Here is a 121,896-nt window from a genome sequence, read left to right on the forward strand (position 1 = left end):
CTCTGGGTCCTAAGACAGCCACCCACACCTTCCCTGAGGATGTAGCCAGGCTCCTGGAGCTCTGCCGGGGCCTGCTGATTCCCCACCCTTCCAATTCCCACCTCCCACAAGCTCCTTCCAGGAGGGTCTCAGAGCCTTGTCAATACCAAACCAATAATATGACGCTAACAAAAAAGCTTACAAATCAGAGAAGACTATGTGCTGTTTTGTTTGTTCAACTACTGGTATCTAAAAATTCAAATAAGTTGTTAAAGGAGACCAATCACACAAGAAGTCAATCTCAAGAACACGGGTGACCACGAGTCTTCTAGAGGTCTATTGCCCTTCTAAAACTGCCACTGATTTGCAGCCCACAAATAATAGAAAGCCCATTTGAAAATTGCCCCGTCTTGTTTTCGGTCAAACACGGCAACAAAGCTGTCAATGACATGTCACTTCAAAACATCTTCTACTCAAAGGTGCACTTAATTCCAAGGTATTCCGAAATGACAGAAACTCAAGACGACAATCACGCACAAAGAATCACATTCATTTATAGCAATAATTAATGCTACATTGACGAAAGCATTATACTCGGTGTCAAACTGTATTACAGCACAGGATGCAAAGCTGATTAGCTTTGCTATATTTCTCACTCAGCCAGTTTTGTTACACTACAAATCAATTAAAAACTTGCCTAAAGCTAGACATAATTGAAATGATCGATCCAGGAAAACCCGTATTCACACGAAAAATGTTGTGTTTCACTAGAAATGCTTGGACAAAAAGCATTAGGAGCTGTGAACAGGCTCAAAACCTACTGAAAGGCATTTTACACAAAGGATTGTGGGAGTCTGGAACAAGAGACTCACATTGTTAAAACTAATCAACCAGCACTTCTTACAAGAAGCAGCAGGATAAGATCTTCTGATCATTATCTTTGTAGCAAAAAAGCTAGATGGGTTGAATGGCCTCTTATTTTCTCATGAAAATTGAACTATTATTCATTTCTAAAACAAGGAAAAAAAACAAAATGTCAAATTTGTTGGTTTGTTCATTAGCTAATGAAAGTCATTTCAAGCTCAATTTCAAGTAATATTACGGTATTACCTTATATTCACATTCAATATAACAGTATTCTCTTGTTTTGTCACCTGACCTGTTTAGTTGATATTACCATTTAGAAATATGTAGATAAAAACCAACTATAAAACCTTACAGGACTGTTTTTTTCCAAGATAGCTAGCCGATGTCCTGAGAAACTTAATTTAAATTATTATAACAAGTTTTTTTTTCTTCCCCTGTAATTATAACACAGATTTGCCATCTGATAATTTACATCCCTCTAGAACTCACTATATCTTAAGATACAAGTATCGGTATTCAATGCAGTCTTGCTTCACTGTTCAATTGAGTGCTGAAAGTACATTCTGAAACTATTTTCTTACCAATATGGAAAATAAAAACCTCATTGCAATCATTAACAAATCTAAAGCACTTGAGAACAAACATAAAAAGTGCTCAGTGATTGCAGATCAATTTCAAATAGCAGATGACACAGAAGTGAACATGCTGAAATTAAAGATCTGCATCAAACTCTTGCCCCAAGGAAACCTGCAAATTCTGTGGCAGGGAAAAAATAAATAAATAATACAACAGCTTAGTGAAGGTCATTCAAGGACAAAACCGTCTTTTATCACTACAAAACAATCATCTTTAAACGCCTGTGGCCAAGAGACAATTTTAATAATACAAAAAAAAAGACAAAAGCTGATCCTGATATTGGTAGCTGCTTAGACACAGGTAAGGTGATCCGGACTGCTCATTACTCCCAAGAAAGAGAGCCCCGAACCGCAAAGCAATCATATTGTTTCCCAGGAGCCTTGCATTTCAAACCTGGAAACGTGATCCCATTTTCCTAACAGCTGTCCTCCAGACGCCCAGCGAGCCGGTCACTCTCCACTGAATTTCATCGGACCAGTCGAGACCAACCCCAAGCTGAAAAGGTCCATTATGAGCAGGTTAAAACAATCAATGGGCTTCTTTTTTTTCTGTGATAAATTCAGAATGCTGCTCAAAGAACAGTCTTTATTCTTCAACTCGTCCGGCAAAATGCAGATAATTAAACGTGCAGACGAACAGTAATTTTATGAATACAATAACATCCTGTGGTGAATACTAAAGCCTTTTGTGTGCTTTTATGGACCATTATCATTCGAATCACTCGACACACAAACATCCTGATAATATTAGCTCTGAGCATTTGCACATCCTGCCTATGCTCCTAGTGTTTTGGTACTGCTTTCTCTTTACCCACATTATTGCATTTTACTTATATAATCCTTCCTTGTAACCAGTTCTATTGCTTGCTTTGCACCTATAGTGTAAAACCTTAAGAAATCTGTAAATTGCCCTAGACAAAGGTTTCTGCTAAGCAAATCATCAATGTAGTCTGGCTGTTCAACCTAAAGCAAAACTCTCATACCCCACTCTCATTTAAATTAATTTAAAATCCATTTTTATGTTTACCAAAATGATTATATTTCAATGTTTTGTGATGCTGCAACTTTTAAGCAAGGCAGGTCATTTAAAAGGAAGGGGTTCTTGCCTGAATGTGTTTTTGGTTTTAGTCTGTATCTATCTAGAATAGAAATGTAATAGAAAACAAAAACTCCCTAATGCCTTGATTCCTTATATCAACTGCTTTGAAAACTTTGCAAACCCTACCTACCAAAACCTCTAGACTAGAAGAAATGCACTGTGCAACTTGGGTTTGAGTCATTATAAGAGTAGAAAGAGCTTTGAAAGATGTCAGCCTCCACTTCAAAAGGTAGAAAAATGTGGACAGTAGCAGAATTATATCCTTGATCAGGAAACAGGAAGTAAAATCGGGACTAAAATAAAACACAGACTTATACATATTGCTTATGAAGAAAGAAGAAAGAAATGTCGAAGCTAGAAAAATTCATACGAAAGTGACAAATGCTGGTCATGACATTGGTGGCTGCTTAGTTATTAGGGAAACAGGAATGTTTCCTGATCTCCTGCCATCCCCGGCCCCCACCGACCCATTTTAAACAAAATTCTTACCAATTCAAAAAAATATTTTAGATATTTTAAAACCCTGAAAAGATTTCAAAGGGAAGAAGAGAACTTGCATATTCTCTAACAGGATTTAAGCTATTTATTGGGGACAGTAGGGGGCGCTTACCCTGTGGTCACTATGGATCCTAATCCCCAATTATAGTGACAAGTCCTGCCACTGCGATCATTACAAATCCCAGGGCGTTTCTCGAAAAGAGGAGGGGTTTTACTCTGGCATCCTGGCAAAATGTCCCCCTGGCCTTTACCAATCATGGCCTCTTTATAATCCCCATCTCTGAACTGGCTTCATCACTCTGTCCTCCTCCCCACTGAGAGCTGGTGTGTGGGGACCGTACTGGTTCACTATGGCTGCTATCACATGATCCAGGTGGGTAGTGCATATTGGTGGTGGTGCAGGGGAGTCCCCATAAACTGAAAAGCACGAGTAGAATGTCCAGAAAAGCACTTTATTTGTACTTTAGTGCAAGGAATCAGTAGTGGATGAATCATGCAAACTGATGGGAAGATTATAATTTGCAAAGCTTTAGCTTCTGTACATTTCATGCTAACAGTTCACTTCTTTCAAAAGGAAGGGCCTGACAGTTCATAAGACAGCATTGTCCCCATTTACTGTGTACATGCTGGCACAGACGGGTGATAAATCCCCCAACACTGGGACAAACTTAAGATGATAAACCAGGGTAGGAAAAGATAGCTGGTTATCAAAACCAATTTACAACAGGACAATCTGTTTATTTAATCAGACTCTGTGATGACATGGCTGGAAAAGTGTGCTAAATGTCACCTAATGAAGCAAAAATCGGCAGGAAAAAAAAAATCAGACCCTTCATCCAAGCAAATATTTTAACAGAGAACCGATAAGGAAATTCCATATATTGTTAATGCTTCTGAATCACAGCATCAAGGCCAGGATAGATCGGTGTGCATTTGCAACGCAACGACACATTGCTGAGGTGTTGTGCACACATTTTGCTTCTGAAAAGATCGTTTGTCGTCACTTGTAAATGGATGGGCTAGGGCAAGACTGAAAGTCCAGGCATCTTTGATTTTTCAAATGAGCTTGCAGGAGGAAGGACTGCTTGTGTGGCTGTCAGCGCAGAATCCAGGAAGGAAGAGCTGTGAGGCTGCAAGTCTGGGCTGGTGAACCGTCTGGGTGGAGTTTGCAAGTTAGCCCGAGTCCACATGGGTCTCGTCCAGGTGCGCCAATTTCCTCCCAGTCCTGTGACATACCAGTTGGGATTTCTATGGTGTGTGAATCCTGAGATTGACTTGCCTTGTCCAGAACTTCCTCTTCTGAAAAGTTGAATGTTACAAGAGAGAATTGCCCCCCATTAATTATAGGCTTAAGGATAAACACTCTTAAATACTGCAAATTCTCTAATCATAGATCACATACCAAATACTTTAAATATTGAGCAAAAAATGTACTTGACACTACTCCCGTTTGACAGTTTCAAATACAGCACACCCTATAATTTATAGACTAATTGGGGGACGACATGAGTGTCTTTTAAATCACAAAATACTTTTTAGCCCAAAACACATGATTATGATAAACATACACACACTATAGAGATGCTTTCTGGATCTTTTTATAATTATCACAATCAACACATAAAAAAACACATAAAAAGGGTTCCTGTGCCTTTATCATATATAGACAAATTTCTATGACAGATATATTTCATGTCATAAATGTACTGTATAAAATACACTAAAGCATACGAAACAAATGCTCATCATAAGCAATTAGCCTAACCCTATTGATATTCTTAGGCCCATTTAAAGTGCTGTTCAAAATAGGGGTGCCCCAGTCGTCAGCATTGCTGCCTCTCAGTGATGGAGTACCGCGTTCAATTCCTGGTGCTGTCTGTGTGGAGTTTGTATGTTGGCCCTGTGCTCATGTGGGTTTCCTCCCACAGTCAAGACATGCTGGCAGATACATCAGCTTCTAGGAAAACTGGCCCTGGTGTGAGTGTGTGTCTGTCTGTCCACAGACAGGCTGATGTCTCTCCAGGGTGTACCCCCTCTTGCACTCACAGCTCGCTGGGATAGAATCAGCTAACCTACAACCCTGTATTGTTTAGAAAATGGATGGATGTACGAAAGATGCTGAATTATTTTGCATTTCGCAGAAATTTCTTACATACACGTCTCGTTACAGCGAACGTGAATGTGGTGTAATTGGTATTTTTTTTGCGAATGCATGGCATCCTGTTATGTTCCTGTTTATTCAAACCATGATGCAATCACGTGCCACACACATACTTGAACTTTTTACTATTTGCAATTCACCTATACTTTTAAATGGGATGTAAATCAATAAATCAAGCCTGGACTAGCTACCAAATTCGCACGACAACAGGCTTGGATATTTTGCCCACTACTGCAGAGCAAGTCTGTTATTTTACACAATTCCCCTTTACCAGATTTTGCTAATTAAATCCCAAAGTCTGTTAAATCAGGGGCTTACTGTGATTGCATAACAGCATATATACAGTACCGTACTTCTAGATAAATAACATTGTGGGATGAAACCTCAGTTCTCATAACTGTACTTTTTCACCGTGGTATTTACGTACAATAACGCAAAGTTGTAACCATCATATACAAGCTTGATTAACTACACATAAAAACAAATTAAATACTAAAGCAGCTGCTAATAAATGGCTTTGCATCACGTATCATTGTCCAAATTACTATTGCGAAACCTTTGCTTCCAAAGCTTTTAACTCCAATTTCAGACTGTTTCTCACTATGACACATCTACTTATGAAGTTCAGTGTGCTTGCATCCTTCAAATATTAGGCCACTTTTGTCTCCATTCAGACCAGATATCTTCTACCCTGGTCCTATTGAACCACTGTGCTGCTGAGTAACTTAATTGGACCAATTTTTTCATCATTGGTACATGTTAACATGCTTTTCAGGTCTCAGTTAATATCTACTGTACATCTGCTTTCAAAACCTGCTGGACTCTGACTCTCAAGAACTCAGATCATTGTTCTCATTACCGTTTGTAGGTTCCCAAGGCAGTATTATGCTGGCTATTTGTCAATCTGTAGCAAAAGTGTAAGACAAATAAGAGTACAGCACACCTTCAAATATTGTACCTAGAGCCTGGGACAAACACGTGTTCCTGCTTTCACTCAGACATACAACATTTAACAAATCAACGCACGTTTAAAGACTTGTGCACAGGCCTGGGAAAGGGGAAAACATTTGTGCAGTTTTCATCTTGAGGTCTTAGTGCTGATGGCTGCTGCAGGAAACAGACTGCAGAGGAAAGGCTGTCTCTCTCTAACCCCAGACTATTTACATCGAACCTGCCTGGACCAGTTTGCACAGCTCCCCTTGACATTACCCATGGAAGAGCTCAGCCACTCCGTCATTCGCTATCACAATCGGTGAGGCGGTGGCAGTAAGCATAGATATTACACAAATGCTCTGTGCGTGTTAAGCCTTACTTTCCTTGCTGTAAAATAATAGCCTAATGCAACTCTTACTCACTCCCCCCATCTTTATCGTCATGGAAAAGATGGTCATTAAGAAAACACTCTTCACTTTCTAGTGTCTATGGTTTCCTTAGGATGCCCCTTGTAACATTCCTACTGGACACTAGCCGTGGACTATACGTCATGCCTCCCATAATTTACCTTTTAATGAATAGATATTGACTGCTCAGTAAAACCGCAAGAACATAAGAGGGGTTTGCATTCATCAAGCTTGCTGGGTAGTCAGTAGCTAATTGATCCAATGAGCTCATCCAGACATTTCTTCAAAGAAGGCAGTGTGTCCGTTTTTTTTTTTTTTGAGAACATGGCTGAGGAATTGTTTTACACACCTACAACTCGCATGAACAAGTGGTTTTGAATGTAATTCATGTACTGTATATGAAATATCAGCTGCTTAAGAACATCTAACCTAGACAGGGCAATGGGTTACCAGGGCAGTGCATTTTTCTAGTGTTAAAAGAGGTGGCTAAGCACTTTAGAAAGAGTTAACAGAGCAGAGAACTGAGACTATCAAGTAGCCATGGTGAGAAGACAAAATGGAGAAGCTGCTTTGTAATCACTAGTAACCACATACCAGTGAGGCTCTTTTGGCGTGTTCAAGCGAGCAGAGTATTTCCCATTCTGTTCATCATACTGTCATCTGAAATGGAGGAGGTTGCTTTGCAAATAAACCTTGTGAGTTTTAGTGGGGTTGTTTAAGTAACTGTTTTAGGAGAACTAGAAATATCAGATTTACAAAGATTTCTGAGAACAGAAAATGCTTGTTCTAGTATTATTTACAGGAATGTTTATACTATAAATATACATATCCAATTTATTTAGTCAAAGTAAAAGCCTACTCATTAACTAGCAACAATTCAACAGCCTGAAAAAACCCAACAGACCTTATAGTGCCATTATTCATTATTTTCTTTAGCATACAGTACATAAACTATACATAAATACATTGAGATTTCTTTCAGAGTATTCAGCACTAGTTTTTTCTTTGTGAAAATGTTTTAATTACTGTAAGTTTGTTTCGTGCAAAAATCAAACTTTTCCTTCAAAGCTATGAAATAGTTTCAGAGACTTTGAACTAAACGGGATGAGTCCAGGATGACCAAAAAAATACATACAAAAACCAAACTGCAATGCTGCGGTGAAAATTATTCTAACCTGAAAAGGCTAATATGATCTACTTTAATAAAATGTATTCTGTTAAATGTATGCATTTCTTGGTCTTAGGTAGCAAACATTTTGACAGAATCTCTAAATCAGCCAGAATGATGATAAAGAGCCCTAGGCAGCAATACGAGTCATTCTGGAATGGTATAAAGACATGCAGAACAATGTGGTATGTTCCTGATCTACAAGTATAGCCAAGGTGATCTAGTGGAGTTTCAGGACCTGTGATGTAAAGTCACTGTGGCAACTGTATCAGTCCTGGCTTGCTTAAGATCACGAAACAGGCTCAGGAGTAAGAACATTCAAATGTGCTGGAACACACTTCTGTGCTCAACCACCTCTGCAAGGCTATTAACTTTATACGTCTTCGCACAGGATGACATCACAATTATGTGCTTGTCACTTGGAAAACAAGCCAGAGGGATGGGAGAAGATGAACAGGGCAAAATATCACCTGAACCACAGCACTCGTCAATAAATCCTGCCACCTGGAGAAGAGTCATGTCTCTCACTGACTGCAACAATACGCCGGTTGCCTACAGGTTGAAGGAGACATTGTGCTGGAAATAGATAACTAACATCGACTCCCATGACAGCAGTGCACTTATTGCTTTGGGATTCCTAATCAAAATCGGGTAATGTCTCTGGGCCACAGTGCGCAATACGAGCCTCAAGTAAGTGTCTTTATTGGTTGGGTCACTCAGACGTACTCCCCAATTCTCAGCCAGAGCTCACAGACTTTCCCAAGGGACTAACTCAGTCTAGAGTCCAGGCCTAGAAGCACAAGATGCACAGTGGAATGATCCATTTTCTTTAACATTTTGGATGTCCCATGTTTGTGAAATGATTATACCCAGTCTAAATACACAAGCATAAAAGCCAGAGCTGATCGAGCCCTGGTCCTGGATGATTGATGTGTTAGCAGGTTTTCATTTCAATGCAGGTCTCATCAAGTGCTGTGGGATAAACAATGTTGGGGCTCCTGACTGCTGAAGGAAATATCAGCACCAGCTGTGGTGGACAGCTCCTAAAATGGGTGGATGTGTACCAGGAGACTGATGGGAAAACGTCCATCTGTATCTCAGACATGCAAAACCAAAACCCCTCTTCACCAAGACCCCTATGGCCGAGGTATCTTGTAGACAGGAAAGCACAGAGCAGTTTTTAAAAGTAAATACTGTACCTGCCGGATGACATAAGCAACATTGCACAACTATAACCAAAGCCATTCAACTGGTGATTCTTGGACTATTCTGATTCTGACCAACGTCATCATAAAATTTCTGCTTAAAAAAACAGTGAAAGCTACTCTTACAAGGCTGAACAATCTTGATGCGTAGCACATCACAGAACAGGATCTTGTTTTTAACCCAAACAATGGCACCCTTCAGAAAACTAAGCTAAGTCTCTGCGATAGTGTATGTGATCGTTGTCATGTCAAGACAACCATTAAGATTGGAAAAGGTCTTGTTTTTATATGGTTATCAATCCGTCGAGAACAAAGAAAAAATAACCTCTTAGCTGCTCAGCAGCTAAAATACACCTAATGTCCTACATTTGTTCTGCCCTAGAACAGAGATAACTTCCTTTTTTTCCCTACTTAGTGGCACTAAATTTGAGGAGTCAACCATGAAGAAGTGGACTGAACATTTTAAAGTTAAGGAAATAACTTTTTTAAATCTTAGGAGGACAAAGAAATCTGGCATCTTCACTGTAATCCACCTCCTGTTGAGAATCTAGCATTTTCAGATGAACAGAATTATACTTGGTTTTCTCAGATTGATCCCAAACCCACCCCCTATTTATTTAGACTCACATGGGGAAAAAAAAAAATTCATAAGAAGCTTGGAACTAAGACCATTCTGGACTTTGGAATTTTAATGTTGTATACCTCGGGGGAAAAAATAAAATCAATGCGATTTTCATGGTACCAAACTATGGTAGGATGACATTTGTTTTTTACCCCTTGCGCTGGACAGTATCGAATTACACTGCCGATAATGATATTTTCCTTTTTTCTTGGTGGTCTCCCAGAAATGCAGAGGTCAAGCGTGTGTATGGAGTGTCTGAAAAGTTCATGTTGTTAAATGTTAAGAGAATGCAAACGTGATAACGGCGCTCGAGCTGCGCGTCAACCCATCCATCCGGCCATGCGGAACACATCCTTACAAGATGCGTATTCTGTCAACTTGGGTTATAGCTGTGCAGCGCTATCTGTGGGGAGTTTGGATGTTCTCCCTGTATTCCCTCCCACAGTCCAAACAGGCTTTTGTGAAAACCGGCCCCAGGGCGACTGTTTGCATCTCTGTGTTTGGGTCTGTGTGTGCCCTGCAGTGGACTGGCGTCCTGTCCAGAGTGTACCCTGCCTTGTGCCTGTTGCTTGCCAGGATAAACTCCAGCTCTCCCAGGAGCCCACACTGGGAAAAGCGGATGGACGAGTTACGACTTCCTTGAATACCATGCATCTGGATAGCAGAGGCTTGTAATGTGGGACAGAAATTCTTCAGGCGAAATGAAAAATCTAATAACTTGTCACTCGCCAGATAAAAAAAAAAAAATGAACCATCCGCTCTTGAATCTTTGCCCGTCTTCCAGTACCACAATTTTTCTAACCCTAAAAAAAATGATATTCTTAAACATAAGCATGACCCAGGTCGAAGTTCTAGAACATATGTGGATACACTATATGAATATATACATACAATGAATTAAATTCTTTACCAATAGTAAAATAGAAACAGCCTAATTTAGATATATACTTCTGCCCAATGCTGTTCTGTTCCTATCACGTGACTGAAAAATAAGGTTTTCAAGAAGCCACAGAAAGCCATTACCAGTGAAGGTCAAATCTCTTTTTACAAAAGGGTTGAAGAAAACAGCTAAAGCAGAAGCAAAAGGTTCTTACTTGCCTTTTTACCGAAGTTAGTTTAATTAGTCCTCTCCTTTTGCAACATCAGGAAGGAGCAGATGAGGGTAAAGTACTTCATTAAGCAAATTCCCTGGTTTTGTTTTTTCTTCAGTGTTAACATCTTTAAAATTTTAACAAGCTCCAAAATTTAAGCAAAGACTGCCCCCCAGGGACCCTGCACTCCAAAACAAATCTCACGAACACCTAAGCCATCTGGATGCTTAAATATATACATTGTGGAAAAATTTGAGGATATTTAAATCAGTTATTCCCTTCTGAAGACACCCCTCTGCTGGAGTTATGCAAATGGACTGCAGCACAAACCCATGTGTTTTAATTAGGAGCACTTCAAAGGCTCTCTCGGCTGATATTAATAACACTTTAATGATGGCCAGTTGGATTGCAGTTACTATATAAAGCACTACTGTATTTGAGCAAGTCCAGCTCTTCAGTTTGCTTCAATTGCTCACAGTGCTGTTGCACATTGAGACTTGATTTATGGGGGTCCTTTCTACTACATCTTCAAACCCAACCAGAACGCCTTCAGCTATACCTGAACATAAACTGGTATCTTCAGTTAATCCCAGGTCAGATGTCTCCAAGCAAGTTCAACAGCCAGAGACTGGATTATTTTGGAAGATAATGCACATTTATGAAGAAAATTCTGTGGTAATTCAGATAAAGGTGTATGTATGCATTTAATATTCTATTAAACATGAATGTATAAGGAATTATACTATAGTTTCTATACACAGTAGTGTTTATACTAACACTAACCTATCCCCATCACTACTGAATATCTATGAGTCTTCAATTTATAGTTACATGATTAATAACATTAAATCTTATTTTATACAACAAAGAATATGCAAAGGTTGTATATAGAATTTAGCAAACAGATTCAGTATTTAAGGTATTTTAAGAATCTTTTTCAAGTTTATTGAACCCATTCCATTTACAGAAAATGCTCCATGTAGACCCTGCAGGAAGTGTATAAAATTATTAATATATTCAACCATAGGTTTCTGTGTAAGCCTTTACAGCCCTTGCCAAAGCTGTGCTCCCAGCTGTCAACTCTAAAAACCCTTATAAATTGAGTGCAGACCGAAACGAAAAACAAATACCACAAATGGGAGCTCACAAAAAAAATGGAAGAAAACAGGTTTAAACAAGGTAATCTGAAGATGAGGGAGAAGCCTGTGAACACCTGTCAGTTTTTGTGCTGGGAAAATGTCGTCAGACCTTCCTTCTTTCTACAAGAACTAATGCCCATAAATCACAACCAAGCAAGATTCATTTCAGCTCCTGCCCAACATAAGTCAAGATTTTCTGGCTACAGTTAAACCCATGAGTTAAAGACTTCACGCCAGGCGACTGGTAGCAACTTTTGGATCATCAAGGTAGAAGTCAAGGGCTCAGGAGTGTACATGAGCCAGTTGCATTTCAGAAAGATTTCCAATTAGATGCAAGTGACTAGCATGGGATACCTCTAAATCTTATTTTCCCTCACTTCCGCGCCGCTCTGCACTGTCAATGACTAAGCTTAAACCTAAAATTAACCAAACTCTTTACCTGGGTTACTCGCCTGTTCCCTCGATGAGGGCAAGCTAAACAACCTGCCCTCATCGAGGGAACCTCTCGCAGGTTTAACAGTTGAAACACTGCAAGTCAGTGCGCACTCTGCATTAAGGAACATGAGCAAATATTGGCATTTACATGTGCAGTCAATGGGCGTCAATTCTTCTTGTCCCATTAACCTTTCAGTAAACATGGCAATAAGACATTTTTCCATGCAACAGAAATTACATTTTTTTTTCCTGCTTCATGTGGCTTTCAGCTCCTCAGATCTTTATCACAATCTGTCTGGTAATGTCTTTTATAATGAGTCACCTTGAGTTTTTCCAGTCTGCTCCGAACGAAAGCTCACCAGACTGTTGGAGTTGATAAGAGGGGTCTGCAGCGAATTAAGCTGGCGAGCTCTAATCCCTGTAGTGTTTAATTTTGGAGCCCTGTTGGCTTGTTAGGAGGGTTATATTGAGACATTATGCAGCCATGCCTACACAATTATTGACAAATTGACTTTCGTTGCACTTTTTTTTTTTAGATGACATGATCATTTAAGTCTGCCAATGTAAACAAGATTATCCGGTTTAGAGCTTTTTTGTTACAACTAGTTCTATAGCGTACTTTTTTTTTTCTAGGTCACATATCCAGAGGACAGAAGCTATGCTGTCATGACAGAAAGGATGAGATCTCACGTCACAGCACTATGAACTGCAGCCTTTTGTTGTGGGACTGAACATTTCCTTTACTCCTTTCTAGAAATAGGAAGGAAACAACAAATTTTCAAATCGGGCAGCTTTTCTGTTCACGCAAATGCAGAAAATAATTAAAGGTGCATGCACGGAGTCAGATACACTTCATATAACATATACTTGGTTTTATGGTCATAGAATGAAGCTTTAGACAGTGACAGGGCAGGAGTTGAAATATAGCTCAGTTTCCATCTTGCCAAACTAGCTTGGTTTTTTTTTTTACACTGCAATTCTCCTAAGCCCAGGCAGCCAAGGACTCACTGAGGGCCCAGTCCGGGCTCTGTGAGCTCCAGCCTGGGTCAGGAGTCCTGCAGCAGCAGCACAGCAGCTGCTGGAGCCCATGACCATGCTCCTCCTCCAGCTGGTACAGCTTCTGCTTTTTCACCCTAGAGTGTGCCATGTGCCCAGTGATGGCACTGCAGGTGGGAATGCCTACATCTCTCATTCACTCAGGCGTGGGTGCAGGTGTTATTGCCAGAGAGCTCAAGAGCAGCTCCCATTGGATAAGTATAGAAAGAGAGTGTCTGACGCCCCCCTCCAGTGGATGCCAGTCCATCACATTGAATACCTCCCACAGGTCCCCATTTATACAGCTTAAACTGGGACTGGACTGGAGGAACTGGGGGAAAGTGCCTTGTTCAACGTTACAACATCAGTGTCTGCAGCAGGGGTTCAAACCCACAACTTGGCAGTCAAGCTTTGGTGGGCATATGCAAAACAAAATTAGCCAATTCAAGCATTTCTTTAAAAGGAAGGCAATTCTGAAGATGTGTCCATCCATTATCAGTAATGGACTTATCCTGCCAGGGCCGCAGCCTATCCCTGGAGTACAGGGCCCAGGCTAGGACTGACAGCACACTCAAGTACTCATGTCCTGGGATGTCAGTACTTCGTAGGCCCTCAAAGGAAATCGATCCACCCCAGCCAGCATGTCTCTGGGAGGAAATGGTGCCAGACGTAAATTGACAAGAACATGTGAGAGAACATGCAAACTCTCCACAGACTCCTGAAGCTGTGATCCAACCCAGAATGTCAAATTGAAAGCTACCAAAAATTGCACGGTGCTGGAGAGTGCACTCCCACAGGCCTTACCCTGTTTTTCCTGAGAGCTGGATGTTGCCCAACTGTTGCATACCAATCTTTTTAAATTGGTCATATTCCTGACCTTGCTCAAGTGTTTGCCAATTCCACAAATCGATACCAAAAGTCTGTATTCTGTCATTCAGTCTCCATTTACAGATGTCTGAAATGTCATCGCCTATCTACACTCTAATCAGAAAGGTAACAATTCTTTGTGGAAGCATTAAAAACCAAAGGAAATGCACCACTCATTACTCAATCTGCAGCATGCAAACTGAATCCGTAGAAGTAGCTCATTCATTTGTTATTGAGAAACTTAAACTCACTTCAACTAAAACTAATGTTCATTATGGGAGCAGAAGGGCACAAATTAATGAGAACACTGAATTACCCAATCCCTTTTACTTCCTGTTCAAATTATCTCCAGCTCTCCTACAATAGGCTATAAGCTATAAATAGATGTATACAAAGATGAAAATTAAAAAAAATAATTTAATCCTGTCGTAAATCTATTACTTTTCTCCATTGTGATTAATTTGTTTTTAAAAGGAAGGCACACTGGATATTGACTTGGGACAGAGGCAGAATGAATCAAAAGTTTGACTCGCCCATTGCCTGTAAATTAAAAGTCCAGAACTGGCAGGTACCCAATGGTCAGGAGCAAGACGATTAAAAAGCCCAACATTTCTCATTCAGAAATGTACCAAGTTTCAAATTTGATACAACAATCCCTAATGGACTGTCCTAAACACTACACGATTTCAAACAAAGGAAGAAATATCCCCCTCGCCAAAGGGGTATCCCTTTAAATGGCAACGCCTTCACTTGATTTTGAAGGTCATCACAAAGACTGAGCAAAAATCTGCTTTAAGAAAATGCAACCTAATCCCGCTGGTCCCAAGTCTATTTCAAAATACCAAAAAGCAACCAGGGAATATACTTGGACAAAAGAAGCCCAGGCTTCTGTGCGACTGGAAATTGAATTAGTCCCTCATGTGTTCATTGGCTATCCCCTTCAGAGCCAAGCAGTTCAGCCAAACGTGATGAATCCAACTGTACTTTCCCCTGGTGACAAAAATGGAAACTATTTGTTTTTTTGTTCCTCTGATAAATAAAAACACATTACATACAGTCTACTGAGATGTGAACCATTTCACCTTGCTGGGTTTTTCCAGTCTCATCAACAACAAAGAGCTCCTCTGACAGCAATGACAGCACCCGGTATATCCTGCAATCGAATGTCATGTCAAGAAAAACGTTTTAGGGACAAGAATACGTGACTGATAAATGCGGTTTTGAAAAAGATTATTTTGTAACTGCACAGGAGGATAGGATATAGTACATGAGTCACAAACAGAGCCAAGATGAACATGCTAGGACTGCCGGTTTCACTCCATCATTCCTGGCTGATGAAAGCACATGTCCTTCCCTTCAGGCCCTGAGTGAAGGATCTCTTGAGGTTTCTTCATCAGGTACTGTGGTGGACTGACAGCTTCGTTTCCCAGAGCTCCGATTTCTTCAACACGCCTGAGTGCCTGTTCAGGCAGGAAGCCAGTGAAAGCAGTTTTGTATGACTACCTCACAGCAGGACAGAAGACACTGCATTTTAGTCTGTCCTGCAATGACTTTTTCCTTTTCCGAATAAGGGAAAAAATAAAATAGTTTATACTTGGATTTAACTGCAGTTTACTTTGTGCCTAGCTGTGAAAGTGCAACAATGTGGAAAACAAAATACTAAACAAGCAGGCGGATCTAAGTCTGCAAACATTCCTGCACACAAACTGACATTTCTTTTAAATGCCTACAATTAAAATGACAGAATTGATTTCAGTTACAGTACAAGTGACAGATTCTATGCAATGCAAGAGGAAAATGAACACCTGGAGAAAACCCAAATAAGCAAAGAACATACCAACTCCCCACAGAAAGTGTCCCAGTCGGGACTGAAACCAAGGGATCACGAGTTGCAAGACTAACCTTATCATCACCATCTCCTTTCATCACTCCAGTCACACCAGAACAAAGTTACACTTTCTAAATGTAAAAACTAGAGCCCAACACTAATGTGTTGAGTAAAAACATTTAGGGAGGAGGCCTAGACTGCAAATAAAAATCCATTTATGCATTTCCATAGCAGATAAACTTCTTAAGAGTAAATCAAGTAAAGTCATTTTCACAACCTCATAAGCCATAAAAATGTAAAGATGTCCTAGAAGTTTTTGCTTGTTACTCTCGCATGGCTTAAGAGATTTGCTCCTGCTGCGCAATATTCCTTTATGTTACGGGTTAATGCAAGGCTGGTAAAATCAACACCATTGCCAGCACCCTTCAAAACATTTCTATGGACTTCCTCTGAAGATGGTTCACAGCTTTCCGGACTCATTCTTGCTCATATGATGTGCCTCTAGTGTAAGAGTGTCAGGAGATTAAACTGCTTCCACTTGAGTAAAGAGCTTGTACAGCTACATGTTGATAACTTAAAACCAGGGACCAAAGGCTAAATTGCCCTAAACTGAAAGAAAGGCAAGACCATCACTGCCCTGTTTATCTTTAGAGCCAAAATCTCCAATTCTGTCATTTTTAAGTCTCTTAAATGAACCACAACATGGACAAAGTTCCATGACATTTTAAAAACACCTTTGAAAAGCACAGTCACACTAACACCACAGCTCGTATTCAGTCTCTTAGGTTAAATAGTATTATAGCAAATGGATTTCCTTCGAGAACTTTCTCCAATTGTTCATTTGAAAGCACTGTTCCATTAACTGTTGCTGCCAGCTGGTCACAAAAGAAAATAAAGAGTATTGCACTCAAGCCTGGCATCAGCTTCATGTCCACTTCAAACCTCTCCCTGCTAGTTCATGGGGTGAAAAAGCACATCAGCACAAGACAATGCCATCCCTACTGAGAGACTAATTAACAGTATGACCGAGTTAAGCTGATTAGTACGGAGTGCATGACTTTTGTGCAGACAGATCGGCAGCTGATGAAAAGTGCCGATTATGCCCTCCGTCTCTGCTGCTATTTGGTTAGTTGGTCACTAGAACTTCTTTCCTGAAACAAGACCAGCTCACCTGTGATAATTCATCCACTCACTAATTCTCACTTATCAAAATCAACTGTTGCAGTCAAAGCCCTACATACAGATTTTTATTAAAATGCTTGTGCCTACTACTACTTTTTACATTACATAGTCTGCCACATTTCAGTTCGGAAGTGTAAAATGCAGAATGCTAATCACAATGGAAAAGCCCTCTGTAAAATGCATGTAGCCCTCACTGCATCTTTGCTATACTGTTTATCAGCAAAACTGTCAGTCACTATCCAAGTAAGGGGAGGTTTCAAGATAAGTAAAATAATTATGGTTAATAGCTTGTGCAATTCTGCATTATGTACATCTCCGTTCTTTTCAAAAACAACATGTCAGACATCTCCAACCACTGGTGAAAAAGAATATGAAACCACAAGCATATATATTAGCCCAGCAGTGTAAACCACACAAAACTATGGGATTCGTAATCAGCAGCAGTCTTTGGTGGGGAAACTGAGTGAGAGAGAAGCAGCAGCTCACTTTGTTGGAATTTTGTCATAAGTTTTTAGTGTTGTTCAATGAAAAAAAGTCCTCACGTCAGGTTCTGAAAGGGCGTCCTGTGACAAAAGTTAATGTAAAAAAGTGGAACATGAAATTATGTAAGGCAATCAAGGAATGCGAGACACTGAAGCTTTCTCTGTCATTTTTTATCTGGGATTCATAGTAACATTAGTCCAATTTCTCCTGAGGATGAATTCACAAATTAAGAATCCCAGAGAAATAACTGTTAACATCACTTAAGCAAACAGGACAATCATAAATAAGATATAAAACCAATATGGGGAAAACAAAGCAAAAAAAAAGCCAGGTTGTTTCAGACACCCACAGCCCTAGAATCGACTCCTGTTACCCTTTGAGCTATCATGCAACCTTTGAAACATGCCAACCACCTCTAAGATGGTAATGTTATCAGCAAGTTCCTGTTGCTGGGAGTGTACGCAGTTAGACAGCTGTATTTCTTTTTAACTCTCAGTATTCAAAATAGACTGTGTTAAAATGTTAGGAAAATAAACTAGTCTTTACGGCCTCCGGAGCCACGTAAGAGATACTGTATTTCATGGTTCATATTGTACAACACCAGCCTGGAGCCAGTTTTGGTTCAAATTACAGAGAGCAATGAACACCAGCTTTGTGGGCTGCAAACTTGCTTATACCATTATTCCTACTGAATTAAAAATGTATGATAACATCACGGGCACAAGTAAAGGAGGCAACATTATATAGGTTAGTAATACTGCAACACAGGGACAAGGTGCACCAGTCTGTACACAGTGCATATTTATTACAAGGGGCAGCTCAGCTGTTTCTCGGAGAGAAATAACAAAAAAACAACACATCAATAACTGTGGGAGCTTCAGCCTTCAGGTCCACTCAATAAATCTGGCCCTTGATGTTTTGCTTTTGAAGCACAGCCACTCGACGTGAAACGCAAATGCTAATGTTCCATTATTTACGAGGGCGAGGTCAACGTGGAGTCAAATTATCAAAGAAGTTCTGGTAACGCTTTCATGAATGCTGCTGCACAATGGCTTCATAATCCCTTAATAACTGCGACATTATAATCGCATGCAAAATGCTTTACAGGGAGATGCAAAAATGACATAAGAGGTCATGCCATTTATTTTAGCATTGTTTCCAACGCTCGGCATGATGCATGTAACATTCACCGTCAGTTTGGGTTACCAAATGTGCATACATTGGGTCCTCCTATCATAGCACGTGCAGTTAAATTCAGGAATTGAACCCCTGTGTGCTGCAAGGCCAGAAGCCCATTCCCACACTGCAGGAAATGAGGATGCACTGCAGAGGCCCGGGTTGTGAAGGATGTAACGGCACCAATCTGGTCTCATCCCATCATATGCACTGGGACTTGCATCGCCGTTTCAAGCCAAAAAGCAGTAAAACGCTGTTATACGAGGTCATTGTTCTTAAAGAGTGAGCAAGTGAGAAATGTGTCGAGAAAAATGCTCCTTTACAAGTTCCCAAGAGGCTTGATCCAGAAAGATGGAGATCACGTTAAGCCCAGAAGTCCGGGGGTATCCAGTGAGAAACCGTGGTGTACCCGAGATTACACAAAAAGCAGCTTCCAGCGGGCCAGACTGCCAGTAGGACTGACTCAGCTTTAGTCAAGCTGAGAAGCATTGGAAGCAATGACCCCTAGGACTTGCCAAGCCCTTGCAGCACTCACTAGAGGACTGCCAATCCCATCAGGCCCTAGGGAGCCATTCGTCACTGTGAGGACTGGCGCTGACTGGTGGGCATGGCAGCAGGGCTGCTGCCTCTGCAGGCAAAGCAGGGGCCTTAGCGCACAGACGAGTGGATTAAAGCCATCCGTTCAAAACCGTAGCGAGCACCGAAACAACTGGTTCCATCTTTTAAAAAACAAATCCATTTATAAACAAAAAGACAAGGCATACTGTGAACCAGACAACAGCTGACAAATCCAATACGATCTAGTCTGTACAACACCAAGGCAGCTGAAGCGATTTCCCCCCCCCAGGCATTTATTAGACTTACAATATCGTTTATCTTTATTGTTTTCCTCGATTTCATTACGATGTGCTGCACTTGACTCAGGTTGCCGCAGCTGAATTTCACAGCCGCGACTAGGCAAACGGGCAACAGGCTCTTGTATTTCTTTGCTTTGACGGCTGTCATTTGGAGGAAATGCGTTTTGTCAGCTTGATGAGTACTCAATCATCTGTGGGGTAAAATGGGAAACCTGATTTGTCTCATTTTGGATTGGGGGGAGGGGGAGGGAGCAAAAACCAAAAATCAATACTCATATCAAAAGGGAAGTGACAGAGCTGCCTCTCAGAACATAAAAAGAAAGGAATCGGCTTCTGCACGTCGGTGCAAAGGCTCAAACAACTCCACCGGCACCAAATGGGTGCAAGAAGAATGGCTGTCGAGAAGAAACCGCAAATCATGTAGAGAAAGTCATTCAAAACAGGTTAAATGTAATAGGTCTGTTTTAATTCCTCTTCATAAACAGACATCTTGGCACACCTAGACAGATTAAAGTTGACAAACTACAAGGTTATAAAAGTGCGCTGTACATTTCAGAATGATTAGTCAAAAGAGGCCGAACAAACCTGTTGTCCCTGCAGTCAAGTACATATACCCTCCTATGCAGTATTTTAGTAAGGCACGGTATATTTCATAGGCGTCCCGTCACGGCATGTAGGGTATCCCATGAGCGCTGAAAACAGTAAAGCAGCAGCAAACCTGGCATTTCGCCTGCATGTGCCGACTGAATGGAAAGAAGGCGGACACCAACGACCTTACAAGTGCATGCCTTTCCTGCATCACTAAAAGGCAACATCAGACCTGGCTGGTGTCAATTCAGACAGCCTCAGGTGTTTGCAGCCCCCAGATATCAACCCTACTGAACACATAAGGGAGGTGCTGGAACATCACATCAGAAACGTTTCACAGCTACTCGCACCTCCCACAGAGCTGTCAACAGCTCTCTAGTGGGATCAATGTTGTGATGTGCCGCAGCTGTAATTGCTGCTGGAGGATGAAAATGCTCGGCATAAAATTCAACGCACGATACGCTGTAACCTACATATTGCATGTCTATGGTTTCGCATGCTGGCAAAATAAAAAGAGCCAAATGACATTCTTGGGATTTCAAATCAACAAGTACTGGAACGTCTGAATGATAAACTCCCAAATGACTCAGAATTTGCATTAACTTTGTTTGCATGCGATACACAAGATGCTGTGAAGAAACCAAGTTTCACTTTTCATTGGCTTCTTCACTTTGTCTCTGCAGCAAATTGATGAACAGGTGGAGCACACAAGAGAATCAGAACCATGCTGCACACAGCTCATAAACATCAGAGCAAAGGTTCAGATCAAGAGAACACCTGAATGAATTAACACCGAGAGCAAAAGTGCAGGATGACCAAGGACAGCCGCTGCCACAGTAAAAACCAACCTCTTGACATTTTACCACCATGATATCTAGTAAAATTCAACAGCTGGGTACTTGAAGCATGCTAAAATTAGAGAGACATTTTTAAAGGGGAACTGCAGTCCCCAATTACCCAGACTGGTTACTTAACCTCCGTAACAAAATTGATGTTTTTGCAAATTGTAAAAATTCTGAATTGAGCACAAAGTCCTAACATTTGTGAAAGTACCGTATGGTTGCCATATTGCAAACTTGCCATCTTGCCATGAGATCGAGAGTTTGCGTGCATTGTGACACAAAACTGGCCTTCCTGCTCACTAGTCCCTGTAATGACTAATGTACTGTAATGTGATGTCCGAGGGAATAAATGCACAACCTGTAAAAGACATTTCACTGCAGAAAGGTTCCAATGACATTTGCACGCAGAGCTAACTAGTACTTGTTTCCAAAACCATCTTGAAGTTGAGAGCAATACTTCTATTGGATTAAAAAAGATCTATTCACAAACCTGCTTGTTTACAATGCAATACAGCCGCTTCACCACAGTGGACGTTTTGTTGCCTCATTCTGAATCACAGACAATGATGGCAATATGGCTCTGCGCATACCTGGAAATTCCAGCTATTTTTTTAAAAAGGTTTTACACATTACTGTGTAAATTGTACTTTCAATGTGGTTTGAAATGCCAATTCTAATGCCAAAATATAAAAATAGTGTTGCAGTTCCCCATTCAAAGTCAATTTAAAGCCTTCACTTATTCCCTTGAAGGCCACTGGAAATAATTTTAAAAAGAATCAACTTTGATGTACAGAAAGCTACCAGCTCCTGCATATTAGCGCACAAACCAGAAATCAAAATTAACTTAAGACAGATTTAGACCTCTGGCACCTTTGGCTCAAAAAACATTGAGTGATTTGGGATTTTTCATTGTTTTACGTGCACAATTTCAAAAATAGAACACCATGCACTGTAAAAAAGTTACAATATGGACCAACTGTGCCTGAAGAAACATCTTTGCCTTGTAAGCCCTCTAAGTCATTACTCAACGTTCCCTTGTTTTTGCTAGGAGAGCCAGCTGAGGGAACTGTCATTTTAAAACTACGCACACCTCCTTTCGCAGTGAAAGCATTAGCAAATCAATTAACAAATCAATGCTCCAACACGCCAGAAAATGACAAACTGTGATTACTATGCATATGCCATTTATCAGACAAAATCACACTCTGGTGTTCTCATGGGTCAGTCTGTTTGCACTTAATATTAAAGTAATATATACTGGATTTAGCTCTGCCAGTCAACACGTAAATAAAAAATTTCTCTTCAAGTGACAGAGATAAATTGATCACTTAAGTATGTTCATACAATAAAATGAGCCTATAACTCAATAATGGTATAAAATACTGTACAACTCTAAGTCCATATCACCAAGATTACATTTCATTATAATATTTACAGTTTGCTTGAGGTATTAAGACTGTAGTTGTACAGGTTTTAGTACATTTAAATTCCCTTCTAGATAACGATTCTTGTAAAACTACCTGCAGTAGGTACAGATTTTTCTTTAACCTTCCCCACAGCTATCAGAAATTTTAAATGGCACTAGATTCATGGATGCTTTCAAGCTAGACTTTTAAAAACCTTTGGAAAAAAAAAACTCAGCCAAGACTAAATTATTTCCAAGTAGATGGAAGATACGACAAGCAATAGTTTATTGATGAAAGGGGATCTGTTAATAAAACTGTTTGGATAATTAATGATTTGAAGAAATAAGTAAAATTGCTAAAATACTAATTCCGTTTTTCTCCCGTTACTAGTTTATATCTAAAGTGAGATCCAGTTCTCTTCAAACTGAAATCCCAAGCCTCATCCTGACATGAAGTTGGTGACATTTCAAGAATGTTTCTTCTCCACCATTATACAGGGTTAGTTAAAATGTTGTCAACAAGTATAAATGCCAATTATTTTACTGAAATTCGTAAGGTAACAGTTAGAAACTTCGATATTCGTGCTTTCGTTTGAAACCTTTTTTTGTCACAGTGACAGTTTATTACAAATTAATTCCATGGGTTTAAGTTGCCGGCAATATTTTGACTAGCCCTGTACAATTACTATAAAAACACACTACTTTACCACATGTAAAGGGGAAGATGAATAATGTAAATGAACTCCCCTTCCCAGCTGTACCACCTTGAACGCCGGAGACACAAGACGGGTTTAAATGACAGAAGGCCGATCAGCCAACTTGGTAGTCAGTAGTTCATAATCCAAGGATTTCATCCAACTGTTTCTTAAAAAAAGCCAGGGTACCCAGAGGAATTTGATCTATGTACTGTATGTTAATTCCCTGGCTTATACATTATGTATAAATCAAGCTTGCATGATCATTAAGCATAAAACCATTTTTAAAGACGTGCTGCAATTATGTGAAACTCATATTAGCCAATTTTTTCCAAGTGGCTGGAATTTAGTTCAATTTTGCTCAATTCCAACCCCCAGCAGCAGAACCCGTATTGCATAGAAACAATCTCTGGTGAATTGTCCAAAAACCTCCCTGGGGATTTTGGGTGATATTTGAGACGCTTTCCCCACTTAAGTAGGCAATTAAACTTATTTAGTCACAAAAGCAACACTTTGTGAGAAGCCAAGTTAAAATTAAAGTTCCATAGAACACAATCTATAAGTACTTTATTTAAGCAATATTTTTGTAGATTAATTTTTGCTAATAATGTGAGTGCTATTTTTTGGCATATTTCCACAAATCTAAACCTCTTTTTAAAGTCAATTGGTAAAACTACAGTTTACATCAATAAAATACTGTAAAGACAATTACCACTTCAACAATTAAGCCTCAAATGAGCCAGCTTGTTCTTAACTGGATTGTTGGTAGAACAGAAACAGAAGATGTATTCAAGGCTTTCCTAAATCCGACCACAGCTGTTCAGCCCACTACTACTGGTGCTTAGCTTCTGACTCACCGTTACAATGGAAGTGAACAAGCATTTCAACATCAGCACATAAGTTACTGTTGCTATAAAACATTCCCTATCAACTCGTGAGAGGCCTGCACACTGATCAAGCAGATAAAGCACTGAAGGATGACTAATAGGGACAAACAGCACATAAACAACCTTCAAAGTTACATTTTTATATTAAATTCACATTGCATTTTGGTTTTGAGTTATACAAAAGGTTTTACTACAGCTTCACTGAGAAAATTTAAACAGGTGCCTATGGCAGACAATATTCCATGAAAATATCTGCGATTTTGGCAACACTCAGTACATGTCTATTTAATTCCATCATACCAGAAGCAGAATGTGCAATGAATTCCTTACTCTTTCTGAATTACTGATTTAACGCTACCTTGACCAATATAACATGTGGGCCTACGTCTTCTTGGAAAAAATGCGCTGTGACTTGAGACGTCTACCTCAGCATGAATTTTAAACAGGGCAAAATTAGCTAATTGCCAGCAAAGTACTTTTTTTTTTTAAAAGGCTTACAATTACAGACCCGATACTACTTTTATAGAACTAAATACCTGTTCCTCAGTGAAAGGTTGTCTCTCTCTCCAGAGATTTACCAAATATGTACCAAAATTTAGCATACCTTTTAAAATTAAAAAACTTACCATGTGTCTGTGTAATGTACAGTACCAGCTGCGTTTAAGGCTAATGTATTGTGACTGCTGGGTTGTATGCACTAAACACACTCCAAAAACCAAACGCAGTGCTGGCCTATTAAATCTAAAGACTTTGCATACAAGCAGGAATCCTGTACTTAAGTTCTTCCAATTAGATAATAGGGGTCTTTAGAAAAGCAAAAGCAAAACGTAGGGCTCAGCTTTTGTGAAAACGGCCACATGGCTCTGTGGAGTCTATGGTCTGCGGACACAGCTTTTTATCTGATGTGGGAAACGAGACACCTGGTGATACAATCTGGAAGTGACAACACTGTTAGGAAAAAAAAAACAGTTTACAGTGTCATATGATACTGGTCTACTTCCCCCCGAACTTTCCAGTGCCAAAATAAAATGAAGGGTCAATTCAATGCATTTGAAGTTACGGTTCTCAGACAGTGTCATTTTGGACCTGTTATAATCCACACACACACCTGCCGAGAGAAAATCCCTTCAACAACATGCTGCATTCATTTTTTTTATCGTTACAGCTTCAGCCAGCACCTGCAGTTTCGAGTTTGGGTTTATTTGCATGTTCTTTTGTAACACCATATCGTGAGAAATACTATTTTGCATTTCATGATAAAAGAAAGCTTTTACAAGTTTTGCCAAAATGTAATAACCTGTATTGGCTCTACTGAGATTGCAGGTGAAGTGGTTTAAACCTTTGATTAATGGGCTCAGTAAACACATTTCTATTAATCAAAAAGCTACAATACACATCGTATTGTAGCTTCAAAGACACATAACATGATATATAAATGATGAATCAATTTACAGACGACAGGTACTGTGCCTTCTATTTTCAGTGACATTTTTTACCTTGAACCACAGTTGTTAAAGCTTCACCATCTCTCCTAGTAACTAAGAGAAGAGGTTCACAAAATCCGTGTTAATTATGTAATCATCTTAAGCAACAAGTCCCTGCTTTGGACTGCACATTCAATCCAGATGTTCGCTTTGTGGAAATGGAGTCCAAGACCAGTATCCAGTATCAGTAGTGACTCCAGTGATTCCAGCATTAGTAGAGCCATTCTGCAGCATGGCATAGATGCACACTATCAGTTTGTGTTCTGAATGATTCTAAGCACATGGGATTTACATTGTGCCTGAATTGAATAAAAGGGGGGATAGGAGGGTCTTTCTACTAAAGGTCTTCTCTCAGAAATCAATACTCAAAATGTACCACTCTTTACACTGTTTCGCACCAGTGAATTGAGGATATTAAATAAATGGAATACTTCTCTACAGATCCACAGTACATTTGAAATGGTGGTTTGCGCAGACACGGTGTCAAAACAAGTCCTCGAGCGACACAGCTTATAATGGCCTAATTATTAGAAAGGACATCTTTTCTTCAGGGTCTGGAACTGCTTTACCATGATCTGTCCGTGGAAACGCGTTTCAAATCGACAGGCACTAACACTTAAAGCCTTTAAGAGGTCCCAGTGAGCAATTGCTTTTCTAAACGAACAATCAAGTTACAATGGAAGTTAAATGACCCTGAAGCTCTCAAGATGCCAAGAATAACATCTGTGGCATGGAAACAAGAACTTCTGTCTACTCCTTTTAAGTTTCTGCTTTCAAACGGCCACCAGTAAAAATGAGCTTGCAAAGAGGGCAGCTGGTTCGAGCCTGGTTTGTCTCTCCAGCTCACTGTGACTAGATGTCGCTATGTGACAGACTGAGCCTGTGAGGGCCGGATGGGTTCGACTCCATTAAGACCCAATTACAAGCCTGTAGTGGTACCTGCATATCCAGCACTCTTCCAGTTGTTAGTTCTGAGGGACACACACTATAGAAAGGCAACAGACACTCTTGCTTCCCCAGTGCTTGTGGGTGCATCATGCTGATGCGCTCAACAGATTAATCAGCAGTTTCAAATTGTGAAAGCAGTTTCAAATTAGCTCTCCTCTTAAGATATTAGTATTTACCCCCAACCCCTACTGTATTTCCATTTTTCTAAAGGAGGGCTTATAAAATGAAAATGCACAGATCCTTCAAGTTTAATTCCCACTCAAACCTTAATAGGAGACGAGCTATAAAATAGTTTTGTGGGCATGGCCACAAATGTTAATCAAACCATTGCTTAAAAAAGTATTTTTGCTTAACATTTGAGCGATTCTCTGTCTGGCCCAGCTAAGTTTGATAAGGGGATCCAAACATTGTAGTAACTGACTTAATGGATTTGAGTAAAAAAAAAAAAGATTAATCTTTAAACCAAAGATCAATATCAATTCCTGTAGGGCTTGGTGTCTTCTGGTTTAATTAGCTGCATAACTGTGATATTTCTAACCAGGCTTTGAGGTGATTTATAGGTGGCTGAATCATTAATGAAGTGAATGTCTTGTGTAATCAACTGTAAAAGTCTTTTGGTAAATGATACACGGTCATCATTATGTTGTTTGACCAGTCATATTGCAGCAAAAACCAGAAGATGCAGGGCACTCCAGGAACTGAGTTTGAATCCTGTTTTAAACTGTGCTGCTAACAAAACAGCTTGAAAGCAATCATTGGGCAAGTCAAACTGTCAGGCTCCAGTCTTCGCGTTTATAGAATACTTGAACACCATTACTGTTAGTGGGAACAGCAGGGGGCGCCCACCCTGCGGTCCGTGTTGGTCCTAATGCCCATAGTGGTGGGGACACTACACTTTCGGATGAGATGTTAAACCAAGCTCCTGACTCTAAGTGGTCCCCAGGCATTTCTCAACAAGAGTAGGGAGTTTACCAAATTTAGCCAAATTTCCCCCCTCAGCCTTTACTAAGGCCTCCAAACTGTCCCCATGTATGATTGGCTTGCCCTTGCCCTGCGATGGACTGGCTTCCCATCCAGAATGTACCCTGCCTTCGGATGAGAGTTTGTTTGCCAAGTAGTCTCCAGCTTCCAGCGACACCATATGGTATAAAGAGGTTTGGTTAATTACATGAACACCATTACATCCAGCCATCCATTTTCTAACCACTTAATCCAGTTCAGGGTCATATGGACCAGAACCTACCCGGCCGAGCAAGACAAGTCAAAATGCATCCATTTGATGGACGCCAGTCCAACACAGGGTAGACACGCACACCAGGCCCAATTTTCCCAGAAGCCAATTAACCTACCAATATGTATTGGACCCTGGGTGGAAATCAGAGCACCCAGAAGAAACCCACACAAACATGATGAGAACATGCAGACTCCGAGCAGATAGCACCCCATCACAGGAATTAAACCCAGGGCCCCATCCCTGCAAGGCACCACTGTGTCACCCACTACATACTTGGAGTTATTTGCATCATCTGGACCAGTTTCTGTCATGTAATGAGTACTATGACACCTGCAAGATGATGCAGCTCTTATCCAGTAAAGGAAAGTCCAGGAGCAAGCAAGTGGTTTCTCATTCCTCTTAGCTCACTGCTCCAGTCCTGTACCTTTCCAACTGCACCTTTTTAAAAAACACTTTATAATACAGGGACATTACCTACAATGCAAGTACAGTGTAATGCACCGAGAGTGCATTAAGCTCATCAATTACAGTACACATCCCTACACTGTAAATAATTAACCTGCAATATCAGCTGCTGTAGCAAAGGATGTGGAGACGACGTTGTACAAATATACTTAAAAGTCAGCTTGCAGTATAGTAACAGATCTACAGTAATATTTTGGTTAAGACGGTACATGAAGTAAGGCAGTTGCATATTAAGAATGCTTAAGAAAATCTAAGGTAAATACATAATCACCAATAAGTTTCCATTGTAGTTACAGCTTTTTGAACAGATGTATCTGTAGCTACATAACTATAACATGTTGCTGCTGGAGATAGTAAAATAAGGCCATCTTTATGTTAAATAAACCCAAGAGAAGGCATGAAAAAACAAGCACACAACAGCTTGAGAAAGCAGCTTGGTTTTTATAGCCAGCAGAGCAGACACACAGGCACAGCGACGGCACACACAGCACAGGCAGGTGTGGTCCAGGCAAACAGACCACAGCCATACACAGAGACAAGCGAAGCTCAAAACCAAGAGACACAGTACAAGGACTAGAGGACAATCCAGTGAACAAGGTCAGAGCAAAGCAGGGTCCAGAATCCAGGAAGCAAATACCGAAAAAGCTCAGGAACTCAAATATGACACGCGATATGTTGTGAACTCTATCACAGAGTTCCTAAGCAGCCAGCTCATGGCTAAACGCATGTAGTCTTGAACCACCTGTCAGAGGCGTGGTGCATAATTGTCTCCAGGTGGTGCAAGACGTCTGTCAAATTAATTACCACGGTGACCAGTGCTTAAAGACAGATGTTAAGTAGGCTACCGTGTAGATATCAGCTCAGCCCGCCATTCATACATGGCGACAAGCATGACAATTACCAACAATGTACTGTACCCACAGTGCATAAAGCAAGTTAATAGTTCAGAATTATAAAGTGGGTGCGCAATTGGTTACAGATGAGTTCTTCACGTAATTGAACTAATCAGCTTACTCGGAACCTTTGCAGTTCAAAAGCAACTTCCTTCTCAGAAATAGCTACAAATGAGAAGACCAAATCATTCAGCTCATCTAGCTGGATTGGATGCTAATAAAGGTTACGGAACTTGGAAGTTCGAACTAATTGGGTCAGTTAAATAACCTAAAGCTTGGTTGTGACGAAAACTATCAGGTGTGTGGGTCGGGAGGTAGTGAATTGCAGTATATTACACTTATGAAAGCGATTGGATGAACTGCGTACAGTACCTAACTGTTCATTTTCTTGCCGTGCCCTTTTTATTGGCATGCATTGTACTCCATGGGACGCCCAAAAAATGCAAAAAAAAAAATCAACCCAGTGCTGCATCATCAAAATCCGACACTTCGTCCTCGTCAGTCACCAAGTGGAACCGTTTCCCCAACTCTTAACAGTATCCGTAAACTGTACATCTTGTGGGTAGAGTTTTACAAATTTCATCTAAGAGTCCAGATTTAACCCACATTGCTGCCTCAGTTGTTCATGACTTGCAATAAAATTGTTTTACGAACATTAAGACGTTAGCGGGGGATCTTCGGCAGTGCCTGGGTTTCAGCAGGTACGGATTATTCCACTCCGATACGTGAATAGGCGAAATAGCTACTTTTGTTATGTGTGCATTAACATTAAGTCCACTTGAATCAACACAGAAACCAAAATAAAGGACTATCAACAAAACGCAACAATATATCTATAGGAGGTGACTTTTAAACCTAAAACTCAAAAGCAACCAATCGGTGCCATCCTACGAAATCACATCTACTAAATTGTAAATACTAAATAAAAGTGCTTCAATACTTGGAAAGAACAAATGCCTAACAAAAAAATATACACGCACATCTTAGAAGTTATTTCTATGTCCGTTTTAAACCAAATGTAGTACAAAAGTCCTTTCTGTGGAATATTTTTTACCTGACCATCGACTGCTAATCCGGGTGTACGAGTCCCTCGACTGTGGTTCCTGTCCTAGTCCTGTGACCCAACGTGCCTTCTGGTTTTTGCCCAACCGACTTTTTCCATCACACGCTAGTTAGAATTTATTTTTGAGTTCGTTTTATTATATTTTTCATAGATGTTTTTTTTTTTATCTTAAGAGTTCTTTCGGCTCTTAAAAGTCCAAATGGGATTCGATATAAACCACGTGTTTCAGGACCGGTCTCAGGCAGGTGCGTTGATTTGCGGTGCTTCCTGACCTCTGCAGAAAGAAACTAACGCTCACTCTTGGAAGTCTGAGAGGCCCAAGTCCAGCCTGCATGCTCATCATAAACTAATCCTCAATTGAGGGTGATACGTGGAAAAGATTCGTGAAGTTCTGTCTTGGTGGAGCTGGAAGGGGGGAATACTTTAAACTCAGCAGGACTGAGTGTAGATAGACTGACTTAAGCCAGCTAAGAGCCCTGGGGGGTTTAGGTCTCAAGTGGGGTGACAGAGGTGTCTTTAACAAGGACTATCCTGTGTTATAAAGACTCCAGCCCCAGTCCAGGTACTCTGATACTGAAAGTCACCTGCCTCTGGACATCAGTAATTAAGTAATTAAGGAATCAAGCAAGCCTACTTTATTAAAACAACCCTTAAGGCATTGGTTCCCAGTGCTGGTTGTTGGTTTTTGCTCCAGCTAAGCCCTCAGTTACACAATCAAACTCTTCATTGGCGCAATAATAATAATGATTGATTTGAACTGTTTGCTTCCAGCTCTTAAACACTTTGTAGGGTTAACCATTACATTTTTGTGAGAGAAATGAAACCCCAAACCTGTGACTAGAAACAAAATACAAATATTCAATTAAGGCTTCAATTATCTAATGAAGGTGGTCTGGAATGAAAACCAGCTGATGTGTGGGTCAAGACTACACAGATTAGGGTCTGAAATGATAAATAAAACTTTCTTAATTTCACAAACCTGCTTCAGTTGTCACTGTGACATTGTTTCAGGCTGTAGAAACTAGTGACTGTAAATTAACAGTGACCTTTAAACCCTGTTGAACTAAGACTCTTCAGGACCAGAGTTGGAGACCTCTGACCTGTGCACAGCTTTAAGAGTGTGTGAATTTTAGGATGTTTCATCTTTTTTTTTATTAATGTCCATTATTCTCGTTACTATTTTTTGCTATTTTATTGTAAAAAAAATTAAGGGTGGTCAGAAAAAGAAAACCTACAAGACATTGAGATATCAGTAGGTTAAGATCTAGAAAAGATCAATCTGTGAAAAGGTAAAGTGTGTGTTTGCTGTTCGTATAGTGATGGTTTTGCCGACACGATGCGCAGACCTTCACTCTGTACTGAGCTGGGAGACAAACACAGTAATGCTTTACTGTACCACTAGAGGTCACTATTGTTCTTTTATAGATAACTAATAAAGCTGTATTGCCTGTCTTGCAGATCCAGCTAGCAGACAAAAATTTGCTCCCTCTAGTCTTCGATATATATATATACACGAGATTTGATTTGTTATCCGATAAAATACATACTGGTACTTGAAGACAATATTTAGAGCACTTCCCAGACCTCTGAGTAAGACGCCTACAGCTACAGCACCTACTGTACAACAAAGGATCGTTTTAGTTTGAAGCTTAATTTCAGAATTCGTACAGTTCTAAAAAAAAAAAAGTGGTTTCCACTACAGTCAACGAGTCACACACTAACACGCTTGAATACCCCTTTCAATCTGATAAGGGTGTATCGAGATAAACGTATTGAGTCATTCAGTGTCAAGGTGGAGGAGACGGGGCTGTGCAAGTCACCTCTTGACTCAGCGGTGACGTCCTCAGAGACCTTGGTACTGAAAAAAAAGCGAAACCGATGGGCAGCGCTCGGAACCAAACACGTTTTACGAGCTCCAGCTCACCCCTGCCTTTGTAGAGCAACTCTAATTTATACAATAAACACATTTCGAAGAAACCGCTGCATTCAACACTTTCGCAAAACGGTTTTGCACCAGTATTACTATAATAAATATTTAAAACGACAGAAACGGCTACATTACATAACAACGTAAGGATCAGGGCTTTGCGATAAGGTGTGAAGTACTGACACGAGTCTAAAAACAGAGCTGAACATTAGAAAATGAAGCGAATTGATTCCAAACGACCAGCAGGTGGCACTTCGTGATTGTATTTGTTAGTCGCACATGAAAAGACGCTTTTTCCTGCTTTCCAACAAGCGGACACACATCCTGAGTAGAACGCATTCCCAAAGTGCACAGATAGATTTCAGAGACCCCAATTATCCAACATGTCCAGGGGGGGGAGACTCAATGAGAACATACAGACTCCACACAGAAAGTACTCCAGTCCTGAACCGAATCCAGGATTATATTTCCAAACTGTTAGTAACAAACACCTCCTTCATCAGAGCACATGCATTTTGTACCTACATACTGTACCTTTCCACGATCTCTTTAAAGCAGGGCTTGCTAATCCTAGTCCTGGAGGCCAACACACTTGCTGGTTTTCAATTACCTAATTGGGGCCTTAAATGAAATAAAGAGCTGCTTGGTTAGCAAGTATTTTTTTTTTACCAACTCATGAGTTTGGGATTTGATTTTATCTAGGAAAATGCAATAGTTAAAAGGTTATACCTCCAGTAGGTTGAGAATCTGAAAACAGTCACAGAGTTCAGATTATTCCTGTTATTAAGTCAAATACAAATTTCGATGGGGTAGCTGACCACTTGGCTCGAACAAAAGCCGAGAGGTTCATGGGTAACCTGGACCAGGGCTGAGACCCACTGCTGCAGAGGTCTGTAAAATCAAGTTTGTCTCACAAGCACAGTAGATCTGACTCTTTTTTTTTTTGGACCGCTTAAAGCACGAGCTCATATTGCCAAAAACAACCTATAAGCGCATTGATACAGCAGGGAGTTTCCAGGATCAGTCCAGATGAAGCAGCTTCCTCAGGGAAACAGCAGCAGTGTCACACCTGGGATTTGAACCTGCAACCCCCTCCAGGGCAGAGCTCAGAGATGTAACTGCAGCCTTTGGTCATGGAACCATTTGCTTCATTAGCTCTTATTTCAGCTTCTGTTAGAAGTCGGGAACCTGTAATAATCACTTTGTTGACTCAGCTGTAGTATTTCAATAAACTGAATCCTGGAATAGGGCACATTATTTATCTATGAACACCTGGACCTATCCAAAATCAATTATGTTAATTGCGTTTGTTTTAAATACAGAGCAATTCCCTGCCTATATATCTTTAAATGGTGTTCTGTTAAGAGCTAATCAGACAGAAATAGGTGATCAGCTATTTATTGAGCAAACTGGGGGCCTGCTTTAAATCGATCTACACACCATTCTAAACCAGAACTGGATCACAGCTTTTAATTGAATTGATGCAGGAGGCTTCTGGCACTCGGATAACCACCATCAGAAGATACCTGAGACGTTTGCACAAAACAGGCAGGTCAGTTTCCAAGTGTCGAAGGCGGAGAACAGAGCAGAGCTCAGTTTGCTACATACCTTGGATCAACACTCTTAAATCTGGGAATATCCGAAATCAATAACGAAGTGGAAGAAAACGTGCTTAAGAAATATAATTTTGAAATTAAATTCGATTCCAATTATGGGTTTAATAAGCCTAAGCAATTACGAGCTCAGATGAATTGAAAAACGGAAGTTAGCGGGGAGCTGGAGCACCAGAAAAGCTTTGTGTAATTCGTCTGTCTAGCATTGGAGGGCAGACTTGTACCTTAAATTACAATGCACCTTCGCCACATAAGAATAACACATTATTATTTTTTTCGTGTATTTTTTTGTATTTTCATGACCATTATATTTTTCGCGTTATTTTGGTAGGGGGTTCCCAGTTTGAAACTTTTGCAATATGTATGCAGTTCTTGTTCAAGCAATGTTTTTTTTTTTCCTACAGAGCAAAATTTGCTACATTTTTAGATCGTCACACTTGAAATATAAACATATTTTTACACCAGTGACTCGATTAATGCAAAAATGATGGCTCTCAGGTGGTGCTTGTCTGTAGGGGTGCTTATTGGAAGTTCAGGATTGACTAAATTCTTCAAATCTGTTCAAACGCTGTGGAGTTCACGTTTTGTCAAAGAAAAGAGCCGGAAGAGGGCGCTCGTTGTTCTTTTTTCGTCCCATCCGAAGTGAACCGTTGGATTTGCAAACCAATTGCTTGAAAGCAAGTGCAAGAAATTCGGTGCTATCCGTTGGGGAATGTGGAAATAAAAGATTTCTGGTTTTGTTTTGTTTTTGTTTGGGGGGGGGGGGGGGATTTCTGGAAGTGGCTAAAACAAACACCACAGAAACAAACTCCTATGTTGAAAAAAAACAGTACTTGAATTGAATATGAGCATGTTTACAAACAAGTAGAGGTCATTCAGCCAGTGCAGCTCATTTGGTTATTGGATATCATAAGTGGATAACAGATCCAAGGTTTATGGAGTAAGACAGATATTTTTAATATTTTGTACTCATGAACAATATCGCTGTGAACAACACAGGTAAATGTGGGGTGACTGGGCACATTCCAGACATTTGGAATGTGCTCTAATTGTATTCAGTGATGATCCTGGTCTTACACTTGATCTCATCTTTGACAGACAGGCAATGTCGCATCTGCAACATCATTGTGAAACCAGGGGGTTTCACTGTCAGGACCCACTTACTCCAACTTGCTATGCTTCACAATTCATCTTCCAACACTAATATTTAGGATATTATACGAAACGTTTTGCATCATTAAAAGAGGGATCATTTACAAGACAATGCACAACAAATCTGTAATCTCACTGGCAGGTTACCACAATATTTTATTAGCTGTAATCAGATGTAAAAAGCATAGATTAAAAAGGTTGTTTAGAATTGAAGAATACAGGATATTCACCATTCATTATAGTGCCATATCCCAATGGTGTCTGATTTAGGGTTGATTACAGTGAGATTAAAAAGATTCATTGGGATAGATTGGTCCAACTCGATGGTTCTCAAACCTGGTCCTGAAGGACCACTTCATTATCTGTCTTTTTTTTTTGCTCAAGTCAAGTCCTTAATTGAAATGTATTTCAGTTTTCTGTTTTGGGTGTTTTTTATTTTTTCACACAATTCCCCTTTCAACACCCCCCTCTCACTCAGGCGACCAGTTAGACTTCAGCAGGAGGGAAAAGCAAACACTTAAGTGTCTTTCCCACCTGCGTGTGCTTATCATGAATCGGTCACCTAGGAAGGGGTTTTCATCGCGAAGAAGGGAGCAAATTCTTAACTAGATTGTGGAGGGATGGAGTAAAGTTATCCATGCTGAAGTTATTGGAAACTGTTCATTTTCACTAGGGTGTTTTTGAAACCATGTGCTGATGAGTGCTGGGTCCAGCAAAATGTTTAAACAACATCAGTAACAGGCATCAATTATCACTGGTCATCAAGGGCCCAGTTTGAAGGAAAACCAGACATGGATGTTGCCCCAAGATTGATCTACAGACCACTGGTATATAAATGGGGTTTATATATATGTAAACAAAATATACAGTATATAAACACCTACTCATTATGTTTATGATTGATATATTTGCAAATTATGCTGTGGTGTGCTTGAATCCTTTCTGTGAGTCTCCCACTGGGACCTACAATTGTAAAATATTAGGACATGTACAGTATATCAACTTCCTATTCCAGACTTGACACACCTCATAGAATGATACAATCAGCCCCCAAAAGCAGTTTAGCTTGGAGGCATCTTTTGTATACAGCGTATATAAGTAACTGATGGAGAATTTAAAGCACTAAAGGGAAGTATTCTCATAATTTTCAAGCAAAAATGGTAACTAAAGTAAAATAAAGGGAGAAAGCATCCCTTCCCTAATGGAGCTTCTGTATACATTCCATGTTGCTCAGGTTTTTAACAGGTGAATTTAGTCCACCTGTCCACAAGAAAAGCTGTGCAGAATGGGTTTAATAAGAAGGCATTAATATACCACGTGACTTTTGCAGGGGTTCATACTGGGTTGGTACAGTTGAAAGGCAATGTGGACAAGATCACACTGAAGTAGACTTCCATATACCTGATCTGATCTGATAACACAGGGGGTTTTGTCTGTCACATGCTACGCAATTGGCTGTAGCAGAGAGAGAGCACGAAAGTCTACTCTGCATATGTTAAACTAACCAAAATATGGGTTCAATACCCAAAGCTGGGATGAACCCTTCCAATACATTAATCCATCCATGTAACTTGGGAAGATGCTTTCAAGAAACAACTTCACCTTAACCTTTAACTGAGATGGCCCATCCTTTTTCTTTTACTTGACTTTGGAAGCTACTGCAGTAAACTGCAGCTATAACTGTCCATCTTGATTATACCACCCCCTTGTAGCATTATTAACATTAAGATGATCCGTGTTGGTATATTCTCTCTTCTCCAAAAAGTATATTTAAATGCGGTCAACATTTCGGCAGACAAAGTCTACATCAGGATGTTTACATCTGTAATGCCAAAACCTCTTCTTACCAGCTTCAATAACTGTTCCAAGACTTGGTTGTACTGTATTATTAATATTACTTCAGTGTATGTTATATATTCAATAAAATGTATTACTGTCTAAATTATAGCCCAATCATTCAACATCTAACGTAATCCGTTCCGTTATGGCAGAGTTAAGGCGATTTTTGAGTATCCCCTGTACAAAAACACGCCTGATTCGAACCTTTGTTCCTGAAAAGAGCGGCCAATATGTATTCCAAATCAAACTGGGTTATTTCTTTTAAAACTGAGGGGCCAAACTTAAATCTACAGGAACGCAAGCGAGGTGACGCCTTTGCGTCTGTTTAAAAACCTAGCCCTGGCGTTTGGGGTTTTTGTTTCCTCCTCTACGTGAGTCGTTGTTTGTCGTTAACAGCTAACCCTAAGGCTTGCCACCACAGCGGTAGTGTAACTCTGGAGCAGGGGAGCCGGGGTAGACGACTGGGAGGGGGGGGGGGGGACAAGGCAGCCGTTTCCGAAAAACGTGACGGCTTGGCAAACCCGGCGGTATTGTTTTGAAGCGCCGGCGTGCGCAGCCCCGGCTGAGCCGCTTCCGCTGGAAATCTCTCAGGCAACTGAGCACGCAGAACCAGAGGCGGAAGTGACGCAAAACGACACGGCCGGAACACCCACACAACAACCTGAGCGGTGTGGGAAACCAGCTCGGCTACGCCAATCACAGCGAAGCAACAGCCTAGCCTGCCAGGGCGGGGGAGTCGGATGTCTGTAACGTTACATTTCTGCAAACGTCCTCCCGCTTTCGTGTCTCTGCGTTTTTTTTTTATTTTAACAGCAACCAGAAAGGGACCGCGCTTCTTCGGCTACCCCTATACGTATAACACCTCTCCCTGCAGCAGGTTCTACCCTTCACTAAAGGAAGAACACCTCTCTTTTTTTTTTTTCTTATGTGTGGTGACCGAAACCACTACGGATCCTCAGACGGCCTCGGCAATTGCTCCCTCCGTCTTTAACCAATCGGCGATTTGGGAATCCGCTGGAACCCCGCCTTCATGGCGAATGACGTCTCCTAGCACCAACCCGGGCCGGAACGTTTACCGCACAAGGGCGTGGCTCTAACGGGAAACGACACCCACGCCAGCCAACCCGCGGCGCCGGCCTGCAGACGGTGGCCAATGAGGTCGGGCGTGAGGCGGGACTTTCAAAGCTCGCGGTGTTCTGTTGAATTCCATTGCCGACCATTAAAAAGAATCGGGAGAGTGGAAGTGGAAGAGCGAGAGCGGACGAGACAGACAGACTGGAGAATATTTAAAGAGACAGAGAGATTAATTTAAAAAAAACGGATTAATTCGGAAGTCCCAGTTACCACGGATTTCGGCTGGCTGCCCCTTTAAATCGGAAAACCTTTCTGGATATTTCTTTCCGAAACGCTCTACCTATCTAAAACAAAAAACAATAAATTGAATGTTGTTTCTGTCATGAGTCCGGCCGGGTGCTCCCATGTGAACAGTTTTAAGGTGGAGAATTGGAAACAGAATCTACGACTCATATACCAGTGCTTTGTGTGGAGCGGGACTGCAGAAACCAGGAAACGAAAGGTAAAAAAAAAAATGAACCAGAAAAAAAGGACAAAAAAAAAGCAAAATGCACATTTAGTTATGCATAAGCTGTTCCACAGTTGCCTTCATTTAAGCACAGATCCCAGAGACATCATTCGCTTGGGGTATCGGTGTACGAAAAGACAGAAATGTACAACACAGCAGGACCATGATTAGCGTTATGTGTGGAGCTCCGCTGATTGAAATTGGGGGGTGTTGGATGGGAGGCGAGAGGTACCTAACGGTAAACAAAACATCAGCACCAAAAACGCTAACTAATGCTTTCTCCCCGACCTCATCCCTCTTCCCCCCAGCCAAGGGGTTTTCTTGGTGAAGTGTCGTCTTGCTGTGTGCATACGCAGTAAAGACGGTCACTGAAAATGTTCGGCGAGCCAGCAGTGCCTTGTGGGAAAACACACAGCACCACTAAGCACCAGGAAACGCGAACGACATACAAAAATATGCCCATTTTCTGCATTGTGCGGTGCTGGTCTCCTGCCTCCGATACTGCAGCCCGACCTGGACTGCGTGTGTACAATTGGTGCGGCGAGGCGCCTCTCCACCACCTCAGCCGTTTTTGTTCGGACCAGATAGAAAGAGGAGGAGGGGGAGAGGCGGTCACGCATAGAGGAGGAGAGGAGGGGGGGGGGGAGAAAGTAGAACATTTCACGCCACCTGCGTTAAAATTTCGGCGGATTCCACGCGTGGGGGGTGCTCGCGCTTGTCCCGGAGCAGAGAGGAGGGTGCGTGGGGTGGAGGAGGCCCACTCCACGGTTCGGACCGTGCTGGGAAGTGGGGGAAATTGTTCGGGACCCGGGCGGCGACAAGGACACCGAACTGCACTAGTTCCAGTTCCAGCGGCGCATTGTTTACCGACCTGCGTCGCCACGAAAGACCGGTGTGTTTGTCGCCTTCTTTTTGGTTTCTGTACAGGCGGGGAAAAAAAAAATCTCAAACCCGGCACCTCCACTTTAGTCTGCACGTCCGTTAAAGCACGTATTGTTGTAAACAGTAGGGGGAAGAACCGTTGTGCCCCCTCCACGACTCGCCCCTTTCCTCCACAGGACCCTTCCTTCGGTAGGGGACAGGCCCCTGTAACCCCCCTTTTTTTGCTGACCGTGCACCCCCAGGTCTCCGGTTACCTGCTCTGAGCTGCAGTCTGCTTTTTTAATGCATTTTGTTTCGAGTTCACCCATTATTGCATAACCTCTCCCTCACCTCCCACAGCCCCAGCCGGAGCCCCTGTCCTCCACTCCAAACGTGTGCTAAGTGCCTGGCCCACACAGCATGCAGGGTGTGGGGAATTGAGTTATTAAGAAGGCACAGTGTAGTATTGGTAACAATATCCCAGCCCCCTCTCCACCTTATGGGGAAAAAATACAGTGAATGCACACTCTGCTTATCAAAACTGTCAAGTTCTAATTTCCCCAAACGTAGCCTGATCCACCTCCAGATATCATAGATCACTCTCCTCGCGGAGTTTTGCTTTGTGCTGTTCAATTCAATATTGTGTGTTAGGGTCTTACGTATTGTGAATTGTGTTGCATTTAACTGGATATTTTTGATGTAGAACGTTAAACCTGACAGTAGGGCCTTTAAGGGTTTCTTGTATCCAGTTTAATAGTGACTTCAAGGCAATGAAAAGACTTCTTACATGTATTGTACATTTTTATTTCATTGTGACAAAATAGGTGCTTCAGAAAGATGCTGGATGGACACCCCTGGTGAGTGCAAATCCTACATGTATTAACATAAATAGAGGCCTGATATTTTCTTTGGTATCTTATATTGAAGTTTCTAACGTTCTGTACACAAATCCGATGCAACTAAAGCATTGGGTGTGGTATTAGGACAAAAGAAAAATAACCAGCAGGAGCATTTAACAAAGTACTTTAACAGTGTGGTGGTTGTACATTATAAAGTGCAAATTTGAATGTTCTCGGTAAAGTCTGTATCCTGTAATGTCAACTCACTGGACTGCAGCACGTTCCTAATTTCATTTGGTGTTCTGGGCTCAGAAGCAGCAAGAAAGCCCCAATGCTGGAAGCAGTGCAACAACAAAAAGTAATTAAGGGCTCTAATAATCACATGGGGTCAACACAGAGGGTGCAGTCTTTACTACCATTTCTGCCTTGCAGCACTGGGGCCCTGGGTTCAATCCTGGACCTGGGGTGCCATCTACACGGTGTTTGTATGTTCTTCCCCGATTTGCTCGGGTTTCTTCCGAGTGCTGTGGTTTCCTTCCACAGTCCAAAAACATACTGCTAGGTTAATTGACTACTGGGAAAATTGGCCCTGGTGTGAGTGTGTGTCTGTGTTTGTGTCTTAAGCGTGCCCTGCGATGGACTGGCGTCCTGTTCAGGTTGTATTCTACCCTGTGCTCGATGCTGGCCGGGATCAGCTCTGGCTCCCTTGTGACGCTGTGTTGGATGAATAGTTTAGAAACTGGATGGGTGGCTAATTACATTGTTCCCAAAGGGAGACATTATCTTCTTTTTGGTTCCGTCCTGCCATTAAACCTGAGGCCTGCAGCAGGGGGACCATCTTGGATACTGGGAGAATAATACTCTCCACACTAATTTACTTTTTACCTTCTCTACAGACCCCATTCTGTACCGTAAACCTTTCTTTGTGCTGAAGTTATGGCCTCTTCCTCAGCCTCAGAATGTGGTTTTCAGACTAACTAGCTGCTGTGTAGTCAGTAAAACAATGCTTTTCCTTAACGTGTTTTGTGGCCTGACAGGCTTGGAGCAGGTCTAAGTTTACATCATTTTTTAGCTGACACGCTTAATCTTTGCCAAGAAAAGCCTGTAACCTTTTGTAAAGGTGTTTTTTTTCCCCTCTGTGTACAAAGCCCTGGAATTCAAAACCAATGAATGCTGTAGCCAGAGCTCAACAGATGTAGTTCGTCTTGTTTATCTCAGTTCAGAAACGGCCACGGCTTTGGCACCTGAATTTCAGACCAGTCCTGCTTCACTTTCTCTCTGCTCGTTCAGCCAGGTTATTTCAGGTTTGGCGGTTAACTGCAGGACAGTAGCTAGCCTTAAGAAAAATCATTGCACAGATTTCTCTCTTTGTGGGAGGAAGTATATGGGGCTGTTGGATTAAAATCTGTTTTTAAAGGTTTGTGTCCCTTACCCGAGAGTGTCAAGTTTTCATACAGGCAGTGGATGGCTCAACACAGTGAAGCGCCTTTACTCGGTCTTGTTTTCAAAAATGCCTTTCTGTAATAAGCATGCGAAATGGTGTGGTCACACTGTTGAAATAATTCCTCAGAGCCAGCACTACCAGGAAGGTTACATATTCATTGGAAACCACCACCTTCACTTAGCAGCATTGCTGGGTTTGTAATCCTACACTAAGGCTTTTCTATCCTGAGGGATGATTTCAAGGGGAGGCCTGTTGTCTGTAGCTGACTGTGACTTTGAATTAAACTCTGTATCGTCCTCAGCCGGGCTCACAGTCCGGTCTCCCAAGTTTGCAGAGGCAGTTGTTTTTCATTCCATCTGAGCTGTTAATTTCTCCTTTTTAATCTCATTATCCGTGTTGGCGTAAGTAGAGTCTTGAATTGTTTTTCTTTTCGATTGAGGAAGAAAGCCTCCCAGGTTGAGATTTGGTTGGAGTTAGTGGATGCTGAGGGGGGTCGGGCTTGGCCAAAGCTAATTCAGGGCTCGAAGCAGGTATGGCTGACAGGGTAGCGAACTTGAAGCACCGGAAAACTACCGTGTGAGAGGGCAGGGGGTTGACCAACTCCCATTACTCCTAGAGATGAAGATGTCTGGCTCATCTTCAGTGTGATCTTATCAAGGGGAAATTCCCACATCTCCGACTTCATTTTGGGTCACTTCAAGATGATCTAAAAACATCCGCAGTTTGAATGCAGAAATGTTGTGAGCAAAAGCAATTTTTAATCCCTGTATATTCTTCAACTTTAGAGCTGCAGGAAGAATGACCGAAGGAGGATAGTGCCAAGCCATCAATGGTATTTTCATCCTTTGCATGTTCTTTGATATAGTCCAATGTAAGGAAATTAAAAGAGCCGAAGAATTCTCAGAACATTTGTGGTCGGTGTGTGTCAAATGCATCTTAATCTTCTACTGCTGGATCGCAGAAGCCACAGATCTGAAAAATATGCTAAGATGGAAGACGAAGGCACTAGTCGACAAAACATTTCATTTTTTTTATAAACATGAGAGGCTTCAGTAAGAATAGTAACAAACGACAATGGGCTGTGTTTAAGTTGTAAAAAAGCCCTTTAGAGTTTTAGGGTTATGGACAGGCCACCCTTTTCCACTCACTTCTGTGCTGTGCTGTAACGATTTTTTTTCATTCCCCCTCCCCCCCCATGTTATTACAGGGGAAGGATAAGAGTAAATTGAACTACTTTAACAGGAGACCTTCTTTACCAGGCGTTCTCCTTCTGAAAAGCTAAGCATAGGTAATAAAATGGCTGACGAATGCCAGGACTTCTAAAGTGTTTGGCCAGCGTATTGCATGAGAATCAGTGACGTGTTTTAGTTTTTTTTTTTCCCCCTCAGCACCCCTTTCTGTTGTTTGGAAGGGGTTTATCTGTGTCCAGGTGATTGGCATTCCCAGCATATGTGGCAGGATTGCGCATGCAGAAACCCCAGGAAGAGGTGGTATTTCACATTACAGACCAAACTTGTGTTTTGCCACAAAGCAAAAACGTTTAACTCGCACAGCATTCTGATCTCTGCCTCTCCAAAGGGGCAAACAACTGGGATATTTGCACAGTTAGGTTGTTCCACTTAGTTGGTAGTGACGCTTCATGGGGAAAAAAAAACACAATATGACTCGTTTGCATATGCCCTTCATACACGTGACGTTATTTATACACAGCTGGCGCCTTGTTCAGTAAAGTCTACAAACTAGTTTTCTGTGGATTGAAACGTACATTTTCTGTACTGCCAGTCGGCTACCGACGCGTAAAGGAGTCTGTCCAAAGCATAGTTTGTCATTAGAAGACTGTGACTGGGATTTCCCAAGGCATGGACTACATTTGGGTCAGGCGGCTTAGATGTGGGTGGGTTTGAAGTCAACAGGATCTTTGCTGACTCATGGCAGGCTCAAGGGCACTCCTGAAGCGTTTGGGCATTGCTGTGTCATCAGTGAGAGCTGCCACAGACGTCCATAAGAGGCCGTGCCGCTTGTCGGCTTGCCATGCTAAATGAAGGGCGGACACAGAAAGATGTCGTCTGCACCTTTCCTGCTCTAATACCAGAGGTGTTGTGATAAGCCAGTGGCAGTTCCCAAATTATTGTCCAAGTGGGAGCAGCACATGAAGAGAAAAGGGAGGGATCTGATCATTGAAGAAAAGGAACAGAAGTTTTATACTTCAGCCATGGCTAAATGTCAGACTCACATTTTTTGACATGTGCATCCTAATGAACACATTCTTCAGCTGCGCATAGGGCAGAATTGATTTAGGAGTTACTGCAAGCGTATATTATCTTAATTGGTAAGAGGTTGATAGATAAGCAAGTCATTCAAGCAGTGAGCAGAAAGCTTTTATACTTTTTGTTTTTCCGGGGGGAACTAAAAATGTGTCAGTGCAGGAGGCTGTCAGCAGAAGGTTCATACGTTACATTTTCTTTCTTCAGATTTTTGAGTACAGTTTGCATTCTTAGCCGTAACCCTGAACCTTATTCAGCATTTTAAATTGTAAGAAAATTCAGCCTGATTTCAGTGCATTGGTGCAAGTTGCTTTTGCAAATTGTACACGCTTGCATTTTAGATAAGTCGTTCCCAGTCTTTAATCAGAAAAGTCATTTTAATTAAGAATTAGGGCAACTACAGAGTTCAGAAAAGGCTACTTATACATGTACCTGTCACACAATGTATAACGAGTCTTGCATACGAAACAGGCCTGTTAGTATGAAAGCCTCGAGTGTGATGATGACAGCAATGCTCTTGTCGTTTTTGTCCACTCTTGAAAATAGATTTTTTTTCTCTATTTTTAAATGGGTTTGTTACAGTATGTCAGGACGCCATCTTTCATGTTGCTGGTGGCTGTTTTTTCTTCTCCTGCTTTCTCCATTCTAGGTAAACGTGGGAGGCTGTCTTGATGGACATCTGTTGTTAGCTGAGCTGCCTCATTCAGGGACTGACACAGCCTGTGGCTCTCGCTGTCTTGGGCCCTTTTGAATTTGCTTATCTCCTCGTTCTCCTCACTTAAGTTGCGGAGGCAACAATTTTTGCCCCTGCAGCTCTGTTGTCAGCATACCTGCCTGAAATATTCATGGGGCCCATCAGATGATCCTTCCTGTGGGGCAAGGAACCGAATTGCTGTCAATCGGAGGTCCTTATCTTCAGTTGCCAAAGAGCACGGAGTCTGTTCTGCATTTATACGTCAGATCTTAATTAGCCACTCATTTTCTGAAATAGATTCACTGAATAGGTGAGGATATCCGTGAAAACCTGCTGGAACACACTGAAAGTAACTAATTTACTGGTTAATCTAGGCAGTAGGTAACCATATGCAATACTATCTGAGGTATGAAGAAGCTTTTACATCAAGTTACAAAGGTGGAAGCTTTTTACCGGCAGAAGATTTCACCAGAGTGCTGATCCTGCGTCCTAGATTCTCATGTTCTAAGTATATTTGAGTTTGAGATTTGAACTTGCATACAGGTCTTTTGCTAGCGGTGCAGTTGCGTGTAGAATAGTCAAGAAATTGTGGATTGTCCTGTAGGATACTGCTTGTATTTTTATAGTTTTGGCGCTACAGACTGCGGCATCGTTCATAGGAGTGAATGTGAAACTGTCTCTTGAAGCATGAAATGTAATTTGCGTACAGTAAGCATCATAAATAATGCCTTGTATTTTTGTAGACATGTCGGCTGAGTGTGAAAGAAAATGGTGTTTTGTGAAATGTTGTTTTTCAGTTACTGCAGGAAAAACAATTCTAATTGAAGAGGTGCATGCTGACACACGCCTGTCATTTCTACAAGAATACACTGCAGGATGAAAGGATTTTAGTAAGTCTCATAAATGTCTTGATAAAGGAAAAAAGACTATGTGACACAATATAACCTTTTTAATGTCCAGCGGTGTGTGTAGTTACTGATCTGGTTTACCATAAAGACATGATACAAGTCTTGCCCTGTACAGGTGAGCAAACCCCAGCTAGCAAAGAAATCACTCTGCCTAAAATGAGAAGTTATCTAAATCACATCATCTGGGCCTGCTTTTTCAGTACAGTCACTTCCTGGTTACACAACTCAGCGAAACTAAGGATACTTTTCTTTCATGTGAAACTTCTGGAGTAAGTTCGTACTTTAGAGGAACAGGAAGGCACCAAAGAGATATCCATGCAACATTGACAAATGTAAGCGTGTCAAAGCCTTAATGACGTAAAAGTGGAAGATTTACAAAATAATTCCTTTTAATTAATTTTGGTTCTCAGGGTAAGCATCGTGATCGTGAAAGCTGTGTGACTGTGCAACCAAAGATCTGGGAAAACCACCTAGAAGATAAGAGAGGTTACAAATGAGAGAGGGCCTTTTGTCCCATCTAGCCCATTAGGTAATTAGTAATTAAGTGATCCAATGATCTTATCTCACCCTTTCTTGAAAGGAGCCAGGTTATCGATTCCAGCAGCATTGCTAGGTAGCTTGTTCCATACTCCCACTACCTTTTAGGTAAAGAAGCGTCACCTATTCTTGGTTATAAATGCACTTCCTGTTGTGCCCTCCGGTTCTGGTTTCATGTTCATTCTGAAGAAATCTGGAGGGATAAGTTTGTCAGTGCCTTTGAGGATTTTTATTGGGCCGCTCATTAGGAAGCAATTAGTATAGTGAGGTAATTAAAGCTTTTGTTGAACACTAACCACCAAACCCTGTGGCCAGGTGAGCATGGGACTTCAAACCCGAGATTTAGTGACAGCTGTGCTTCAGCCTTTCTCGTTGCACTCGTAGGTTTTGAATAACACCTCAAATGCTTTGATAAAATCCTTCAATTTTAAAAAGTGGTCATTTCCTGAATCACATGTTGGTAGATTGTGTGCAAGTGGTGTACTGACGATACTGTAGAGTTACAGGACTGTTGTAAAAGGAACTAAGATGTACTCCTTCATTGCAGATTTATTTATTCAGTTATGACCTTGTTGTCCGAAGCCAAATCAATGATTTCAATACAGCTTAAGTAAAAGTAACCAAAGTATACCAAAAGGGCATTTCATCATTCTCAACGGCAAAATGAGAGCTCCAAGGAATTCAGATAGTTACGTACTTTGAATATGCATTTTCTGTAAAACCACATTGAATCAATTGCCAGGTTCTCCAAAGGAGCATTTCTGGAAGAAAAGAGAAAATCAATAGAGATATTCTTACACGTAGATCCTTAAAATAAGCCTCTTGGTGCTATGCGAACAACCATCAGCCTTTACTTCAGACTGCGTCTCAAAATGAAGTTGTTAAAGTGGGTGCCCTTTTCTAATTATTTGAATAATTTACTGACTTTATTTTTCATTTGATGGTTTTCTAAGCCTTTTTAACTAAATTTAAGCCATAGGATTTAGTTGTATTTAGTAATAGTTGGATTTAGTAATATTGTCATTTTGTAATAGAAATAATGCCAGTTAAAGCAGTATTAATGATAGACCAGCTTGAATTACATGCACACATTCAGCTATCTGCCAATCTTAAATGACTGACCGTTACTTGATAGATAGAAAATGGGAGAACCAGATTTGTGAATTGCTATTTATAAGTCATCCTTTATTTTATTTTCCTTTAAATTACATTTTGATTTACTTTTAGTATGCGATGATAATTTCTGTATCCTGGTAGTGGTTCATTTGAAAACCCTCTGATTCTCAGTTAATCTTGTGGAATTGTAACAGTGGGATGAAAGTAAAAAGAGGCGTCATCTTTCAGATGAGATGTATAACTGAGGTCCCGACTCTCCATGGTCATTAAAAATCCCAGGGCGTTTCTTGAAAAGAGTAGGGGTGTTATCCCAGCGTCCTGGCCAAATTTCCCATTGGCCCTTACCAGTCATGGCCTCCTAATAATCCCCATCTATGAATTGGCTTCATTACTCTGCTCTCCTCCCCACTGATAGCTGGTGTGTGGGGAGTGTTCTGGAGCACTCTGGCTGTCATTGCATCATCCAGGTGGGGGCTGCACACTGGTGGTGGTGGAGGGGATCCCCATTACCTGTAAAGCGCTTTGAGTGCAATGTCCAGAAAAGCGCTATATAAGTGTAAGCAGTTATGATTATTACCTGGGCTTTATGATAACTGTCTCTTTTGTGACCTAGTAAAACAGTGTTGTCTATCTGACACCCATCTGGGTGCACATAAAAAAAGAGCCTAGCTGGTCATATGTAGATCCAGTGACCTATTCTGAATTGATAGAAAAAGCTAGCTAGGCCCTGTTGGTAAACATTATTAATTATTAATATTATTCCATATTAAAACCGTTATTAATATTATTGTTGCTAAGAAAAACCCAGAGCACTAGATCAACCATTTGGGTTACTTACAGCCTTTAAGCATAGACAGGGTGTTTTTCCTTTTCCTTTAACATATTTCTAATAAAACTATTTCAGTGCTTCAGTGAGCTATCTGTCCCCCTGTAAATAATTGTAAATAATTTAAGAATACATGGGCAGTATATCTCAGAGTATTGTTCCTTTGAAATTCAAAGATGGGGACCTGCCAGCCATATGGCAATGCATGATGAAACAGGAAACTGAGGTACCACTCATTTTTCACAGTAACGTCATTTCCAGCAGTACCTTCTGTTTCCACAGCCATTACATGGTCTGGGTCTGTCACAGACGTGTTGCCACAGAAGGAGCTCGATGTGGGCAAGGAGTGAAGGTGGAGTACCTTGCCTGTGCTCTTGACAATATACATATTCACTTAACATTAAAACATAAGAGGCAGTGTGCATATATGTGCCACACATGCTTTTAGTTCCTTTAAGTAGATTTTAAGCTTTTGAAACACTCGCCTTGTAAGGAGTTTTCCCCACTCTTTCACTATATATGCATAAAAAATGTATTCCATGATTGCTCTTCTGAGGGTTCATTCTCGGAAAACATGTTTTATGAGACGCCCATTGTAGCTGTTCTAAATGTGTGACGGTTCCGTCTCTTGATGGAATAAACCTGACGTACCTATATTTAATAGTGCACTGTGCCAATGCAAAGTATAATGAGTGAAATTGAAGAATTATTTACTAAATATCTTCTGCAATCTATGGCTGTCTGCCCTGTGAGTAAGTCAACATTAATTACGAGTATTTCCAGTACAAGTGCAAGCTGCATCCTGCCATGTTGTAGAAGATAATATCGTGATTTTTCCATGAGTTCCTTTCAAGAGATCAATTAATTGCTAACTACTAAATAGGCTATATGGGAGACATCTCATTTGTAACCTTTCTTAAATATATTCTCTTTTGGAACATTTTAATCTGACTCCTTATTGATCAGGACAATGACATCTTATAAATTACTCAGTCTTTTTTAGTTTCAGATATGATTAAGGAAATCTATGCATTGCAAATTATTTGATAATTTGACATCTTCAAATACACAATCAGTCTGTAAGAATCTCTTGCACAACTAAATGCCACACAATGATTTTAAGATATTCTTATTAGAAGAGCCTTAAAATAAAACTCTTGCTGCTTGATGAACATCCATTGGCCTTTACTTCAAACTGCATTGAAAAAATCAGCTGCCTCAGTGGTACCTCATTATAATGTTATAATTATTTGAATAGTTAGCAGACTTTTTTAAATGTGTTCAAAGCCTTTTTGACAATTAAGCTTGAGCTTTAGGATTTAATATGGTCATTTTGTTATAGATATAATGCCAGCAGGATTAATGGTACACTAGCTTGCATTACATGAACACATTGGGATATCTGCCGATCGTAAAATTACTAGAAGATGGATGATACTTTCGTCAATACCGTGAGTACATCTCTAGAGGTTTTCTGGATATTTCAACGCAGTGTCAATTTTGTTTTTAAATGCAGTCATCTTGCGTCCTGTCATTTTGTCACTCCCAGAGCATAGCAGCTTTATCCTTTTGAGAGTTTCCAGCCTGCAGACACTCTTACAAACTGTACAGACTTTGTGTTGTGGGCATTCGGTTTTGTCCACAGTGAGGTAAGACGTTTGTAATGATCATCTCGAGATGTTTGCTGGCAACCTGCAGCCTGACAACCTGCAATTCCTAAAATGGAGGAGTCTGCTGGGCAGTAGGTAAACATGCGATGTGTGCATCTTTCATGAATTTTTGGTGCCTTCCCAGTTTGTGTTTTTGATTTCCTGTTTGCCAAGGAGAGCTTTTTGCCCACAACATAAAATGTAATTGGCTAGTCTTATAGGAACTTTGTAAAAATCTAAAGCAGCAGTTCGTATTGTTTGCGAGCTAGGTTTTCTGCCATCTGTAGACACGGCGATTGTTCAAAATTGTACGTTTTGCGAAATGAAGAAACCCATCTGCGTTTTTAAAACCATTTGGCTCTTCCGTTTAGGGCATCGTTAGCTGCCATTGAAGGGCTGTCTGATTAATCTGTAATTGCACTAAGTTTAACGTGCACGTTTTGCTGGATGTTTTGAAGACGAAGATTCTGTTTGGTTGGAGCGTCATAGAAGGGTGTTTTTATCTCTCTTGTCACACTTGGGTTGTATCTGTTTTCAGCAGAAATGTAATATCTTCTGGTGGCTAAGCCTCTGCATTATCCCAGCATGTGGCAGTTAGGGATTGCGTCTGACCCTGTCTCAGACCACTCCATCTTCAGGGACTGCGTAAGGGTAAATCAAGTTGTCACAATTGACGGCATCCCTGTCTTCACACATCTGAGCCAACTGCCGTTCTTAGCAGTTCCTGCCGTCGTGGACAGTAATTTGTGAACTTCTGATCTTTTCAGTGCCGTAAGCTTTACCTCCCTCTGCTGTTCTGTGGAAAAAGTCAACGCCGATTGTAAGTTATTCTCAACACCTGCAGAAGCTGCACTAATTGGAATTGTCAAACCTTTTCCCAAACTTTGCTTCTTAATCAGATGATCATGCAGATCTTGTGCGATAGCTGCTTGATCATGGAAGATACCAGACTTGATTATACCAAAAGTTTAAAACGGCAACTCTGATGTAATTAGTAATTGGACATGTACGACAGTATAGGAGAAACCTGGTATTTCTTTAGAGCAGTTTCCAGGTAGGCCTAATCATTTCTGTTTGTTGTTCTAGATTGGGAATTCACAGACAGTCTGTGTGAGAACCCACATGCTTCAGTGATTCTGAGAAAATTGCCGTGTAGCAGGCCTTACGATGTCCAGTCCTGAGGATCTGCAGGGATTTCTGGATTTCTTTCTGCCAATAACTTAAGTGAAAGTGAATCCACATTTTAAAATAGAGCACTTACTGAGAAGCTGCAGTGACGATCAGAACACTTTGGAATTTAAAAGTACTCATAACCCAGCTTTGTGATGTATCCGCTCTTTTCAATATCCCAATATTCACCTTTTCACTGAGGGGGAAGGAATCATGATTTAAAAACCTAATCCAACAATGATGATGAAGTTTGTATTTTTGGTATGAAGAGCATGTCTCCCTTGGTTGTATCTTATGACACAATCATAATAACTTAACAGACCTTTCTGCTAAATTTCAAGCCTGGGTATCTGTTTAGCCATTTAAGAATAACAACCATGCATCTGAAGAATGTGGAACAGATGGGAAAATGCATGAAATTTCACTGATTGTGTCTCCTTTGTAAAGTTCCTTTACAGCTTTGTTAAGTTTCTTTTATGGTGAACGTGGGAGTTTGGAAGGGAGGGAACAGCTGTCTGACAGGCATGTGCGCGTGCACTCACCTGTGCAGGAGGTACAGGACCTTGCCTGCAGTGATAATCTGCTCGGCTGCCACAGATTTTCTGAGGTTGCAGCTCTCGGTCCGAGGGATGAAACTGCCTTTACGAGGCTTACTTCGGAGCAGGCTGGCAAGGCGTGCATTTTTTCCCGTGTTCTTTGATGTGTCAGTGTCTTGCAAACTGCCTTGGCTTTGCTCTCCCCTCCTCATCATAAACGACAACACTGAAGAGAGAAAAAAAGGAATTCAATGAGGACTTAGACTGAGCCTCCCTTTAGCCGCAGTAGTCGTCAGGCAGATTATATTTTCTCAGTCTGGTTGCCTTGAGAGATCCCCTCCCATATGGCTCGGAACCCCATATGGCTTGAAACTTTTGTTTCACATCTTTTGTCAGCACTGTTGAGCATTGCTAGTTCAAACAGAACGGAGCCTGACATTGACTTTGTTCCTCTTTTGTTGTTCTTGCAAAACGCAGAAGAACATAGAGTACGAACAGATTTGGCCGTTCGTTATTATCCCTTTAAAGACAAAACGAGTGAAATTCTTTTTCTGTTATAAAAGACTAGCCTATCTTTCAAAAACATTTCATCAGCGCGCGCGCAATGCCTTTAAAAATAGTTTGCTCCTTAAGATAGTTTGGGGCTTACTATAGCCTGCTTGTAGCCTGTTGTATGAAGGCGGGGAGGAAGGGAACAGATTTCTGTTGCTGTTCATTTGATTTGGTAGTCAGGTATGGATGCTTTTCTGACTGCTGTGCAAAATGTGTAAAACCATTTAAAAGCATTCAAAGCTTTTTCAATGGGGATGTGTGAAAGTAATTTTAAGCATTAGTGATATTTTATCAAAAATCCCACTGATATGACAAAAAATGGAAAGGTGGAGGTGAAAGCTTTAGTGTTCTGCCAAAGCTAAATATGAAACAAGCCTAACAAAAATGTTTTTCATTCTATGCGGTGCACCAAAATGATCATCACTTGTAGCTTCACAAAGTTATCAGGAATTATCAGAAAAATGTCCATCTTCTATTTTTTGCAAGTGTACTAATGTTTTTTATTGAATGGGCGTACTGAAGGTAAATTCATTCTGTTGAATAACATGTCATCAACAGGGCCGATCAAGAGAAAGTCTACTATGAAAGTCACAGGCTAGGTTTGAAGCACTACAAGCTTTACACCTGGGAGTTATGCTTTGCGCCAGGTTGCAGGTGTTGTCTTTTGGGATTCTGTCCCACTCGTCTTGCAGAGTCTAGGTAAGCAAGTGCCTGTTCGTTGGTCTCTGAGTTCTTGAAGGAAGTCATCCTGGTTCACAGATTCAGTGGGGCACCAATCTGGCCCCCAGGGCATCCACAACGTTACTGTCACATTCTTACCTGTAAGAAAGGCAGTCGTTATCGTTATCACATGAGCAGCAGGAGGACGTGCTGTCCTGCTGGAGTGCTGACATGCCAAGATGAACTTGCTGGAAAGGCGGAAAGTGAGGTCCCAGGTCTTGAGTACTGTATCGCTGAGCAGTCAGGCTACCGTCAGTCACTAGTAGCAGTAAGTGATACTGTAGAGAGTAGACACTGCGTGGATGCTTCTGCTCCACTTTTGCAAGGTTTACCAGAGTAGACCTTAAAACTACTTTCACGGCTCAAAAGAACTAGCCTCACCAATCAGGTAGTCCACCTCTAAGCGACTTTGTTTAGCCCTCAACAGGTTAATGGCACAAAGGAGTTGTTTCTTGCTATATGGGGCTATTTGTTTTTTGGTCTTTGACTTTTACCAAACTAAATCGCCACATCAGCCGTGTCCAATCAATTCTCTCACTCTCAAGTGTATCATCGTCACTCATAGATGACCAGTTAATCAACAATGACGATGCTCAGCATCATTCCGTACACATCCATTTTAAATGTGGATGTCTAAAAACATTGTAGGTCCTGAACTATGGCAGTGCACTCTTCTGAAGAATAGCCTAGATACAAAGCACCTGGCTTTTTATTTTACAGCGTGGCTCTGAAACATTTGAAACCCAGTTTAAGATGTTTATTTGCTGGTTTAAGCTTTTGCTGTGGACTAGACAAGATGGCTTTCATGTTTAGTGAACCTCAGAGGCTGGACGCCTACTATTATACCACTGGGTGTAATGAGCCAGCTAGCTGTGCTCAGGCTCGTGGTGCAGATGCAGAGCACGCCAACGTGTGTTGGGTAAATCTCTGTGAGCTAGGGGCCCACCCAACTTGCAGGAAAAGCGATCGGGTGGGACAAACATCTGCTGTGGCCTTTGAAGATCACGGTAAAAAGAAAAGTGTATGCTCCCGGGGCATTTGGGGCTGGGCAGAGTAGCGATCATAGTTGAACATGTGGGGCATGTCTGTTGTAAACAGTTATTAATCTGCAGAGGAAATACCTAAATATTCTCCCCCAGTTATCCATCTGTTTTATTTGCTTTTCATGTTCTTTTGCCAAATTTTAATATTATACCTGCAAGTAGAGCCGTAGATTCTTTAGGTCTGCATCTTTGTCGATTTGGTTTTCTCTGTGAATTAATGCTGTACGTCATCCGGTAGTTTTCTCCTGCTGCGACGCTTTCTTAATGATCAAGTCCTGCTTTAGTCACTTGGCTAGATGCTAGGGTAATAGAAGATGCCCACGTTTTCATGGATCAAAGTATCTTTTTGATGTGGATCTCGAAAGTACCAAGACCTAATAAGAAAAAAATGTTTCACACGAAGTAGTCGACGGGGGAACACGCTTCAGAATCCCCCACAGGACTGGCAAAGTCAGCTGTGTTCACTCCAAAAACAGCCGTGAAGCATGAACCAGTGGACACAAGTGGAAACTAGCAAAGTGCCTTGAAAGCTGAGAGCAGGTTGCAGGAGTCGGAACCAAGCTGGACCCTGGCTTCCCCCAAGAAATGGCTCGCTCATTGGGTCAGTAAGCTAATAAGAACCAAGCAAGTGTCAAATGACCTCCTGTCATTTGCAGACTTTGTGCTCCATTTGTGTTTTTAGACAACGTTTGCAACCCAGATCCGTCTTCCTCATTGTTGCTGGGTTTTTGTCCTGTCATATAGTGTCAGAGGTGGTAATGTAGCAGTGTCCCCACAGACGTGATGATTGTCTTCACAGACTTTGGTTAAGGGAGAAAACATGCACTTGTTTTTAACAGCCCAGGGCTCTTTTCACTGCCATTGAATTAGGTCTGGTGTTTGCGGTGCGCGTTCAGTGTGTATCCGATCACCGCTGCAGGTGTTGGCATTGGTTGGTTGCCTTAACAGGTGAGAAAGCTTGTAAGTCTTAGGCTGAGCTCCAGCAGGTCACTGCCAGGAGTAAGAATAGGACAATTTCAATATAAAATAGATAGATGTAAAGAGGTTGATGCAAGAAAACAGTTGTTTAGAGAAATTTAGAATATTAGGGGTGGAGACAAATATTATTTAACATAGGGACATACTTCAAGATCCCATTTTATTATTTATCCCAGCATCAGTCCAGGCTTGATCCAGAATCGAATCCTGCAGTCAGGAGTGCTAGATGGATATTTCCTGGGCTTGCTGTCCAGCTCAGTCTGGCCAGGTGTGTGGAAGACGATAACGTTGCCGGTGAGATGCTCTCTTCCGATTCGTGCTCACTCTTCTGAGAGAACTGTCTGACTCGCAGCTTGAAAAGCCCCAACAGATTTGGTGCCGACAAGTGCACTCTCTGGAAGAAGCTATTTGTGGGCCATTTTCCATACAAGCACTAGGGTTGAAGCAGCGGGTTCTTCACTCACAGCTTGAAACTCCTGAAAGCAGAAGTAGAGCAAGAAAGTAGGCCATCTGCTGGCCATTAGTGTTTCTCTGGGGGAGAGCAAGGCCCAGCTCAGCTTGGGTCTGTGAGCTTTGCTGACAAATCCAATCTTGTGACCCCACACGTTACACAACTTGCATAGTGTAGCGCAGTTCTAGGACCCATCTTAAAAAAGCCTTAAATTATCTGCCATTTTCTCGAGCTGCAGTTTTGTTAAGCCAAGTTGTCCTGACAATTTTACGCTAACTATCATTCAACCATTCTCTCCATCAGCTCACTGACATCGGAAGCCTCGATATGGCCGTACCTATCTCCCCAGGATTCTCCGCCATATTTCTGTGTAGATTGTTAGGTTTTATTAATACAAAGCTGAACGCAGCATGCCCAAATGAATATTTCACTGAGGACTGCTGCAATAAAGTGATTATCCCTTGGATCATCAAAGGTCTGTAAATGTTTTAGAACTGGATGGAAATGGCAAAAACAATGTGCCAATTTTGTAGGATGCACTACTCAGGGCTACGAAAGTGTTGACGATTGATCACTGGATTTCCAGTGTTCTGTGATAGCCATTCTTTAGCGCATACAGTTTACAGTTGAGATCTTAAAGAGATGTTTACATGAAACACTAAATCCACAGCATTCTGGCAGAGATGAGTACGCTGGCTTGCTCTGTAGGAGTAAAAGCACAGTTTTTTATATCTTGCAGTCTTCAAATGAGCAGGATCAGTGCTGTGTTTTAAGTAGGTTCAAATAAAATGAATTTAGTTGACTTTTCAGAGTATTCTTAGACATTGATCAAAAAACATATGGTGGTCAGTAAGGTTTTGTGTTTAAAAAAAAAATTCATAAAATATTGGGTTTAACACAAAACCTTACTGTTGGTGAATTAAATACAGTTTTTTATGCCCATTCGTGTGTTATCGAGTTATATTATTATGGTGTAATATGAAGCACCTTTGAAGCAATTGTTTAACAGTGGCATTTTGCAGAATAATAGAGTGCCTTATTTCTTAGATTAAATGCATATGTTTCTAAAGACTAAGCGTGAACATGAATTCTTCATCTCTGGCTGTCTCTGAGGGCATTTACTGAAGTCTGGCCTAGCTGCTCTCTGTGTGGCATGAAGTAGTGACCTGTAAAGTAAGTTCCCACTGGGGAAGTGAGGAAGGCATGTGCTGTGTTTTTTTATATATTTGACTATCTTCACAGACAAGGTCACAAAGCAGGATTTGGAGGAAACGGTGTGACTTTAAATATTAAAAGTGACTTTAGGTGGCTTTCGAGAGACTTTATGGAGCTGAAGATCTGACAACTGGAAGGTCAGGGCACTATGGCAAAAACTCCAGTGTCTGTGCATTCACATTTATCCTGACATTGGTGCCTCAGAAATGGGGCTAGTGCACTGTATAACCCTTATAGCCCTACTTTGTCTTGACTGTTTTGTTTCTAAAGCTTTATTAGAGCTTTCAGTTCCACTTTTAATCGTACAGCTAAAGTGGCGTCACTGATTATGGATTGAATTCCTTTTGCTTTTATTTATTATTTTGTTTGCTCTTATTTTATTTGTTGCTTTTATTTCAGTGGTCGAATGAATGTGAAGCTTGAATACTATTGTTTCACTTATAAGAGAAAATAAAGCATTTATACTATATTTTAGGTCTACGTTTGCTCACAGATGCTTAGGTTTTTAATGGCACACCTTTAATTTTGAGGTGTGACTAGAAATAAAATGGTCCAATTAATGTAATAATTAATTCAGTTAGGATGGGGGAAAAAATAAACATCCCCAAGGGGCTAGAGTTAAAGACTCTATCTGATTCAAAGTGATTTATTTAGGCTAAAGTGGTGTTTCCAGTCTTGCTGCTGGAGAGGTGGGGTAATTTGCATTACAGAGCACTGCAGGACTTCTTACCTTCCTGGATCTTGAACCTTTACAAGAAAAGTTCAGGAAATGTACATGTATGATGACCTTTCTCTAAAACCAAAGCCTTATGGCTTAGAGAGCACCGTGTAATGCAGAACTGTGTAGTCAGTCACTGTGCTACAGGCCTACATTACAAGTTCATCAGGCTTTTCTTTTTTCAGAGAATAGTCAGGTGTGATGATGCCTGGATGTTTAGAGAGTGCACATTACAGTAATACCAATCAATATGACCTTTTACAAAAAGCAATCGTGTTTTTTGTGACTTTGATATCCATCAGCTCTGAATTTGAATCTTATATGTATAGATTTGCAAAGCCCAGTCTCACTGATAGGGAGAAATAAAGATTTGGTTTAATAATGTATAAATGAAAATCTAGAAGTTCAGAGCTCCTGTATGACTCACTGAGTAAAAGGACTTCACATTAACACAGGGAGAATTTTATAGACCTAAATGGTTTTAGACTGGGTGTTGTCATTGGCTTAGCTGACTGGGACATCGGCTAAGATTTGGGTTCTGGAACAAGCTATTCGGTCTTGTTGTCAAAGCCCATACCCGTTATTTAATAAAATTGTCTATTTTGATTAGCTACTAAAAACCAAAGAGATTAGATGGGCCGAATGACCTTTTTTTCTGATGTCTCTGTGCCTAAAGTAGCTTACTTAGCCTTGGCTTGCTGTCCAGCAGTGACCCTTGGTACCAGTGGGGCACCAGTGAGCTTGAAGGGCTTCAGTGAGAACTGCTCCTGTCTTCTGTATAACACCGATCCCCTTGTGCAGGCACACTGGGGGGAGCAATATAGAGAGTGTTGGATGGCTCGGACATCCACATTTTGGAGAAAATAACTCCCCCAGCAGGTGTGAAAGATGCTGCAGTGATCCTACAAGCAATGGAGAATTACACGATGGGAGCGTCAGAACGAAATATGGATTCCAAAACTGCAGAAGACGAAGATGATGCTATGAAACAAAACCCCAGCATCGGCATCGCTCTGTCCCAGTTCATTTCTTACAGTGAGAATCTTTTGATTTTGTTAGGTCTTAGGATTGTCGAAAAGAGTTCTTAATGCTGCAGACTTTACAACACTTACCATGAGGAAATGGCTTGAGTTTTTCTCAAAATCTTTTCAGTTTTACCTAAATTAACATATAATAACATTAAATAGGATTGGTCATCCTTCTTAAATTAACCGATTTTACTTTGGCGACTGCTGACTGGCGAGTGAAAATACTGAAGTAGTACTCGAATTGAAAATATTAGCAGTCAGTCTTTATCTAATATAGTTTTTCTTTATGTACTTGTAGACAATGCAATTATTGACAATCAACCATTCTGCACGTGATAATAGCATAATACAGTTTTGAGTGCTTTTCAAGAAGCCCAAAACGGCGTACTGCAACATGCACAGTAAATAGAAGTAAAAAAAAAAACAGCACCGCAAATAAATTCCATAATACGAAATCATGGATAATAAAATGTAATGAAAAGAGAGGTCTTTAAGTGAGGTTTAGAAGTGTTGTGGAATGATATAACTGTAGAATATCTAGTGGCTTTGAGCCTTGTGTTCCACAAACACGATTCTGCACATGAGAAGCCTGCCATTGTGTGGGGCCTGTTCTTTGGTGGAATAAGAAGGCCTAAATCAAATGAACTTAGATTAAGGGCTGGACTCTGCAGTACATCCTTGTGATAACCCAACCATTACGATGGAGCAGATCATTCATTGATTTATACGGGAACAGAAGAATCTGAATGACATTTTGAGATTATTTTATGCAAGTCGTTTATATTAACATTTTGTGCACATACAGTTTTTGCATCATGATCGTAAAAGACATCTCGACAACAGCAGGTTAGTCTTGCATCCCAGTGGTTAAATTTGTGTCCAGTCTGTTATTATTTTTTCGGTGTTGCAAATCCATCAATTAATTTCATTGTTCTTCTGCACATGAATCTATAAATGTTCGTTTTAAAATTGTGTAGTCATTTTTCTCCACACAAGAAGCCAGTCTGTTCTAGGTGTGAAGTTATAACTTCAGACAGATGCAGTCCCTGCTGTGGCGCAATGAAGAGGCCAGTTGTGTCTAGGCAAATGTTAGAGAGGGATAACTAATACATTCAAGTCTTCATTTATCTCTTGTCCGGTGTGTCTGTATAGTTTGAACCCCACGAGGCTGCAGCGCTGGCAGTGTCCAACAATGTAATTACCGATCTCGCTGGAAATGGCAGCACAAGTTGTTTCCCTTTAATTAGGCCATTGCTTCTTGTTTGGTTGCCCTGTAACCTCGGAGTGCACCCAGGAAAACTGTTGCTCTTGCGGGGCCCACTAGAGTATCTGCACTAAAATGACAAGAAATGATTAAAATGACAAAAAAAAATCCACCTATCATGACATTGATGTTAATGCAGTGTCTTATTTTTCATTTCTCCTTGCAGGCGTCCATACTCCTAGGCCTACATTTGTAGAAATATTTGCATATAGAAATGAGCAAGATCTGTCTGTACAGGTTAAGGGAGGTGACTGTTTTTTGCTAACCAGTGATTGAATCCGCTCAACTGAAATTACTGTGATGTTTTATATATGAGGATGCTTATACAACCCTGTTTTGCTCTGATAATCAAATCATTAGTCACGCAGGCCAACATCATGCTGAATTTAGTGCCCTGGAGTTATGTTTGAGGGGGAAAGACAATTAAAACTGGAAACGAGGAATAATTTATTTAGGTCTGTGGCCATGGATGTAAAATCACAACGTGAGTCATTCCTTATGTAAGTTTTATTTGCCCTGCTGCAGCTCCGTGACTTCTCAATCATTGCCTTCACAGAGGTGTTTGAAGTGTACTGAAAGACTGAAAGATAATATCAAAAGCATCCTAATACCATCAGATCCCCCCCCCCCCACACACACACACACACACAAAAATCTAAATGTTTTACTAAGGAACAAAAATCCTTTCCATGTTGTAGTAATATATGATTTCTTGTGATGAAATGACGTTTGTTTGCTGCTAAAATTGATATTTTAATTGAGGATGGGTGTCCCTGAATCTACTTTTTCAGCAGCCTTTTGAGTATTACCGTGTCCTGCACATCCATAAACCCCTTCTTCCTTAAGTGCAAACCCATGTTAATGCATTCCGGATGAACTCCGGTCACAATTCCCGATTTGACAGGCGCTGGTTTGCCGTGTAAGTGCCTTTCCTGAGGCTTATTTGACATGTAAATTGAGGAAGCCTCATATAGACTCGTGCCTTGGGGGGAAAAAAGACCTTAGCCATGAAGTGGGCATTATAGGCATTTTTTCTGCTAAAACTTCAAAAATTTCAATGATAATGTTCACTTTTATTTAACGGTGAAGTATGTAGTGCTGACGTACTGATTTGCTTTTGTACAGCATTTGAATTGAATGTCACTGTGATGCCGAAGAATTTCAAATTCGGGTGGCAGGGGTGAGCATTGCAGCCTCGCAGCGCAGTGGCCCTGGGTTCAGTTCCTGCAGATCTGTCTGTGTGGAGTTCGTTTGTTTCCTCCAGGTTTCCATGAGTTTCCTCCCACAGTCCGAAGTCGGACTGGTAGGTGAATTGGCTTTTGGTGAAACCGTGGTGCGAGTGTGTGCGCCTGTCTGTTCTTGTGTTTGTGAGGGCCCTGTGATGGACTGGCGTCCCATCCTGGATGTTCCCCGCCTGGCACCCGTTGGTTGCCGGGCTCCCCCGCAGCTCTGAAGTGGGTGGATGGATGGAATTTCAAATGATTTTGCACGTGTCAGGCGCCACCATGAATGCACCCACCTGTGTCGCGCGCTTCCCGATTCGGCAGGTCAGGCGGAGCCGTGAGAAATTACTTCTGAACGTGGATTTCCTTAAAATACAATTCAGGCACGCAAGTCGCAGTGTAAGGTGCCAGAACGTGCGATTGCCTTGGCAACAAGTAGACGCTGCCCTGCATCATGTAGGAAGAAGAAAGTTGTTCAAGCTAAAAAAATCAGGAAGAAAATAGACGAAATAAAGTTCCTGTGGATTACGTTCTTTATTACTAACCACATCACGTGCTTGTGCCTGATCAATATATTACCTAATAGCATTGAGTGCTGACACAGGAGAAAGGGGAAAGAAGTGCAATAGATTTTCCACTGGGTCCCGGAGATAGAATCCTACTGCAGTATTGGCAGTAGCTCTTGTTTTTCGTCGAAGCAGGCTGCAGCAGTGGTGCATTGCAGAAAGCCCAAATAAGATGAAACCTGCTTTCATCGCGAGCTGAGCTGGAAAAGGGTTACACGGGATCTGCAGAAGGTGGCATTGTGATGGCTGGAGGAAATCGGCTAGCGGCTGGCCGGATCACATGCCTCGCCTACAGCCCCTCTCTCTGTGCAGCGCTTGCTGCTCAGACAATTGTGATAGCCTCCCGTTGTACTGTGTTAAACGCCTTTTAGCAGAGTGGCCAGAAGTGCTGTGCAAAGCTCTCGTCTTGCCTTCTCATCCAGAAGAGTGGTTAATTTCTAGCTCGAAGGTGTGACTAATTGAAAACAATGCGGAGGAATTCTCCAAATTCTCAAATTCATTGAAAGCAATGTCGGTGTGGGGTGCCTGAAGAAACAGCATCTGAGCAAATGCTTATCAGTCGTGTTCTTTTAGGAATCGGAACTGCCAAGGAAGCATGATATTGTACATAAGGGAGCCAAACGCTTCTGACTTCTTCTTCTCTTTGTTTCCGTGGTTTTGAGATCTGCCTGCAGTAGACCAGTGCTCAGAACTGGTGTGGTACATTCTGACCCTGAAGAGAGAATTCCCTCCCTGATGACATTTCTCTTGGATTTTTTTCCTAGAAGCCAGTTAACCTACCAGTATGTCCTTGGACAAGCATGGAGAGAATATATGAACTCCATAAGAATAACACCCTAAGTGCTTTGAGGCAGCAATGCTGTAGCAATGATCTCCATCATGCCACCCAGATAAATATATATATACTTTTCTGCATCTTTTGACTTATTTTAACTACTGCAATCAACACAGTCAATGGGAATTACCCCTGTGCCTTTTTTATCATAAAGATACATGCTCTTTATTTCATGGGTTGTAAAATTACTGTGTACAATTCCTTAAAACACGAAACACAGATGCCCATTGTAAGCAACTGACCTACCCCTATAGGCCGCCATTGACATTCCTCAATTTTAAACATAACTTTTTTACTGTTTTATTATTTGTGCATTTCCCTGTTATTGCGGAAAGCCTGGGGTTTCTGGTTTTACAGAGAAAATTTCCCAGTTGAAGATTTTCTGTCAAGTCCGAAGTCTGTTAAACCGAGGGTTTTCTGTAATTCAGGATGTCGGGACCTTCTGCCACTTAATTTTTCACCCAAGAAAGTTCCTCACTTTAACTCAAAGCTGAGAGTACATTTTCTTTCAGGGAGCAATGTCGATAATTTTCACCTTAAGTAGAACCGAAAACTGTGAAAAGACCATTGCTGATGATTTAAACCAGGTTAGTAGACTTCAAATTCTCATTTGCAGTTTGACCAGGAGTGTTACCCAGTTGTATATCATGGCATGTAATGGAGTAATACTGAGTGATAATTTTCATCAGTATTCTACCTGGGATTTGAACCCATATTCCTCCGCTTCAGAGCCTTAACCACTATTCTGTTCTTCCAGTGGTCACCTTTTGTGTTTTTCTTGGACGAAATTTGTCAGTACAGTCTGAAACCATAGCTGCACAACCAAATGAAGTTATAATACTCAGAGTTTCATGAGGATTTTGCTCTCGATAAATCATTTTTCAATCCCACTGCATCTTTCGGCAGTGTGGGAGTCTGTGCCTAGAATGGTGCGTTCTGTTCTCATTTCTGTGAAAGTACAGTGTTTTTTTTTTATTTTTTATTTCAGAGATGATTAGTGCGAGAACAGTCCTGCTACTCCTGCTGCATTTTTCGCTCTCCCAGACTCTCCTGCTAGGTTTAGCACTTGGCATGTAGTTATAGCCCAGAGGGAGCCAGTGCACTTGTTAACTAACACTCAGAGTAATCGCTTTCAACTCCTGGCCATTTCAGTGCTGCACACTGGGGCTCCTCAGAATTCTCCTGCTGTAATGTATTTGGGTGAAGGATTTTTCTCATGGTCGGCTTCTTAATTATTAGACCTGTCGCTGTCTAATTCCCAGAAATAAGAGCTGACTGGGGTAGAGGTCCTGTAATGGAATGGTCCTGTGCATTTCCATGGTGAAGAGACTGATTATTATTTAAAATTGTACTCAGTTTATTCCAGTAATAACATCCATTTTGGATTTCAGTTCTAGAAATACAGACGGACAGTGTTTTGAGGGCACAGAGTGAAAGTTCTTTCTTTAAATTGTAGGTGTGCGTATCACTGATGTTTCCCTTTCAGGGAAGATTATTGCTACTATGAGAACTAAATGTCAGTCAACCTATTTGGGAGAAAAAAGTGAAATTGCATCATGCCTTCATATGATTTAACTCTCCAGACATGGCGATATCTGCGAAGAAACCAAACTGCCACTGATTTCACCACTGCCAGTGCATTTGTACTCTAGCTTGCTGAATCTCAGCAGACACACCCCTCTTCCCAAAGTACAAACTTCTTTTTATAATCCTGCAGCTCGCCATATGTTGCAATACTTCCTGATTTTTCAGACTGACGATGTTGTGTGAGAGTTGTGCCTAAGCATTTCACTAGTCATAGTTTTCAACTCCCTCCCTTGTGGATTTTGAAGCATATAAGAGTGTGGCCAGACATTTCAAAAATATTGTGGAAAGAATAAAATACTGTGAAGTATTGTGTGTAGCCAAGTGTATCCAGTCAGGATTGGCATTTTACTGATTAGGCTCTTAGGAATACGTGACTTGTTGTATAGGTTGATGCATGTGGTTTATATAGTCACATTTAATGGTGCAGGAACTTTAGAAAAGTGAAATCCACTCTTGTCAATTTTTTGAATGCCTTTGGCTGCCTGCAAAGTGGCCAGATGTATGCAGTTCTTTCAACGTTATTGATTGTGGTTTCAGACATCCTTTTGTAAAGTTTGCTTTGCAGCACTTTCAAAAAGTTTCAGAGCTCACTTTCGCACTTGGTAAGATACAAGTTTCTTTTTTTAAAAAAAAAAGTGTTGCATGAGTTTTTCGGTATCGGAGACTACACAAAGCAGGTGTTTTAACTTGTCCTGTTCCGTATCCTCTCTGTGTGTTAGGCTTTTATTTCATTCAGTACTTTCAGCTCCATCGTTTTTTTACCCAGATTGAAGACAAGGTGAAGAGCAGGAGTCCGATTAATTAGATGTGATGTGATGTCTGCACAGTGATCATGTTTGGCTGCTACAGCACACACAGCTGTGGGAAGTTCGCAGAAGTGGGCCTAATGACCTCCTCTCATTTGTAACATTTCTTATATTCCGGTCTGAGTCATGCCAGCACGACAAACGCCCATTCCTCATTTGTATAGTGTGTATTTTCAGATAAAGGTATGGAATCATCAGGCTTTAATCAGCTCATTTTACTGCTCCAATCCCTGTGCTGCATTAGGGAAATGAGGACCAATATATGCACACCTGTGGGACACCCACATCTCATTACGATTTACTGGTTGTCACTGTCAGCTCTGCAATGCTCTTAGAGGGTAAATGCTCACTGCAGGATAAATGCTCAATGTGTCCCAATCCTATAAAATACAGGCATCCACCTTTTACCAGGTTGATTGCTGTATGGTCATGTGAGGTACCCTTGCCCAAGCCATCCAGTCCCTGCAGAGCCCAAACAATTGTGCTTGGTGAATCTCAGGCTTGGGACTCATAACTGCAAGGGTGCCGGGTTCAAATCCCAGGTGAGACACTGGTGTTGTACCCATCAGTATGGTACTTCACTCAGATTGTATCTGTAAAATCGCCTGTATAAATGGGTACCAATGTAAGTTGCTTTGGATAAATTTATTATCTACTCTAGATCAAAACAGAGAGTGATAACATAGCCCAATCCACTCCATTACTGCTTCAACTAATTTGGCTTGGCTTTGAGAGGTGAATGTGGGCTTTATTTTTTTTTTACTTTACTAATGCTCTGCTCTGCTTGTTTAATTGTAGTACAGTTGACAATACCTATGCCATTAAGGGCAAGATCAAGGACATTTTTAATGAAGATCTTTGTACTACAGTATGAATGAATTTTTTTGTGGCCTAGACTTATTGAAATGAATATTTTAATTCCCCACTCGAAAAACACTAAGGGGGAAAAAGGTTGCAGTTCACTGCAGCAAACACTCCAAATGGTTTCTTTCTGTTCTTTGGTCTTGAATATTTTAAGAGGAGCCCCAGGTGCTAATGGGGACTCTGTAGTCAACTGCTTTCAAGAACTGAACATAACGTGATATTTTAACCAACAGGACATGCGGAATAAGATTTGAAACAAAGAGGCTCAGAGTAAGATTTCATATAATAGGAGAAGATTTCATATAATATGCTTTTGTGTCATACTGTCCTCTTTTTTTTTTGCTATGAAGTGTTTTTCTTATTTCTTTGAGATAGTAACCCCACACACACACACATTTTATTTTGGGATCCCAAAAGGCACGTGGGCAGGAGTAAGCAAGCATAACATTTTAGTTTTACCCTTTGTCCTAACAAGTCAGGATTGTGACACAGAAAAGGCAAGACCTCGGAAGCCTGCAGCACAGCGCTGACATCTTGCTATACTGTACATTTAATTGGGCATGCGTTCTAGCTGTGAACATATCTGAGGAAAACCCTCAAAAGGCATATAATATGGCAGGAGCACAGATTCTACGTAGTGTGTATGGGAATGTAAAGAGCCCCATGGCTCTTTGAGAACTGATTATTCAGACAAGAATGGCAAAGCAATTGTGCTTGGAATCTTCAGCTGCTTCCAGATCTCAGTGACTCACAATAGCTTGCTTGCCTTCATAGACTTTGATCATTGCAGGCTGCAGTGTTTTCTTCTGTCTTGCTTGCTGCAGATGTTGTGCTTTGTGATGATGTTTACTGTGGAAAAGGAGCTCTGCAATGAATATTATTAGGACTGATCTTAGGGGGGAAAAAAGGCCTATTTTTTATCCTATTGGCATATCATGTACGTGGAAGGACAAGGTTTATCAGCTTCTGGTTGTAAGTCACAGCGATCTTTGACTTATTTAGTATTAGAATGAATCTTGGTGGCTGTTGAAATCGTACAAGACGTTTTCCAGACATCATCTTGATTTAAAAACCTAATATTTTATACTTTTTGATAGGACTAATTTTCTTTGGAAAATAAAAGAAATCATATTACACGCAACGCATATGATGCGTAAAAAGCTAAAAAAACAAATGTCTTTAATTTTCTTAATAGATTTTTTGCAGAAAGGTATGTGTTTTTTACAATTATCCTTCTGGTTCTAAAACCCTCAGATAATGGTTATTGCTTTAATAGCCTTAATGTTGATGTGCTGCACACCAGCATTTGATTTATAGCTCCTGGTATAGAAGTATTTTTGGATATCCTTCTTTCTCTTCCATAAACCTGCTCTGCAGATTACAACATAACCAATACAGTTTTAAAGTACATTTCTCCTATTGTTGCCTTCTATCAGAATATGTTCGGTAGTGTACAAAAAATGGGCCGACTCGTGTCAAGTCACCCAATAGGGCGTTGGGCCGCCATGTGCAGCCAGTGCCACAGTGCCTACCAGTGTCTGGAATTCAGCATCAGGTAGGATTTGGGATCGCTCTTTCATTAACAAATTCCATCTTAGGTGTCATTCCAGAATGTCTCAAATACTCAATCGCGGTCAGATCCGGTGAGTGAGATATATGGATAATATCGGTGTCATGCTCATCACCCAGAGGTTTGATCACATGTGCTTGGTGGATGGGTCATTGCCATCCTGGAAGACAACCCTCCTGGCAGGAAATAAAAGCCACAACATGGGGTGGCGATGACCACTAGGTACCATTAAGGAGTGATGAGCATTTATCAGGGCGTTTCCATTTTCTGTCCACTACCTGTAGGCCTAAAACGCTGAATGAAGACGAAAGATTCTCCTCTCTCGTCACTTTTACAGGCTGTCACCAGAATCAACCAGAACTTGGCTCTTGATGTGTAGTTAGCCAGCCCATATTGCTCATTTAAGGCTTAGTCAGCCATGTGTCTGCAGCTTTCACCCACTTCTTAATCTGAATGTCCATCAGAGAAGAAAAACAACAACAATTTTTTGTGATGGAGACATTTGTTATGCACCAAAGGATTTTCCTTTTTCTTTTGCACTGGGCATTTTTGGTTTTTCTGACTGGGCCTTATTGCTTTTCTTATGTTAGACACCAACTGGGACTGTAAGCTGGAGATTGTTTTTGTTTCTCTGAAGCCGAAGTGCTTCAGCTCCCTTTTCTGCTCCTAGTCTCAAAAGAAAAAAATACATTCCTTAAGAAGAATGTCAGCTTTACGTTGACCCTAGACTTCCTTCAGGCTCAGTGAAGTCGACGCCAAGTCCCTTTTCGATGCATAAACCAATCAATCTGATGCTTTTTCTCTCCTTGCACACAGAAAAAGGTTACTTTCACAGTATTATGCAAACCATTTCTGGGAAAACGAAATGAAGTGCTGTACACAGAATGTTACTTGTGGTGCCCTGTACTCAATCTGAAACTGTTTCTACTGTTTCTGCTTCAGTGCTATTGGGCTGATATGATTAGTATCTGAGGTTAACAGTGTGGCTGAGTTTTGGAACTCTGCATTCATTGTGGCAGCTCTGGGCTAGCACATTTTAAGGCGAGCTTAAAAATTAATTTATGAGATCCAGATTTGCGAGTTTGTCTTTGGATTGTCCATAGTAGCCTAATAGATACGTTGCTCAAGAACTGAGATGGGTGGGTAATCATTTTTCTCGGTGGTTTGTGGTTTGTTATCTTTGATTTTTGACTTTTCCTTGTTTTGCCTGCTCTTTGTACATGACTTTCAAGTACATTTAGAGTAATTTGTTCAAATAAATTAGTAATCTCAAGTGAGACTCTTAAGTCTATTTCTCAGACGTTCTGATGGCTTGGGTTTTAAATGTAGGAGTGCTCCGTGCAGTCTGATGGACAGGAAAAGCTGTGCTGTGTGCTCCATTCAAAGAGAATGCTCGAAAATTTGGTCACACATTAGGGACTGTAATATTACACTTTCTAAATAGACATGCCAGCTGTTAATGCATTTCTAATACAGTTGCTCTTTGGATTTATTCATACTACCGATGAAAGAGGAACATCTTGGAAAGATTTATGGATTGGAAAATGTGTCCTTCTGAATAAAAATTTGTGTTGTGATCTAAATAGCATTGTACAGTAAAATAGTCATATTTGTCATAACTGAAGTCCAGAAAACACAAGGTTCACATTTATTCACTGCCCTGTAGTTAGTATTGTGTCAAACCTCTTTTGGCAGAAATCACACTGGCAAGATGTCTCCTGTAGTGTGCTATGAGTGCGTGCAGCTAACCATTTCTTTGTTGATGTGGATGTTTCTCATCTCATCCAGGGTTCCCGGGCCTGTAGATGCAACACAACCCCCAAAACATGGCAAACCCCATCGCCACATTTCAGTGCGCTTGAGTGTTTTCTCCACATGAGCTGCTTCTTTTTTTATACCAGGCATCAAGATGATAATAAGCATGTCCCCAAAGCTGAATTTCTGTTGAGTCTGACTAAAGATGTATTTAGCCCTTATAAGAGGCTTCGTCCATGTGGGCAGCATTGCATACACAGAAGATGATAGTTTGTGTTAAAGATCTCCAACTGCTGGCCTTTGGATTTGTGGTTGCTTGCCTCGCAACCACTGGTGGTAAGATAACTCTTCCTAGCAGGGTGACCACTATACCAGAAGCTTTAAATGTCTTAATAATGGACACTGTCGGGGCAGGTGTTAGGTTCGTCTTACTATGGATTTTATTAGCCAAGCTCAATTTATGGAGGTCGCATTTACCTGCAGTCTTTGAAGAACTCTCTGACCGTAGCTGCAATGAGGCTGCTACGACTGATTGTGTTCTGTGTGTTGGCTCATTTGTAAACCCCAGGGAAATGGGCAAACTTTAGCGGTCTCTGTGTGGTCTTGGAGGCTTCCAATTCACTTCAAAAAGAACACAGTGTTATTGTAGATTTGTTTTTGTTGAATTTTATTTCAAAGATGTTTGACTTGTGTTTTCTATCATTCAGTTATTGACTTGTATGACTTTGCTCTGTGCAGTACTATTATTATAATATAATATTTTAGCCTTGTTTTACGCAAGGTACATTATACAATCCATAACCCTTTTTTGACATACTATATGATGTTTTGTGTTTCTGTTAAGTTGGGAGGGGAGGTGAGGGGGGGTGGGAGTGTACTTGGAGAGCAATTTAGATGAATCAAGCTACTTTCTGCAACTTCTGGTTATATCTGTGGTTCAGACTATGCTCAGGATGAGGGATTTGTTTCTAATGTGCAGTTAGTCTACAGTAAAAGCTGGGTCTTGTTACAACCCCTAATCTAAAATGTTGCTGAAATTCCGCTTGCCTTTTTAAAGTTTTCTTTAGCGACATCTTTATTGATTTGCAGTGGATCATTAAGCTACAAACCAAGGCTGCCAGGAGATTAGCTTTCTTTGCCCTCTGCCAGAAGTGTTTAGAGAATGGGGTCCTGCACAGTTCTTGTTTCAGCCAACAGGTGTATGAATGATATGAAATGCCACAGGGACAGTGGCGTCCCTTGCAATTATTTTTGGTTGACTGACCGAAACACTGATGCATCTCAAACCTCTTGTCTCTTGTTTTTTTTTTTCTCCCCTCTCTCATCTTTCAACAGGCCAAATCTTGCATCTGTCACATGTGTGGCGCCCACCTCAACAGACTCCATTCCTGCCTCTACTGTGTCTTCTTCGGCTGCTTCACAAAGAAACACATTCACGAACATGCAAAAAACAAGCGTCACAACCTAGGTAAGAATCTAACTGCACATATCATTCACCCTTTTTCACACGTGATTCGTCGTAAGTCATTCCCAAATAATCAAGACGCCTTACTGTGGTGTTGCATTACTCTGTAGCAAAGTCAAGTATCCAGTAGTAGAGAAGGAAAACCCAGGACTTCTAACAGACATTCTGAGTTTTGCTGATGCGGTTTCACCTTGTGACCTGCAGCACTCACCTTAATTAGTCCTTTTAAGATATTCAATTACAGGTTCCCTTTTAATCTATGACAACATTGTTACCACTTTCTAGCCTGACCCGATCAAATCTCGCGAGCTAAGAAAGGCTGGGCCTGGTCAGTCCTGAGATAGGAGACTTCCAAGGAAGATGAGGCTGCAGCTGAAACTGGAGCAGTAGATGGCTCTCTTCATTCTGGAAAATCATTTCCAAAACTGCCCCCCAGCACCTCAGATTGGTGACGAGGCAAACTGCACCGGAGGAGGTGCCATTCGTCAGATGAGATGTTAAACCATGGTGCCAAGTGCTTGGTCATTGAAGATCCTGTTGCACTAAGTGGAGAGTAAGGGTGTTTACCATTGTGTTCTGGTTAATTTCCTCTCTGGGTTAGCATAGTGTAGCTTCCCTAATTCAACTGGTGAAGCAGTTTTTTACTTCTTCACTGGATCTGCTGAAGTGCTTTGAGAGCCTTTGTGTTAGAGGGTGCTAGGTTTCATATTGTTAATTAGAAGCCATGCTGCAGAATCCCCTGATGTATTCCAGTTTAATTGTATAGACAAGGTATGGAGGAAATGGACTTTCTGCAAAGGCGGAGCAACAATTAATGCTTGATTGGCAAAGTGAAGAAATCAAGAAGAGTCAATCCCCTCGATCCATATGTTTCATATTGATTCAATAAACTGATCAAACTGAACCCGTAATCAATGGAGTGTAATCAATACCCTGTCTATGCAGAGTCAAGACAGGGATGGGCACTCTTTTCAGGTTTTTCCAGCCCATTTTCATATTAGAATTTGATGCTGCATGAAAAAGGCTGCATCATCAAGGCATATTTAAACCTGTAAAATAGTTCCTTGTAACACTATCCTAAATCCCAGAGCTCTAGATGGATCCAGGCAACAGACTCCAGGGAAGTGTGTGAAAACCTTAATTACAAAATGGCACTTGAAGGCTAGAGAACATTACAAAAGTTAAACCAGAGCTTTGAGATGAGAGGAGACATGGATGATATTGAAGGCACTAATGCAGATACCCGCCGTTTGTTGATTCATAAGTGACAGTGGATCACTCCACTAATATTAAAATGCTTGATTTTAAGTGCTGCAGCACAAATTTAGAATGTGCATCGTTAAGTACTTTGCACCCTGTTGATAGGATGATTTCAAAGAACTAAAAGCATCGCTGCTCCACAAATTCCACACGATGGGATTCTTTGAAATGAACAGCCAAAAAAGGTATCTTACCTGAAGCCAGTGTTTAATATTTAACTGGCACTGAAAACGTAATATCTTATTGAATATCTCCTTACAAAGTGCCCTTTGTGATAGAGGCAGAACTCTCCTTTCTATCCAGCAGGTGGCAACCTGCATCCCCATTCATGTGAGGGCTTTTGCATACTCAGCCCATGAATACTGGCTACAGGACCATGCTGGTACATAATATAACAGTCACACTGAAATCCTTGTTTCTAGTCATAAAATTATAAAACCCATTTTTCAAAACCATTTTTAGAGTTTTAACAAACCCCGCCATGAATGGCATTTCACATTTGCAGCTCATGTCCTTATATATGGAAATCTGCTTATACGCAGATCCTTACATTAGTAACGTTAATTAATTTCAAGGCGAGGTTTAATGTGTTAGTACAGTTGCTATTTAGTATTCTTTCAGTTTTCATTTGTGATTTTTATTCCAATTAACAGTAGCTATATCAGGTTTTCTTATTGGACCGTGTTTACATGAACCTTCTTGCCTCAGCACACCATAGAAAGTGCAGTTTTTGAAGACAGCGTCTTCATCTCTCACTTGCAGCTATGTTGCTGTTGATGAATCACGGTGATAAATTCTCCAGGAATTAAGCTCTGTTTTCATTTTGAAATCCTCTCCCCGTACAAGCACACTGCCCCCACAGTCAAGGAGCAAAAGAGGTTCTGTGTTTTTACAAAAAGCTCTTTCGATGAAGAGCCTTTCAGACTTCCATACCAAATAATGTACAACAAGATTAAAGGTTATAATTATCTCCTATACTTAATCAGGTAGGCAGAATATAAAGGAGGAACCAACATAAGAGGCATAACTGTGTAATTGTATTCCTCAGGACAATAATTGCCTCTTCAAAGTATGGAAGAGGTGTGTGCAGGCATACGTTGGGAAGGAAGCACGCATTTCATGTGTTGTGTTCCAGAGAGATTGTTATTAAACCCTCAATCTTCCCTGGGCCTCATGTCGTTTTTAGCTCAGGATACGCTGTGAAATCTGCAGTGCGCAAACACGTGGACGATCTCGGCGTTTAGTTAAAACACCTGCTGAAAAATGGCGTGCTGAAACATTTTTTCGGGAAGATGCAAAGGTTAGCATAAGATTATTTTTTTTTTACCGTACCTAAATCTGATCACCTTTGTTTATGTGTTTGCCAACAGATTTAGAATAACCTTCAACTTAAATTGGAAAATTCCACTGTAATTAGCAAAGCATTTAATTGAGGCATCTGTTGAAGATGATTAAAAATAATGCAGTTATTAAATTTAGTTCTGTATCCTGTATTTAAATATATTTAATGGAGACATAGAATTATCTGTGTTATCATACTTAGTGCTATAATAAGTAGATTGTTGTAGAGGGACAGCAGTATATCAGAGCAGTAGTCAATTGTACACTTCACTTAGCATGGTTGTGTGTACAAATTGTGTGATTGAGGGTATGCAATAAACATACTAAATCAGGATCCCAAATTGAATGCATGTAGACTTAAATTGGTAATAAAATCCCTTGGGTGGTTCCCTGACATGTCTGTAACATGGGTTACTCACACTTTTTCAACAGAAAAGTGTGAGATGATATTGCAAAGTTGCCGTGTGCACACAAAAGCAAGCCGAGTCTAAAGTGTAAAACCGACCCTGGTGGAGACACACTGACTCCAAGCTGTTCATCCGTGGCAGGAACCTGTCTTTACACATGTAACTATCTGTAACTTGACAATTTTATAATGCAACCCATACAGAGTTTTTACGTAAAGTTGGATTTATGTAAGTAGTGCTTAACCAAGGGAGAGTTATGCATGGTAAATCTGGGTAATCCTCACTAGTGGGAGACAGGAAAAGTGTTACAACCTAAGAGTTGAATCCCTCCTTGGTGGTAAACTTTCATACATCTGTCCCGTCTATACTTGATTTCCCAATCAGCGGTTGCTCATTTGTTTCTAGAGGAAACGTAGTGCCACAATATGATCAGGATTAAGTCACATAAACTTGGAAACGTGCCATCCATCTTTTTAATAAAGTTTCCAGGTGTCATTTAGAACGAGCGGTTCCAGAAAATCCCGTTTGATTAAAATAAGAGAACTAAGAGAGAACGCCCGTTTATTCTGGGACCGGGAAAAATGGAGACGTTAACACGAACCATCTGATTCCCGGAGTTTCGAGTTAAGCATGAGCTATGATCCTCGGGACGAGCAGATGAGTAGCCGGAGGGTCAGATTATTTGTGTCTGCCCATTTTGGCACCTTCACCCGACGAGGCATGGAGCCAGGGCCGATCAAGATGCCATTTCTGCCAGGCAAGCTGCTACACTTTGTTATTCCTTCACCCAGGGAATCCCTGAGCTTTGATGGGTGTGTTCACTGTGCTGGCTGTGGTTTAGGGAAGCGCTACGTGACTATAACTAGCATTAAGACGTCAGGTTAAGCATTTTTGTAACTGCGCAATTTTATGTTTAATGCTCATATCAAATCGGGCTTAGTTTCAGGCTCTAGTTGCAGTACTCCTCCCCACCAAGAGAGGAAACCGAGACGGAGACAGATCTCATAAGCTGTAGAAGTAAAGTGATTGGTTTCTGGGTGAACAGGAAGAGTGGACCGAATGTGCGCTGTGCAGTTCTAGTTGCGCGGTAGGGGGGTGCAGTCAGGCACAAGATGCTGAGGTACGAAGAAATCATTAGCTGCTAGGCAGAATACCTGATATGAATATTTACTGACTCTAATGTTAATACACAGGAAAAGGAAGTAGGCTACCTAGCAGACAGGTGCTTACTGAGGCTGTTTCACTGACCTGGATTAGCAGTAGTCCAAGACGTGCTTGGCTCAATTAATCTTCAAGCATTCAAATCGTTAATTAATTGCTCGTTTATTTTTTAATTATTAATTTGTTTAACACATTTCTGTCTAAAGGGACTTATAATGGAACCTGTTCACACAGCTGGGTATATTACTGGAACAATTCAGGTGAAGTACTTTGCTCAGGGCTAGAATCGCAGTGTCTCAAGTGGGACCTGAACCCCCAACCTTCAGTTACAGCACAGAGTAGATTTTCAACAGATGGCCCTTGAGTATTCTCTTCCTTCTTGTCCCGGCCTTATGTGGGCGAGGAGGAAAGGATAACCAACTCCTTTTTCTTTGCGGGCAAGTAAATAGGAGTTTTGTGCCCCACCCCCAGAAGTTCAATTAGCAAATGAACGCTTTGACGGTTAATTCACATGGAGACGGACCTCCTTGGTGTAGCTGGCTGTCTGACTTTCTTCCAGTTCTGTGATGCCAGAGTTCAGTTCAGGAGCAATTAATTCGATTATGAGCTTACAACGACACAAGGGTTTTAACAGGATGAAACTAGAGAAGTGAGAATAACCTATATTCGTTCAATAAACATTACAGCTCTTACTCTAGGTTAATTATTTTTTTTCTCTTTCTACGAAGATGTAATTACATTTACGTTTTTTTCTTGTTCCCATGGTTACTCCCAAGGCTTGTGATATTGAAGGTTTTTTTTTATCTGCTTATTAATCTGGCTTCAGCTTGTCATACAGCTTCTCAGCTATGTGGTCTTTGGGAACGCCAATTTAGGTAGTCATTTTGCTGGAAAACTAATATTCTGCTAGTGTAGGTAGATGAAATAAAGCAAGTGGCAGTCTAACTTTGGAAGAATTTAGGCCCAGACAATATGGTATTAGCACCCTCTATCTCCAACGGTGGTATTTGTTGTTGTTTTTTTTAAGTCTCCCAGTACAGGTTTGCAAGGGAGCCAGAACCTCTCTGGCAGAATCTCTACAAGGACTGGTGCGAGGCAGGGTACACTCAGGACAAGGTGCCAGTCCATCACATGGAACACACAGACACTTCCACACTCTTGCATAAGGCCAGTTGTCCCAGAAGCTAATGAACCTGTCAGTTTGTTTTTGGATTGTGGGAGGAAACATGGGCATGTGAAACATGTGAGCACGGACAGATCATACGAACTCAACGCAGAAAGCACAGCAGGTGTGGAATAATAACCCATCAGACGTATTCTGAATACCCACTCATCCTAGGAAGCCGCAGTTAAAATTTTCAGTGAATGAAGACAACCGAGAGTTTGAATTTATTAAAATTAGCTTTGTTTAGCATCCTTGATAAATCAGCACACTGTGTCAGTATGTACATCTGCAATTTTATGCCATAGGATGTGTCATGACTGGGAGATATTTTTTTGAGAAATGGTCGGCCTTTCTTTAAAAAGAAGCACAGGTGTCGGTTTTAACCACATGACTGGACATCAACACGAGCACCTCCCAGACTCCTCTTTGCGTAAAGAAGTGCCTCCTATTCTCCATTTTAAATACACTTCCAGGTAGTTTCCGATTTGTGTTCTTTGTCTCACCGTTGTTACGGTAGAAGTCCAATGGGCTCAGTGCGGATGAGGATTTGGAACATTTCTATCAGATCCCCTCTTAGTCTCCTCTGTTGCAGGCGCAAAGGGTTCGGATCTTAAACTTGTCAGTGTGATGATGCTCCAAGAGCACTGATGCCACAGAGAGTACATGTTCCAACATAATCTCAGCGTAGTAAATGTCATTTGAAATAATTCTGAAGTATGGACAACGGTAGATTTACAGAGACAGTAATGAAATCCCTTGATACTAATATGACAGGGGAGTTCCCTAAACTGCTGCCCTCATGAAGCATGAAGAAAAAATTGTCCTACTTATTGGAGCTAAAATAGTACTACTTTTATTCATGGCATAGAGCAGCATTCTGCATCTGGACAAGGGATATTATGTCTGAACTGTTGCAGAAAGATTAAGGTGTAATAAACAAGCCACATTTGAAAAAATCCTAAATAATTGAACTGGGTTTGATTTGAAAACACAACTTAAAGTATTTGTATTCGACTGGGCTGCACCCCCCCATCCGATGTAACAATCGCAGGCCAGCCAGCGAAACAGACGTGAGACGGAGCAGCACTGGCAGTCAGGAAACTGAAGGATGTGTCGGCTTTAGTCGAGGTTCTCTTGGCAAACGCGGGGTCTGGGGAGAACCCAGAGTCTGGGGAAACATGTCAATTTCACTTCTTCACTCCGTGACAAGAAACTCTCAGCAAACCAATGGGGTGGTATCTGGCTTCGCACTTGCACATTTTTTAAAGTTTGGTGAAAACTGGTCTCTGATCAGGATCGCTGCTATTTTTCTACTTTGCCTGTTTTGCTTCTGTTTGTTCTGTAGGAGGAGCAGGGGTCTCTAAACATGGCAGGCTTTCACTCTATTCCATTTGTTTCCCTATTGATAAGACGCTGCACGCAGTTTAAAATGATCAACACTGATGCCGCAGACAGTTTGAGGGGCACCCAAAAAGCCCAAAACCTCACAGACAAATGCCTTTAGCTCTTTTCTAAATGTTTAGCTTATTTTCTTTGTATGACAAAATCAGTGTTTCAGACAAGTCATCCTGACCCTCTTACGCCTGCGCACCAGTCTTTGAACATTATCCTAACTGGCATTTGGCAAACTGAAGGTGTAACTGGAGCCTTTCCAAGACCCTTAAAACAACAAAGCCTCTGCTTTGGTAATGTCCTCCTTTGCCTTTCATTTATGCAGAGATATAACAGACACATTGCAAAAACTACAACAGTGTTTATGGCTACAGAACCCTCAGTTAGAAGGACTGTAATATAGGATTGTGCATGTGAATATAACCTATACTGCAGTTTAGAATGACTTCTGTGCATACACTTGTCAGTAGACCTTTTGAAGTTTATTCATATAACTAGATTGTCTCACACTGGAAAAGATTGTTTTTCCACAAGAACGGCTGACCCCTTTGAATGACATGGACCATTGGGCTTCTGTAAATCTTGACATCTAGGCGATCCACACCCTGCTGTGCAAGCGCGCCACCTGGAGTCCGGCATCCTGCTGGTGCAAGCGGATTCTTCCTGTGCAAACACTGCAGGGCTCATGTGGAAAATGATTGTGGTTTTGGCTCGATCATCTTCCCAGTGGAAAGTATGCCTTGGTCCTCCGTTTGAGAAGCATTTAAATCGGTTTAGTTTTTTCAGTATCTCCAAACTTGCACTTTATAGAATAAAAAGCCTGTTCTCATTATCTTGTGCAAGGAGTGCTGGTTCATTTTTCTGAGGGAAATATTCATGACGATCTCTTTGCTGCTACAGCAAATCTGAAGCCTTTCCTCAGCGTTCAGGCAGTCCCCATCTGTCTTGGCTATACCCCAAACTTTCTGTAATCTCTGATAATCTGCGATATTTTGCATGGAGAATTTTGCAACGTCTTTCTGACTATCAATAGGTTGTCAAGGCAACAGCAAACAGGTACTGTAGCAGTGCTGGAATTGTTCATGCACAGCTATGAGCAGGAATAGCAGATTGAAGTGGGTAACATGGATGGCCTGGCTTCTCCTGTTGTGAAGTTCAGGACTGCTTGGAAAGAGGATTGTGTGAGGACGACGCAGTCCAGAGCAATGAGAATTTTTCCGACAGAAAAAGTGGAGGTGGAAAAGAGTCAAACACGGTCCTTCTGACACTGAATTTGAGATGTGAAAGGACTTTTTTTATTTTCAGTACTGCCGTGGTTACAAAGCAGTTCTGCACAAAAGCAGATGAAGTTGTTGGGAGGAGAATCTGAATGCCATCTTCTGTCGTGACATTTACCAGTTGCTGTGGGATGGAGAAATTTATTGGCAACCTTGACCAATAAAAAGAGATTTGATACTCCACTCGGAGATCCTAGAGCCCCAGTAAAGGCCTTGCAAAACCTGCAATTTATACTGTGTCTAATCAGATTAGAGACTGTGTATATGAGCTTCATAACATCCTTTTTAAAAGTTGAGTTAAATGCTTTAGCTTAGGTTCTTCTTTGGGAGGGATAAGCGAGTATCTTGTTGACCTTAAATAAGCGCATCTTTTTCTTAAGACATCAGTTGATGGTAGGTTATGTGCATCCTGTTCAGTCTACAAGAAAGTGATGCAAAAAGTTCAGAGAAGCCTGGCAGATGCATTTTGAAACATAAAAAGAAACGGAGTCCTCCACACACTAAGCGTAGGCTCAGAAGCTGTTCATGAAGGGGGATTAAATATGTGTTTGTTGGTTGAGCTCTAGGGAAAGGACCTTGTGAGTCTGAGCCTTGGTCATGTGTCCGGGCAGCAGTGCGCACCAGCAGGGTAGGGATGAGATCAGCCGGCCTGGGCTTTTGTAAGTCTTGCGTCTAAAAAAGGGGACTTTCCTGACCTGATGGGCGCCTGCGGACTTTCCACGCCACCGGCGAGAGACGTGCCGCTCCCCCTCCAGTCGGCGCTACCGCGGGCGCGTCGGGCAGAGGATGGCACTGCAGGTGGGCGTGTCAGAGGAGCACATCCGCGCATCTTGTGCGCCGCCAAGTACGCTACTGGGGTCTCTGCCAAATAGCCAAGTGGACTTCCACATTTTTGTAAAGAGAAATTTCAAAATTGCGTCAGAGCCTCCGTCATGCCAGAAACCAAAATACTTGTTTGAACAGCAGTGTTTGGCAAGGTTAAATGCCATGATATCTTTACCCAGGCCAAATGGCCTATTCCACAGTAGCTGGATTGGACAGGTGCTTGCCCACAGTAGAACATATCTTTTTCGGATGGACCTCCGTTCAGAATTGTAAAGTAGTTTTTCGCGGTTCGGCATTTTGGGTGCCCTTCCTCGAAGAAATTCAGGCTAACTAATCATAGTGTTTTCTTTTTCTTTCTTACAGCAATTGACCTATTATACGGTGGTATATATTGTTTTATGTGTCAAGACTACATATATGATAAAGACATGGAACAGATTGCCAAAGAAGAACAAAGAAAGGCCTGGAAATTACAAGGTATGTGGCTTTTTCGGACAGAGTTGTACTGGAAAGGTAAATTGTAAGCATCAGTTTTATATAACATGAATTGGAATACTTCTTCCCCATCCTTGCCTTAATGCTTAAGATTCTGTTCCAGCTTTAATTATTGCATTTAATGTGACTGTGTGGTGTTGGCCCTTCTTAACATTGTTTTAAGTTTCAGTGAAGTGTACTTGTTAATATTAATGACTTGTTTGCAGCAAAGGTGTCACTTGCTTTAGCTTGAATAGGCACACACTTAAACGTTGCATGGTAGAAGTCTCTTTGAATGACACTACAAAAGAAATTCCTTCGCTGTTTTTTTCATTTAAAAAGCCAGAATGTCTGAATGTTACTTGGGGGGCTTAACACCAATAGAAAAAAAAATGCCACGTTTAAAACTAAGTTGAATTGGACAACAAGCAAAGCCAGGCAAAATGTCGATTATTTTAGATCTAATGGTTCCGTTTAAATTCTTTTTTCTGAACCCATGAGCCTTAAGCCACCATTGTTAATGCATGTATTAAACACAGCCATGAATAAATAAATGTGTATTCCTTCAACCACAGCTAAAATTAATTCAAAGTTTCAAGTCCACCCCCCCCCCCCCCCCCCATCATTTATATATCATAGCTATGAAATTCAGTTGATTAAAATGTGTGAGAAGAGCAGTCTCCAATTAGTATTACTACAGCAGGATAGATTTAATGACCAAGTTCTCCTCAAAAGGCAGTTTGTGTGTTAGAAATTGTTTCAAATGCTCATTCAAATTCCAGTAGTGCTCCAGTTGCATGGGATCTTGGGACAGCTCTGCAGGCCTGATAGGTGATCACAGGTTCACCAGCCAATGAAGGCGTCCATTTGGAGAGTGGAGGCGTTTCTATAACCCAGACGTTACTGGGCCACGTGACCGAAATTCCTCCAGGGATGTTGAATAATTTACACTTACCAGCTGGGTTTGCTTGATTTGTAATAGTAATAATCCCCTGGCGGTGGCTGACTAGGCATCTGCGAGTTTATTAGTGCCCAGTGTGCAAGTGATGCTTTTGCTGGGCGGTTGGCTCTTTGGGTTTAAGCCCTGCTCGGGCTGGGGGAATTGGATGGCCTCGCAGTGCATTTTCAGGACTGCATATATTATGTGGATCTGCTAGGATGAGCAGAGCTGATTCGCTATTGATGAACCCAAAGTGGGACTTGTAGTACAAAACCCATATCTCCATAAATCATGCCGTTTGAGGCGATTAATCTTCTCGACAAACTCTTAAAGGAAATCAGAACCCAAGGGTATTGTTATCCTTTGTTGCATATTTTTTGCAAAGGGGATATTCACACAGTTAGAATATTTGCCCGGATCAGATTTTTGCGGATTATCTTCCAGCCACATGGGCAGAACTGAGGGATGGATGTGCAGGCGGGACGAAACTTTCTGCAGACTCCTTCTTGAGCTGCAGTCCATCATCATCTCCGTAGGATTTTAAAAAAAAAACCCCGGAACCTGTTTTAACTTGAGCATCATCCGGATGCATCTCTACCGTTTTCATCTGCATGTGGTCTCTTTTCTTTTCTCTTGCCAATTGTCTTTCGACTGTCAGGTGTGGGCGAGAAGTACTCAACGTGGGAACCAACCAAGAGGGAGCTGGAATTACTACGGCATAACCCCAAACGTCGGAAAATAACTACAAACTGCACCATCGGTGAGACCGGTCTTCCGGCTGCAGCCAAACGACGTTCACTCGTCCGTTCCGTGTCCCACAGCTGGTATTATAACTGCTCACCAGGGAGAGGAGGAAATGGGAGCCATAATGGAAGTTCAGCAGAGTTTTACAAACTCGGAAGTGTTTCTTTGCCAGGTTCTGTGGGAGTAAATCTGTTGTGTTGATACCTGCTAAATGAGGTTCTCGTTTTTTCGCATCTGTGAAAGATGTCAAGTCTTTCCTGCCATCATTGATATATCACGCCTGTGAAATGCAGTGGATAAGAATGTTTGAGAAGAACAGTCTCCAAATTACTGTTACTAGCAGGACAGATTTTAATGAGTAAGTTCTTCTCTTTTGTTTTTGGTTGTTTTTTGAAATGTTGTTTCGGACGCTCATTCAAAATTCCAGTAGTGCAGGAATTCTGGGACAGCTCTGCAGGCCTGATAGGGGGGGGATCACGGGTTCATCAGCCAATGAAGTACTTCTGCTCAGGCTGCCCTCTGGGGCGGCAGTCTTGTTTTCTCTTTTTTTTTTTGCAGTCCACACCTTTTCCAGTAGATCGTTTTTTATTATGATTTCGGAAATGTCTGCAATCAAGGACTTAAGAGCAGGGGAATCTGCCGACTTGAATTAATAATTAGCCGTCAGGCAGGTTTCGCCACTTAGATACCAGCAGAAAAGTCAATTCTACACCTTACAGTTTTTGGAGAATGCACAAACCTTAGGCTATGCAGCCAAACGTGTTGAAAAGAGAGAGAATTGAGCAAATCTGACACAGAAGGCACTGCTGTGCTTTGCGCTTGCTGCCCTGGCACAGCTCCCCTTCCTCTTCTGCGCCTGTGAGACAGGAGGAATCGTGTGTTCTGTCACTCTCCTGCCTGTGGTTGTGAACCGTCAAGCTTGTGCGTCGCTGAGGTGGGCTTCATTTTGCGAAGGAGGCTCCTCCCGCACAGGTCCCTGACACTTGCGCTCCCGTTGTGCTAAAAATATCCTCTCCCACAGACCCACCCGCCCACCACCACCACCACTGCCGCCACCACCTCCCTTCCCCTGCACTGAGTCATCGGAGTTGTGCTACAAAATCAATGAGCCACCCGAGTTAAAATGTCTCAGTCATCTTGAGTGTTGCCGCCTCCCCCCCGTCGCATGTGGCTGTCTCAGACCCTGGCTGCCATCGATCATGTAATAATCCTGGGCCCCAGCAAATCTCATTTAAACTAACAAGAAGATAAATGATAGATGCAGCACTCCAGGATTGTTTACAGTGTATTAACATCAGCTGACCGACCTTACTGATTTCACGATTACAGAGAAGGCTTAAATACCATGGAGATGGTCTGGTTTGCTGCAGGATAGGACAGTGCAGTCAGGTTTGTGGGCAGAGGTATTTTTAGAGGAACAGGCTGTTTTTTTTTTTTTTAAACCTTTTATGACATGGAGACTTCACGTTCACCTTGTCTATGCTAGGTCACAGAACTGTAAAGCGTTCTGGATTTTAAATTAAGTCATCAGTTTGGTGCAGTCTTGAAGCATCCCAGACATATTAATGGTGATTAATGGTCAAGAAGGCATTGGATGTAGCCTAGGTCTGGTTACCAGGAGATGCTTGGTTCGAGCCCCAGCTTTGCCACTGGCGCCTTGTGTTGTCTTAAGTTATTTAGCCTCCTTGTGCTCCATCCTTACAATAAGATGTAAAACCAGGGTTCTTTCTTTATTCTTATTAGCAGTATACAAAGGAACTGCATTGTTTAAATAAAAGTAGAAAAAAATAAAAACTATCAGTTACTCTTCGACTTGTATAGATAGATTGATGGTCGTTTAAATGCTTTATTCAAGGCTTGGAATTCATAGAAATCAAACATCATAGTACCCTGTGAAATGCTTTTTTTATTTTTGAGTATCTCTGTGTAATTTAAGATGAAAGGTGTCTTTTAAAACGGAAGGAACTTCTTGAAAGATGTTAATTGAGAAATTGTTTTTTCTTCTTTTTCAACCTGCATTTTCTTTTAATTAGTGATCAATTATGACAGAAAGTGTCTTTGGTGCTCTTTCCTGCACAGTTCAGTTTTCTTGTTGGCTGTGACTCAGTTGCTTTTTGTAAACTAAAGGCTGAGTACTTGAAACTGTGTTTATAACAAGCGGTAGGATATTTGTAGTGTAGGCGTTGGGTGTTAATAGATTGCAACATTTTTGCATAATCCAAGTACACTTCATCCCCATGTGTGGCTGGAATTGGGGGATATGTAAATCTGCGGGGGCCATGGGTTCGATTCCGGACCTGGAGTGTTATCGGTGTGGAGTTTGTATTGTTCTGTCCAGGTTTGTGTGGGTTTCCTCCAGGTGCTCCAGTTTCCTGTCATAACCCAAAGACATACTGGTAGGTTAATTGGCTTCTGGTAAGATTGGCCCTGGAGTGAGTGTGTGTACCCTGCAGTGAACCCTCATCCTGTGCAGGGTGTATCCTGCCTTGAACCTGTTGCCAACCGGAATCGGCTCCAGCTACCCTGCGACCCTTTATTGGATAAAGCAGTTAGAAAACGGATGGATGGATAAGTCCTTGTGTATATGAATGGGTCTGACTGCATTCTGTTATGTCAGAAGAGGAATACAACAAAACATGCCTAACCGGAGCCCACGAGCTGATCTGTGATCTCAGCCAAGTCTCAGCCATGCCCAGGAAAACTAAGCTTAAATGCACAGTGTGTTGAGTTCAGACCACTGGTAGAAGCTCCTCTTTTGTCATTCACTGGTGGGGAATAAGTGCAGATAAAGGGGAAAAAATGGTCTTCCTTATATATTAAGTGCTACACTCTTTGCTTAAGTTATTTAGAAATACAGTGTTTGTTGAAAGCTACTGTCTTTGGTGAGAAATGTGATCGTAAGACATGCGCATTGATGGGTGTGGGGTGGCTTATGCCTTTAACATGTTCACTCACCTCAGGGGTACCGGTGATGTTCCTGGAATGTAATAATAATAATAAACTTTATTTTATATAGCGCCTTTAAAGGTGGCTTCTCAAAGCGCTCTACAGGATAACAATAAGAAGACTACAGCAATAAATAAGAAGAATTCACAAGATAAGACACAATTACAACAACACAACAATAACAATAGAGGAGACCGTGGAAGGTGGTACTAAGAAGAGCAGAGGGGTGAAGAATGGAACCAGATAAGTAAAGGCTTTTCTGAAGAAGAAGGTTTTGAGTCTGGATTTGAAGGAGTTTAGAGAAGGTGACTCTCTGATATCCTTGGGCAAAGAGTTCCAGAGCTTGGGGGCATAGCAGGAGAAGGCTCTGTCGCCCATACAATGTAGACTGGCTTGGGGGACAGTAAGGAGGGCAGAATTTGAAGAGCGGAGGTTGCGAGGTGGGGAGTAGGGCGATAATAGTTCAGACAGGTATTGAGGTGCCAAGCCATGTAAAGCCTTGTAGGTGAGCATGAGGATTTTAAAGTCTACGCGGAATTTGACCGGAAGCCAGTGCAAGGACTCCAGGATAGGAGTAATGTGAACACTTGCACTAGACCTGGTCAGGATTCTGGCTGCTGAATTTTGGACATACTGCAGTTTGTTCAGAGTAGATTTAGATACCCCAGCGGGTAGAGCATTGCAGTAGTCAATTCGAGAGAATGTACAGAAGGAAACCAGAGCTAAAAGGCTAAAAAAAAACTTTCTCAATTTAAAAGTGTTCACAGTGTCAACGCTGTTTGAAGAAGTAGATGTGATTATACTGAATTATGCATGAGCAGCTTGTTGGTTAAATATTGTCATTTTCCAATCAAAACATCCGTTTAACAGGCAACACCAAATGTTCAAAGGAGACTTTAAAGAGAGGGATAAAATCTATCCAAAGAGAACAGGAGTATTCCCTGTGAAGTTTTTTTTTTTTGTACTTATATTGAAAACATGCAGTGGTTGAATAACTCAAGAAAGACAGAAACTAGGTTCGCCTGATAAATTCTGACAATGGGAAGAAGGAAAAAAAATCAAGGCTATGGCTCAAACAATGTCTGCACCTTCCAGCAAATACAATACTTTCATCAGTTGTTGCAGATTGCCCGGACTGTAATTTTTCATTTACTGGTCTCAAAAAAAAAATAATAAAAGAAGCTTTAGATTTTAAGAAACAGGCAAGCAACAGAACAGTTATTGTAGGTTTGTTAAAAATGAATGTTCTTATCAGAAATGATCCAAAGCTTTCTTATGAATTCTGGCTGTACTGTAGATCTTTGATCCTTGAAAGCAAAACGGCAGCATGCGCTTCTTTCTCAGACTGGAGTTTTCATCATCCTTACTCACTAGGGACAGCAGGATGGTATTTATTTTCGCTTTATCAGATGAATGCCGCAGAAGAACGAGAGATCTGGCTTCCCGAGTGGCATTAGTGCGCATTAGTGGAAGATTAGCCTGCTCATTAGCATCTGAACCGACTTTTCAAAACAGGGGTTTTGAAGACAGGTAACGGTCTATGCGTGGAATTCAAGAAGGATGAAATTTACAAACCAGGGGCATAATTGGCCTGCAACTCCTGGAATCCCCACATCCCCATGTTATGAAACGTTTAAATAGAGACTGAGGCAGGGGGATCAGTGCTAATAGCTGAATATCAGTGGCAGGTGGCGTGTTAAAGATGTGTGTGTTTGTGTTAAGAGTGGATGACGTCTGGGTGACAGGAGAGGAGATTAATATTAATGCAGTGGGCTTTACTATACCTTCAGGAGCAGAACTTGCACTCCACAGTTTTTCTTGAAAATAGGAAGAGATTCTATTCTCACTCGCACCACAATCAGGCCACAACTGGTACGACAGATGACATGCTGGTAAAATAAGTGTCGGCTGTATTTCTGAACTCTCACGAGTCTGTGACCGAATTAAACATTTTGCACACAAGTGCAGAACTGAAGTGAGTGTTGTTAAATGTCAAACACAAAGCCTTTGTGAACCACATTGTGTAACCTTCGCACACCAGAACATTTGCATGTCTGAGTGTCTGACCAGATGTCCTTTAAACGTGTGAATGGGCTGTCTCGGTGTGGGGCCAGCATCGCCTGCAGTTCCTGCAGTTTTGTGTTTCATTACTTCATTGCAATGTCATATGGTCGTTCCAAATTGGGCAGCGTGCTGTTAAATAAAAGCTCGACCATTTAGCTTTGCATTTTTGAATGCGCACGCTGCTTTTTGGAAAAACAAATGCAAATTTCCTCAAAAACCTTGATCCACGAACGCTAGGACCAGAGCATTGTCATGTGGGCATTGTCCAGCAAATTTCTGCTTCAAGTACCAGATGATAATGACCATTAAAGAGAACTGGAGGTAGAGGGAAAAGAGCCACAGGTGCTTTCTGTAGTTTTTCTGGTGTTTTTCTTTTCTGTGCTCAACAAGCTGGGTTATATCTTAAGAGGGGGTGGGTAAGGTTGTAGTATGGTGGTGTTGTACACAAATGCAGCATTCATAGTATTTCTACTAAAAAGGAAAGATATTTAAGATCTCCAAACAATTAGATGTACTTGCATTGAAAATTGTACAGGTAATGTGAACTTGGGAAAAATAAAACATGCTCGAGTTATTTTATATGATTCGCATGAGCTTTAACTTATGCATGATTTTCTTTGATAGTTAAGGCATACAGTTCCGAAATTATTTCAACAGGAAAGATGGCTGTTGATTTTGGATTTAGTTTCAAACTGGGGGATAACCTTTGGTTGGATTTTTAAATATTTTGTAAGGTCTGACTTACTGTAACCTGATGTTTTGGTAATTCTGAAGGTGGACTTCTGAAGATGCACCAAGAATCAGGGCAAGGATAATACCACTGAAAAAAGTCTGTTTTATGGTTTTAATACTCTGAAGCCAAATGATACCATTTGGTTTCCAGCTAATGGATTGTTTGAAATACCCTGATTGTAACGGCTTGCTATAAGTTGTGCATGTTCTCGTTGAATTTGGGATTGAGTAGGAGTGGCTTAACCATCACATTATCATTAAGAAAAGGAGGTAGTTTACCCTCTACCAAGGTGTGTGGCATTTTTTATTCTCTCTAATAAGGAAGATAGAATTCAAACAGATTCAATCAGCGTCTCGTAGGCTAACGTTCTTTATCAGGGGAGAATCAGAAAGGGGCACTACAAGTGCTTTCTGAGCCTAGCCAGTAAGAGTGCAGCACGGCCTTTATCTGGGGCTTAATCTTCAGTGCTGCCTCCCTGTGAGCTGCTCTCCCTCTGTATACAATTAAGCCAAAGTGAAGAAATAAATCACAGAGCTGACAGAAGGTTGGCGGTGTGTGTCTAGACGGCTACAGTGAGTGGGCAGAGGATGAGGCCAGAGCTTGCTAGAGTGCAGCCGACAGCAGTGTCTGTGTCCCTCCACTCCAGTTATGTGTAGGGTTTTCAGTCAAGCACCTGAAGTTGCATTTTCAAACAGCAGATGTTTTAATAGTAAACAGGGCTCTACTGAAGAGAGGTTTTGTGCAGTCTTTGGCAATGCTCAGGAGAAAATCATCAGTAATAGGGTAGATGGGGGGGTTCACTTCTTGCACATACTATGTACTGTACGTAGCTGTTTATACACATAGCCACGCTGGAATGCAAACCATTCATACAGAAACGAAACGAGTTCAGTTGTCGTCTGTTGTGAGAGACTGCATCATTTCTTTTCCTCCAAATTTAGAATCGGCTCTTTTCGATTACCTTGGCTCTTCAACCTTTGAACCCCATCCAATTAAGAATTAAAATAATGAACCGGTGAGTTCTATGAGCACTTGGCTCAGGACATCTTCAGGTTAAGGTTCTCCCCAAATTAGTATTTGTTTTACAGCATAAAGGTAGATTTGGGTAGGAAACATTGGATAATTGGGAATATAAACCAAAGCCTAACAGCAATCCAAATTAAGAAAATGGACGCAAACGAGTTTCAAGGGTTTTGCTTGTGATTTCACGTTCATTTTTGTCATCATAAAAAAACCCAGCATTACTTTATGACCTTTTTTCTAAGTGGTCTGAAATCACTTACTAAATTACATTTTACGTACATTCAATATAATGAATATTGACCTTTTGGGCTGAAAATCTGAGGTCATATATATGAATAGGCCAGCCTGTTTTAGCCATTAAAAGAATATTCTTGTGTACGAATATGAATGTTATAAAGAGGGTACTTTGAACTTGTCTTGACGGTAAACATTAAAATTTCAGTCGCCGTAATTGTTTTCCTTTTTACGCACCTGAAAGCCGGGGAAATGGCTTCTCACTGATGAAACCCTCATACCAGCCCATGGTGGTGTGGGATGAAGATCGGGGGCTTTGTCACAGAGCCCTGCAGTGCCCACGGTGTGATTAACACCCAACGCTGAACTGTTGCCACATCCTGCCCGTAGCTCGCCAAGTTCACACGTGCTGTGGGCACTGCGGGCCAATTCTAGCTTACCAAGCAAGACCTGCTGGTTGTTCACAGCTGCTTCTGCAGCCCCTCTGGCATCCAGTGCAGTTGGAGAGTCCCGTTCCCATCTAAGTCACTCGTTTCTGAAGATCAGAAACACTCTTAATTAAGAGAGCTCCTTGAGGTCCGTGAGTGCTGATTGAAATGATTTCCTTTTCTTGTCTCCCACAAGTTATTGCCATTATTTTTTTCCAAGTCTTTAGAAATCAGTCATTTAGTGGTTATCAATAAACCTGGCTGAACTGGGGCTCACCATGAGCTGGTGCGTGATCAAGGCCACTCCCTTTGATGACAGTATCTCGTCTGTAGAGTTCAGGCTGTTTCCCATTAAAAACAAAATAGATAATTGAGAAAAACTGAAGTAAACATTCAGTACAAAAGTAGAGTGAAACACTATATAAGGTTGTAAAAGAGAACAAAGTAGATGGTCACTTCACAGGTTCTTAGTCTGCATGGATCTGCATTGGCCTCGGATCTCTGAATCCTCTTGCTTTCTTCTAAATAGTGCTGAATCTGAAATCGAGCTGTGTGTAACTCGGAGGTGGTGGAACAGTGGCAGTAAGCAGTGCTACAGCTCCTGGGTCTTGGGTTGAGTTCAGGCCTGGTGTGCCTTCTGTGTGATAAGTGGTTTCTTTTCTCCTCCCTGTGTTCTAGCGTGCATTGTCTGTGTGTGCGTCTGCCCTGCAGTGGACGTGTGTTGTGCAAGCTGTAGTCCCACCGTGAGCCCAAGGCTTCTGGGTTAAGCTCTGTTGGTTGGTGAGGTTGTCTCAGTCCTCACCAGGAGTTAAAAGTGTATTTCAAGGATGGATGGATATTACAGTGACAGGAATAGAGACATTGAAGCATCTGTTCTTCTGCCTGCTCTTCTGCGTGTAGGGTTTTGTAGCAGTTACTGTAAAGGAGCAGAATACCGCCTAATGCTGCATTTTGTTTTCCTCTTTTGATTACTCTTTGTAAACAATTCAAGCACATTCCTTAACCTGCTTTTTCTGCCTGTTTTTTTGCAGGTCTACGGGGCTTAATAAACCTAGGGAACACATGCTTTATGAACTGTATTGTCCAGGCACTTACCCACACCCCCCTTCTACGAGATTTTTTCCTCTCAGACCGACACAAATGCGAAATGCAATCCAACTCCTGTCTGGTTTGTGAAATGTCCCAGCTTTTTCAGGAGGTGAGTTGTAAAGGAGGATAATGCTGCTTAATGCTTTTCTGTCTTATCCTGGCAGTGCAATCAGGCACCATTATCAAACCAAGTCAGCTGATATGGCTCGGGTTGCTGTGTTGAAACTGTGGGTGTTGTTCAGTTGCCTTTTTTTTTTCAGGTTGCATTTTTAAAATGTTCCAAAAGACAACTACAACAAAATTGGCACTTATTTTATGTTCCGTTCTGTGCTGGGGTTTTTTTTCCCCCAGTGCAGTGTGATTTGGGATTTTCTTTAAAGAGATTCTTTAAATTTTCCCAAATTGTCCTACTTGCCAGACATCCAGATTTTGGTACGGTTCATATATACAGCGCTCTCCATATCTTTCATGTTCACGCTAAATGTTGCTGAAAAATGATTCTGAAGCATTACATTTGTGCAATATTTTATGCTCAGATTAATTTAAAATGTGCCCTTTTTAAAAAAAGTTAATTACTTAAATTAACTTTAATAAACACAAAGAGCAGAATTTTTCACAGCCCTGCAATAAGCACTTTGAGCATCAACCTTTTGATCATACTGAGAAGGCATTTCCTGTACTGTGTTACAAGGTTGGGATTCCTGTTATGTCTCCTTAGGGCTATTTTATTACTCCTGCGGGGAGCATTTCTCCAGCTGCACCAGCTTTCTTGGTTTTTTCTTCTAAACTGTTCTATGGGGTTCAGATTGGAAAAAATGTTCGGTTTGATTCAGTTCTGGGAGTGGGATTGCCAGTCAAGAACATTGATTCTATATTCACTTCACCATTTCTTAATAGATTGTGATGCATACTTGAGATCCCAGTCGTGCTGGAATATCCATTTTAGACCAATTGATCCTCCCAGTAGACTCGACTAATACATTTGCCCAAAGTGTTTTGGTTCACGAGTTCATTGATCCTTCAATTCTAAAAAGTGACTCAGGACCAGAAGATTCAAGACAAGACCAAACCAAAATAGGTCCACATCCATATTTCACGGTGGGCATGATGTTTGTCTCAGCGTGTGCCTCACCCTTTTATGCTGGCGAGAATGTCCATAAAGCTCAATTTTCGTTTCAGACTCACTCCCAGCTGTCATTTTCGTATAGTTTGACGAATTCATACCTGCCGTTCTGGTGCAGAGCCTACAGGACAGGGTTCTTCCTTGCAACTCTGCTGTGAACACCATAATCAGGGAGTCAATATCAAATCAAATAGTAGTTTTCGAGACGTTTTATCTTCATGATGTCAGACTGTTGTAGAGATCTGAAACTTTTAGTCTTGGATTTAACCGAAATAGTTACCACAGCACATGGTGGTAATATTCTCTTGCTTCCTCTTCCTGGCTATGTAAACTTTGTCCTTGAATTTCTTAAGGCTGGACACTTTGGTGGAAACTGGTAGTTTTTTTGGGGGGGATTTTTTTTTTATAGTCACCACTTGTGGTGATCAGCAACTCCTTGCCTGCTGTTTTCTGAGAGGTCTTCATCCTTTACCATGCTAGTGGATGCTACTGAGTGTCCTTACTGCTGTGTTGCATCCTTTTATACCCCACAGAAATAGGGATTTAGTGAAAGCCTTTCGAATGTCCAGACAATAGAATTTTCTGCAGTTTATAAATGTATAAAGTGTTAAAACACTTTTCAACACGGTATTCTTGCATCAGAACTACATTCTTTGGAAAACATCTGATGCTAACGTTTCTTTGTTAGTGTTAAAAATAAGGGTATTTCAAACCATCTGCGCAAAACAAACATTCCCGAGTCATCCTTTTTTTCCAATGAGTCATGTTTCCAGTTATGTTTAACAAGGACAAGAATAAATATGGAGGGCAAAGTATCTTATCTCTTGTTCTCAAAGCCTTTAAATGTCACTATTATTGGTCAGAAAATGTTTACATGCAGTAACATGAAATAATATGAAGAAAAGATTCCTGCATAATCATTTGCTCACTCTGTACTTTGTTGCTTTCTTTCATTCTTCATGAGTATATGTTGTGTACTTGTTGGTCTTGTAAGGCCTATATGAAAGTTAATCTTAAATAACATCGATAAAAGTATAATCATATAGGCGTATAATGTCCACTACTCACATTTTAAGTCCTTATCGTTTATCCTCTCAGCATTGTGTAGTGCAGTCTGAATTATTCTCAGTTGCTGCAGTGCTCTTACATGGGTTTCTCAAACTGAAGAGCTGTCTTGTTTAACAGCTTCTCATAGGATTTGCACAGTCAAGGGAACGGAGAAATCAGATCAGTCCTGCATGAGAAAAGACTCTAGACTGAAAGCAAAACAAAATTTGAAAGCAGTCCTGTAGGTAACGGTGTCTGAAATCATGCAACAGTATCTCAGTAGCTGGTAAAGCGATGTGCTTCCATTTAGCACAGCTTCCTGTAATACTGAAGGCCGTGGTTCGTGCACGTTCTAACTCTTAGAAGGTGTAGGATCGGATGTTTTATAGCGCATCAGCTCTTAATGAGTTCCTCACAACATGTTTAGAAATTTGGTTTTCTACTTCTTTATTCTGCCTTAAGCATCTTTTAGGTTAAACCTGAGCTCTCCCAAGATAAGAGCCCCATTTGTGGAAGTCCTGTATTTACAGGCCATTTGTCTTGGGCTCAGACTAATTAGATCCTCATTTGCTATTTAGTAATTCCCTGTTGTGCATATCTTAGTATTTTAGTGCTAGCAGAGGGGTTTATTTAGAATGCATTGCAGGTGTGTGAATGAGCTAACAATTCCACTTTTGTTCCTCTTCTCCCTAGTTTTACTCTGGACATCGGTCCCCCCACATTCCCTTCCGGTTACTGCACCTGGTGTGGACACATGCACGGCATTTAGCAGGGTACGAGCAGCAGGACGCGCACGAGTTCCTCATCGCTGCGTTAGACGTGTTGCACAGGCACTGCAAAGGTGAGCTGGGCTAGCAGACACAGCGGAGCCACTGCATTAGCGTGCACCGCAACAAAAGCGCTTGTGCACGGAAAAACAGGAAGTTCTGATCACTTGATTGGCTTGACAAAAACCTTACCAGTGCCCTCTACAGTGTTTTTTTTTCTGGATTTATTGCGATAGTCCATAATAAGGATCAAGACCACTAATCAGATGTCAGTCTTTGGTATTTATGCACTGTATATAACATAACATCATTTTATCAGCCATATACTGTACAATTTCTTGCATTAGGAATTCGTCTTTTTGCATACCCCAGCTTTCTCTCCATGAGACACAGACGGGAGAGAGAAGTTTGGGGTCAGGCTCAGCCATATATCTTGTCTAGATATTGAGATAAATGTTACAGGGGTTTCTACCCCTCTGTTTTAAAAGAACAACTTTTATTCATCCTGCTTGGATGGGTCATCTGTTATCTTGATTTTGTATCCCGCTGTGAAGGGTACACATTTTTCAGCCATGCCCACTTAGACTTCTTCAAAGGTAATAATAATAATTGCTTACACTTATATAGCACTTTTCTGGACACTCCACTCACAGCGCTTTACAGGTATACCTGGATGTATTAGACGAGGGTGCAGTAAGGCTGAGATTTGTAGAGCTTTATTCAGCCTGTGTGTAAGCATCTACAGAACTGACAGCCATGCACAGTGGAGGGAGAACTTTGCCAGAGTTTAGGGGAGTAAGCAAATACAATCCTTGACTCATTTTCTTTTTTGTGGCTTTTGTGCCTAGAGGGCATCTTCATTCAGCAGACCATCAAAGCCATTTTTCAACTCAAACTGCATGAAACAAATGATAGAAAGTGAGGGTAATACACATTTAATTATGTGCATGCTCAGAGATGTACAGCAAAGGTTTTTTTTTTTAATTTCCATTGCTGTATTTTTTTTTAATGCAAAATATATCCAGCAGGCATCTTTGCTGGAATATTGGTCAAGCATGCTGTTGTCTGTCCCTTCTTGGATCTGATCCACGTTTTACATGCAAAGAAATGGCCAGATCTGATTTTCCAGATCTGCTCCTAATGTGCTGACAGATGCAGGAGTTTGTGCTGCTGAGTTCTGAAGGAGATGGGTGTCTGTGTAAGGGGGGGAAAAAATACATGATTTATAAATGTGAAGAGATGCAGCAAGTACAGCCAAAAATACAAACAAACTCCAATCATACAGATGTTACGACCAGATGTTGCAAATGGGGGGGGAGAGGAAAAGTTTTGTTAGATATGACTTAAGATGATTACTGTGTTGGTAAAAAAAAAAACAGAAGGTTTCGGAATTCGTTTTTAAAATCAGACGAGAATGGATGCAGTGTCATTGTGAAACGGAGACTTGATTATTTCTTTAGACGCTTTTCCATTCCCTGTTTTACTTAGGGCAGCGCGTCACTTCACTGACATTTTCTGTTTCATCTTCCCCTTGAAGGTGACGACAACGGGAAAAAGGCCAACAACCCCAACCACTGCAACTGCATCATTGACCAAATCTTCACTGGTGGACTGCAGTCTGACGTCACCTGTCAAGTCTGCCAGTAAGGCTTTTCCTGTCCTTCTCCGCAGTGTGTACATGCATGTTAACATCTGTGCGTCTGACCCCCCTTCCATTAAATGACTGATTTTATCAATGTACTCTTCTTCATCAAAGTATTACAAGAATACCTGTGAATAGTACCATTCCTAATCACCAAGTGTCCCTCCATTAACTCTGAGGTAGGATAAATATAACTGGATTATGCAGCAGAATATGTGAAATGCAAGATTTAATTTACTTCAGTTTGCAAGTAAATCTTTCAGTAGTAATTACAGCACCAGACGTAAATGTTGCTTCTCTCATTGTTTTTTAGGTGTTACAGTCTAAATAGTAGCAAGAGGTCAGCCTGGTATCAAAAATGTGTTTTCACCTTGGTTCTAGTTGTGTGATAGTTCCTATTTTGACAGCCTCTTGAGTGGAACCTTACACTGCTTTTAAAATCCAAAATTTGGGCTGATCTGCTTCTGGAATGTCATACATGTTGTAGCAGAACCCAGACAGATTGAAAAGACTAAGTTTTATGTTCTGTCCATCAGGTTCCACATAAAGTAGCTTCACATATCGTAAAACCTTAAGAATCGCAGTAGTTTTTGATTTCTTTATTAATAAGTGGCTGTCTCCATGTATCCTAATGAACTTCAATGCTATTTGTTGTTTTTTGTGCTGAGAAACCTTTCCTCAGACATTTGTTTTGTAATAAAATCTAATCAATCAGTGGCAGGTTAGCCATTAATCGGCAGTGTTTTAATAACCCTAGGATCTCCAGTGCAAATGAAACAGACTGATCAAAGTGTCCTCTTTTTTCCAGGCAAATGTATTCTGATATATTTGTATACCATGGATTGTGTAGCCTACATTGAAGACAGACAGTTTTGCAGCAGTGTTTAAAAATAAACAGTCCCTGCGGGGCTGTTGTAAGGTGTTTTTATCGCCATGGCTGATGCTGACATATATTGCTCTGAAAAGCAGTCTCATCAGATTAATGTGGCTGCTGCAATCTGTAGAGGCAAATGGCTTTTGATGGGATGGTAACATTTCAGTACAGGTGAAGCTGGACCAGAGGCCATCTTGTGGGAGTTTGAAGTATTGCAGTTGTATGCCTTCCTATGGAAGAAGCCTTCCTTAGACCTTGAGCCTAGGGTTTATTTTAGTGGGCATCTGAATGATTTAATTGCCTTGAATCTAGGTTTTTTTTTTCTGAGCCTTTTTCACCCGGGCCACCCTGCTGTCCTCGCTAAAGTTTCCTCTGGGCCTGCAGCCTCTAGATTTCTCCCTTAATGCAACTGAAGCGGTTTCTGACTTCTCTGCCCAGTTTGCTGTGTAGTGGGGCTGTGCTTCCGTCCCCTGAGTAAAGTGATTTGAGATCTTCTTAAATGTAAAGGAGAGGAATTATTCATCTATGGGGTATATACTGTTTAACTTTCAAAATCGCTTTGCTCCTCGCTCACCTCAAGTCGCCTCTTAGATTCCAAAAGCAGCCTGTGTAAGCTTACGGACAAGACAATAGACCTTATTTTCCTCAGTTCAGTATAAGGTTTCATAGAACACCTTTTTACTTAATAGAAGCTATTGATGTTTCACAGCAGTATGAATTGATTTCCAAGCAAACTGTGATCCGCTGTTTTTTTAAAAAAAAGAAAATTGGCGAAGAAAAGATTCTGCCCCACGTCTCGGTATTTTTATTTTATTAATCTGCAATGAAATGGCAATTTGTTTTCTGAAAGTCTGCCGGTAAGCCTTTTCTCTGCAGAAGACCTGCACAATGTGTAAATCTGTGTTGCAATTTGTGCATTTGCACATCGATGGGGAAACAAAGACAGGAGATCAGAGCATTGCAAGAATACCTATGAACAGTACAATTCCTAGTCGCCAAGTGCCCACTGCATGAGCTCTGAAAAATAGGAGTGCGTGAGATAAAAGATGTGATTCACTTTGATTCGCGAGTAAATCTTTCAGGAATGTTACAGCACCGTAAATGTCGCCTCTCTCACCGAAGCACAAAGTGTTTCCTTTGTTGTGTTTTTTTTAACGTGGCTCTGTGTAAAAACTCTCAGGGGTGCAGAATGGGCATCTACCGTCTCTCGGCGTATGTGCTGTGCAACTGCTTCGCGTGGGCGCCACTTTTCCAGGTTCAGGGGCTCCGGGATTCTGTGGCTTCCTGGTGTTGCGTGTCCTGCTCTCATTGCTGCTGTGCTGTTTTGCAGTGGTGTGTCCACAACTATAGACCCCTTCTGGGATATCAGTCTGGACCTCCCGGGTTCCTCGGCACCGTTCTGGCCGCTGAGCCCAGGCAGCGACGGCGGCGTGGTGAACGGAGAGAGCCATCTATCAGGAGCCACGACGCTAACGGACTGTCTACGAAGGTACAGCCCCCGGAGCCGAAAGGCAGCTTAGATGCACGTTATTAGAAACACGATATTGTGCGATGCTGAGTTCTTGGTATACGTTGCTTGTTTGAAACATGAGCATCCATTGATCATTACAGAGATGCAGTGGAAGGGAAAGTATTTTCTTATGCACATCCTAATTGAATTTCCTTTTATACTCACACTACAGTGTACTGTATGAGCTCAACATGGGCTTCTGCACTACCTTTACGTTAAATATCGATGGAGCTCCACGTCATTGTGGGGTTTGACCTGACTGATATGCGTTGTAATTTTCATTGTTTGATTTTGCGTTTTTCATTAAAACTGTTCATACGCATTGTACCATTTCCCTCCCATTTCATATGCAATGATGCAGTTCTTTGCATTTCACAGGTTTACAAGGCCAGAGCATCTCGGAAGTAGTGCCAAAATCAAATGTAGTGGTTGCCATAGTTACCAGGAATCCACAAAACAGCTCACGATGAAAAAGCTTCCCATAGTGGCCTGTTTTCATCTCAAAGTAAGTCCTGGATTATAATTCTCTTCTTTTTGTTTTTTGCTTAGACTCTGCAGCGTGATTATGGTTTCGAAAGAAATCTTTGCTCATTAAAAAAAAAAGGGCAGTCGTGGATTACACAAAGCTGTTCGCAGATGAAAATGTTTATCCCTCCAAAGACATTTGGTGAGGGTGGAATTGTGCGAAACGGCATTGTGTGAGTCGTATACAAATTTTTCCATCTCTGCCGTACGTGAGCATTGCAACCATGTATTGTGATCTATTTGAAAATCTAGATTCAAACAAACTTCAGACCACACTACTACCACGGGCGCATCTGTACCACTTCAAAGTTTTTCAGGAGCGCCAAAGACTTGGGTATCCTTCTGAGTGCGTTTCAAGTCCTTGGATGTGTATATAAAGACTTCCAAAAATGCCAGCGTGCCACAAACATACGACAGGATCATCGTGGGCGATCTCTGGAGATGAGAAAGGATTTTAATGAGGCCATTTGGCCTGTCCAGCTTATCTGGTTCCTATTAGCTGATTGATCTAAGGAATGATATCCAGCTGTTTCTTGAAGGAAGACTCAGTAACACCTTCGACAGTATGGCTTGATGGTTCCACACTTAGGTGCTGGAGCCAGAATCACAGTCAACCAGTCTATCATAGACATTTTTATCACACACTGTAAAGCTAGTGATGTCCTGGTCTGAGTCTCTAGCACAAATGGATGGTCCTATTTACCAACTTGGCATCTACAAGTTTCTCCTACACTTTTGTCAGACGAGGGGCACCGATGTGCCAGTCTAGGCAGTCTGTGTAGCACAGACACTTCAGGCTGGCACACTGTCAAGGTCTCATATGCTAACACTGGCAAACGCTTGTTGGTGTGAGATTCCTCTCAAGGAGCAGGAGGCTAATTAACACCACAAAGTAATGTTCTGTATTCGGGCCATGAGCGGATCAGCTCATTGGTACAGCAGCTGTTCCTTTGTAGTGATGCATCCTCCGTGAGCGTCGAGAACTTGCAACAAACGCATGTCGTTGGATATCGTCCATCTGATTATAATGATTCGTCGCAAGTGTGATGACATTTTCTGACACCACAAGAAAGTAATTATTTTGTACATTTATTGAGTCCTTGAGTATGTTCTGTAACCAAGCATTATCATTGCGATATGGAGAGCCTCCAAGTGAATTGTACATTTGTTCAGTGACGTTCAGAGTGATCAATTCATTGGTGATCTACAGATAAACATGGCTGTTGACTGGGACTTCCGTATTTCAGTACTGGTAAACCTAGACCAGAGGCCATCTTGTGGAAGTTTGGAGTAATTACAGGCTCTTACAGTCCTGTAAGAATGGACACTGTTTCGACAGGATTTTTACATGGAATCTGTACCCTGGGATTTTCTTCAAAACGAGCTGATCCTTTATGATTTAAATTTTCATCTGTGGAGTGTGTGTGCAACAATCTAAACGGTTTATCTTTTTGACGACAATTTTTGTCGACACTTGTTGGATTACTAAAGGTCTTCTTTAAGCCTGCAAACAGAAATGTAGACAGTCATTGTGTAAATTGTTTATGGTTTTAAATATTGATACTTTGCAGTGCCGTGTGAAATACTGGGCTGTTACTGTTTCTCATGAATTATGTGGATTTCCAAATTTCTGTCAAACGTATTTAATGAAAATGTTTTTAACCCTCCTTTGAATTGCTTTAATCCATTTCGTATCTTGAGCCACTCTAGTTGCAACACGTAGAATTCTAAAAAAAGCCCCAAGTCTTAAGCCCCAAAATTAAAAATTTCCGTTCGGCTTCTCACTGAAAACGACTAACCCAGTACCTGCAGGCCAGAAGTGCCTGCGATTCAATCACACTCGTGTGACGTGTCTCACTGCCGGTGTTTGTCTGTACCACAGCGTTTCGAGCACTCTGCAAAGCTCCGGCGAAAGATCACTACATACGTTTCCTTTCCTCTGGAGCTGGATATGACCCCGTTCATGGCTTCCAGGTGAGTGTGGGTTTCCTGTGCGACAGCATCTCCTGGGGGCCCTGGTTTTTCCACTCCTCTCACTGCCAGGGATGTTGGTAGTATCGTGGTGATCCCATGAACCATGGGATAGGGAGTGTATAGCTCTTCATCCTCTGAAATGGCAATAATTGTTTAATGCTTTTGATGTGGTTCTCAATGATTGTTGAAATTGATCATTTTTGCCTCCTGTGTCTTGCAGTAAAGAAAGCAGAATGAATGGACAGTATCAGCAACCAGTTGACAGTTTAAACAATGACAATAAGTATGTATTCCATTTTTGTAACTCTTCCTTTTTGTATTAGACCTAAATGCCTTGAATTTCTGACGCTGTGTTAGAGCTAACTATCCTGTGTGCTAAAAGAATGCGCATATTCTAGCCTGATCTGTAAATCAGTTTTCTTTTGCTTGTGCTTTGACTAATATTAAGATTTAATATTATATGATATTAAGATATTATGTGATATTATATGAATATTTAAAAATATTTGATGGTTGGGATTGCAAAGTGTAGTGATGAAATAACACCTTGAGCTCCATTCACTGTACAAAATGTGCATGTTCGTGCTCATACTTCCACTTTCCCGGTTGAAATCACGGCTCTCTTTTGGAAGTGGACAGCTGAGAGAGTGAAAAACAAGGGTGGTCATTCCAGAAGCAAAACGGAAACCGTGCTCAATGGCACTACAGAACTGAAGTAATCCTAAAAGACTGAAAGTGTCATGTCATGTGTAACATAGGGGTAAGAACGTAAGAGCAGTTTCAAATGAGAGGGTGCCCTTCATCCCATCTAGCATCATGAATAGCTGATGCAGTAAAACTTTTGAGGGTGGAGCGGTGGCTCTGTGGCTCAGGATCTGCGCCTGTGGCTGGAAGGTTGCTGGTTCAAATCCCGCAGCCGGCAGAGGAATCCTACTCCGCTGGGCCCCTGAGCAAGGCCCTTAACCCCAGCTGCTCCAGGGGCGCCGTACAATGGCAGACCCTGCGCTCTGACCCCAGGCTCTCTCCCTATCTGTGTGTCTCATGGAGAGCAAGCTGGGGTATGCGAAAAGATAATTCCTAATGCAAGACATTGTAAAGGGTTAATAAAGTGATGTTATTATCATTATTATTAAAACATCACTTCTATATGAAGATAAATGAAAGTGCACCACCTAGTGGACATGAGACGAGGCATACATGCATCATACCATCTGCTCCAGGGATTTCAAACTGCAGCATCCCAGTTTGATGATGTCACGGATCTAGTTTGGCAGGGTCATGTCTTTGCATGAAGACTTTGGGGGGGGGGGGGGGAATAGATCCCTGTAACTTGTGCTACACTAACTCTTAAGTTTTGAGCAACTTCAGTGACAGAATCACCTTCGGTCTACCTGATACTGTGCTGTACATAACTTTTTTTGTGGTCTCCAAAGGAGATTTGTGAACGTAACTGGGGCCCTGTAATTGTTATCAAAGAAATCGTCATGAAAAGAAATCTGACATGCTTGATAGGCATGTGAATTAGCAGCGATAACAGTAGCTGCAGAAATTACTTTTGTGCAGCTTTTATGGGGTCAATATTTTTAGCAAATTGTTCTCAGTTACCAGTGTTTATTTTCTGTCATTGTGACTCCCCTTTAACTCCTAAAACCTTGCTAATTACAAAACAAAGTAAGATGCTTTCCACTTATCACACACCGTGACACTTGTCACTGTGTCTTATCACTTCAGGCAGAGCTTACAGGTGACGCTGATCACTAATCCCACCCACCCCTTGGGTTATGAAGGTAGCTTGTTCATGTGAAATGTGAACCTGGTATGTGAAATTTTGCGTAATGAAAATTAAATTTCCCTTACATGTAAACGTTTACAACTTGTTCTTAGTGTGTACAAAATACCTGATAATTTGTAACCTTATGAGTACTGAATTTGTCAAAATAAGAACATGTTTATGCTAGCCTATTCAACCTAATACATTAGATTAGACAATGTGAAAATTGTGAAATGTTAAACATAAATCACAGCGTAGCTACGTTCAGGACAATGCGAATGCATTTTGACTGCTCGTCCTTTTTCCATCACTTGTGTAGCTTCAGGTTTCGCAGCCAGAGGGAATGCTTTCCTTTTCTTATTTGCTTGCGTTATACCCTCAGCATTGACAACATGTTTTGCTGACATGGTTGTAAACATAAGGAGAATGTTTAACAATAAAAATCAGTACATAAGCAAGATCACAAGGAAAGCGATTCTGAAAGGATGAGCCTTCATTGTAGTAAAAATCTCTTTTTACAGTGAAGAAAAGAGATGCAGGCTTCAATGAAACATACAATTGTAGAGATCAAGGGTTTGGTAGTGAGTATATGGGGTATATGAATATATATATATGCATGTTTGTTTTTGCCAATTTCTGAACAAGATGTCCCGATAATATTATTTTCAACACAACAGATTTATATAGTTATTTATGATGTCATTGTATTATTTATTATATACAGCCAGCAGCCGTATCACCCTGAAACTCACAACTGGCAGCCCACTGAAACTCAGCAGGTGTGAGCCTGGTCAGTACCTGGATGGGAGACCTCCTGGGGAAAACTAAGGCCGCTGCTAGAAGTGGTCATAGTGGGGCCAGTAGGGGGCGCTCACCCTGCAGTCTTTGTGTGTCCTAATGCCCAATTCAGTGATGGCAACACTATACTTTAAAAAAGCGCCGTTCTTTGGATGAGAAGTAAAACCGAGGTCCTGACTGTCTCTGGTCATTAAAAATCCCAGGGTGTTTCTCGAAAACAGTAGAGTAGGGGTGTTACCCCAGCTTCCTGGCCAAATTTCCCGTTGGCCTTTACAAATCATGGCCTCCTCATAATCCCCATCTCTGAGCTGGCTTCATCACTCTGATAGCTGGTGTGTGGTGAGTGTACTGGTGGACTATGGCTGCCGTCACATCATCCAGGTGGGGCTGCAGATTGGTGGTGGTGGAGGGCAGTCCCCGTTACCTGTGGAGTGTCCAGAAAAGTGCGATATACGTGTAAAAAATTAGTATTATTATTATACTCCATTAGAATCTGAACTATGATATCTTAAATAATGTTGGTATTTAAATTAAATAATGGTAAACAAATCCCATGCTCAATCATGAGAGCTTAGCTAAATGGAAATTTAGTGAAGACACCATTACAGCTAATTGCATTTAAAAAGGGGTGTTTTGTTTTAAAAATACTAGAAATGAAAACACTTCAAATTAATTATACTATGCAATGAATGTGTGTAGTATTTCAAAAACGTATGATATACTGTATATGCCCAACTTAAAGAACATGTCAAGAAAATCTGTGCAACAGTCGTGAATGACTTTGATACCTCTGGCCCACGCAGTGCATTTATTTAAACAAATTTCATTTGATTTGTGAATTACACCTTGCTGTTGTGATCTGCATTTAATTTGTTCTGGAACATAATATATCTCTCATTAAATTGCAAACTTACTTTCACATCAGTTTCAGGTCACATTAATGTGTACACCTTAACGTCGTATCGGTCCAGACTCTCCAACAGACAATTCGATTTTGTTTCTTTTCTTTTTGGTATCGGTAGTCACAGATTAGCCTCCCTCTCAACACATTTTTGGCAGCCTCGGTGTCAGATAAAAGGGCTCCTGCGAGCTGTTTCTATTTATGAACTCTGGATAGACCTTTAATTCAGGTTGGTGTTCTTCCCAGCTCGCAGTGCTATGTGGAATGCATTTAAATCAAGAGGTGGGTGTGGCAGGCTGCAGAGGGATTAAAAAATGGATACGCTGCAGAACACAATGCAGCTTGGCTGCCGTGAATGTTTTCTGGGGGTAGCTTTGTGGATTTGGGCATGCCAAGTCATCATCATTTTGTGACCAGCGTGTGCAGTGTCTCGTAGACTTCATTTTTAATGTTATTTTTTTCCCCATCTTAAGTCGTTTTATGGATTTTGCTTCCCAGCAGTCTGTGCGGGGTTTTCAGGTTTTCTTTGTGTTCCTTCATGTCTCCGACATGTGGATTTCGGATTCTAACCTCCCCCCTCGTATCCAAAGGTTTTATTCCTTAAGCTCTTTCTCAACATCCAGTGAGGGCTGTATAGATTGATTTGCCAACAACACAGTACAAGGCACCATGCGCAGATTGTAATTGTAGCTGCCATTAATCTCTCGGCCTAGATCTCTTGAATCTAGCAGAAATGAAATATCCAGTACATGCCTGCGGATAATAAAGGCAGCTGGTCTTTTTCAGGTATTCCTTGTTTGCAGTGGTCAATCATCAGGGAACACTGGAGAGCGGGCACTATACCAGCTTCATCCGGCAGCACAAGGACCAGTGGTTTAAATGTGACGATGCAATCATCACCAAGGCCAGCATCAAGGATGTGCTAGATAGTGAAGGGTACGTCCCCTGCTCGTTGTGTCATACTGCTAACCCTTGAACATGCTTGTAGCCTGCTGAGGTGCCTTTTCCATTCTCGGAAAGGTCTTGTTTTAATTGAATCGGAGCGCTGTGAGGGCAGGGATCAGCAACACTCCGGTTCTTAACGAGCTGTCTGAAGTGCTCTTGGTTAGGATCTAATCACCAATAATCCTTCCATTAGTCGAGCAATGCTTCATTTTCCCAAGTAATTGCCTATGCACAGAGTGTTTACTATCGATGTAGCTCATTAAAAACGCACTCCCAATATTTACACTGAAAGTCTGTGAAAGCAGAGCTCGAATGTTTCCTTGCCCTGCCGGAACTTTTATCCTGTTTCTTTTTTTTTTTTCTTCTCCCCCTCCCAGGTATCTCTTATTTTATCACAAACAGTTCCTCGAGTACGAGTAGCCTTATCTGAGCAAGCGAAAGCCTTCAAAGTGACACACAAACCTACCTGAATCTCTTGTTAAAAGAAAAAAAAAACAAAAAGCAAAACTTTTCTGAAGTCAGCACTGAGCTACCAGTATCTACTTGACACCGAGCGTTGGTCGGAGGAGTGAGGGGATCGGGACCGCTGGAGCCTGGAGGAGAACCTCACGGGCCAGAACAAGGCTCTTGCCATTTTGCACGAGGAGATGAAACAGTAACCCTCACTTTCACTCACCCGTTCCTCTGTGGGCAGACCGACGGGGACGGACAGACAGATGGGACAGTGGGCACATCTCATGAGCTTTTTAGTTTGTTTTTGTTGTTTGTTTTTTTTTCCATTGGTGCTCCAGCTCCAAACTGACCAAGCATTTAAGAGTTATAATGAAAAAAACAAACAAACATTTTTTTATGCATCTGGGTCTGAATGCAGAAAAGGAATGGTATTAAGACTTTGCAAGAACTTTTTTTTATTATTATTTGTGAATTTAGTTACTAAATACTGTATGAAACTAGTATACATCTATTTTTTAAAAGAAATTACACTTTGGAAGCCGGAAATGCAGTACTGAGACAGGTTTTCAAAATAACTCGCACGAGTTGTGCCGAAAGGACTGCTGTTTGACAAAGCTTGACAGATTTTTTTCTGTTGAGGGCCCTGATTTGTTTTATTATTTTTTTTAATTATTATTTCCTTTGGTGAGGGCAGGGAATATATATTTTTTCAAAAAAAAAAAAAGAATCAATTCCTGTTGACTTCTTTCCACCCCCCTCCCCCCAACCCCCCTCAATATTTGCAGTGAGCTCCATTCAGAAATGTGCTGTTGTGGTACAAAACTGTCCTGGCCGTTGTTTTAATCGTGAGAAGTTGTTTTTGGTATCAAGGTGGAATTAGCTCACTTGATTGTGAAAAGAAAAAAAAAACCAAAAGTCTGTGTTAATGTTTCAGATGCACCATTTATTATCATTTTTACTCTAGTGGAAAGAAGGATGCTCTTACATACTATATGTTGCATCCCAGCTTAATCGATCAGTATTAATCTTGGCAATGTGTTGCTGATCCCAAAAGTATCTGTGTTGCATAAGCAGTACAAAATGCAATGCTGTACTGAATCAGTACTTGTCTACCAAGCATGCAGTTTAAACTGGATAAAAGAGCAGAGGAAGGCTGTGTGTGTGTTTTTTTAACAGTGAAATATCACCAATGTGTGTAAAAGTCCTCTACCCATATTGCTAGTGAGCCCCAAGGGTCATTAAATAGTTAATTGTCCCACACTGTTGACGACTTTTGGAGCCTTCTGGTGTTACGTCTTATAAAATATATATACATCTCCTCGAGTCTGCTGCAGGTATTTATTTTTCTTAAGCTGGGAAACAGATTGTGAATGGTAGAACCAAGCTTGCGATGCGCAGTGGTCAGGAAAGGCCACCGACAGACTTATCAGGGACCTGGCTAAATCGTTAAAGTAAAAAAAACAAAATCCCTGTTTGTTTCAGCAATTAAAAAAGGCAAATGTCTTTTGATTGCATTTCATCCCTCTGTTTCGCGATCCTCGTTGTTTATTTCTTTGATGGCTTCAGCGCGGTTTTTTTTCCCTTGGCTGTGCAGAACACCATCACAAAGGGTGTGAGAACTCTCCAGAGACATGAACTGGGTGTAAAGATCACTTTATTGAAACCAGAAACTGCAGCCCACCTTAAGAGGTTAAAATTTCAAGGCCTTACCTCACTAACATAGCATCTACAGTAATGTGAGATTGTGTTCTTGTGTACCTTGTCATACTCTGATTTCTCTGGGGGTAGTTTATAAATATGAAAGTGAACTTCAGTCTGTGAAGAGCTCCACAAGAAACAATTTTCTGTCTGCTGAGGTTGCTTATGCTTGTTGGTAAAGATATTTAGCAGTTCTTGGAAATGTGTGCTTTTACAGTAAGGTTTTACAAAAACCTGGACAAGTAACATAGACATTTACATTTACAAGATGTAAAAGGTGTAACATATTTACACACTGTTTATGCCTTTTACACCAGGTGCTTGGTAAGTATTACATCTTTTGAACCTTGCACACTCTCTGTTTGCGCTGCGGTTTAGGAGATACTGTTTGATCAGGGTGGGCTCTATTGATCACATTTCTCCTGGAATACCATGACTTTCACAGGTTTGGCAAGGTGCGGTATGTCCTGTAGAGCTATAGCCCAAGATGATTTCGAAGAGAACATCTGGGCTGAATTGTCCTTGCTGTTTTTTGGTTTGCGAACATCTGGCAGCAGACGTCATAGACTGGAGGACACCTGCTCATCATCTGGCCTCTCTAGTCACAGTCCTTTACATATGCATCTCACTGTCGGCTGATTTTCTCATATAGCGGGCTTCATACTGTCAGTGGGGGAACAACACATGAGAATGTCCCCTTGTCTTTTTTTTTATTTTGTGGTTCCCTCTAAGCAAGGTCCTGATTCATAAAAACCCAGGATTTTGGCCATTTCCTATAGTGGCATTCTAATGCGTGCTCAGAAGATCCTTGACTTGCTTTCTTGTCGATTCGGGAAGAGTAAACTCTCCTGGATTGTTTTGCCCCAAATCAGTTGGAGAGCTCAAGTATGAATTTCAACCACGGCTTCAGTGCAGGAAAATTTGCATGGTTGGACATCCCCACCCGCGGAACTGTGTGTTGTTGTTGTTCATAAAGTATTAATAAGAAGACCAAATTCAACTGAATCAACTTAGACAGATGGTCTCGCAGGGGGATCTGTACACTAGGGCTGGCTGTGATGTCATTTGAAGGTAAGCCATGTTGACAATATGATTCCATTCTGTTGTGGGACTTTCATACACTTGCCTCTTGCTGTTTATTTGACCCTGCTGCTTACAGAATTAAGGATAAGATTAAACAAGCACCAGCAGTAAAATGGAATGGAAGTGTCTACGGAGTTGTCTAACGGTGTTTATGCAGCTCAGCCTATGCGTTTTCCTCTTTTTCTTGGCATTTGGGTGGTAGAAACAGCAGGGAGAAAGAGAAAAAAATTTCGATTGGGAACCCATAATAGCAGAAGGTCTTTTACAATTCCTAGTGGTGAACCCAAAGTACTTTTGAGGAAAGTAAGATTTCAATCCCCTGGTAGAACAGGAGATAATAGAATTCTGATGACAAATGGTCTGTTTTGTAGGAAAGGGTGGTAATTGCTTGGAACGAATGTATGCCATAGTTTTCTGCTGGCCCTTTTCTGTATCAAATAACTTGACCACTCGCAAAACCCATCACCTGAAATAAAAATAATAGTTTTTATTTTATATAGAGCCTTTAAAAGTAGCTTCAGGAAAAGTAAAGCACATTCACTAAGACAGGAAATGCAATCGGCACAAATAAAAAGAAGGAGTTTGGATGTGCTTGAACATAAAGGGTGCAGACAGACACCGATTAAATAAAAGCCTTTTGGAAGAGGTTTTGGGTGGGTTTGAATGTGCTCAGGATAGGTGACTGGTTCTGGGGGATAGAATTCCAGAGCTTTGTGGAGTAGCGAGAGGAGGTGGCCTTGTCGCCCAGAGATCGTAAACGAGCTTGGCGGATAAACAGGAGGCCAGAATCAGATATAGATATCTCCAAACTCTACACATCACTTCAGAAAAACAAGCACTTTTAGTGACTGAGTTTTGGTATCGTCTGCAGTGGTTGCAATTGTGTTGTTCTAGTTGGTAAAATACCAAGCTGTGTAAGTGAGTGCAATTGTAATGAATAATTATGTAACACAAACTTCACAGGTTTTCAGAAATGTAGTCTTGCAGGTAAGATTATGCATATGTTAGGTGGCGAGTGCAGCGAGGAGCCTGTCTGATACAGAGTGACGTGATGCTCTGTTTTTTTTTCTTCCCTCATGTGGATTTCTAAGTGGCTCAGCCAGTTCCAAGCTGGGGATGCAAACACTAGAGGCATCACTTCAGGACAGTTAACACGGCAACAGCAATGAGTAGCACTTTGATTTGAATTTTTATTGATCAAAAAGCAGCACATTGTGTTCATTTCAAGCATTCAGTCATTGACACCCCATCCCCAGTCCCACAAAACTGTTGACAGAGCCATCAACGTTTCAACATCAGTCTTTCCCGGCGGCCTCTGGTTTAACTTTGTCACCCCCAGCACGTTTACCCCCGAATCTTTTTTTTTCCCATTAGTATTGATGATTTGGCCTTTGCTTTTCATTGCAGATGAAAATTGGAATATTGAAATGACTTGAGCCCAAGGAAGGGAACTACATAAAAAAACTCTTTCTGGCCTGTTGGAAGCTTTGTGTGTTTTGTTTATTACAGCAAACCAATGGACAAACAAGTGTTCGAGCACAAGAAAGGAAAAACAATTGTCACCCCTCACGTTACGCTGGACACCCCTGTACTAAGGTGCATATCCATCTGGGTGACGGTTGAGCAGTTTATGTGTTCTTAAACACTCTATCTTCAAGGTTCCCAGGTGAAAGGGAGTTTCTTTTATGTATGTGGTGCATTTAATACCTCATACTGGTGAGAAGGTACAGTATGTACAGTCCCAGAATGTGGATGTGAGACTCACACCCGAGTTTCTCTTAATCGGGTGCTGTGTTTCATGTTTTCGCGTTGCAGTTTTTTCTTGAGCCTCTTTGCTCCGTTGAAAACCTGTGAGGAGAGATTCTGTGTTAACCCCTGTGCCTGCTGGGTCAGTCTCCAGTTGGATACTAATCTTGATGGATAAAGCGATTCTTGCACTGCACCAGTGTCTGCTGCTCACACATGGAGAGTTATTTTCTCCCTACTTTGGGGAGAAACTCCAATCTTGCTAATGACCTTTTTCAGATGATGCATATTGCTACTTCTGCCCAACATTTTTCTGTGCTTCAGCTTTGCCTAGTTACATTTTAAGCTGTTATTGCAGGCAATACTAAACTCCCAGCCCTCTCCCTGGTCTATTTTAAAAAAAAAAAGTAAATGTTCATCTAATTTGGGACGTTGTTTTTAATTCACTGTGCTCAAGATGAACAAGCCAGTTCTGTGTTGGAATTCTAGTCACATAATAATAGTGACGGGAGCTGTTGCATCACAGAGCAGGAGCCTGAGTTAGACTGCGGTGTGTCCACTGTGAGGGGGCATTGGATTGGAAGAATACTGACTGTTCTTGAGAGCAGCACTTTACAGCGAGTGCCTGTTTGTGGTAATCATGGAGAAAAGGGTCATAAATAGCCCAGAAACACACTGTGACTTAAAGTGCATTTCACATGAACACATTTTCATTAACATCACTGAAAACTGTTCAGTTCTGCAAAAGTGCTAGTAATAGATTCAACATTGCTTACGGTGCAACACGGTGACCTAATCTTAATCCCGTCTGAATCTTTTGCCCAGATATAATGTGAAATAAACAGCACAGATTTTTCAATCGCTGGGACTGGGATACAATAGAAGAAATTAGCATTTTTTTGTGCTTCATCTTTGTGACTCCTGTATTGTGGTCAAAGCAGTGATAGTCATGTCCAGTCCTACAAAGCCCCATTGTTTCCCTGTACCCAAGATCTCGGTGCCTAAATTTAAATTATTTAATTTATTATCTTAATTAACAGCCAGCAGCCATATCACCCTGCAACTCACAACTGGCAACCCACTGAAGCTAAGCAGGTGTGAGCCTGGTCAGTACCTGGATGGGAGACCTCCTGGGAAAAACTAAGGTTGCTGCTGGAAGAGGTGTTAGTGGGGCCAGCAGGGGGTGCTCACCCTGTGGTCCATGTGGGTCCTAATGCCCCAGTATAGTGATGGGGACACTATACTGTAAATAGGCGCCGTCCTTCGGATGAGACGTTAAACCGAGGTCCTGACTCTCTGTGGTCATTAAAAATCCCAGGGCGCTTCTCGAAAAGAGTAGGGGTGTAACCCCGGTGTCCTGGCCAAATTTCCAATTGGCCCTTACCAATCATGGCCTCCTAATAATCCCCTTCTATGAATTGGCTACATTACTCTGCTCTCCTCCCCACTGATAGCTGATGTGTGGTGAGCGTTCTGGCGCACTATGGCTGCCGTCGCATCATCCAGGTGGATGCTGCACATTGGTGGTGGTGGAGGGGAGTCCCCATTACCTGTAAAGCGCTTTGAGTGGAGTGTCCAGAAAAGCGCTATATAAGTGTAAGCAATTATTATTATTATTATAACAGCTCTGTTACTCTTGGAGATAATTGGGTTAAATTAGTAGATTGGTTGTGATCTATTATATATCTAATATATATCAGAGGTGGAACATGCTTAGCTCTGCAGTGATAAAAAGCAGCCTTTAAAACTCTTCTATATATTCTTTAAACCCCAGCCTACCCTGAATGCAAATACTCCTAAATTGTTTTATTTTGTGATTGTACAATCACACCAATACCGGAAACACTCCCAAGCACAAGGTCTCGCCATTATTAGGATTTCGATCTTGTGTGCTCGCTTGTTTCCACTCGCTCTTGAACGCATGAGCTGCATGACTTCATGGTGTCCGGTGGAGTTCCAGTGCCCCTCCAGGATTCGTCCTGCTCGATTCCTGAAAGCACTATCAAGCCACTGTCCTACTGCTGTTGTTGAAACCATAGCTCAGGTCGTCTCATTTTCCCATGGCACTCTGCTCCCCTAATGCTGGGCTGCAATTTCAAATGAAGAGGTGGTCTGGGAAGGGGAACAAATGATTTTGATGGTCCGGTCCTTGTCTAAGGTGCTGGGGGGGATGGAGGTGGCCGTGGTTGGGCTTGTGGTAGGCGCCGCCTGCTGAAAGACGAGGGGGGTCTCCGTCTGTTTCCCCTCTATTCTTCCAGCCATTCTCAGCTCTGGAAAGCAGTAGATGCAGGTCTCGGTAGGCCGGGGTTTCCCCTTGGCTACAGAAGACTCCTTCGGCAAGACGGTTTCCACCAACGGATCTGCAATGCACAACGGAGTCCGGTCACCCGCGGGGGGTCGGAATATGGTCCGGAATGGGGGACCAGCTCTCTCGTGCGCAAATCACGCTTGATCGGATCCAGTAAGCCCCCATCATGGCTCTGATTGGCCACCCTGTTCGCATCCGTGGCCATTACAAGGCCGGGCTGCTCTGTCCTCATTGCTTTATTCATTAATCTTAGCCCCATACGGCACATCTGAGCTTCAATCAATTTCTAGGGCAAAAAGGAACTAGCAGGGGGTTGCTTGCAATACCTGAGCACTTTAAACTAACAGAGGGTTCAGCTGAAATATAAACCAGCCTATCAATATTGTTAAAGTACTCAATAGAATACTTTAGGACCAAGTGCAGCGTTTTGCCGTATTTTGCCGGAAGTGGAAAAAACGGACCTTTGGATGACCCGTCGGCGTACTCGTTCGGCTCCTGGCTCCGGAAGGACGCCGTCTTGGTCTCGGCGCCCCGGCACCTCTTGAGCAGGATGAGCAGGGCGATGGACAGGGAGCAGATGAGCGCCGCCAGGCAGCAGCCCAGCAGGCTGTAGATCACCACGGTGTGGTAGTCCTGCAGCCTGTCCATCTGCGGCCTCTTCGTGGGGCTCAGGGCCGGCTGCCTTTCCACTAAAAACATGCGACGGGGGGGGAATAAAACTGTCGGCCGGTTTGTTTTAAATCCCTTTTGAATTAACTGTTACCTACGCCCCCGGAAGGAGTTTATACGAGACCATTTCAGAAGACTTTTTTTTCCCCACTCAAGGTCCCAGGTAGCGACCAAGTCCAGTCGTTGCATTTGCTGTACAGATTTAATGCTGCTCGACTTCACGAGCTTTTTAGGTATTGCGTTATAAACTGTTTTTTAAAAGCATCTTGGGTTGGATTATATCAGACGTGACCGCTGATCTGCACTAATCACACTAATGTAAATATTGGCCTTTAGGATTAGAAATTTAGAAATATCTGCTTTAGGATTACACATTGCTGGAACAACATGCTGCAAAGGAGCTTTCAGCATTTTAAAATTTACTATGCAGAATCCGTACGCCTTCCTGTGCTTATGAAAGAGTTACAATAAAATCCATTCAGACGTGCGCTTGTGTTAAGCATCACATGCAGCAGATTTCATAGTGTAGACTGATGCTTATCGGTCTTTGAGGCTGCGGTGCAGTTTGGAGAGGGCTTCAAGAGCAGGAGAGAGTGACCGGTCTCTGTGTAAAGCGAGACTGTTAAAGAGATGCAATTCCTGGGGACATTCAACAGCTTTTCTGTGACTCCATGCGTGGGCTGTGTGGCCGAGATCTCAAGAGAGGCAGAGATGAAAAAGCCCATTGCAACCACGCCATCGTATATCAATGCTCAAATGTGCTGGTTAATATTTTCCATGACATGTTGCCTTCCTATTTGGACAAAGTCCCACATTGGGTAACATTTATGTTAAGGAACAAGTAATGGGTTTACTCCCTGCTGAAAAAAAAGAAGAAAGAAAACACAACATTTTGGGCATGGAGCCTTCTTCAGGTATGAGAAAGACAGGGCAGTAGCGTAGTCGTAGTAGTAGTAGACTGCCCTGTCTTTCTCACACCTGAAGAAGGCTCCACGGCAGAAATGTTGTGTTTTCTTTCTTCTTTTCTCAGCATGGAGTAAACTTATTACTTGTTCCTTTGCAGCCTACGTATGCTGACACAGCTACCCACCCGAAAATTGATGCCAGTGAGAGGAACGACAAAGTCTTAAAATCCCAGGAGCTGTTTTTGTTAGTTGTCCAAATGCTATAGGTGAAAATGTTTACTTAGAAAAAGAAAATGAGGTTTACAGTACACTTCCACTTTCCCCTTTTGCGAGCGGCACATTTTTGTTTAGTGTGGGAATATAAGCACCAGTCCACGTTCAAGCCCCTCGACACACAGGTGCTTTCCTGCTGAACCCGCGGTAAGAGGGAGCAGTGGGGATTCCCTCAGAAAGGGGGGACTTACTTCGACACGTCTCGGGGCACTGTGGCGCAGGTCCGCCGCACACTTCGGAACACGACATGCAGTTCTTTATGAGCTCGTCGTAGTACGTCCCTGGAGTGGCTTCGCACTTCAGAGCCGCTGGTGGAGGAAGAAACATGGCAGAAAAAGGATTTAGCTGGATCGGGGGGGAGGGGATTTGGAAGTGAGTTGACCCAGCTGTGCAGGTAAGAACCGATCCAAACCTTTCGCTCGCAGCTTGCTCTCCCAAGCTCTTGAACCTCTGTCTCTGTGGCTTGCGTGTTTTGCAAATGACCGAGGGGGCACATTCCGCAACGGCTTTTCATAAGGCCCTCTGTATAGACTTGCACTGGGGAGCCAGAAATACTGCCAAGGCCGGGCACTGATTTAGGAAGGGGTGGGTTTGGAGTGGGCATGGCTCTCTGGGGCCACAGGGGACTGTCGTATCGTTCCCGATTCCGTCGGGGAATGGAGAACTGGCGTGAAATGCCAGGGGGGCTCCAGTCCAACCTGACGCACATGTCTGTGGGGGGTTAGAAGGCACGCTAACCTGGTGCTCGGTACTTTATAAATCCACGTGACCAGGGAGAGCACTCTGCACAGGGGTGTAGAGGCAGAGGCTGGAATCGCACCTCTGAGCCCAGAGCTGCGAGGGGAGCAGAGCTAAGTGTCCTGCCCGCCGAGATATTCGCTACCGATATCGTTAACACTTGTCAGCAAAATCCGGTGATTCTACAGGGTCACAGTCTGGCCTCCGCTGAGCCCAGTCGTCCACTCCAGCCCACTTAAATGGTTTTTTGTGTTTTATCTCGGGGGTGGAATGAGTCGGCACCTTCATCCATAGAGGATAAAATCCATATTATATCTTCTTAGACGTTGGATTGAGTAGAAGCAGCCTTCATCATTTTCTGCTGATATGCCTATTAAGATATAGGTCTGCATGTCATTCATCCCTTCGTTTTCCCACCACTTTTTCCAACTCAGGGTCGCGGGGAAGCCAGAGCCTATCCTGGCAAGCAATGGGCACAAGGCATGGTACACCGTCCCTGGATGGGACAGCCCATCGCAGGGCAGACACAAACACAGAAAGAGCACACAAACTGCACACAGATGCCACTGCTGGTACAGATCTGAATCCAGAGCTGCAGGCCTGTGGGGCAGCAGTGCTAATCACTGGACCACCATGCTGCCCCCTGTGTAAATCAATTGAAAGCAAATTCTCATTTACAGTGATAACCAGTGGACCCATCTATATAGCAGGGAATTTACTGCAGCAAAGAGAGTGTAGTAGCTTCGTCAAGGATACCAAAATAACATCTCACTCAGGAGATTCCTCCTGGTCCACAGTCACTAACAATGCAGCTGCTTTCAAAGTAATGGAGAATAACAATGCAACAAGAGAGATGCCTGGGAGAAGCAACCGAAAAGGAAACTTGTAACATGTAAGGACAAGAGCGATTTGGTGTACAGGTCTTAAATGTGCCCTCTAACAATTCGGAAGACCGGAGAGGCATTGATAAGATTGCGGTCCACTGGCGCCCTCTAGTGTTTACCCCCAGACTCGCTTTGCTCTGGCAGAAAACGTGACGTGGAGAACATTTCAGCAGTATATCTGCTAAACCGCCAAGACTGTTTAAATCGAGGAACAGATATTCTAGCTTAAAATGTAGCATTTGGTACAGTAATGTAGTGACATATTATATTGCGTTTATAAGGAAACGTCATTTCTTAGTTCCAGGCACAGGGCATCGTAACAGCCAGAGAGAGGCAACTGTGAGCCTGGAAGTGTGATAAATAATTTTTTTGGAAAGTTCTGTTAATCTTCCAGGTCCGCAGTACAAGCTAAAACACCCACTTCAGTTTTTCATGGAACTTTAGTAAGCCATTTCCAGTGTAGAACACTCTGAGCACATGCTTGAATTATTTAAGCCTCTGCGTCCGTATTTCAGAAGCTTTTGTGTTTTAAAGGCGATCTTGCACTCATAGTAGACAGGGAGATCTCCCAGAGACAGGGACAACACTAACCACAGATAGGGACACATTTCTCGGGCTGGGGCTGACCCCGACACATGTTCTTGCAAGGCATACATTTTCGGACAAGCCTGTCCATGTACTCTCTGTCAGGGCAGCGTCTCATATTGCCTGGTCTCTGGAAAACAACAACAACAACAAATATTCATTAGTCATTCTAGTTAACATAACAACACCTAGTTTATTCTGCTGATTAAAAAGGCTCGTGCCAGATATGGGAACTACGTTTGGATGTTTGGATTCCTAGCCTAGTATCACGGCCTTGATCAATCAGAATACAATACCATGTTTCTGTCTAGCATGTGCGCAAGAGACAGCTACTTTGAGACAGATTTGATCTATGAGTAACTGTAATTGAGATCTTTTGAAGCGCATTTTAAAACTCACGTAGGACTAACGCATAATACGTTATGCAAAAGATAGTCTTCCAATGCTTACCTTTTTATTCTGAGACAAATTCATTTTCTGAGTAGGGTATAAAAGTTTTAATGTGGATGATTACACATTTCAGTTTATAGCAGGACATACAGACACAACACACTCACACCAGGGCCATTTTTCCCAGGAGCCAATTAGTCTGCCAGTATGAGATCACTTTATTGGCCATATACAATTTCTTGTATTAGGAATTTCTTTTCACATACCCCAGCTTGCTCTCCATGAGACACAGAGGCAGGGAGAGAGAAGCTTGGGGTCAGAGCGCAGGGTCAGCCATTTATACGGCGCCCCTGGAGCAGTTGGGGTTAAGAGCCTTGCCCAGTAGGATTCCTCTGCCGGCCGCGGGATCAGCACGAACCAGCAACCTTTCACCCACAGGCGCAGATCCTTAGCCACAGAGCTACCGCCCTATGTCCTATGTCTTTGGACTGTGGGTGGAAACTGGAGCAACTGGTGAAAACCCACATGAACACAGAAAGAACATACAAACTCCACACGGACAACACCCTAAGAACTGAACTCTGGGCTTCAGCGCTAAATTAGTTTCTTATTGAAAGCCACCTTTTAAACTTGCCCTTGAATCCTGGAATAATATTTCTTTTATACAGTTGCATAAATGTACCAATACATAGTTTACTGTGTATAAACTTAATAAAATAGTAAATGTTATTTATGATTTTATTAAGTGTAATTTAGATCACATGCTAAGCAAATTTGCTTATTTTGCAATAATATGTCTTGTAAGATTCATTAAAAAAATGAGCTGCAATTTCTATTTTTTTCATTACTATCACATTTAAAAGTCAAAACTGAATTTACTTTAGAATAGTCTTATAAAGTTCTTAGAAAAAGGATGGAGAAAATGGAAATACAGTGGATTAAAGACAGAAATGTACAATTTTACTGATTTTTACAAATTTCCTTTTTAAAAGCTGAAGGACTGCAGCCCAAAATGTACTGAATGATTTTTACCTTGGATACAACATGTAAACCTATTTTCCAGTTACATTTTCATGTTTTTATTGTATCTACTATATATTACATATGATAATATGCTCATATTAGTGTTTCAACCAATTTAAAAAAACAGCAGTTACATATCTGTGTCAGTGTTTGTGAAGGATGGATTGCTATAAAAGATTGCCATAAATCTTTTAGCACCAGGTTTCTATTTTTCAGGTCCAAAGATGTCTTATACTATATATTACCTACTGAGAATTTTAACAATGCTTTTTTAATCTTGTTAAAATCCTGAAAAGGCGTGTGGAACCTTATCTAGTTGAGTCTTTTACTTTAGTTGATTCGGAATCAAAGCATGTGAAAATCAAGCAGAATCCTCACTGTTTTTCAGTAGCTCTGTCAATGAGAGTTACGCTGAAAACATTTATTTTGGTATTCCAAAGTCTCTCCTAAACAGCTGTTTCTAGAATCTTCCATTAATTATTTTCAACACGTGAAAACACGGAGCAGCTCCACACAGATGTCATGTAAAAAAAAACAGTCTATGTTATAATAGCTCACATATTCTGGAAGTCAATATGAAAAGGAGAAATAAATTAGTATTTAAGATTCTTATACAACATATTAATGGTTAGCATCTGTGCAATATCTTGTTGTCTTCACTGTTTAAAGACATTTCATAATCCATGAGATAGCTTTGCCACTCAGCAACACAGTACTGAACATTTCAGCTCTGTACACAAAAAAACTGCAATGGAAAATAAAGTTCTTGACCAAGAGGTTCAGCACTCTTGGGTACAACACTTTCAAAACAATGAAGAATTGATTCAAACATGATAGTAAGTATGGTATCTAGATATGTAAAACCCTAGAACTATTTAGTTACTTACCTTCAGTAATATACTGAGAGCAAACTTCAGCGGAGTGCAGTCACTATATAGTTTCTTGTACAGCAGCAGACTATCTGAGTACCAGAGAGATTTGGGTATGGTTGTATTAAACCATTTCCTGGGGTTTCCCCTTCACTAATTAAGCAGTATACAGGTTTCTTCTCTGCTGCCCCAGGAAAGCCCACAGTACTGCAACATCTGTCTCTATCTAATGTTTGTAATACCATACAGCGGAATGAATGATTTCAAGAGTCGGCTATAAGGTTTTTCATACAGGTTGAGGACTAATTTGTCTTGGTTTGCTCAGAGGATGTTTAGACCATCTGTAGCTCAAACAGCTGTCCTGAGAAAATGTGAAATACAGTATGATCAAAATTGTTTAAACAAAAATCAATGACAAATTCCCAATAAAGGATTTAAGTGGAAATCATCACCTAATATGTTCTTTGTTGAAGTGTTTTAATCACATTTTAAAATACAAGACACTAATTTGTAATTAACTTTGGCTTAGGACCATGATACATGAAAATCATATGCCACTGGTCACCAATCCTGGTCCTAGAGGGTCAGTGTGTGTTTGTGTTGTTGTTGTTGTTCTAATTCAGCCCTTAATCAGCTTAAATGGACCAATTTAACAGCTTCTCCCAGCTTCAGGTGTTGGTGCTTTCGATTGACTGGGACACTGGCAGAGAGGCACTGTGCCTCCAGGATCAGGATTAAAGATCCATGTTTTGCTCATTAATACACTTTTAACATCAGCCCTTTTCCCCAAAAAGACGGCCTTTTTCATGCACATTCCATTCATTCTCATTCATGGTACCACTCCCCATGAATTAATTATAAACAGAGACGGGTGAGTGTTTTATAGCACTGCTTTCTTTTGCGTTTGACTACAGATGAAATCAGTCAAAATGAGGTTGCATGCGGCTTTAAAAGGTCAATGTTACATGTCAATTCAGGCATGCAGGGGACTTTGCTTAATCCAAGAATCTGTTATTCTCAAAAAACACAATTGTTCTTTTTTTTTTCCTCGGCTGTTTTTTGTATTCCAAAGGCTAATGATGACTAATTACAGAAACAGCTTTAATGGGACATAAATGTTCCCATATTAAAATGGTTTGTAGAAACATTACTTCATGAACCCCGTAGACATTTGCAAGAGGAAAGGTTCGAATCAAGGGATATGAAGTAAGTTGCAAAACCAGCTCTATCTGATTTACTTTAAAGTCGATGAGCGTGAAATGAATTCCATTGTTTTAAGTAGTATAGCTCAAACAATTTGGATCATTCAATGGTTTGATATGTACTTAATATCTCACACAGCGTTAAAATAAATACTATATAATTACAAATGCAAAATGCAGTTGTGAAAGTAACTATTTACTGTGATTCCGAAAGTACTTTTTTTTTTCTGAAGTACAGTTTTGATTTTGTATTTTCATATAATTCATAGACTTACTTGAATTTAAATGGTTGCAAACAACCATTCCAGGAAGAACAGCACAGTGCAGCAAACAGAGACTTTGGCAACATTTTAAAATCTTGGTATCATAAACTGAGGTGCCGAGTGATTCTCTCTCCATCAACTTCGGAGTTTACTATACAAAAGTCTTCAGAACTCCAAGGAATTACGTGAGAAATTTAAACATTTTTTCCCTCTGGTCAGGATGCACATGAATTTATCTATTACATTGAAATTAACCAGTGTAATTTTAATTATTATACTAAAACTATAATTTCCATAGTTTTTACTGTTAAAGTAATTTTACTGTACAAGGTAAGTTGCAATTATTAAATATGTTAGTAAGAAAATTATAGTATTTCAAACTTATGGACATCATTTATTCATGCCTTGACAATGTAGAAGTTTGCATTAATCAAACACTGTGAGTTTGTGTTAAAGTTAAATGTCTCCTATACGCATTCTAAACAAGTCACAATGCTGAAATGCTAGTTTATTTTTTTAAATACAGTTTATTTTTACACTATTTTGCTAAACACAGACAGAAGGGCTTTTAGAAAAAGAAAACAGTATTCTGTCCGCAGTATACTGGTCCCATGTTCAGCTACCTGCCTTGACAACACTTTGTGATGTGATTTTGCCATCAAACACAAGAAAGAATATTCACTGCTGCCGTCGAATTCAGGCATTACAAAGGCAAAGCCTGCCTTAAATATAGTCATTCACGGAAATGCCTCAATGTGGAAAAATTAAATAGTTAATTTTAAAATTAAACAAACCGCATACTGCCATTTGACAGACAGAGGCATTTTACTCTCTTGTGATGTAAAGTCACAGTTCACTGTGGCATATTGGGTTTGGGAATTGTAACCGGTGGGAAGGTCATTTCTGGGAGTGACAGAGTGGCCATTATTTGGGAGGGTCAAAATTTAATTTAGCCTGGGCATACCTTTTACTAGAGCTTCCTTTCTCAACATGTTTTAGGGATTTATTTCAACTTGCAGCCTCTCCAATCCACATCCTTGTGCAATTCTGTGCTCCTTTCTTATTTCACTGATAATTAGCAGAATTAAGTTAGACGCATCGGAGTGCTGCTATGAATGAGAAGGACTGAATGCTGGGTTGTTTTAATTAACCTACAACATTTTGATACTTCATGAGGCCGATGCTGCACGCAGTGGGAAACAGCTGTTTTGTTAAGCTCCTTGACATGGAACTGATAAAACTGTCCGTGATTCCCTTAGAGAGGACAATATCAAACACCTCACTTGTCTTTGGGCTGAATGAAAGTCGTGCCTGAAACACAGAGCTCTCTGGGTCATTACCCCTGCCAGTAGGACTAATGGGGACTAATGATGTCTGAAACCGAAACTTTCTTTAGAAAATGTGCTTGCCATGCTTCACTAGACCTGATAAACAGTTCTTCAAGTTGATTCCTCTGGGGCAGATGACTGATCAACATGAACCCCAACTGGGAGCAACCCAGAGAGCACTTTAATAAAGCTATACTGAATGTGTTAATGTGGGCCTATGAGTCAGAGAAGTAGATATTTAGAGCTTGTCATAGGGAGTGGGCTGACCTTGGTCGTTGTTGACATTTTAGGGCAGGGGTGTCCATCCGTGGTGATGGAGGGCTGGGGTGTCTGCTTAAAACACCTGATCCTTGAAAACCTGCAGACTCGTTTTAGGGTGTAGCTACAGTAGTTGTTCTTTAGATCATTAACTTTTTTTAAAAAAAAGCTTAACTTACAACGATGTTCCTCCTTTTCTTATAATTAAGAACCCGTGAACTTTGTATAAGCACGTTTTTTTTTCGAACATCAGGGAAAAAAATATTTTTACCATATGTATTTTGTCTTGACAAATTAGTACATTCAGAACTAGTATACTGTATGGTGTATATATATATATTCCACTGTAGTAACACTTTAGCTGTCACTAACTGAAATACAATTTATACCGAAAAAATAACCCCGGCTTCCTTCATCTCACTTTCCATCTGAAAAGTTGAGAAAACAAGGAATTCATATTATTCCAATACACCCGATAGTGAGCACAGCTTCGTCTTCTGATCACACAGGTGAAGGGTCTGTTTACACTAATCATTCATTCATTGATGTCCATGTTCTAATTGTAACGGGTAGTAATAATGCTCACAAATTGTAAGTAAAAGTAGACTGTAGAAAAAAAAAATACTTCTAGATTTTGAGCTGAGCATTGATTAATATTTTAATATGGGTTTTCTGTATTTAAAAGAAACAAAATGAACGGTTTTTCTGATTGGAGCAGCAAAAATCGCGGGTGCCTTGTGTTGCAATACGTTTTCCCTATTATGGTTTTATCTAGATGAGGTGGCTAACGTATTTAACATACTGTAGATATGTGTGGGGGTGTGATAAATGTTATCTGTTTTGTTCATGCGGAATTCATTTCTGGATAAAAGACAGCACCCCCACAATATTAAAGGGAGTTAAATGCGTTGCATTAAAACATTAAAAAGCTTTACTCCCGCCAGCACATCAAAGCTAATGCAATCTGGAATAATAAAGTTGATCTTTTGATGTTTTTTATTTTTGTATGATTTACAGTTTCTTTTTGCAATCGCTTTCCCTTCTGTTGAAGTGAAGCATACATGTAAAGCACGTTGCATTTTCAATCATCATCAGAAGGGCTCATCCTGAATGTGCGTTAAAAGCCTGCAAGGAAATCGCGTGTGTTCGCGGATGGTTCTCAGTGTGTGCAACGGGCTCGCGGGAAAAAGCACGCTTTACGAAATGAGTCAGGCTTTTCAAAGGTGCGAGGTCCTGTTTTGCTCTGCAGCTGTTGGCCCTGTCAGACGGAAACCAATCGGTATTCGTCAGGCTGCTCCATCTCGGCACAAGAAACAGGAAACGGGGCGGAGAAAATAGCATTCAGAGTAACGGCACCCACCCAAGAATGGGGAAGTTGGAAGCGATTTCAGCTTTGGGTTGTTTTCACAAAATCATCTCATTATCCGCAGGGTGGAACACAAGTGGAAACTCCATTACATTACGTTATGAAAATCTAAAGATTTAAATTAGAATTGCACCTATCCATGATATTACCGCGCACGGTTTTCAGAATTTTAATACTGGAGCATTCCCTCCGGCATGGAAATTGCTAGGATCTTTGAGCAGCTTCTACAACTGGAATTATGTTAAATCAAGGAATTTAGAGATCGATTGGAACAAGCATGTTTATCCCTCACAAGAAGAATTTCCTTCATTGATCAAATTGCTTGTTTAATTTACCAAATAGTCTCATTCTTAGAACAGGTGGGTAGGTAGGATTTTTGTGCTGCTCATTGTTGTGCAAGAGATACTGATGCCACTTAATGAAATTAAAGTCACCTAGAGAGAGCTTGTAATTTAACGCACAACGGTCCAAGATCAAAAGCTCTCTGCTGTGTGCTGGAGTGCTCAAGCTGATCTGAAATGTTTTCGGTTTTCCCTTCAAAAGGATGGAACATCAACCTGGACCCAACAGACACTGGAGAATTGACGAGTCTAAAAAAACGCGTTTTAGACCTGGTCAGGGAGCAGGTATACACTTTTGTTGTTTTTTTATGGAACGACTCATCGGATCTTGGCGGTAGAATTTCTCGTCAAGAACAAGGAGACCAG

General features: G+C 41.4%; 2 protein-coding genes and 1 long non-coding RNA gene across 7 annotated transcripts; 1 reads left to right on the forward strand and 2 right to left on the reverse strand.

The window, feature by feature from the left end:
* Positions 1–3,509: 3,509 nt before the first annotated feature.
* LOC148645209 (uncharacterized) lies at positions 3,510–30,651 on the reverse strand. Its single transcript, XR_015928344.1, has 2 exons — positions 30,163–30,651; positions 3,510–4,377 (listed from the first exon to the last, which is right to left on the reverse strand). It is a non-coding gene; the product is annotated as an uncharacterized LOC148645209 (long non-coding RNA).
* A 6,728-nt stretch (positions 30,652–37,379) lies between these two features.
* On the forward strand, positions 37,380–104,924 carry usp22 (ubiquitin specific peptidase 22). 5 transcript variants are annotated; one of them, XM_088613266.1, is made up of 15 exons: positions 38,177–38,278; positions 39,970–40,002; positions 42,214–42,260; positions 69,639–69,771; positions 78,960–79,073; positions 80,669–80,770; positions 89,214–89,380; positions 92,135–92,282; positions 93,746–93,851; positions 96,055–96,213; positions 96,613–96,739; positions 98,642–98,733; positions 98,954–99,016; positions 102,990–103,139; positions 103,526–104,924. In XM_088613266.1, the coding sequence occupies exons 3-15, from the start codon at positions 42,258–42,260 to the stop codon at positions 103,566–103,568; spliced, it is 1,407 nt and encodes a 468-aa protein (XP_088469392.1). In that variant the 5' UTR covers positions 38,177–38,278; positions 39,970–40,002; positions 42,214–42,257; the 3' UTR covers positions 103,569–104,924. The 5 variants fall into 5 exon arrangements, with proteins under 5 accessions (XP_088469389.1, XP_088469390.1, XP_088469392.1 ...); XM_088613263.1 differs by lacking the exon at positions 42,214–42,260 and having other exon boundaries at positions 37,380–38,278; XM_088613264.1 differs by lacking the exons at positions 39,970–40,002; positions 42,214–42,260 and having other exon boundaries at positions 37,382–38,278.
* Positions 104,925–109,753: 4,829 nt separating this feature from the next.
* Positions 109,754–116,913, reverse strand: tnfrsf13b (TNF receptor superfamily member 13B). Its single transcript, XM_088613268.1, has 5 exons — positions 116,791–116,913; positions 114,497–114,620; positions 112,475–112,591; positions 110,898–111,125; positions 109,754–110,488 (listed from the first exon to the last, which is right to left on the reverse strand). Exons 2-5 carry the CDS (start codon positions 114,606–114,608, stop codon positions 110,205–110,207), a joined length of 741 nt encoding a protein of 246 aa, XP_088469394.1. The 5' UTR covers positions 114,609–114,620; positions 116,791–116,913; the 3' UTR covers positions 109,754–110,204.
* Between the last annotated feature and the right edge of the window lie 4,983 nt (positions 116,914–121,896).

This window comes from Lepisosteus platostomus, chromosome 19 (assembly GCF_059453375.1).
Source record: "Lepisosteus platostomus isolate fLepPlt1 chromosome 19, fLepPlt1.hap1, whole genome shotgun sequence".
Taxonomy (NCBI): Eukaryota; Metazoa; Chordata; class Actinopteri; order Semionotiformes; family Lepisosteidae; genus Lepisosteus; species Lepisosteus platostomus.

Bases quoted from the DNA above. Each gene is read 5' to 3' on its own strand.
- usp22 (XM_088613263.1), top strand. From the start codon at position 38,159: ATGAGTCCGGCCGGGTGCTCCCATGTGAACAGTTTTAAGGTGGAGAAT. The intron at 38,279-39,969 runs GTAAAAAAAAAA...GTGACAAAATAG, and splicing joins CAGAAACCAGGAAACGAAAG to GTGCTTCAGAAAGATGCTGG. The intron at 69,772-78,959 runs GTAAGAATCTAA...TCTTTCTTACAG, and splicing joins AAACAAGCGTCACAACCTAG to CAATTGACCTATTATACGGT.
- tnfrsf13b (XM_088613268.1), bottom strand. From the start codon at position 114,608: ATGAGACGCTGCCCTGACAGAGAGTACATGGACAGGCTTGTCCGAAAA. The intron at 111,126-112,474 runs GTAAGTCCCCCC...GCATGTTTTTAG, and splicing joins GTGCCCCGAGACGTGTCGAA to TGGAAAGGCAGCCGGCCCTG. The intron at 110,489-110,897 runs GTCCGTTTTTTC...TGTGCATTGCAG, and splicing joins CGCCGACGGGTCATCCAAAG to ATCCGTTGGTGGAAACCGTC.